General features: G+C 42.9%; 1 protein-coding gene across 1 annotated transcript; it reads right to left on the bottom strand.

Annotated features, from left to right (window-relative positions):
- Nucleotides 1–18,352: 18,352 nt before the first annotated feature.
- Nucleotides 18,353–86,758, bottom strand: STOX2 (storkhead box 2; the record flags this gene model as incomplete). Its single annotated transcript, XM_081999023.1, has 4 exons — nt 85,980–86,758; nt 32,514–32,666; nt 23,081–25,346; nt 18,353–18,548 (listed from the first exon to the last, which is right to left on the bottom strand). The coding sequence occupies exons 1-4, from the start codon at nt 86,143–86,145 to the stop codon at nt 18,353–18,355; spliced, it is 2,781 nt and encodes a 926-aa protein (XP_081855149.1). The 5' UTR covers nt 86,146–86,758.
- Between the last annotated feature and the right edge of the window lie 31,682 nt (nt 86,759–118,440).

The following is a 118,440-nucleotide window of genomic DNA, read 5'->3' as shown; positions in this document are numbered from 1 at the left end:
TGTAAAGATTTCTGTAATGGGTTTTTAAAGCTCAAGTGAACCATCAAATCAATCAGGGGAAAAAAAGGAAGAAAATCTGTCTTTGCTATTAGACTGTTGAGTATAAAAGGCAATTTAGGGCTTTCGAAGCATTTGCAGTAGCTGTAAAACAAGTACCTATTGTTCAGAGTTCCCTGTTGCTCTTTAATGGACCAGGCTCAATGACTTCACTGGAGCACATTTTTAAAGTGAAAAAATTATCAATATACAAGATAACCCTTCACAGTGAGGGTGGTGACACACTGGCACAGGTTGCCCAGAGAGGTGGTGGATGCCCCATCCCTGGAAACATCCCAGGTCAGGTTGAACGGGGCTCTGAGCAACCTGATCTAGCTCAAGATGTCCCTGGTCACTGCAGCAGGGTTGGACTCGATGACCTTTAAAGGTCCCTTCCGACCCAGAGATTCTATGATTCGATAACCAAATGACTAAATTACCAAGTTTTGTTTGAAAATCCTCAGGATAGATACAGTCAGTGCCTGCCAATCCCTCCACAGCCTGCCAGTTTAACTCTTACAGTGAGCAGAACCCAAGCTCCTTTTACAGAAGAAAAGATCCTAAAAGTATAAAGGTATATTCAGATTTTCAATTATACGGGCAGAAATTGGCAATAATGAATCGGGTCCATTGAGTTGTTCCAGGGATGGGCCACGCCACATGAAAACTACACTGATCCTTGTGAGTACTTTGTGTAACTCTTTTTTGTCAGCGTCCACACGCAAATACCGCAGAGTAAATCTTCTAATTGCAATACGATTTGTTTGACCTTAATGCAAGCATGGCAATACACCTCAAAAGAGACTTGACCTGTAAAAGGGAAATTTGACGGTAGGCCTACAAGAAGCTCATTAGCTTCAGGAGAACTACAGCTGATCATTTTTTGAGAAGTGCATCTTCCTTCCTCAGAAATGTTGTACCTCTGAATCAGTTCACATTCTCATTCAAAAATCAAGTGTCTTGACTCTCACCTATTTTTCCACATACTATGCAATGGAGGTGGGCGTATTTTAAAACCTATTTCTGAATGATGTTTTTATACAATGACTGATTGTGACTGAGTGAATAATTCTAAGAATGGTGTTAGAAAAAAATATGCATCTTTTTGTAAATACTGTAAGATTTTGGAAAAAAACACCAAAAAAACCCACCCCTGTAACACCTTGCCTTTCTTGTTTGATAGCTGCATCAAGGTGTGATAAACAGTGTTGGAAGCTTGTGCTGATTAATCATCCAAAAGATGAATGATAACATTGTTTAGAAGTGGCAAAATTGTCAGCATGTAAATTAGGGACATTAAATACATCACACGAGATACTGTAGCTTGTATACGCAGTCCTTTTTTCCAGAGGTATTTCAATATTTAACCTTTTGAACATCCATCCAGGGCCACATAATTCACTCTAGGAAATGGACATGGCAAACCATTTCACTCTCCTAAGAACAGAGGTGAGCCCTGGACGCTCTCCCCAGACCCGCTTCTCCAAGCCCACTGGGTTACCATCACATCGGCTGCTTGCGCAGAAGTCAGGCGCATGGTCACTGGTACCAGGGTTCAGCTGGCGCGGGCTTTCCGGAGCCCTCACAGCACACCCCGCTTCCCAGCACGGGACGGTGCAAATGGCAACGAGACCCCGAAAACCAATACCGAGGGCCTCAAGGACAAGGGGCCCTACTCCCGCTTTAAGCTCCACAAACCAACAGCAATGTTCATGGAAGAGACTGGTTTAATAGAAATAAGCCTCCAAATGTACTCAGTGGAATTTATCTTGTTTTCCTTACTTTAACCGACCACAGGGGCAGGGAGGGGGTGATGGAGAAGCAGTGCGGGTGTACCAATGAGTCCTTTAATTCACAGCAGGATTCCCTTTGAACTGGCAGCACCGCCAAGGTCTGCCCAGAGATGCTCCCCTCGTGTCCCATGAACATGTGTCCCGCAAACAGCAGGGTGCCGAGGGACTGCCTGCACGGGGACAGCGCGGGAATCAGTCTGAGTCAGCTCCCGGTGCCAAAAATGGCGGTTTCCCACCTAAATAAGCTGAGCCTCTTGTATCAATGAGCCCTGTAAACGGCGCGGCTGGGCAGGGCTTGGCAGACGAGCCCTCCAGCATCCCTTGGGATACAGCCCGCGTTGCCGGCACGGGCTGCAGCCGCACGAGATACACTTACCCATCGGCTCGGAGGCCGGCCAGAGCCCTCCACAAGTACCCGGGCTTCACAACTAAGGGGTGAATTAAGAGATTTTGTGGCGCTGGCCACCATCCTTGTCTTCTGACTACTCAGTAGAAGTCAAAACATCTGTCAGATGTTGAACTCCACACCTCAGGAAGAGATGCAGACAGAATGAGCACTGGGAAGCGAAAGGCATTGGAAAAACTTAGTGTAACATTCCCCCCTCCTCCTTTTCCCTGTAGGGCTGCAGCTCAGAGGGCAGGAGGCTGCAAATCCAACAGGAATTTTTTAAGAAAACATGGCCTAATGAAGGGAAAAGTTTGAAATTCTCCATTTTACCATAATGAGTCTTTAATAGCTGTTTTGAAAGACAACTTTCACCTACATGGAAAAATGTTTTTTGTGTAGGTACTGAAACACATTTATGTTAGAGGAAGGTTATTGTGGAGTGCTCAAAAAAAAGAGCATTTCAGAGTTACAGTTGTCTGGACTGTAACTGGACAACAACGAACTCTCAAGCTTCGTACAGATGTTTATAGCTGTACAGATTATTCTGATAAAATTTGAATTGTATGGAAGTCACTATGGACTTGCAAACTTGTATAATGTTAGAATCATAGAACAGTTTGGGTTGGAAGGGACCTTTAAAGGTCATCTAGTCCAACCCCCCTGCAATCAGCAGGGACATCTTCAACTGGAGCAGGTTGCTCAGAGCCCCATCCAACCTGAACGGGGATGTTTCCAGGGATGGGGCATCTACCACCTCTTCGGGCAACCTGTGCCAGTGTTTCACCACCCTCGTTGGAAAAAATTTCTTCCTTAGATCTAGTCTAAATCTGTCCTCTTTTAGTTTAAAACCATTACCCTTTGTCCTATCGCAACAGGCCCTGCTAAAAAGTCTGTCCCCATCTTTCTTATAGGCCTCCTTTAAGGACTGGAAGGCCGCAGTAAGGTCTCCCCGGAGCCTTCTCTTCCCCAGGCTGAACAACCTCAACTCTCGCAGCCTGTCCCCACAGGAGACGTGTTCCATCCCTCCGATCATTTTGGTGGCCTCCCCGGGACCCGCTGCCCCACGTCTGGCAACCCTGTACCAGTGGCACGGTTTCCGCCCCACCAGCCCGGTTTCACCCGAAAGCCCGGCTGAGCTGCGCGCAGGCCGGCCCCGCTCCCCGCCCCGCCGGGCGTCCCGCCCCTTCGATGGCCGCCCTGGAACGAAGCCGCACGGCCGCACCGCGAGGCCGCCGTTTCCCACGGCGCCCGCCGGCTTCCTGGCTGGGAGGGGTCACCCCGGGGCCGGCAGATACGCTTTGGGGCGGAAGGCATGGGTCGGGGGAGGCGGCAGCTCGGGTGGGGTGAGGCCCTGGGGCACTCCCCCCGCGCGCGGCGTTCACGGCCCGGTTTGCCCCTTTTCTCGGTGTCGCCGGGCAGCGAGGCGGGGGCTGCAAAGGGTGCAGCCCCCTAAATCGCGGCTGTGTTCGCCGGGGCGGCAGGGAGGAGCTCCCGGTTGGGAGGGGCTGTCGGCCGGGACCCCACGGGCGACCGCGGCACCGGCGTGCCCGGCCCGGCGGCGCCCCCTGCCGGCGCGGCCCGGCACAGGCAGCCGCAGGGTTTGGGGGCATCCTCCTCCCCGGTACAGGATGGGAGAAAAACGCGTCCTTCCTCCAAAAATCGGGGTGATTTAGGCAGGGGGGAGCTAGGGTGGAAGAAATCAGTACACTTTAGGCAGGAGGGTCGTAGCGGGCAAAGTAAGAATTGGGATTTTTCTTTCATTCAGTGTTTCTCATTGCAGTTTTTTCTCTTTCTCCCCTTTAATTCTCTTCCTGCTACCCTTCTCTCCAGACCCCATTCCTTCACCCGCACCCCACAAACCTGCTGCCTCCATGTAGCTTCCCGAGCAAGCCTCCTGCCCTCCCTCTGCCCTGATTTCAGTAGGAGGATGAGCAGCCTGAGAGAGACATGGGTGGGTGTTTGAGTGGCCTTTAATGATCCTAGACAGGAATCAGCTGGGTATACTTCCCGGACTTGGGCTGCTTTTGTTGTTATTAAAGCCTGACCCCACTAGTGGGAAACAAAATACGTATGTAAGAGAGGGGAGCAGAGAGCGGCAGGGATGAGCGACGCAGCTCCGTCCTCCCTCACTCATTCGCAGCTTCACCCGAGGTTAAACGCGGCGCCCGCTGGTCAGGCAGCCCCAGCAGTGCTGCTCAGGAGGGCCCTGAGCCTTCGTCGGCTCGGGGGGACTCTGATGAAAGCCACAAAAGACAGCAAGGAAAGAGCGAGGAGGGCTGAGCAGAGCGGGCTGAGGTGGGGGGAGAAGTGGTGCCCACCCCCTGCTGTCCCGTGCCGAGGGGTCCCAGACAGCCAGCCCCAAAACATCAGCATCCGGGACTGCGTGGGCATCTGCCGCATGACCAATTTTCTGTGATTGCGGGAGTGGGCACTGGCGGCTCTCGAGCAGCCTTCTGTTGTTCTCGAGAAATTAATAATATGTTAAAACATTACTCAGCACTTACATATACCACTTGGTGAATACTAATTAAGCCTCAAAACCAGCTGGAGACACTGGCGTTGCTTCCTTGCGGATAGAAGAAGGGAGGCCGAGGCGGCACGGGCGGTGGCAAAGGCTGCGGAGCGCAGGCAGGGCTTGCGGGGGATCGGCTGCCATCCCCGCCGAGCGCCCGGCTGACCTGCCGCCGCAGCGGGCTGCCTCCGTGCCAGGGCTCCCGGCCACCACATCACCTGTAAATGTGTATGACTGAGCCGCGTGTCCGTAACGGGCGGTTTTACCCTTTCTTCAGTGTCCCGGTGTGCTGCTTATCCGACAGTGCTAAAACAACCAGCGCAGCGGCAGCCGCTGTTTTCTGTTCCCCTGTAGCTTAGTTCTGCCCCGGCAGCACACGGCCGTGTGAAGTGACTCGCGAGGGGCCTGCTTCTGACTTCTGAGAGGAGCCTCCCACCCTCTACATGACCCCTGGGCAGAAGGAGGCTCTCGCAAATTAGAAGTTAATTTTTAAAAAGTGCTTATTTGCCTGCCCATCCATCCATCCATCCACCTGGAAATGTCCCTCTCCCTTGCTGCTCCTTCCACGTCTTCCCCATATTGGGGAATATTGCCTGCTTCTGGGGGCAAAGACTTTGTTTCTGTGTTTGCCAGAGTAGCAAACACAGTAGCACTGTGGTTTTCAGCTTGCAGCTCACTGATTGTCCCCGAGGATCCCGGAGGCGGGAGAGGGGTAATCCCGGCCAGCCACATCCCGCGCCCCGCGTGTCTCGGCGGCGAAGATGTAAGAGAGAGGGAGAGGACCCCTCGTCCAGCCATGGAGAGCTGCTCCAAGCATGGACTGAACAGGAAATCACTTGGGGCTTAAAAGTAAGGTTTTCGAGCAGCCTTCCCATCGCAGCATGAAGGAGGACAAAAAAATGCTTCATGTCTTTTCAGGCGGAGTTCAAGCACTTTATGAGCTGGTTCATACAACCTGCTTGCCTATACCGCTGCGGGGGCTGGATGGGATGACCTGGAAGGTCCTCTCCTGCCCTGATCTCAAATGTTTCCTTATAAGAACAGTTTTGACAAAGACAAATAACTTTTTTTAATTTATTTTCTCTAAACAGAATAAAATGGAGAGAGCCCTGAGCCTTCTCTTTGCATTTCACACAGCCTCTTCCCACAAGAACAAATGGGATGAACAAACCCAAGTCCCACTGAGAAGAAGATACTTAACCGCCATGATGTGGGGAGCTTTCCAGCAAGAGGAAGACTGTTTTATGCAGAAAGAGCTGAATGCAGCCTGCAAAGGCCCAGCAATTAATCACGCATTTGAAGAAATACAGCACAGTCATAGAGGCTGAATTTTAAATGCCCGCTGCTCCGGTTTGGACAGTGATAAATTAAGGCCCATACAATAGCAGGTGTGGGTCTTGAAGAAGCCCTCTGAGGGCAATTAAAAATGGGAAACCAGCTGGCAAGTGTGCAGATGTGACAGCTAGAGCAGCTTAAGAAATGAATACGAAGGAGGAGGATGGAGGAATTAACGGTGTAGGAGCTGAGGCGGATGAAACGGGACCTGCGCTCCTACGGGGGCTGCTCCGTGGTGGGTGAAGTGCCTCATGGTGTGGGATGGGCAAAGCTGGGACAGCCACGTGTCCCCGCTGCCCTGCAGAGCCGCCCTGCTCCAAGCGAAGCCCCCACTGAAGGATCCCACAAGCTGCAGGAGCTGCTGCCCCACACGTCCCCCAGCTTCCTGGGCTGCCGGGCCTGCTCCAATGCAACAGGCGTTCTCCAGGCGACTTACGAAGGATTTGTAATTTGCCTTGAGGGTTACCACGTAGGAAGTGTCAGCAGATTTATAAATCGTGCCACAAAACCAAACCACGAATCAGCACAAACCGGAGCTCATCATCCTGTTTGGAAAAGGGTGCCAGAGTTTCTCCGTGCTGTTCCTCCCCCATTTATCCCTACCCTGCCGCTCTCCACACGTCCAGCGGGTGCGAGGTATCGCCAGGACCGCTTTTTGTGGGAATTACCTTCTACCGAAGTGCAGGCTGGGGGACTGGCCCCATTTGCCTCATCAAAGTCTCTTCTTCTCAAGTAATTTGTTGATACAACTCGCTTTCCTGCTGTGAATTACATCAACTTTTTTCTCGGAAAAAGCTGTTGACAGAGATCGCTATAGATGACTTGTTTGGGTTTTCTCCCCCCTTGTCCATAGGAAAGGATCGCTCCCGCTAACATTAAGCTTCGGCGTACAATAACCCTTCTGGGAAGCGGAGCACAACAGCGTTTCATTCGAAGCTGCTGGCAGCACGGGAGAGTGGACAAGGTCTGTACCAGTTTCGACCTCTGAATAAAAGGAAACATCTCTAGTGACGAGCTGCTCAGCCCCTTGCTTGTCTCTGTGAAGCTGGGTATTTAAGCCACTTCTTTCTTGAAAAAAAAAAAAAATCTTATTTTCATTGGCCCCGTTTCCAGCATGGTGTCGATGAAGCACGGGAAATTTTTATGCAAGAGGAGATCTCTTTCTGCGTTCACCCCCCCACCACCAGCCTTGCCGTTTGTCACCCGCGTGGGCAGTGACAGCCCTGGCAGTGCCGTCCCAGCCGGCGCGCCGAATAATAAAGCAGCTTCACCGCGGGAAATAGCCTTTCGGATCACGGTGCCTCTGCGCTTGGGCACAGGTACCCGTTGCAGCGTGGGGACCTTGCTTGGCCGAACAGCTTTCATATATAAAAAACCGCCTCCTCAGACCGAGTGATTCCTCTTACGGTGAGCTTGGCATCCAGGGCCTCGGCCAGCGAGGAGGAGCCCAGCTGGCCGGTAACAAACCTGGCCCCAAAAAGCCCTCGTTGCCAAAAATCCTGCGAGGGTGGAAGAAGGAGGCAACCAGAGCGAGCCATGAAGACAGCCCGGGGCTGTGCCGAGCGAAGGAACCACAGCTGCAGGGCAGAGGCGGTGTCGGCCGGCGCTCTTCTTCCGTTGGAAGGGACAGAAACGGGCTAATTTGGAGCTGGCAGTAGGTAACCAAAGAGGACATGTAAGACGAATCTTATATAGTGATCCAAAACTGTTCTGCGTCCCCCCTCCAGTTCCCTGCGACAACCACAGTCTTCCCTAAGTGCAACTGGCTAAAAGCAGAGACGTCTCTGAGGGACGATTAAAAGGCAAAGGTTTCACACGCCGGCGTGGTAAACAGAGCCAGCGCCAAAACTTCCCTGCCTCTGAGAGGGGGCATGGGGAGAAGCAATTGCTGGTTGCTTTGGCCATCTCCCTCCTGCAATCTGTTGTGTCTGGAGACTGCTGCAAACATCTGGGATGCATCACCGACCTGCTCCTGCTGGAGAGGAGGGGGGTTTTTGGACACAAACGAAGCGCGGAGGCACTCTGCAGCCTTTACAAGGGAACAAACACCAAGTTTTTGCACGTACGATGGGAATGGAGGGAAAGAAGGGAGAAGGTTTTGGTCTGAGATGAACGTGGAAGCCTCGAGGGTGCGCAAAACCGTCACGAGCAGAAGCCTCCCGTGCGCGCGGGGAGGGGGAAGGCTGGGACAAGCAAGTGGGACTTGTGTTTTAGGGGGCTGCCTGAGCGGAGGGGAATGCCCCCAGGAGCGCCGAGCACCCTGCCGGTTTTGCAAGCTGTGCCTAGCTCCTGCCTCGAGGGTGAAGGATGGCCAAGTTGTTCTTCAGGCCAGGAGTTAACCAGGAGCAATGAGGGCCCTTGCCTTGGGCAGCCCGGAGGAGGAGCGCCCGTGGCAGTGCTGCCAGGCAGGCCCTGAGGGGATCCCTCTCCGTCCCTTCCCGCAGGGCTTTTTCCAGGATCCCACTCCGCTTGGGAATGGGAGACCTCACAGGGAAGCCAGCCCCAGCTGCCAGCGGCTGCGCTGCGTCCCTGCTCCTGCCTGGGCATCGCTCGGGGACAGCACACCCTCACGGCACAACCACAGGCACATGTCAGAATATTCCAGTGTCGGTTGCCCTTTATTTTAGGTCTGTATAAACCACAAAGGCGGGCACACGTAGTTCCCTGCCTCAGCTGGCTTTTGGGAGCCCAGGATCCTTCGACCTCCATGTAACGTGAAGATTTCTTTCTTCTGTCTTCAGTTGACATCTTTCTTCTCCGACTCTGGTCCCAACAGGGACTCTCCTGCTGCTGAAGTACACCCTCACATTCTTCTGCCTTCTTTGAGTTTTCTTCTTAAGCCCTGATACTCCTATTCCCTCGTTCTCCTTCTGGGGAGAAGCATCCACCCCCCTTCTCTTCCCCTCAAACTGCAGAGGCCCCAATCTGGAAGAAATCTGGTTTAATTGAGACCCACGCCAGGGCTGCACCACTATCTGCATAATCCATGGCACAAGGCAGCAGTCACGAGCCACAGAATTCACACGCTACATGTCAGTATAGTCCAGAGATTATTTTCTTCTTACCAAAAAATAAACGCCAACAGCCTTCCTTTTTAGCCTGACGTGTGGGACCAACTCAGTCGCTCTGCCCTGTCTTGAGGCTGAAGCTGGTGGTCTCAACTGGCAAGACCTGATGATTAGTTAGCCCTGCTACTAATCCGGTGTCAAAAAGGCAGCTTCCTCCTCAGCAACGTCCCAAGTGGCTCATTTTTAGAAAGGCAAACAGTTCTGAAATCTGCAATGGTCTAAATATTTTAGGACAATAGTCTTTTATTAGTTTCTGGTTCAAGGAAAGTCCACTTGTCTCCAGGTGAACGTTTTAAACGCAGCGAAAGAGCTTTTCAAAACCATTTGTCATTCTGTGAGGCAGTTTTCTGGGATTATTTTTTTTTAAACTTCTGCCTTCAAAAATAAGTGGGTTTCTCATTTGGTTTTTTCTGTAAAAGCTGTGATTTGGTGAAACTGTTATCTGCTAACAGGGAAGCATGAGAAATACTGTCTCTTCATATTGGGCTATAGGTAAAAATAAAACCGTAACAGGCGAAGGGTCTGCCTTTAAGGAGGAGCAATAAATGTATTGGCTGCCTGAGGTCTGAGGACTCTCGAGTTTCTTCCTTGTGAATGAGTAATAAATCTCCAGGGTCCGCTGGCGACTGCTTACAAGTAGAACACTACGTCTGGAAGACGAAATGACTTCCTTCAGGAGGAAGTGGGAAGGAGAAGATGGGACGCTAGTGCTGCCCGTGCTGCCAGGGAGGGCTCCCGGGGCGCTGCCAGCCTGCCGAGGAGGAGCTTTTTGGGTTTCCTCTCCCACCGTGTGGGCTGGCCGTGCCCTTCGCCGCCGTGGGACAAGGCAGGCAGCCTGGGCTCTGGCCGGGGACCCCTCTGCGGGCTTTGCACCCCTGTTCCCCGGGCTGGGCACGGGGTGGCCGCGAGCGCTTGCACCACGGTGGACAAAAAGTGGCCCCTGCCCCTCTCCTCCTCCTGGTGCCTCCCTGCCCGATGCTCCTGCCGCAGACTTCGGCCGACGGCAAGAGCTCTGCCTCAACCCAAAGTTCGCTGGGAAGTTCCAGACAAGGTGCCTCAGCACTTCTTTGGAAGAAAAGAAAAAAAAATACACTGCATGCTCTAGGTTAAAAAAAAAAAAAGGCAAAGAAAAAAAAAAAAAGCGGTTACTGCTTTACTGAGCAGCTCTGCCAGGGCCCTGCCTTAGATGAGGGTTACAGCTGGCTCGGTTACGAGCATCTGAAAATCATCCCCAGCCCGTGTCCAGCAGAAGCATGTTAACCTGCGGCAGCTGGATGCCAAGTACAACTTCTCCGGCAAGTTCACCTTGGGCCCGAGCCGGCGGCAAGCGCTGAACTGGGCAGAGAAGAGCCTCTCCCCCCACGGCCTCCCCGTGCCGGGGGCGAGCGGCAGCAAGCGGCCCGGGCCCCACGGCTCACCGGGGAGGGAGCCGAGCCCCGGGCTTTGGTTCGAGGCAACTGGGCAACCGGCTGCAAGGAGCAGCAGCGTGGAGGGAGGAGGGGGGCTCTCCGCGGAGGCAGGGGCAAAATTCACCCGCCGTAGCCAGAAAGGCGAATGCCCTTCTCCGCTGCGCCGGTGCCGCTCACTGCCCACGATCCTGAGGCACACCCGGCTCCGAGGGTGCCGCTTCCGAGTCCTCGGTGGCCGCTCCTGGCAGTCTCGGCGCGGGGGTACGTGCGTAGCGGCGCGCACGTGGCGGAGACCACAGCCACGCAGTAGTGATGGCAGGTTCCAGGGACGTGGGACACGGAATCCGCTTTGCGCTCAAAGCCCTTCAAGTGAGCAAGCTGCCCTGCAAAACTAACTGCCTAGGTCCGTCTTTCCCAAAAACCCGTCTGAGGAGCGGGAAGGAGAGGAGAGACTAAAAAGCGGGAGCATATTTGCACTCCTAAACTTTTTTAAAACCACAGACCTGCAGCGGCACGGCTCGCGGGGAAGTGCTGACGGGCGCGCCATTCCTGAAGCAGCTGATCACCTTTTCTTCTCGAGGTCTTTCTGATGAGCGGGGAGAGCGAACAAGAGAAAGTAATGGAAAAGTGGGGAAAAGACACTATAGGATTAGGATGACATTTTGCGAGGGAAGGGTGAGAAAAGGGGCAGAGGATATGTCAAGTCATGTGTGGGGAAAAAACCCCCAACCTGAAGGAGAGCAAATGTCAAAAAGGAGCAGAAGAGGAAGGGATTCTGAGCGATGGGAGAAAAGATAAAATGAAAGAAGGACATTGTGGAAAATAAATGGGGAGGAAAAAACCACACCCGAAAGAAACAGCTGAGAGGACGATGGAAAAAGGGAAAGCCTGGAGAGAAGGATAATTGCAAAAATGTTATCTTATGAATGTAAGATACCTGTAGATACAGAGGATGGAAAGTTTCTGTTTTGACTCAGTCCTCTCAGCAGAAAGGCAGGATCTGACAGTAAAAGAGTAGTTCTTCGGCCAAGCAGTGGCCATAGACATCTTAAGTGTGTTATAGGCCACATTTCACTTGCTTAAGATCTTCAGTGCTACCTGTCAGCAGAGTAAAAATGAAGGGAATTCAAGCCTAAGTTTCTAAGCAAGTTTTAAAAGTGCAAGGTGTGATGGGTTTGGACAAGAGCGATTTCCTTCCAGATAACGACAAGCCTCATCCATCGCATGAAATACGAGCCCACCATCAGGACAGAAACAAAGCTTGCTGTGAGGGGAACAGTGCTTGAAAACTTCCCCAGCAATATTGAAAAGGCCTGGAAAGTCCGATTCTGACCACCACCCAAAATGGGCTTTGCCCATGCAAGGCACTAGGTCAGTGCCAGCATAAAACCCTAACCAAACCCTGCCTAACTTGGGCTTTTTTCCCCCCATATAATGCAAAATCCACGATTTCAAGGAAATGGATTACGAATGGAAGAAGTGGATGAAAGGGAACCAGCAAAGACTACAAATAGGATGCTAGTAGTATGTGCCACTAGCAGGTGACAAGCCGAGGTGCTTATGGCAGCACCCATTTCCAACAGATACCACCTTGTTTTCTATCTTGTGTATCTTGCAAATCCCCGTAGCCACCTTGGCAAACAGCAGTTTTCAAGGCAAAACTCCGGCAAAGCTCCTGGAACCTAAACCTCCTCCAAACCTTCTTCCAGGTGGTGGCAGAGGGCAGGAAAATGGCACCTGCACGTTACGTCGTCCACGTGGGCCTTTCCGATCAGCGGCTGTCATAACGTGGGCGAAAACCTGAATCACTTTTTGAAGAACGTGAAAAAGAAAGGCTCCTCGCGAGAGCCCTCTCTCTTGGGCGTGTGCACCAGGTCCTCCTTTGGCTCGTGAGGATGGAGAGGAGAGGAAAAGAGGGGCCTGACGCCCGTTGCTCTCGGCATCAGGATGCCCTAATGGACCTCCCATTGCCTGGTGCTGGGGTGCCTCTCGGCTGGGCGCCCATGCGTTCCGTGGGGATCACGCTCCCCCTGCGCCCGTTGCCTCTACCTCCGATCCAGCCCGGGATGTTTTAAAATCAAAGAACCTTCTCCCTGGTGCTCTTACTAGAAGCGGCTCACAGACCTTCTACGAAGCGTACCTGAGCTCAGCAAGCTGTAACGACCCTTGGTTTTCTGGGATTTCTGGTTCGCCGTGCAAGGTTTCCTAAGCGAGGGAGGGAAACAGCACGTTAAATGGAAATGTAAGTATTTTCTCTAAAAACCACCAATGGGTGCAAAGAATCCACTTAGAACATATAACCAAATGTTATTTAATATCTTAAAAAGTAACACAATCCAAAATGGATATTTCACACAACACTACATAAACAACATGAACACAATATTACCATATGGAGGGACTTTCAAATATAGACTTACAAAAATCCCTGTCCTTTTTTTTTTTTTCCCTTTAAATTATTATACTAAGCATGACGAGTAATCATCATTTACAATATGGTACACGGACACAATAAAAACCATGTTACAAATGTGCTGTTATAAATCAGTAACGTTAGGGAAGACATTTCATGAACTGTAATTATTTCATATGAAATACTATACAATATAAACAGAACATCCATCTTGGATGACCTTTACAGCAACCAGAGACCAAGTAATTTTTTAATTTTTTTTTTTTTTTTCAGTGCAAACACATTTATACAAGGCAGTCTTGGCTGCAAAACTCCCTTCTAGCATACAGTAAGTCCCACTTGCATTTATTAACTCATTTAAACCTAATGCAACAGCCACATTCAGTCACTCACAGAAAATTACCTGCAGAATTATGATCCCTTTAAACTTAAGTCTCCTCCACATATAAAAGTAACATCTGTGCCAATTACTCCAAGGGCCCTTTCATACTTCTGGGTGGGTATCCTTTGGGTGGCTCTAACCGCTACGCGACACGAGGGCAGGCGTACCTCACGGAAAACCGCCCTTCCGAGGCCGGGAAACGCGCGGTGGCCGTCACAGCATCCCCGCGCGCGTCACCAGGGATTCAGCCGCACGCGCGTGGCCTTCTGCTCCTTCTCTGCGCGTAGTGTCTCGGGGGCGTGGAGGGAGGAACACGGAAACCCTCAGCTCAGAACTGAGCTTCAATGGAGTTAACGACCCATTCCCACCTCCGTCAGACCCGCGGGAGTCACGCCAGATTTACACCCGCGCAACCGAAACCAACGTTTAGAGCGCCGCTGGGAAAGAAGCGTGATTGTCCCGTTTTCTTCTAGCACCAGCTTGGCTTCTGGTGGGTCCACTGCATGCTTCTCATGCAGCAACGATGCACTTTACTTATGCTGGGGGGAACATTTTAGATATATACCTTTTTTTTTTTTAAAGAATTTCGTAAAAATAGAACATTTGTCTCTACTACTGTACAGTTTTCTTCAGAAGAGCAGAGAGAATTGTAAACTGTGGGTGTGACACCAGATTAGGAGTGCTATTTGCTTCCTTAGCACAACAATTTGAACAATCGTGTTGGGAAAAGGTCTGCAAAATGTATTTGAAAAACAAATTTTTAATTAAATTAACTGTTTCTACAACCACTGCTGGCAGTACTCATATGACTGAAAACTGATGGATTAGCGGTGCCAAAACCAAAGAGTCTCTGCAGGACCGGAAAATAGTTTCTCCCTTACTTAAACAAACCGAACGCATCGGAAGAACAACTTCAGATTACAAACATGAAACACTTTGGTTAACTATTACACTTATTCCAATGACTTTAAGAAAGAAACCAGTTAATAAATTAGCCTGCAGACTCTTAGCCTTTGCTCTTTCCAGTGTGCCTGGACATAAAATAGGGTCAATGAACTCTGCCTACCTCACAGGCTCGCGAGGCTTAGTTGGTACCAACTGCTTCAAGGTCCTCAGGTGAAAAGGCATGACTTAAGTGCAAAGCGTCATCTGTGTTTATGATGGCCTCTGAATACTGGTTTGCTTGTTCTCTCTGCTAAAACCGACTACTTGTCGGCAAGCACTTAGGCCACAGTTTTCATTAAAATATTTGTTTTCCAATACATTTTAGTTTTTCAGGTTGAGTGAACGTTGTTTTGCGTATTACAGACATTTTACAGTGGTGCAAAGAGTCAAATGGCTAATGATCTTTAACTGAAATACTTAAACCAGCAAAATTAGCTCAACTGATGATTGTATATTAATTTGCATCAGGATAATGGTACTAGGTTTGCTGAAAAAGGTGTTCATAAATCACTATTTGTATATAAATGTGATCTGCTTAGGATCAACTGCCACTTTCTTCCTTTGGTTTTTGGAAAAAATCTTTCTTCTCTCTTGAAAGGTGGCTTGTTGCAGCTGGCTACTTTTCAAAAGCCAGCTTCATTTTTCTTGGAAACTCGCCCACGTTCTTTGAACAACAGGCACATACCTCGAGCAGGGACCCCAATACTGCTCCCAGCGAAGTCAATTAAAGGCTGCTGGCAATTTCTACAGGAGCAAGTGCTTCAGATGCACACCATCTACAGAACAGAGTGCGCACTGTTAAAGGAAAAGCTCTTTTAACACCCTTGCCAGTTCAGAGAAACTATGACCTGATATGTTGACAAAGATGGAGGCAGAATAGGGCCCAAAGTATTTGAAGGCTGCCAAGCAAATACCCAGAGTGTCTTCTGTTAAACCCCAAACTGTCAATCATATTTCACAGACTGTAGATGTTCCTAATTTGCTAAATTACAAATACATTTTCAAGTTCTACCAGGCAGAAATTTTAGCAGTAACTGGGGAGAGAGGATGGAAGGTTTCAGCCTCCCTTTCACTCTCATCCCAATTATGCAGCCTTATCAAAGTCTTTAAGTGACTCATCTGAAAGCCAGATTTTTTAATAATGTAGAAGGAAATTGTGGCAATGGAAACATGATGACTTCATACGCAAGCATTGACACACAAGAGAACGCCATGACCTAATGCTTCAAAGTTCTTAACCTTGCTTTTTACAATACACTTTTCATGTTGCTGCATTTCATCAAATTCATGGAGGTAGTTATATGTGTAAAAAAAATTACCATAAAAGTAACATGTTGTATTATAATAATACATATTAAGTGTGCAAAATGCCGACAGATTTGTGTTGACCCTTTACAGTTGAACACAACACAGATTCAACCTAATCTAACTCTGTAAACCTTTAAATTGATACATTAGAAGAAGAATGATAGATAAGCAACCATGTAATACAAGGCTATGATTTCATCAAAGGATTAGGGTGACATAAAGCACTCAAGCTCCACTCTCGTGGTTTTGTTACCAGAACCTCAAGATGGAATTTCCTTATATTCCATTATTGATTTTAAAAGGAAAAGAAAAAAAAAAAAGGAGGAATTCAAGATTAGAACGTTTCTATTTGAAACTTCTGTTTACATTCCATATTCCAAAGAGTCACATTAGTATTGGTACAATGCCATGTCAACATTAATATGACACTTATGTTGTCTGCTGGTCTCTGGGAACTTTAGGAGATAACATACTATACAGTTTACAGGTATGTACTACTGTATTTTGTTGGAATAATGTTTTCTGTACAACCAGCTGCCTGCATAAATTCTGATTAGTTTACAACAAACATGTATTTCCCCCAAAGGTGAAATTTGGTTTTGCTGTTCACATTTTAATACTGCCGTTAGTACTTCAGATCATCACTGTAAATTGTTTCATCGTTTCGACATTTTTATTTACTGAATTGATACACACTAGTGATGTCAGAGCTTGTCTCGGAAACAAAATCACAGTCAGCCACTGCATAGTATGTGACAATTCCCCACAAAAACTCTGACTCTACAGTTCGCATGGAATAAGTACGGCTGGAGTTACATACTGAATAATAAGATGCGTCATGCAAAGCATTATATGGTAATTAGAGCACATCTTGGAAGGTATGATAAGGCAGAAGGCTAAAGGCCAAGTGACTTTGATAACCAACCAAAAGCACAATAATTTCCTTTATGTGCACTGAAAGGTCTTATTGCTCCTATGAAATGGAAATTATACACTGAAACCAAAGAAAACAGACCTGTGCATTCTTGACAGAACTGGAAACTCATTGTGTCCAGAGTCAGAAAGCCATTTTGTAAGTAAATGAACTATATCCAACTGTGTAACGTAAGGCGGAATCTTCAGTAAAGACTTCTGATGACGACAGAGAACATGAGTGAAGCTCAAATGACTTTGTGTACAGAGTAATACACGTCACCAGAACCTGATGAAAATACTGGTTTTTAGTATGTACAGTTGGGTTTCATACCTGTGTACTACAAGAGCTAGACAATGTAAACGTCCCTTTTCTATGCAACAATTTGCGCTGTTGACCATTTTAGTATCTTTGTTACTCTTCCACCAATTTGTCCGTTCTGAATAAAAGAAGAGTTAAATTTGAAGTCAGTTTGTTGCACTACCAGGTTGCATGAGTAACAGAGCAGAACGTGACCCTATACCTAAAAATTACTCTTGGAGTTTAACTATCCTTAGAAATTACTCTGCAGTAATTGGCAGATTGTACTAATTACTTTGGAGCAACAGTTTAGGAGAGAGCAATTAGGATATACCATACCTACAGAATTCAGATTTCTACTGCCAACCATGTGGACACATTTAATTGCTAGAAACTAGACATGTCCACAAAATGCTAAATTGCAAATAACATCCACTGAATAAAAAGGCCAGAAGTTTATAATTCTCTAAATTTTGTTCTCTGATAATCACTACAATGTATGCTATTTTTAATAGCCTAATTTAGGCACTCTATTTAATAAGCTACATAAAATAGATTTATGTCCTTCCACTAGAAAGAAATCAATTCTTCAGGCCATACTTGTCATTTATATCATAAAGAACATTTTTGTTCCAAGAAATTAGTTATTCTGATTCCTAAATTAATGGCAAGTTGCAATACCAGAAGTGACACAAGAATTAGACTATCTTTTTAAAATACTTGATTTATACTGAAGACATTTGTTGTATTTTGTGTCACTCCACACTGCGGCTCCATGACAGTTACAACTTTCCCTTCCTTCCCCATTCCCCCCTCTACGCCAAGGCCCACCTCCTCATTTGTGACTATGGAAGGTCAAGTATCAAGTCTCAGTGACTAAACATCTCACATACTTCTGAAACACAAAAGAATTGTCTCCCTTCCCACCCTCTATACTTAAAACAAAACAAACCCCAAACCTCTTTTTACTCGCTTAAACAGGTATTTGCAAAATTGTGTCACAAAAATGCACAGTGAAAATGACTGATTAGTATTAATAATTCACAGAATAGAGCTGAGGTCATCACTTGTCATGTTTGGCATTGTTTTTCCTCATGGTGATCCTGGCTGGTTACTTTCAGCAGTGGCTCAGTTTTTGAAGTAAAAAACGATCAACTCTGCAGCAGAGTTTAGCCTCTGACCCGGGGCATCACACATCTGTGGCATTTTTTAAAAATGAAGTTGGCAACTGCATGGACATTGAAAATGCAGATTACACTTACAGTGTCTAGACTTTCATATATGTGCTCAGTTACAATTAAGTGAAGCAAAAAGTGTACATATTATCCCTACTGCTATTCTGTTGCTACAGAGCCGCAAATGTGAAAAGCAATACCTTGAAATAAAGATTTCTTTGTTGCCCCTAGTCTACATAGCAGCACAGTTTAAGTAAACACTAAAACTGTGGTTGAGATGCTTTTTTTATTTTTCCCCAAAGATGTAAACATCAGTCCCAGTGTCGTAAACTTTGCTGTATAGGATGAGACAGAAGATCTGAGGCAGGATGACTATCAGACACTAGTGACAGAAGCTTGCAGGCAGTTAGCAGGTTTCTGCAGTTTCTCAGCTTCACTTGTCGGTGGGTCTGCAGTGGCTCGGAAGTTGAACGTTGGGCCTGTGCCACCATGTGCAGGGCTCAGAGCAGGGTTCTGACGTCTGTTGCTTTCAACAATACTTGAAGTGTTGGATGCCAGGCTCTCACGAGTACTAGAACGGAAAAGAAATATATATACACACTCATATATGACATGCCTATATATCTATCGGCCAGAGAGGAAAGGAGAATAGAGTATTTTATAACAGGCATCCTGTGTTTGTATGTAACGTCACATCAATGAACCATCTCCTTTTGATGGCACACATATGCTCCTCCAAAACGGGTTCCAGAGGTACTCAGCAGCCATCATACTGTAACACAGGTATAGCACTAAACAGAGCTGAAGCTGTCACACAAACTGTAAGCTGAACCAGTATCAAGCATCTGGATTTTTCACCCCAGGAAATAGCTTCTGTCTTGCATGTGGAACATATTAATTTTCTTTCCTGACTGGGGCATTTTTGCACAAAGTAACTTCATCACATCAGCTCTGTGACTAGGCAGAGCTAGGAGAGTAATCACGTAACACAGCTTTGTCTGTGGTCTCCTCTTCCACCTATGTCTTTGTACACAAGATATTAACTAAAAGTGCTACTTTACATTAAACCCACAATGCTTCTGAACACAACACTTCATTTTACTTTGCAGCTGAGACATTGCAACTTACTGAGAAAACTTAATTGCCTGGTCTGCGAACCTGCCCTAGACAACAACCAGTGCTGCAATTTCATTCATAAAATGGACAACATTCCTTTAACATATTGTTTATCCATGGGAGTGACAGGACACTTAGCGCTGTTAAAGACTAAGCCTTTTAACAATACATCTAATTATGAATGCAGAGGAGCCTGTATTTTAGTCTACAGCTTTTTAAAAAAAACACTCAGCCAAGACATGCTAAGGCTAGTTTTACCACTACTACTCTTTTTGTTCTCTTTCCACTCTTAATTTTTTATCTCCAAATAATCTGTTTCTGTGCAGAGAGAGGTTTCATTTTCAAACAGCCATGTGGTCTCTGGTTATGTATCCTTCACCTATATCCCTACTTCTTTGCAAAATGACATCACCAATTGCTATGGAGATGTTTAGAGAGTACATTTAGAGGATTGAATGGGTTTGTTAAATAAGCACTAGAAACAGAGATACTAACGACAGAGTAGTCAGTTTAAAGTCAACCTAAATTTACCTGCTACTGAAAGGGGCAGCTCTTGCCTGCCTTGTGTGGCCCTGACCCTGCCACATGTTCCTGCTGCTTCCCTGATGCTGAGCCTTGCAGCCAGCCAGATCAGGGACCGCTCAGTTAAATACTAGCCCTAAGAAAAAAAAAAAAAAAAATATTAGTGCTAGCATCAGAGTGAGAGTAGGAATGCAGAGCTTTGGATGTGGCAGGGGAGAAATGGGTCAGTGCATGGAATAGGGGAAGGAAGAAACACCTTGTTTAGTTGTAGGGCAGATTTAAATCATCTTAATCTGACTTAATCTGGAATGATGCTTTTAGGAAAACTCCCGTAGATCTTTTAAATTGATCAAAATGGCACTGATCAGCTTCTGCCAATTATCACCTTATCGTCAGTAGTTCCAAACAACTATGATGGGTGACGCACAGTAAGAGATCTCTGCGAGCTGCAAGGACGTATGGTGCACTTCTGTTGCTCATGTTTTGATTCCTCTCTCTCTGCTTTTTAACGACAATAGATGCAACCTTTGTTTTTCAGAGATCATTCAGCATTGTATCATTCTTTATGGGACCACCAATTCCAGATCTTCAAACATTTTCAATTCTGATGTTACAAACTGACCATTACAACATGTATACACAAAGGCTGCAGTGAGAATTTTGCATGCAGAGTAATGCCAAAATTAGCTCTTTCTTTAGGTGACCAAAGAGCAGCAGTATTATATAAAGCTCCAAAAAGAAATAAAATTGACAGCTAACATTTACTACACACAACTTGCATAAAAGCAATGAACAAAATGCTGTGAGGCTGTTTTCCCAATTGTGATGTGTTCACGAATTTCACACACAAAACACCTTTGAAGTCAAATGACCATTGCAAATCTCTTTACCTACACCCCATTTTTTTTCCAAATGCCCGTTTTTTCAATTTGTCACACTTCAAAAATATACTTGTTCTTTCACAGTGTGGAATTGGTAATTCTCATTTCTCAAGCAACATTGCACACTTCAGTTTAAATTAGAAGATACCACCACACCTCAGGAAATCAAGAGTTACAACATCAGTGGAGGCTAGAAGAGTATACCTGAGGAGTACCACTACATGCATGTCCTGGTCTTATATTCCTCCATAGGCATCTGCTAATGGACATTGTCAGATCTAGGTGAATCTTACCAGATGGATGCTGGATGGCTTTTTTGTATTTCCTGGAAAAGGGCTGTGGAATACAGTTTTTGTTATAAGGTAGGAAAGTAATAACAGCATGGTAATTATAGCCAGAGGGATGAATTCACCCTAGGCTCAATTTATTTTTATAGACGTATACTGAGGAGTGACCAAAACTCAGCAAAATCATCCAATTTAATCATCTTGACGCAAAGATTGTAAAAAAGCCTTTGAAATATCCAGACTACATGCTGGTCTTGCAAAACCCTACAGAATGTTGTTTTTTCTTTCCTTTTTTTTTTTTTTTTTTTAAAGCTTACTTTACATGGCCTTGCCAAAAAAGGACATTTGTTAATAAATAAACAGTAAAATTAAAAAAAAAAGGGATGTGTGGAACACAATCATTATTAAAAGCTGCTTATCTGTTTCCCTTTTGATCTAAACAAAGTGGTATAGCAGCACTAAATCCAGTATGCTCGCCATGTTCTCTTCTCTTGCTAGCTAAGTTTAACATTAACAGAAATTTTAGCTTTTGTGTAAATAATTAGGGAAGGAAATGTCTGCCTTTGCACTAACCAGAAATGCAAGCTTGATATTCAGCTAGCATACAGCTAGCAAAATAGCAGTCTAAGAACTCATTTTTATCCAGTCAACATCTTATCCTGGAGGTGAAATGCACTCTGCGGAATGAGATATGCTGGGCAAGAAGCAAACGGCACCATACACTCCCCGCCCCCCCCCGCCAAAGTGACTGCAAGTATAACACTTCAATTAAAAGAAGAGATTACATTTAAAAAAAAAAAACAAAACAATGAAAATAGCCTCATACAACTGTTGTATGTGAGAAAGATGCCAAGCAGCTACAGAACAATCAGTAACAGGAACAAATTCAAAACCTGTGTAAGTTTCTTTTTCAATCTGGACTCTGTGTAAGTGGTACAATTTACTCAAATTATTTTTCAAACTTTTTACTCATATGTGTGCTAAAAGCCTGCTCTAGCTTGATGATCATTGCATGATGCAGCAGGCCCAATAATTGCTGCCTTGTCATTAACGTCAGGTGGGAGTAGCCATCAAATCCAAAGGAATTTATTCCAGAGTGACATGTCTTTAAAGGAAAATGAAATTTAGTCCTGTGTAGAAGCAGGAAATCCTTCACATGCCTTTCTGAGAGCCTTTACTATAGATTTAAAAAAATATGTAATTCTGAGGAATAAGAACACCTTTTGGGGGTGGGGGGAGAACAACAAAAACCACCCCAAAACCCATTCTCTTTCACCTACTACAAATCCAGTCTTGGAGGTTTTATTTTTAAACACAGGCAAGAAATAATTTAAGCTTAAGTAAGACACAGTAAGACAACTACCATTGTAAATTATTTCTGTGTTCTTAGAGTCATTGTTCTGAACTCTGATGTGTTGCTATCCAGGGCAAACAAAACCAAGCAAGCTCCGCTCCAGCAGGGATCTAGGACTCTCAGAGGCCAGAAAGAGAAGGAAGAAGGCTCAAGTGAAGGATTCTTAACCTGGAAATGAGCTTGTGAAATCTTCAGGGCAGGGAACACACCAGCCACTCTCTCCTCCCTACTCCTAGCATACTGAGACTTCCATGATGTCTAACATCCCTGGAATGGCAATGACTAGCCAGCACCACCACACACAAACATCTGGACTCTTTTCCCAAGTATCTTAGGCAAGGCACCTCTCTCTGCTGATGCAGCGCTGGCTCACCTCTGAAGTTCAAATAGCCTGAGCATTTTCAGCTGTGTGTGGGGAGCAGCTGTTCCAGTCTCACCAGTTTGAAGTGGTGATAGATACACTTCCGAAATTTTTGAAGGAAAAAAAAAAAAAAAAAAGCCCAAACCCAAAACAATCATCATGTTTGGGTTTTTTTTTTTGTTGTTGTTTGAGGTATGCCACCTTGTCACTTCTAGTCTTCCAATTAGTCTTGTTGATAGTATCTTAGAGGGAAAGGGAAGGGGGGAAGTATGCAGGAGCTCATCCCTTCTATTCTAAATGAAAACACAAGTTTAATACAGGAAAAAAAAGGATACAGGGAGGTTTTCAGCAAACAGAAAATAAACTAATACAGAGTCAATGCCGCAAATGGTCATTGGTTGCTTATGATATGGTGGGAAACCCACACATCTGAAAGCAGATTCCAGAGCTGTAGAAAACACTGTCTGAAATGTGTGAAATTGTTTAATACAGCCCTATGTTCTGTCATCAATATCACACACACATATAATTAAAAATGGAACTTTCTAGTCTGTAAAGCTGCAATGAACGTGACAGTCCTACCGTGGAGAGTTGAACCCGCTGTCCACAGTAATGCTGCTGCTGTCCATGCTGTCCAGGCGGGCCGAGTGGGTGGCTCTCTGGTTGTTGCTATTTTCTGTTTCCTTCGGGGTGAGAAGTGTAAGATTCTTCTCAAACTTCCGCTGCAGATCTCTCTCCTTTTCTCTCTCTAGAAGCCACTGCATCGTGCCAACATCATCCCTGTTCTTTTCTTCCTCAGCATTTTTGTTGGTTCCTTCCTCTGAGTCATCGTCATCAGATACATTGTAGTAGTCAAAGGAGGCCTCCTGGTTCCCAGCTGTCTCTTGCTGTCTCTGTGAAACGGGCATGACTTGTGTGACTGAGGTTACTATCGCTTGTTCAAGTTTCTCACATCTGACTGGCAATGTGTCAGCAGGGGTCTTTTGATGGGGCTTTAGCAGGGGTGTGCTAGACTTATGATAACTATTCACAGAAAGAGTGTTGTGCAGAGGTTTAAAGAGTGTATCCTTGCTAAATATTTCTTTCCTTTTATCAAGGCTGCTTGATTCAGCGCTATGGTGTTGAACCAGCCGCCCATTTGCAATCACCTCTGGACTTTGGCCAGCAACCACTGAACCACTGCTTGGGCCCTTTGGGGACTCCTCTTTGTGCACGCCAGGCTCCCTAGCAATATGTTGAGACTGTCTTTCCGCGGGAGTAATTTTTTTGAGCCCGTCTGCCCCTGTCAGCGTGTCATGATCCTCTTTATTCTTTGCCAGTGGTGACGGAGCAGTAAGCACAGTCTCACTGGATGTGTTGCACTGAAAATAGTCATCGACTGCTGATTTTGTTGTGCAGGAGTTGAGCTCGCTATACGATTGCAAATTCTCTGTAGGCTTGCTTTGTTCCAGTAGGCTACAAGAACTGGGGGTTTCTACGCTGCCACTAGCTATTTCAGGGATGCAAGTCTCTTTGTAGCTTGCAGATGAAATCAGAGCCCTTTGATGACTGAGTGACTGAGATGGCCTTAAGGTACTGTCGTCAATGTAAGTTTGGCTAGTTGTTTGGTCATCTGGGCTACAGCCTTCACCTATATCTTCAGGTGTGCCTAAAGTAGCTGAGCCCAGAGGTCCCTTGGAGTTATCCATGGATCTAGACCTTTCTTTAGCCTTACTGGACCGCTCATTCCTTGATCTTCTATCCTGTGTATGACTGTGGCTCCGATGGACCTTGGAGTGGGAGCTTCCCCTGGAAGGTTCAGGGAAAGGCATTTCAGTTCTTCTTTTGGCCAGCTCACCAGACACATCCCACTCTGGTGTCATGGGAAAGTGAGATTCAATCATGTTAGGATTGCTGTGCATTATAAAATTATCTCCCTTGTGTTCTATTATAAAACAGCCTTCCCGTGGGGATCGAGTCAAGGGATCATAGAACTCATACTCCCTTTCAGCAGGTATATCCAAATGAGAGCCATCTGATGGGTCTCCTTTGGACACACGGGTCTTGCTGTGTGACCTCGATTTCCCGTGAGACTTTCTGTGATTCCTGCTCTTTTTACTTCGTCCACTGTGGTGAGCTGAAGATCCTGCTTTGCTTCGTTGAGCTTTTTCTTCTTCAAGTTTCTTCATTAGTGCAGTGTGCCTCATGACATTTTCCACAGTCAAGTCAGGGTTAATGCGCCTGATAATCTCCATTTCTACCTCTCTAGGTATAGTGGTAGGGGTGTCCTCGTCCCTTAGTGGCCACTCCTCTGGAGGAAACTGGGCAGAGAAATTTGCCAACTGTTTTGTCTTGTCCTTCTTAAAACTCAATCGGAATAATTTGAGTCCAAATTTCTTAGACTGCTTTTCTACATCCTTAGGCTTTGTGAGTGTCTCTGTTTTATAAGAAAAATTGACAGTACTTTTACTTTTCTCAGTAGGTGGGACCTGACATAAAGAAGGAGGACAGTATGAGTCTTTGCAGTCTTTTGCTGATTTCCTCTGTAGGGTAGATGCATGCATGCTGTGCATGTCTTCTCTGCAACAATGGCAGGAGTCGCAGTGGTTTTTGGGTAGTGTTCGGTCCCTGACGCATCCCGAGGTGGACGGAGTTATAGTTCCTTGTTGCGGAGAGGTACATTGAGACCTGTCAGGTATCCTCTCATCCAAATGGTACCATTTACTGTTAGTTCTTATGAGAGACGGTGTTATAAAGTAAGTCTGCGGGGTTACAATGAAATAACCATCTGGAGTTGGATATATCTTCCTCTCCCGTACAAGCATATTTAAGGTATGTCGAAGGATTTCTGGACTGGGTGTTGGAACTCCTAGAAATGACAGTAAACACATATGAGTGAGTGCATAAAACCATGCAGGACTCTCTGGCTCCCCCCTCCCCATTTTTTCCCATGAGCAAGCTGAAATATGCTGAACAAACAACTCCAGTAAAGCACTTTGTTAGGCACTCTCGTGCCTGTTTGTTTTTCCACCTATCTCCTACACTTCAGACATATCAATTATTAATTAAATAGAAAGGAGGACATTAATGGAGTGTTAAAAAAAAAAAAGAAAAAGAGAGAATTTCTAGTCACTTCCACTGTGCAGATGACCTTAAGCTACAAGACTGAATCACTAGAAATGAAAGGCTGTCAGGGGAAACATTTCAATTTTATTATTCTTCCAACTAAATATTTATATCCTGATTACCAGAAATATTTATTATTATGCCCAGTCACATATAAAACAGTGGTTATTTGTTACTTTGGATGCCTAAGTTTTTTTCCACAGAAGAATACTACACAGAAAAAAAGCATTCCCCCAAACTGCCCCTTTATCACAAACTTAATAGAACTGACTTGCTCTCCCAGTAAAACATGCTTCAACTACATCAGCTGCTCCAAAAAAGAAATGCCTTGAATGATACAGCTCATCTTACCCAACCAGACTTTTCCACTATACTGGAAGTTACAGTTTTAGCTTCTAAAAATTTGCTTCTCTGAGTTCCCTGACTTTCATGTGAGATGTGAGGGACACTCCCTAAGTGCATATATCACATACTGAGAGAGGGACAAGTATGACAACCCTGCATCAATGCCACATTAGCCACATGGTAGACTTGGCATCATGAGCCTGGACCTTCTCACTACCAATACGCCTGCTGGGTTCAGCGGTGCATGACCAAGTCTTCAATACTTTATTAGATAAAATACCAAGTTAGCATGCTGTGCATAGGAACAAGTTCTACCTAGAGCTAAGGAAATGAGATTTAGTTCACAAGCTAGTTTAAAAAAAAAAAAAAATCTTTTTAGTCTGCATAAGAGATAAAAATAATTCAAAATTTTCAGTGGAAAAGGCTATCTTCAATCAATACATTTTGTTGAACTAAAATGCATTTTAATTTTAACTTAGTGCTGAGTACTAACGTGGTTTACATTTTTAGAACTAGAGAAATTTTTTTCAAAAGTTTGGATAGTCTATTTTAAACTAAAAAAGTTAAATGTTATTTTTGCTGGGTCTTAGTTTTCTTTTCAACAAAACTAGTTGAGAAAAAAATAAAATCAGAGAGTAACTTAGGTAGGAAGAGACCTCATGAAGTCACCTGGTCAACACCCCTACTCATAGCCAGGCCAGCTTAGATCAGATTGGTCAAGGAATTGATCAGAGTCAAACTCGGATTGTCTTCAAGAGCAGAAATTCCATGGAATCATGCATGCAAAAACATTTCAACAAAGTATATGCTTTTTACAAAAATACTTCACGGAAAAATCTCCACCAGGTGTACCTGCCACAAACACAGTATCTTCAGTAGCACAGAGTGTCTGGTCACTCTTATCCCACACATCAATGGCTGGAGCCTGCAAGCTCACTGACCTCCTTGTGTTAGCAAACATGAGGATGACACAAGGGCTCTGGCACCATGACCAACACCCCATCAAAAAAGAAGCAACAAAAAATAGAGGAGTTAGAATTCCTTAACTCACCCACTTCCTTGCTACTGGGTTGCAGGCAACATAATAAGTATTCTTAAGTCTGGCTTTGAATGTTGTTTGAATTTAGAGACATGACCATACTGCTCACATCCAATAATATCTGTAACTAAAAATCTTACAATGGAAACAGTGAAGTGTTAGGAATAACATGGACATGTGCGTGAAAGCAGTGACAACAGAGAAGGTGCCAGGAAGAAGTACATGGGGGCATGCATAGTCCACAGAGCTGAAAGATTGGGGCCAATCCAGACACAGGAAGTAAAAGAGGTGAAGAAAGGATATGATTTGAGAGAATACATGAGACTGAAAATCGGAAAGAATATGCAAATGGAATGGAGAATCAGGTGCATGCATATTCTCCCCTTTTCATGTGGCTGTCCACAATTTATGTGATAATTCTAGAGAGAGTAAGACCCCCCAGAACTGTTGAGCAACAGGCCAGAAATAGCAGCATATCGGAAGAGCTGAACTCCAGAGAGCCGAGGGGAAAAAAAGGACTACCCCTCCCTAACCCAGAGTCCTGAATCAATCTGGACTCAAATAAACAATATGCTGAGCTTCCTCTGGCTTATGAGGCAGTGGCAATCGGAGAGCAGGCTGCCCTCCACATGAGCTTTCAGTAAAGCACAGGAACAGAAAGTGTGATTTCAATTCCCGTAACAACCAGTGGTCATCATCTAACCTCCTCTTTCCTGCGGTGGCGCTGCTATGTCTGCTTGGGTAACACCACCCCTTTTACATTATGCCTTGCATTACACAAGAAGTGGATGACCCCGAACTCAAGCGCATGTGCTTCTCCATCCTGTGCTGAAAATGCACTGCAGGGTCCAATCCCAGCCCAACTGAGATGCACTGACTGTGCAGCAGCCAATCTTTCTTCCTGTCTCTACATAAACAACCTGACCAATACACCGCACTTTCCAAGAGCTTCCACGTAAATACCCCAGCACATACCTACCTTTGTCTGCAAGACCTTGTTTCTTCATCCCTATTTTACCTAAAGACATTTTTAACATACTGTTTCAAAAACATTGGAACAAAAATAAAAGAGAGAAAACATTCTCCTGGGAGTTTACAGAAAAGTTAGGGGAAGAGACTGAAATGGATCTTCTAATGTTTTATACTAACTTAGGCAAAAATGCACTGCAAATACATATTATTATTATTTTTACCATGTATTTTCACCCAGTAAACCATAGTGACTACAATGTGTTGGGTAAATCAGTCTCTAAACACTGCATGCACAATAGTTACATTAACTGACTATGTCCTGTGAATAGAGAACGTGCAGATAAACACCAAGAAAAAAAAATTAGCATGCTGGGCAGTCTATGATGCTGTAAAGTTAATCGTGTCAGCCTTCTCTCTGGAGTTGGAGACTATCACTTTTATCACTCCCAGCGTACAGCACTTCCCTGCGGTTCCCTAAGCCAGCAGTGATGATGGCAGATGCAGATCTTTGGAGCTCAGCATTGCCAGCTAATGCTAGCTACGGGTTTTGTTCTGATCTCTTTCGGGTACTTACAAAAGCAGAAACAGACCCAAACTTGAATTAGGCCTTCCTGCATGGTGGACAGGAGCAATGACACTACTCTGGCTCCCATTGTTGCTATTTTAAATACAAACTTCCCGGCTTTTTCAAGACTTTTCTCTTTACAGCAACCTGCCTATATCATGTCTATATGTACCTACCTCACCGCATTCAGATGTCTCCTTATGGTCTCCCTTCCTCCATTAAACAGGAACAAGAGGAAAAAACCCAGTAGTTTTGAGACTCTAGCACATAAAATATTGCATGACAGCAGTGGTGTTATTTAAGATTATGTAGTGGTTTAATAATTCAAAAGTAGAAACTGTCTGGACATTGAATCATCAGACATGCACATTTTCTGCATCTCAAGAGAGTCTACTATGCCATCCACTGAGCTTCCAGACAGCAGATTATGTCTTGTTTGCTGCTCACAAAGAACACTGACCTAGAGTGAACTCAGTTAATGTAAGACACTTAATTTTAAGTGCTACATATACCTTTCACATATTTAAAGAGTGAACAGTTAGGAAGGTGAATGTCAGAGGAATTTGCCAGCTTCAGAAAACTGTTTGCTTCAAAAGCAACGTAGTCCAATACACACGTATCTTCCATACTAAAATTCTGCACCTTAAAATGATTTTAATATGTATGTGGACAAAATCAAAAAAAAAAAAATCCTTACTGAAGGCAGCATAAACTAAGGCTTAATGTTTTCTTCAGCCAGGTTCATACAGATAAGAGGGTCTGGCTGCCAAACACAGGAAGAGAGGTTATATTCTTAGCTCCTTATACTGGATTTCAAAGATTTACATTTAATGTACGGGATTTAAACCGTGGTCAATAAATTACAAAGCAGGGCTGTACAAACATCTCATTGTTTAATTCTAAGTTAGAATAATGGGAGCATGTGTAGCAGGACCCCTTTCGCTTTTTAAAAGCCCGACAAATAACAACAGCCACAAATAAGATGCGCATTACATTACAAACTTTTTCAATAAAATAGATTCATGAAAAATACATCTGAAGTAGTATTTAAATGGTGTTAAGTCTGCTAAAATGATTTTCTCCTGAGCTGATGCTAAGGCTTAACAAGGGATAAAAGAAATACTCTGATTGGCTCATGAAATACTAGTTAAGGATGTGGAGTGGTTGCTATGTGATGTTATAAATAATTAGCATACCTTATTTCAGATAGAGCCATGGCCCAGATTTATGCCTGCACAATGGCTCAGCAAACTAGAGGGCTAGACTGCAAGTGTAAGATCTTGCACTGAGGAAAGAGGTTTATTATTCTTAGGCAGTTTGAGAATAGCATCTGGGGTCTTAGGAAATTTATACACGCTATGAAATGCAGTGAAGCATCTGTTCATTAAAACACAAACAACACCGGCAAACCAGTGCTGCTACAGGGTGAGATACTAAGAGGTTATGTGACAATTACAGATACATCTACACCGGTAATGCTCTCCTCTCTCTCAGAGCACCTAATTAGGAAAAATAAACTATCAGAATATGGGAAGAGATCAGACATTTTAAAACAGCCACAGTGAACACAAGGGTTCAAAAAGCCATGGCTGATTTATGAGAGAGTTTGGGCAGACAAGTGAAAAATCTCACTCAGCACAAGACGAGCTTCTTTTTATTAGATAGGACAAAATTTTTGGATAATCTTCATATACTGAGAGAACGTGTATGTTTGCTAGGTTAAGCATGTCATGGTTGGGAAAGAAAGGCATTTCTCTAGGGAGGGGAAAAAAACCTGGACAACAAAGGGTGGATTTTTTTTTCCCCCCCCAAATAATTTTCTTTATGTTTTGGGAAGTGAGGTAGGAAAAACAAGTCTCCCCTATTTATAATCTCAGACTTGAGAAATGCACATATTCATGGCTAGTGGAAAAAATATTAAAGAGGCAGCAAGAGACTGTGTGCTAACTTGCCTTGCGCTTTTTCTGAGTGGAGACTACAAAATAATCCAGCCTGTTGAATTATTTTTGATGTATGGTTCTGTCTAGCAAGACTAGCACAACACACCAAGTCAACTGATAATCATGCTCCCAGGAAACCCAAGGGACACCACCAATAAATTATCATTTCCACAATGCAATAACGTTTATATAAAAATATTGATAGAATACTTGGAAAAATACTTGCAATCTATGGAACTCTTCTAGTACATAGCTAAATAGAAAACATGACTTGGAAAAAATAATCTAAATTAATTAAACTGGAATTATAATTGTGAACTTTGCATTCTTTGCATTCTATCCGTTCTAACTTCTACCACTATTTTCAAAATCAGCCCAGCATACTGAAAAAAAAAACCCTGATAAACAAATTGGGACAGAAATCCAGTATTTACTTGCAGTAATTTTTTCCAAAGTGCAATTATTAAATGTCAGAATTGTTTATTCCAAACAGCTCTCCATCCAGAATTATATTTTAAAATCTCTGAACTTAGTACCAGTTATAACAAAAGCCATGTAACCTTCAAGGCTTTAAGTAACTCTTTGTCTGAAATGTAAGCAAAAAAATTCAAGACATCAAAACATGGCTATGGTTAGGCTGCCTAGGTGAGGTAGATGCATCACTAGTTTTTGTACTGAAGCATTTTTAATTAGCTGCTTTTTACAGCTGTAAAAGAGGTACAATAGAGAAGTTTCTCAACTAGTTTAGAGAATTGTAAACTCAGGCACAAAATAGTTAAACGCCCAGGATGATACAAAGCACAAGTGAAGAAGTTGTGCTCTCTTGAGCAGTAAACCTCTGCCCAATGCTTTTACACAAGACTTTCTGGTCCCTATCAGATGCATTTTGCACGATTCACCAACTCCAGATATAGACTGCCAGCCAGGAAGCAGCATATTCAAGAGTACATTCTTAATATAGGTTTCCTCTTCTGATATTACAGTATCTTTAATCCAATACATTTTAAATTTTACCATTTAATAAATATTATCAAATGCTGACAAAAACATCTTCTGAACAGTACATCAGCATTTACAAATACAGCAAGTCTACCTATGGCTCTCAACCTTTTAGTCATGGAAAGAGTTGTCAAGTTAAAAAGAAAAAAAAAAAAAAAAAAAAAGATTTTTCAAGCAAGGTCAGTACGGAAGCAAAAGCCAGAACTGTGTCCAAGAAGGCTCTGAAAATCCCTGGAAACCAGGCTGACAACCTCCTTTCAGTTTAAATATAACCTCTCCTTGAAGCAGGCACATCATCATTAGACTCTTACTTGCATCAGGCCACACCAGTTTTGAGAACTCGTCCTAGTGTGCAGGAAGACATGCAGTATGTGGGAAATCTGCTCTTTAAGAGCAAATGCTCTACACAGAGACCTCTATGAGGTTATCTCTATGGAGATTGGACAATGACACTTAACTGGCTAAATGATGTCAACAGAGCTCTCACTCTTAAGAGTTAGCTTACAACTGGCTTGAAAGCCACAAGGTGGAATAAATCTGCTCTGGCTATGACAGATGCTTTGTCCTCCGTAACTACTAAAGAAGTCCTAAACTCTTTTGACAACGATGATAAAGAAGGTTATTTTGCAATAAAAATCACACAGAAGCTTATACTGATACTAGTCTGAAAAGAAACAAGCCAATACATTTTGCTATTTAGTATGTCAAGTAATTTTTAATATTTACATAAAATCAGGAATTAACCCTGCAAAATGCATCTCACAGGAACGGCCGTGTCAAAGAGAACTCAATTCTCTGTATGTTTAGGAATAAAGAAAAGGTTGTAAGAACAGAACCCTAAAGCCTCCTTTTACTTTTGAATAGATTCTCAGGATTAATCAATATTCTTATCCAGAAGAGTGAATTAGAACAGATGACCAGAGACTGAAACTCCCTCTTTTAAGGATGCCAAAAAGATAAACAACCTTTTGGGTAGGGATTGGGGATTCTTTAACTGCCCTTTTAGAGACATGCACCCATCTGACCAATGATTTATTAATGTCCAGTTACCTGGGAAGCAGGTTGTTAGGTGCTCCATTAGTGCTTCTTGTGTGACTTGTTTTCGGGCAGAGTTCATTGCTGAGATGGCCAGGCAAAGGATTTCCCCAAGAGGAATAAACTGTGACTGACTGATGGGAGACATGCTGATGGGTGATACATCACCTGTAAAAAGACAACAGATGTGCAATGAAGCGTTTTGTTTAAAAATCTGCTCATAGAACAAGGATGTAGAGATACATTCAGAAGATGCACACAGCTCTGTGGTCTTTGTACTGAGCTGGGGATAAAACTGGTACAATGGAGAATGATCCAACAGCTTATTTCAAAACTTAGACGTGACGAACTTTGGAAAATGAATGATAGACACTATGCAGACAGTTTCTCAAAGGGTGCAATAGACAGATTCAGAAAAATGCCAACAAATTAGCACTTATGGTTGCAAAACCGTAAGTTGAATATCCTACTAGGTAACAGCACAAACAAAATAGCTGCATGTATTTCTCTGGACATAAAAGGGGAGATTTCATTCCCCTTTCACAGGCTAGCAGTATGGATCACCCACCATTTCCACTTGATAGAATATTTTTTCGTAATAGTAACAAAGATCAGAAAAAAATATTGTGCTAAGTTAATGAATATTCATGTGATAAAGCACGGAGCACCTTAAGATTGACACCCTGAATAAAACTCTCCTGGATCTACATGTCAAATGTCTTTGTACGGACTATGTATTTTTTAGAAGAGAAGTTTTGATGGTTCCAGGACGGCCTGAAAATTAACTTTGTTATAACTTTTCCCATGCTGTCTTTAAAGATAATTCATTAACCCAGACTTAAAAAAAAAAAACACCATTAAAAGATCTTCAAAATGAAAATTTTAGGAGAAATTACAATTTGATAATACTAGCACAACTACATAAATATGCATATACAAGTGCATTTTAACATACTTTATATAAATAGAGAAATGCTTTTAAATTCTGCTCTGTACCTCTTCTTGAAGTGGTCACAATTCCCAATGAACTCAGAGGGAAGCAGCAGGCTAAAACATTTCCTTCGCCAGAGTAATAAAGAGTAACAGACAGAACAAGGGGTGTCAAAAAAATCCTTCTCTGGCCACAGGTCAGTCAATAGCCAGGGATTAAGTTTTACCTAAATGGCTTTGAAATCTCAGGAAAATCACCCTATTTCGGCTGCCATGGAGCAATACCTTGTGATCAAATCAGGAATCAAATTACTGGAAATTAATTCAAATTCAAACTTTCCTCCACAACTCAGAGGATCTAATATTTGCCCTATTAATTCTATTAGGTCTACTAAACAGGAATGGCAGTTTCTAAAAATTATTATCAAAATGCATTTAATTTTGCATTATACTCAGCACTTTGGAAAAAAAAAAAGGAATTGGTGGGAGTAGCAAGTTGCATAACTGCTTCAGTGAGACTTATGAGCAATATTTTTCAATACACCAGCTGTACAATCTGTTGTACAACAGTGATACACAAGACACAACAAAGATTTAAAATACACATTTGTGCTATGCTGTCTCCCGATTGCTTCTGCTTAATCAGGCCTGACCAGATCAATGCCGCAATCCCAACACAGCAACATTCCTCCAGCTTCAGCACACTGCACCCCAAGATCCTCCTCCTTATCTGACCACAGAATGATGACCTTAAACTACAAACTTTTCTGGACATTTTTCATTCATATACACCTGAAAAGTTCCTGCTATGGGTGTTACAGACAACAGTAATCAAGCAGATCGTAGGCAGCTTCCAAGGAAACACGAGATATGCTTTCATATGACCTAGGAGCCAACATCATTTGTCCCCTCATCATTTGAGAATGGATAAAGAACATCACAGTTATTGTATTACTATTTACTAATAATTATACCTGCTGTCAGCTTAAACTTGTTCATAGATGAGTTTTTGTAATCAGCCAGACACATAAGTTTACCAACTTTGATCAACAGTCACCGTGCACTTTGTGCAGGGATCAGTTTCTTTAATTATTAGTTTCATGTCTAAAGAGCATCAGAATTATGATAGGAATTATGCAGATTTAGCTAAGCATTTTAAGAAATTACTGTCTTTCACACAGAGATTATCTGTGTTATGGGTATCTGTGTAAGCACTACTAAGTTCAGTTCAGTGCAATGTCAAACAGATTGGCATATATCGCCCTCAGTTGAGGTTTAACCTTACCAGGTTCACTGGGCACTGAAATGGGCTCCCTGGGTAGCTTTTAAGGGCATCCAGATGAAGGGCAGTAACTTCCTGAATTGTTTTATCTGGATCATCAAAGACCTGGCAACTTCTAAAACCAAAGCACCGTGGCAGGAGTATCGCTGTGCCTACTCCCAGCCAGACACTCACGCTGCTACCTACACAGGCGCTAGGATGGGAGAGCGGGAGGAAGACCTTTCTTTCTCTTGCATCTGGAACGATCCACTCACAGCTAACCAGAATGATATTTAGGATGTAAGGAACGGGCCTTAATACCATAATCGGCTTCCTGAAGTGGGAAAGGGACTTGAGGGGAGTTATACATGAAGACTAGCAATTCTGTGTTGCTAGTGCTGCTCATTTATGTAGGTTTGCTCTGCAGCCTCCCAGCTTCCCCCAGAGGGCTGCTTGGACAAGAACTCAAACCAGTTACTCTGTTCACCCCGGGAGCAGCCCATCCCTCATCTGTGACTGCCAAGAGCCTGCAGAGATCCACCTCTGGGATCATTTCCAGTCAGGACTTGTTAACTTAAAACTGGCTAAGGACAAGTTAAGAAAGAATAAAGTTTACCAGGATTTTAGTAACCTTGCACTTTGCACAATCTTTCCTTTCAAAGCAGGCCTCCAGCATGGAACTGCTTTTCTAGATTAGTGTGCAGAAAACATTCAGTCTGCACATTTGACCTCTGCCAGCTGGGCTCTTGTCAACAGGAACAAGCCAAGAGTTTCCACTGAAATACTAACTATACTTCACGTAACTCATCACTATAAAACATTAAGTATCAGTTCCTTAATGTTAACACAATCTCTAGCAAAGCGTGCTATCGTTAGTATGCCAGGGTAACATACATCCCACTTGCAAATATTTGGGAGCTTAACAACCATTTAATTAATTATAAAGACTATTATAATGATCCACAAAATCGTAATTTAAATGCAATAGAAGTGTCCAACAAATATTGATTTATGTGAGAGCCTGTCCTTCTGTTTTGTGAAGGACTATTGCCAGTTAAGCCCTATTCTTTTCCACTGAGTGCTTTTCAACCGTCATCATTATGACACGGAAACTCTTGTTTCACTGCTGTTATGCCAGAATTACCTCCATAGCTTGTTGTCCATAACTGTCTGCTGGAGAGAATTATTGGCTCCTAGTTTAAAGAGGCTAGCACACATCTGAAAAACTTCCAGCAGACCTAGTGACAGAAAGCCAAAATCCCCTCACTCAAAGAGGCTCCAATTTGCCAAGTTTTACCTTAACTATGCTGTGGCTCTGGGCAATTACAAGCACTCGGTGGTTATAGTTAAGTGAACAAACTTCTCTGATGAACAACGACAGAAAATACCTTGCACCTATGATTTAATATATTAACATCAATTATGCACATAAATACTGTTGAACAGAAGGTTTACTACAACTTCTTTAGGAAATATCTGCTTAAAAGAATGAAATATGGTTTTCCTAATTTTTGTTTTTTGAAGACCACATCACTTACATAAAACATCTAGCATATGGCTCCTGTTAGCTCTGACTGATGCTTGTCTCAAGCAACTTTTGAAATCAAATTACTGTCCTTGACTTTCGTATGTTTATGTTCCCAATTAAATGAAAACTGGAGCTTAGAAAGCAGTTTTCACCAGCTGACTGCACGTTTTGTTTAAATACAAGATAGACAGATATTTAGTGCTGTTTCTGCAGTGTCTTTCCAAAACTTTCTCTAAAGAATGTTTTTAAAAAAGCATTTTCTAGACTTTTTCTTTTAAGTGGCACTTAATTTTCAAAAATGTCTAAGCACATAACAAACAGTGAATGGGATTTGTCCTCATTTATGCCTTGGGGATTTGTAGCATGACCCTGTGAGAAAACAAATAATTATTGTTACTTAGAACAAAAGATTATGTAGCACATAAAATAAACACTTCGCGCTCACATAGCAAATTTCTTTCAGAGGTTTTCAAAACATTCTGAAAAACTGAGTAACCATAACTATCCTTAATATACAGATGAGAAAGTGATGGTCTGTAACAGAGCTGGGAATGATAATTCACACAACCTGAACCCATACCAGCCAGAACGTTTCCTGTGCCAGTTTATCTAGTGTCCCTGTTCTCTGAAGTCTGGGTACCACCATCTTGGGAGAAAATGAGGTAGACTATATTCTGCACCATGTATCAGCAATTAAACTATCAACTACATACTGACGACAGAATTTTTATTAGTGATTCTGCTGCTGGAAAGAAGTGACCTGGAAGTCAAACTCCCTGTCTCATGAAGTTTGCATGAAGACTGTTTGAAAAATCACCTCTTGACTTATAAATGGAACCAATTCAGTACAGCCATTGTGAAGGAAAATTAAGGAAATTACAGTGCAAAACCACACTGCATCAGAATTTATACACACTATTTCCCTGAAATGCAAAAGAGACCCTCTGATTATACTCTGCATCCTAGAAAATATAGGAAGCCAAAGCCTTAAGTTTCTCTTCTCCATCCAGCCTCTCAACACTTTTTTAACCTTTTGTTTCCTACGGACGAAGACAAACTTTAAACATGATTTTTAGCCTGGTTTTCACAAGAAATGAGGCTTGCACAATCACAGTCTGTGTGTGTGCATGTGCCAGAGAGGTCAGGCCTCAATAGACAACAGAGATTCTACAATGAGTGTTCTCTATGCATGCTCCACCTGCACAGAGCTTCAGGCATAGCCAACTCCCACAAGACAGGAGAGAATCCAGTAAAAAAAACACTGTCAAGAGATATCAGACTTCACTACTTTTGCTGCTTACAGAACTACATTATTCATCAGGAAACATCAGACTAGAGGACAGTAACTTCATGGCACCTCATGATTATAAAGGTGGTTGCAACAGAAATCCCCTACAAAAAATTTCTTGCTAACAGCCTGTTCTGGTCAACACTCACCTATGATTTCATGCTGGGAAGAGCCACAGAAAGGCCCTTTCCAAACAAAAGGTAGCTAACAAAACCAAAACTACTGGTAATGGCCAAAAAGAGGGCTCTTCAGCCTAGAATATTATCACTTTTTTCAAGAATACCATAAGTGAAAAGCCTCGTATAGAAAAAGCACATTTTCAGATTTACTTAAAGAAGGGACAGATGCTGAAGAAGCTACATGCCTGGCCTGGGTTGTACATTAACCCTTTTTCCCCCAAACCCAAGGAGACTGGATCATTCTAATTCTAGAACACTTACATCAATGTAGCAAACAAAACCTTTCTTATGTGAATTCACAACAATGATACATGATTACCATTTTAAGCCAGACAATATTTCCATCTGATTAAACAACGGGAAGGAACAGGAAGAATATGCAGATTTCTGTGGTATTACCCAGCTTACTCTGAAATACCCTGGATCTGCATTAGCACACTAACACAAAAAAGAACACATTTTACTAGCAAAATCTGAAATAAAGAAAATTAGAGGGTGTGTTGCTTGCGCTGTTCTCAGCCATAGCTAAATCCTCCTTTTAAGCCACATTTCCCGGAGTATTTTATGAACAAAGCTGCAGGCTGTGTTTCCTAGACAGCTACACATATCAGAGGACTGATAGCAATAAGAAAAAAATACATTAAAGATACGATCATTTATTCCTGTTTAAGAGCAGCTTAAACAAAGGTTCGACAAATGCAGAAACACACGTTCACTAACCAGCAAGTTCCTTCTGTACCTCTGAAATGCACGCACACCAAAACATACCTTCCCTTGCTGACACAGATCATGAACACTTCAAGAACGTGACCTGGCAATGTGACCACACCAATTCTAACCAGCCTGAAGAAAACACAGCAACCTTAATAACGACCAAACATACAACAAACAGTTGCCTCTCAATAGCACTCTAGTCCCTTGCCAGTTATTAACTTCAACCACGTAAATTGATCTTTTTAATCGTTCGGACCCAGCTAAAATCACGATCTCCACATTCACCAAGCGGCACTAACTTTCAGAAACAGGTGCTAAGTCGCCCACAGTCAGCAGACTTGTCTTTCATGCATTCATCCTGTGTATTTCCTGCGATTTAAATTTCCTCTTCTTTGTTCATGTCCTGTGGCCAGCTGCCTCCTGATCCAAAGTGATATCCCAGCACGTTACAACTATGACCATAAAAAGTTTCTGCTGGAGCACGGAACTTTCCCAGAGGATTCAGTCGAGGAGATTTTAGTGATGTTGCTTATGATGGGAAGGAGGAGGGTGGGACTGTGTTTTTTTAATATATTGTGTGCTTTAGAATGTGTTTCCTCAAACAAATTTTTTCAAACACATCTTTTAATAAATGTTCATGTCTATATTCCTGGCACACAATATGTTAAAAAAGGGGGACTTACCTGAACCCTTATGGTCTGGTTCCATGCTCCAGTACAGTATCCAGAGTAGCTGTGATGTAACAACAATGTGCATATTGGGGTTTTATATCACTGTGGAAGCTGGCTGGCTGCAGCACAGGTCAGTGCCACAGGACCTGAAAGAAGGAAAACAAAGCATGCTTTTAGGCAGTAATATGCTGAACACCCACCTCTTAAAGCTGGAAATAGGGGCTTCCAGAAAATAAAAAATAATGCAGTACCTATGCACGTCCACTGAAAGGAATGCTATTTCACGCAATTTTCACATAAGCACAAGAAATAAACAGTTAAGTAATGACAGGGGAGGTGGAGGTAGAGAATCTAAAAGGGACTACAAATATAACTCCCACACAGTGTTTTGAAAACATCTCTCTCCTTTTGCCCTATTTTCCACGGAATGACTGGAATCACGTTCTGACACCACCCCCTGTTCCGAAGGCACTCACAGTCTTCGCAAAGCACCTCTCCACTGCAGTGCCTCAGGATTCTGCAGTGTCACTCCTCTTCTCCCTGGCTCTCTGCAAAGTGAAGTCATAGGAATGGATCAGCCAACCTGACTTCTCACTACCCTGCCCAGAATCCTTTGTGAACTGAAATGAGTCATAGCTCTGAAAAAAATCCACGGCGCAACATTCCAGGTTTCTCCCTACGTCTGCACTGGCTTCTTTGTCTTTGAAACGAAGTGCCTCTGCTTCTGGAATGGTGCCCAGCTGCATTGTACAGGATAATAAGCCAGCCTCCTCATTAAGTGGACAAGCACGCTATTTACATGCATTAGCAAAGGCAAGTTAAAGCTTTAACCCTCTAGTCAGGACAAAAAAATTACCCCTAACATATCTTCCTGATGTAATACACAACCCCTCAATACACAAAACCACAAATGCACAGACACACGCACGCACGCAGAACAGTATTTTCTTAAATTATTCACTATTTACCATGACACTTACCAGTTTTTCCTCTATTGATTAAAAAGAAAGATTTACTTTCCTGTATCAGTCCTGAAAAATGCTGCAGACCTAGACGTAACAAACAGCTCTGCTGTACACTGGATCAAAGTTGTGCTGCTGCAAACTGTTTATCAAAAAATTAGCAGCAGTGGACAAGTTCTAGCAAGCCAATTTTTCATCATCCCATTCACGATTTGGGCTCACAACAAAGTGAGCCCTGAAACCACACCAGACAGAAAATGTCAAACTGCTCCAAGTGCCGAGAGCCAGCGGAGCCGCTTCAGCTTCTGCTGCTACTGACAAAGAAGGTAATGCTCTGAACGAGGTCACTGTGTCACGATCTCACTCCTCGTGCTAGGTTTTCCTTTGCTTGGTGAGGATATGCTAAGCTAAAGCATCAGGAAAACATGGAAGAGGAGGTAGGAATACTGTGTGACGAGAGACAGATGCTGGTGTTTTGGAGAAACGTTTTTAGTTGTTTGGGGATTTTCTGTTAAAAGAAAGAAACATTTAAAATTGCCTTTACTGCAAAAGAACTATTTCTAGTTGTGACCTAGTCATTCAAATGAGAAGACTGATATGCAGAAACGGAGGGGCAAACAAAAGAGAGTACTGCCACGAGGCACTTCTTTAAAGGTTCCTGTATCCTAAGCATTCTAAAATAGTTTGAAGCATAGTAGGTACATAATCCATAAAATCCTGAAATGCAGCACTTTAGGACTCACCTGTGCTATGCTGGAACAGGCAGTTCTCGTTAGGTTCTACCCTAAATGAACATACCAGGTGTCTAGGACTGAATTAAACACAAAGGTCATCACCTCCCTATGCTGCAAGCCCTAGCCTTACAACTACCCTGGCAGTGAAAGAGTCAAATCCAGACTAAAACAGGTCTATGTAAGTGTTTCAAGAGGGCAAATGAAGAGCTGGGATACACAACTAACATACATCACTTTTGTTTACAGGTCTATGGCAATTATTATGCAGCAAAGCCCTATTACAAACAGTCTAATTTACAAGTGTAAGGTAAACTGAGGGCTTTGCTACATCTGTAGTTACACAGTAGCCAAGATCTCAACATTAAAAGTTGGGCTTTTGCTATACACACAGTCATCAATTTCTGTGTTCCCTGGAAGGCCTCATTCCAGGAAATCTTCATTCAACTTCACAGGAGTTTTGCCTTCCCTGGGGCTGCACGATCAGCCGCAAAGCCTCTAATGAATCCAACTTGGCATTTGCAATGTTTGGGTCCCCCAGGATCATCCTGCGCAAACTCTGATTGTTTGTCTGCTAAGCCCACACCCACTTTACAGCAATGAAACTCGTTCCAAGAAGAAAAATTTCTGTGGGCTTAAAAGTCAATCACAATAGGCACCTACTGAAAGGAAAAATGAGAGCTCCAACCTGCTTTTCCTTTGCATCAGACAACATTCATGCAAAGCTAAGTAGCTGGGCTTGTGCGTGCAGTACTATTTTCACACACACACACACACACAAGATCTTGCAGAGTAGTCACACTAATTACTATCAGCAAAGTTAAAATACTGGTGGGAAAAAAAGACAAAAGTAATGCCACTTTCTAACAAATTTCTCTAGCACTTGAACCTAAATTATATGCTCAGGACCAACCTGACTACTCTGAACAGACCAATACAACTGCAAGCTCTTTGAGTGAGACAGTTCCTCTTGCACGTGTGACACCCTACAGACACCTAGAATGCACTGAGCGTGAACGTGTACCTAGGGTGCACATACATCTCGTGTGCATGTGCACCTAGGCATGCCTTTACCCAAATTCATCAGCTCACAGCACCATTACGCAGCCCTTTAATCAGTATTAAGAAGAGTAAGAAGTGCCTGATACCTCAAGCATGGCAGAGAGCAAAAGTGAAAGGAGAGACCAGCAGCAGCGAAAACAGAAATGAGAACATTTAGAAGAGGTGAAGTTGATGGATAACCAGTGCTACCATCATCACTGATGTTACTGCAGCGTGACCTCACAGGAGGAAGGCCTAGCCAAAATATCATACGCACTTCTCAATAAAGGCAGCTACTCTCTTCCTCCCTCCCACATCTCCCACCCAGCACATGGCAGAAGTTCGTACTGAAACTGCCTTATTGACAGCGTACAGCACGAATACACCGTATACTTCTCTCTGTATTACTCCATGCACGCACGTGCATCCAAACAGACCTGTACAGAATACAGCATAGCCTGAGATCAATCCCCATCATACACTGAGAAAGCAGATGATGTAAAGATCCCGTTCTCTTCCTTTGCACACGTATTGTGTTGGAGTTGAACACAGACTCCTTTGTCAAACTCCACGGTAGCTCGCATACATCCTTCAGCCCTCCCCAGCTAGGGCCTGGGATTCCCTGCCTTTGCCACAGCCCTTTCACCATCACCAGAGGGAAACTCAAGAGGAGAACAGGAATGTGCTTAAATAGCGGGGCGGGCAGAGAACAAAAAAGGTTAAAAAAGAACACCGCCAAAAGATGCCAAAAAGGTTATCAAGAGCATGAGAAAATTCAGACTAGCCTATACGAGTTTGAGTGGATCCTGAATTTCGGAGACTAAATATCAGCCATCAGCACTCAGCTTTTGGCGTCTGTAGCTGCAGAGGCTATGGTCACCTACCATTATGATTACTTCTACAAGGACCAACTTCACAAAGCAGGAAGCGCCCCAAGACCATGCTGGGAACACAATCCATGAACCCTGTGGCCCCAGAAGAAACCAGACTAAGGAACATCCGAAAGATACAAACTTACACTTTAGGAACTTTACACTTTTATTTCTTTAGGAAATCTCTTCATACTAAAAGTTTTGACATGTTAGTGCTCCACTAATAACAACTTACTTGCAGTATGCTAATCAGTTCCACTTGGCTTACCTCAACAAATCTCCTGGTTCTTTAAGAAATCACTTAAGAAAACACAAGAGGGAACATGATCAGGGTATTAAATTCAGCAATATCCCAAGAAGTAATGCCCATCTGTTTTTGTGCTAATGTTGTCTGGGAGCTTAAATACTCTTTCTTTTTTCCCCTCCTGCTGCTTACACCCCAGTGTATTTGCAGAGAACATACCTCCTCCCCTCCTTCAGATCTCACTCCATTGGCTTTAAAAAAAAGCACTCTTAGTGTTCTTTCGAATGTCTGCCCCTCCTATACCTTTAATCTTTCTAGAGGACTCTTCTACATTTACTCTAACTTATATAACTCTTCTTTAAAAAACAACAACCAGAATTCTGCACCGTAATTCTAGTGCTCCAGCTAATCTCTCACCTGTGTCATGTACAAGAAAATTGAAATTTCCATACTTGCAGTAGAAATACCGTGCCCTATAAAAGAATGAAACTTGCGTTCTTTTTTTCCACAAGTCTACTACATTGGTGGTTCACTGTCACCCCACAACTGAACAGCTAGTTCCAGAAATCCTTTTTATGCTGCCTGCAACTAATGAGTTTGAAGCAAATATTCCTAGGTTTGACTCCCAAGACCATGACCTTCCCCATTATATTTTTAACAGCTCACTCAGTAGATATGATTAAGGATCTTTGAGCACACAATTCTTCTTATATTATCCATTTTTTAAGCATCTCCATTTTATTACTTGCTAAAAACAGTCACAAAAACTAAAATTAAAAAAACACAATACTTCAAATGTTATCGAATGTAGGACAGAACCATAACCCCATGCCACACTTGCTGATACAAAAACCCAGTAAACAGTATTTGAATGAACCCATCGGTCTTAACAGGAAAAACAAAGCAACCCATGACAGTCCCTCCCCCAAAAGCCCAGCAGGTAAAACAACTGCCTTTTTAGAACTGGACTACTGAAAGAGGCTTCTTTAAATTACAGCTCACTGGAAAGTATGTGATATTCTAAACCACACAGAACAATTCTCTAAAAGATTTTGTAGCTGGGACCTTGGGATGGGAGTGGAGGAGTTTTTTGTTTTATTTTGGGTTTTTTTTTTTGCATAGAAACCTGCTACTATTAAATTAATCTTAAAGCTATATTGTCATCGACCACCCCACCACACCCTCAAAAACAAAGCCTGCCTGTTTTCTGGCAGCAAACAATAAACGCAAGGAAAGATAGAAGCATTAAAAAAATCTGACACTAGAGGAGATTTGGCAAGAGTGAGCACATGAGAAACAAAAGCGAAAAAAACCCACAAACAATGATAAACCTTGATGTTTTCTTTTAGGGTGGAAATTTTATAAAGGGAGAGAAAAATACTCCTTTGCAAACACTCCTGAAAGCGCAAATCACGGATGTTGAAACATAACAATAGGCCTGTCTTAGCCACACATTCTTCACTATCCTCTTCAGTTTAGCCAGAACGCATTTTCAGTGTGGCTGGGGATGCTGCAGTGAACATACAGGAGTCATCTAGTCAGCAGCTAAAATTCTTGAAAGGTGAAGGGATGATTAGCAATACAACCCAATGACATAGTGGGCCCTCTCTCATCCATATTGACTGCTGTAAATGGAAGGATTTTCATCCCAAAGATGATACTACGGTGGTTACAACTTTTCAGATAAATAGTGCTGACTGGCAGATAACTTCAGGTTAAAATAAGAACCTGCAACACTGAACACAAGTCCCATGGTACTGCAGCAGCCTTTAACAGCCCAGTTTTTCCTGGCTAGGAGAGAACTGATGAAAAGGCCAGGCATGGAATCAACTAAAATAGTGCCAAAGTGGTTTTAAAAAGAAAAGGTTAAGACACTCCAAAGACTTATCAGTTGAGAGTTTACTGGGTCATTTTTACACTGTGGTGGAAAGCAGAATTTTCACTATGTCTGGAGTACATTTAAGAAGAGGTACTTTAATGCTTATGAAATCAAAATATCTTACCCCCTAATACATGAAATAACTATTCTAGGATATTCTGTCCCTATGCTTTACCCATGTGGGGTAGATGCAGTGGCCCATATTTCCCACAGTGGCTCAAAATACTTCCAAAATCTGCCCTTTGGTCTCACCTGTGTGGGGGTCAGGTGCAAGGATAGGAACACAGGAAATGCCATGGCACAACAGTTCAGCAGCTCACCAAATCTGCTGCCTCTCTCATGCTGGTCAAGCATCTTAGAGGAAGCATTAGAAAACCAACTGCACACACTGCCACTAGTGTGTACTGCGTCTTAAAGGGAAATGTTGTTCCAGACAGAAACAGTTCTTCTGAGACCCTTAAGGACTGGCAGATTTTAAAATTTTCTCCCAATTAGTATGACTATCAGCAAAGGCAACAATCAGAAACTATCTCCCCAAATAAGTGACAGTACCCAGAACCAGGGGTTCCTGCAATTAAACATTTAACTCACTAGATTAAATGTTTCCTCCTGTCCATTTCACATGTTTTTTGCTTCTCAATTTTACTGACCACTCATTTTTTTACAGGAAGCAGTAAACCAAAACCTACAACAGGTGTTTTACTACTTTTACAACAGTAACACCTCCCTACCTCCTGCTTTTTTATTTTTTAAAGTGAAATTTCAGCCATCTGAAAATCTCCGTGAGCCATAAAACTGAACATGGTATCCAAACCATGGATGAAATTATCAATTTCACAGACAGACCTCTCCTGCATGACTTCTTACTTCATATCTCTTAATTTACAGTCTTAAGTTTAGACTTCTAATTACCACCCCCAGCTCATCTAACATGTTCACCACTGACTCCAGCAATGTGCAGACCATGCTGCTAAAAAAATATGAAACCTAACATATTTGAGCACTATTTTGTCAGTGTTCACTGCCTTGCCTTACACTATGTTGCTGATGTCACTGTTTTGCAGAATTGCTCAGCTGTTTTATTCAGCTGTCGCCAGTGCCTTCTGAAGTCCTCTTAGCAGTCTTAATGAACCTGAACAACTGTGATCTGACAGATAGGGTTACCACTTCATTATCTGTTCCATCCTTCAGATTTCTAATATAGCTATTAAAACCCAAACATTTGGTATTGATCCCTGCTGCACAGAACACTGTTAAACATTTCCAGGGACCAAAACTGGCCGTTCCTCTTTTTTCTCCTCTGTATTCTGAAGTGAGCTCGACAAGGCTTTTCTCTTGGACTTTCACCAAGCATTTATAAAGCACTAGAGCGTGGAAGAGTCTTGTGCTCCTCAAGTGTCACTACGACCCAGTTTTCTGAAAGATGAGAGCATATAAAAATAGTTGTGTCTTTGCCCTCTTATTCAGCATAGAGACACCTAAACTAGGATATCAAGACTAAGTTTCTGAGATGATTTCTTTCACTGAACTAAACCAAAAGGCTAGCAAAAGGAGAGATTTGGGATAATTGCTTGAACAAAATTGGCAAGTAACCACTGGACACACAGAGAAAATCACATATAACAAAATTTTGAGATCAAAGCATAAGGGGATGTATGAATCCAAGCTCTGAATGACTTCTTTTATGCCATAGCAAGGTAATATTTTCTTAACATACATTAAAATCACCAAAAAACCCAAAGTAATTTCTTATCTTGTCATTATGTTGCCATTCCTTATTCTGGACCATAAGAAAAAAGTGCCTACAGTTACTGCCATGTTCTTTCAATGAGCTACCCCTACAGGCAGTACTTTAATTCACCCAGACCTTATGGGCGCAAGGGCGTATGACTCCTCTTTAGAAGGGTAAAAAGTGTCTCTGTCTGAGCTGGAGCCTGACAAGGCTCTCTGCTTCAAAAGCATTTCTGATCATCAGTAAACCTTGCATTGCACATGGTGAAGAGGATGGTGCATGTCCCTCTCCTCCCCTGGCCACTCCCTTTGAGAGGCTGGAACTGCTGTGCAGACCAGCCATTGGAAACGCCTACTGGGCATGTTAAGCAGCCCTAAAAGCATTTTTTGAAACCTCTGCTGTTCCTCCTGCCTGTTTGGTAGCTACAAGTTTTAGTCTTAAAGACCTGATGTAGAGGCTACTTAAAGAAGAACGTAGGCTATAAGGATTGAATTAGCAGCAGATTGGAGAGAAAAACAATATAAGTAAGAAAAAACACAGGAAAGGTTAAAAGGAAATGTGAGGAAAGAGATAATTTTTGTTTGATTCCTAAAGCAGGCAATGCAGCATATGTGATGTTAATGATGAAAGAAGACTTGTTAAAAGAATCCAAATGCTTAGCAGGGCTAAATGGAAACAGGAATAATAACCAAATGGTAAGAAATAAATTTAGTACCTCCAGCTGTAAGAAGGCTGGGAAAATATAAGGGTCTACAGGATTGCTGGAACAAGCAAAGTGGGAACGGCTGCGTGTATCAGTGAAGAAAGTAGTGAGAAGAAGGACAGCTGTTTAGTGAGGGCTGATCTGCATGTGCTCTGCATCCACTTGGAGCTTGCCTCTGTTTTGTTTTCTAGGCTGACCTTCACCCCACACCACACAAAGAATTCAATGAATGCCTCTGTTCAAAGTCACAGTTAAAAGCCTGAAAGAACAAACATACCTTGTGCTGTGGCCCAAAGCCCAGGCCCAAGTGCCAGCAACCCAGCAGAGGGAGCATCCCTAGCAGCTCAGGCGTAAGCCAGAGTGCCTGGCTCTGGCTGAGGGAACCTGCATCCTACAGTAGCTTTGAATGAGCCCTCCCAGCGCTCGGAGCAGGCAGAATAACTAAAAAGAAACATTTAGCTTGCTCTCCAAAGGGTTGCTCCTAAGCTTTTATGGTGAAAGATCAAAGCTAGGGGAAGGATGGGAGTCTACAGGACAGTAAAGAAAGTTGAAACTATATTAGTAGTGCGCATGCTAATAAGGCATACACGCAACATAACTCCACTGAGAGAGCATGCTAACAATTTGGGCAATCTGTACCAAAACATGTGAAAGCAGTTAAGCATGTCAGCACCAGCACCATCTTTAGAAGTCTTCTGCTGCTTTATGAGCAGCTCCTCAAGACACACATGCACATGTAGTTTCATAGAAAGAAGGTGTAATCCACAAGAACTTGAAAATGCAGAGCTTCCCAAAGTGCATCCTGCATGCCATGTGTGGTCTGCAAAGCTTCTGCATGAGGCTTGTGATTTTTTTCTTTAAATTGTGGTATTTTGTTTTAATTCTGGTACTACATTTAACTGAGGTATTGCACCACAGATTTGTTAAGCAGCATCTAGTTCAGTACGCTCTCTGAACACAATTTGGGGAACATCTGTATAAGGGGAATAAGACAGAAACTGACCTCAGGGCTTTGGCCTAAAGACTAATTTACTGACAGAATCATTTTGGCATAATTATACCTATGGAAATCCCCATTTATTCTGGAATAAGAGTGGGTTTTTTAACCTGATTTAGCTTATACAACTTCCAAAAGTTTTATCAATGGGGGCAGTTGATAATCCTGCTAAATTCCTTTGCATGACCTTTCATATCACGCATAAAAAAGTGAAAATGAAAAATGGAATAATCAATAGTAAAAATAAAATCCTAATTTTATTAGAGGCAAGAACGTGTCTTCCTGTTGTTCAATGATATGCTCCTTAACGTGTTCAAAAAGTAAATGTTAAAACAAAGGAATTTGTACTAGTATTTTTTCCTGGGTTCTGATAGCTTCACTCTTGAAGAGTAAATAACCATCGACAGTTACAGTTGCAAGTACTAGTTCTCTAAAAATGTCCTGTTATGGTCAAAGGCACAGATATTAAAGGAGCCAAATTTGGTTCCTATTGCCATATGTTCTTTCTAATAGTCACAGCCTGAGTTTCAAAACTGATGTAGATTTGCACTTCCGTTTATCTCCATTGAGTGCTGATGTACTCTCAGTACTTCTGAAAACCAGGACAGTTACTTAGGAGCTTAATTTTAGGCACTCATGTCTGGAACCTGGCATAAAAGCTCAGATTTAAACATTAAAAGAATCCATGCACATAAGCTCTTTGTGAATATCTGAAAGTCTCAGTCACAATGCCTGAAGTTAGGCACCTCCTTCATACTTGCATTTATAAATAAGCACCTAAAAATCTACTGTAGGGCATAAATGTGATTTAAATGCCTTTTGCCTTGCTCCTGACAAACTTTTTTCAGTGGAAGTTTTGAGCTAATTAGTATTTCCAAGAAAAGTTTTGGGTTTGCAAAATGATATTCTTAAGATAAAGAAAAGAGGGATATGGAGCAAGGAGTTCTTGGTTTTAGAGAAAATAATTCCGGTATTCAGAATATCATTTCCTTATGATATCTTTGGAGACTGAGGATGCAAAAGCCTTGTGTAACTTCCCCGTGACATTTTCCTCCCGATAACATAACTTCTTTCAAGGGCAGGAGGAACCTTGCCAAACATAATCACCACAAATTTTCCCCTCATACACAGCCTCTGACTGCATCATTCATCACCTATGCAGACAGACATTATGCAAGCCTGTTTGCCAGATACTGCCCCTTAGGAAATGCTTGCAGAACACCAGAAGTACATAAACTCTCTCCTAGGCCTCCAGAAAGCGGGCCATCTCCTTCAACTATGGCTTCCACCAATAATGAAGTCAGAGTGCTGGCTTTGTGATATCACAGCATTCTCCGTAGCAACAGCCTATGAGGTCACAAATAAAGGATTATCACTTTGCTGCAGGATTAATGGAACTAAGAAGCTGGTCTGTCAGGAAAATGGGTTTTACTTCAAATAATGGGAATTACGAGGATGCTTAAAATAAATGCGTTGTAAATTGTCTTTGTCTGACATGCACCCTTTTTTCAATAATACTGTAAAATAAGATACTGCTTTCTTTGACAGCTCCCACGTAACTAAGTGAACTGCAGGCTGCCTCTTGAGCTGCTACACAGGAGAGGAATCCTGAAACAACTTCCATATTTTTTGAGTCCTCAATCATTTGACTTTGCAAGTGCAGACAGCAGTCCTCAAATTGTCTGCCGGTTAATTTATTCACAGGTGTTCAAAGCTGGCAATAAGATCCAGAAAGTGACCAAAAAGAAATAGAAAAGGAAGTCTGGAAACATCTTGCCTTAGCCCACCTTACTGTTTAGGCAAGGATTTGTGAAGAAGATTCCTAACCATGAGTCTATGTTCCTAAGAAAGATCAAAAAAAACCCCATTGTAAATTACAGTGCTTTAAATAGTTGCTTACAATGCAAGAAAAAGTGCTTATTTAGAAGAACCTTCCCTGCAAAATATACTTGCAGTCACAAGAATCTTTACTGCAAACATCACTGTTAGAATAAAACACTTGTATGAATAATTTCATTACCCTCTTAGTGGTTCATTTTTTTCAACAGTATCTGGTTTACTCCCCAGTGAATACCCTGTTTAAAAGTTTTGTAAAATACAGAACTCCAGAACCTGTTTGAAACTATTCCAAAGCCTTTATCTCCCCACTTCCCCAACACGGAGGAAATTAAGAATAGGACAAATACAATCACCTGATGAATGTTGCCTGGCCCCTCAAGGAACCACTGAAGCTTCCATGCAACTATGCAGAGCACAAATTAAAAATTTAACTTGGTTTCAGCTTTTAAAGGGAGTTATAGTCCATTGGGGGGAGACAGGGAATGAAAGGAAGGATGATACCAGGTGAGAACAGACTTACAATATTATTCACAGAAGTCCCATGACCCATGCATGCTTTCCAATAAAAACACTTCTCCCATATTTTTCAAGTAATTGCCCACTTTTCCAGATGCCTGGCAACTCAGGCTGCCTGATGTCTGGAAACTAGCTACTGCATGCATATAGACTCATCTCACATGTGCAGCAGGTCCAACACATCAGATGTACTATGCATGTATAATTTATCCATCAGGGATTGTCCCAGATTTCAAGATTAAGATCTAAAAATCCTAAAACAGCCTGGTTTGTAATTTGCAACCTGAGCTGTGATGCAACCATAAAGCGGTTGTACAGTGTAGGAGGATCTTGCAACTTCAGGAAAATTTTGAGTAAGGGCCTACTTACAGCTTACTGGAGCTGGAAGGGGAGACTTCCAGCATTGTGAGCGTAGGCACTAAGACCAGTTTGCGTTCTAGGACAGGAAAAAAACATTCCACAACTTTGCAGCAGCTGATCAAGAGTTCACCTGGAGTCTCACCCACTGGTCTGTAAAATTTAGATCTCTATTGTGCAGTTGGACAACTGTTGAAAACGTTAAGAAGAAATAACATAGACAGATAAGAGGTTTCACAGTCTTTTAAGTATGCTTTGAAATTGCGTAACCTATTTTAAAACATATTTGTTTCTTTGCCCTCCAGCACCAGCAATAAAGAATCTCAAAGGATGTGCTTAGATAGACCAGATCTACTCGCTTTGCCACTAACCTCTACAGCTTTCTAGGCCTGTAAATAACGGCCGAACTCCGCCGTGCTGTAAGACACTACTGCGTTCAAACGAACCGTGAGCTTACGCCAGAGCCAGCTCTGGCCCGGACCGTCTCGTTAAGCCTGCAGGGAAGAGAAACCCACGGCCTTTACCGAACGGCGATTTTCCCGCGGCCTGCTACAGCACGGCGCACCGCCAGCCGCCGACACCCCCCCGCCAATCCCGAGTACAAAGGCAAGGCACCATCCACGCCTCCCGGGGACGCGGAGGGGGGCAGAGCCGCCCCGCGGCACAGCCAGCCAGCCGGCCGGCCGGCCGGCCCGCCCGCCTCACCACCCGACACTCGTGAGGGGCGCGCAGCACAGCGCAGCCACCCACAGCCCCGCGCTGCCGCTGCTGACGGAGCTTTTACGGTGCAGCAAAGCGGGTAATCGGCACAAACGGGGAAGAAACGCTCCCCCCGTCCGACCCGGCGACGCGGTACCTCACCGGCGGCCTCCCCGCCCCGCCGCCGTCCCGGCATGTCCCGCGCGGGGGCACGGCAGCCCGTCGCCATGGCAACGCGTGGCGGCACCGTGCGGGGCCCGACCCCAACAACTCCCTTCTCAACTCTTCAAAGGAAAGCTGGCAACGGTTCAGGGCCCCCAAAGCCAGGAACCAAAGCAGCAGTCCCCTAGTTCGAAGACGCGACGTTACCCCCACCTTTTTACTACACACTGACATTTTCAGCCAAAACCGGGGGCAGCGTTTTCCTTCAGCAAAGGTCACCCACGCCCCCGCCATCTTGGATGCAGGAGCAGTTCCCACAGGACACGCGCCTCTGTGCACTGCTGCCACCTCAGGAACCGCCCGGGTCCCAGCCGGGTGCAGGTCAGAAACAAAAGTTAAAAAAAGGTTTTTGTTGATTGGTTTCTTTGGGCTTGGGGTTGTGGGGTTTCTTTGTGTTTTCCTTTGAGGTTGGGGATTTTACATGGCGGTAAAGCATGATTTCCATCCAATTCCTGTATCGACACTCTTGTCCTCATGAGAAACCTTCCCACCTGAAGCGAGGACGCGGCGGTGGCTTGGTACTCCACAAAGAGGTAAAGGCATGAAAACCCCTTTGCCTCCCCGAGGGCGGCAGCACGATGGGACATGTGCTGCTGACGCCACAAATAAATCTGAACAGTCACCGCGACCAAATCCACCCCATTCTTCAAAAGGCTAAATCCTTCAGGTATGGTGTGCGACTTTTTAACTCAGCACGGCTTCATAATTGATCTGAGGTTTTTCTTGTTTTGTTTTTAAAGTTTAAGGACGTAAAACAAAGGACCATAGCAAAACACTCCCCTCTGGCTACTAAGGTAGAATCTACACTTGTACAGCACCTTAGGCCAATTTTCCACTTCTTTAAAAAAGAATTTATTGTCTAAAAAGACAAGCATAAAGAAAATATTTTTGCCCAAGAACGGTAAAAAGATCTGCTACCTCCATCTTGAATAGATGCAGGAGTTTCTATGACCCAAACATGCTTTGTAAAAACAGTGACCAGCACACATGCTGCAAACCAAATCAGAAAGATTGGTTTGCAGAGCAAATCAGAAAGCTAAACCAAACCGCATTCTCCATCTCTCTTGGTTCTGCTTATAAAATGATGTCTGACTATATAGTCTTAAACAAAAAAGCATCAAAATCAAGCCAGAGAATTAGTTTATAAAGGCAAATCATGGGGTAACAAAGGTGCCTTGCTATGGATCCTGAGGACAAATTTGAACTTTGCTCTGAACTTGGGCTGAAGGCTTTCTTCACAAGCATAAATGGGCTGGTGTGTCTCATGGCCCATGGGCATCAGCGACACGTACAGCCTACCCACACCAGGCTGATGGATGTTTAGGAGAAAGCTAAAGCAGTATTTGTGTCACAGTAACTCGGTGTTTGGGACAGAGCTGATGCAAGCCCCGGTAAGACACGGGAGGTCTGCAGCATGCTGTGGTCAAGAATCAGCACCATGACCTCATCCTCCTCTAGCACTCAGGCATGAGAGAAGCTGAGAACGGACCAGCAGCCAATTAACCACTGATTCAGCCTGAATTTTAATGTTCTTCCCTTTATGAGCTCAGTCATCATTTGAATTGCTTAAGGAAGCTGCACAAATGCTTTTATTCCAGACTTTGACATGCAACCCATTACTGGAGCTGCTAATTTGAAAGAACTGGAAACTCTCTTCTTGAGCAATGCAAAAAAAGATCAAGACGGTAATGTGGCAGAGTAATACCAATTTTGTAAGGCAACTGCCACCACTCTAAGCAAGACTGAGAACTGCTGCACGGCAGCACAAGTGCTAGGATCTCCCCCACCCTGCAATTACACACTGGAAATGCACACACAATCCACCAGACCACTGGCACAGCCCTTTCATACTAAACAAAAAGCTGAGTGGGGGAAAAAAAAGCATACACCCCCCCCCCCAAATAAATACAATTTCCCCATGCCAGACAGTATGAAAAAGCAACAGCAGGCAATTCCTATGATCATGCAACCTCTGGCATACAAGAAATGCCAAGCCAAGGCTCAGCATTAGAAGCTACAAGCCAAGACAGTGCACATGTTTTTAAAAAGGCGTAACATCATATTGTGTCCAAAGCATTTTCTTGCCTATACATCAGCTTCCCATAGTATGGCTTTGGTTTCTCTGTTTGCCATTAACCTTTGAGACCTTTAAATGCTGGCAATCATCTTTCCTTCACCAATGCCACTGAAACCCATCACTTCCTCTACAAGTCAGGTATGAGGAAATGGTTCTTCAGTGGGTGACATCAGCAGCGTCTAGCATTTTACAGGATCTGGAAGAAGACCAGCCCTGCCCCAAGGAGTTCACAGCCTAGTTCAGACAGAGCCAACATGCTTCAGATACAATCTATGAGGCCATGGAAGCATGAGATCACTTCCTCCTTGTGATCTTCAGCTTTGCATACTTATCAATTACTTCTATTTAAAAGGTTCCTTTGAAGAAAAGAAGAAAAAAAAAAAAAGGCTCATGATTTTATCAGTTTTGGTATTTGGCTTTGGGACCAGTCATGTATCTTCAGTCATTAAACATTCATGATTCTCTTTTTCCTCAAGTACAGGAGGAGGAACTTGGCAAACCACCAGGGAGGACATGATTACTGACAATAGCTTACAGCTAAACTAGCAACTGCTCAACCAAATTGCACAATCCATAGAAGACGTGCCATGACTCTTAGCTTAAGCATGATAAGCCTACAATCAAAAGCCATCATTTCTATTGGCATCTCTTGTTTGCATTTAAAGAAAATAAGGAAAAATCTGGTGCTCACACATTTCTGCAGTATCTGAAAACAAAGGATTCCTTAGCTTTCTCCACATAGTTTATGTTAACTGGAAGCCTGGAATGATTTAACTACTACCTCCACATACAGGATTTGCTCAGATACGAAAATTCTGGATTTTTTCTGGAATCTTACAGATGTTTTCACTCTTTTCTCCTTCATTGCTAAAAAGGAAAGAGAATGGCAAAGATTAAGCTCGGCTAGGCACTCAATTTGTTCCAACTTCCCACCTCTCTCAGATGCAGGTTCAAAAACCTCAGCCTGAACTGAACTAACAGATGCAAACAAATCAAGCAAATTAGTTACAGCAAGAAGCAAATTTGAGGCCCTTCATTGACTCAACAGCACACATGGATTCTTCCAGCCACTAGGAAAAGCTCCAGGACAGGTCCAGCACACCTAATTCCTGCATGTTAATCATCAGGATTTCCTAAATGGCACCAGGAAAACTGCTTTTATTCAAAAGCAAGGGGTAGTCAAGATGAGGTAAAGCTACCTGACACATTTGTGGTACATTCAGCACTATGACTGTGACTGATGGAAACGTGCCTGCTTTACGTTACCCATGCAGGGTAACTCCTTGACCATTCAAATAGTTTTTACAGTCTCTGTTGAACACTGTGGTGCAGCAGTTACACTGCTTATGTTAATAGGGCTGACTACGTTAGAGTTAGCTCTGGCCTACCTATACAAAATGAAGTCTTGCTTACAGCCCCTAGTACTCAGCATATCCTAGACATATGTTGGGCCTTTTAGAGTTTTTTTTTTTTTAATTTTGAAATCTAAGCATTTGGAAAACCATACTAAATGGTTTATGCAAAATGGTCTTTCCCATGCCAAAAATTTTCCATTTATAACGGAGAGATAGGGTTAAAACAGGCAATTAAAGCAACCCATACATACCCATATTGCCTTGAAACACTCGTGTCAGATGCACACATTAGAAATTATACACTCTTGTCTGCTTAAAACCTTTCTAGGAAATCAGGTGCTTTTAAATACGCAAAACATCTAAGCTGATAGTGGAACCAGAACCAAACTCCCTTCAACAGCTCTAGAGAAACCAAAGTTGAGCTGCATGCTCAAATCAGCTCACAGCACTCAGCCCCTGTTCGGCCACACAGCCAACAAGTACATTTGATTAAGCCTCAAAAAGACCAAACCATCCCAGCCTGACCTACAGAGGAAAACAAATCCATTGCTAACAACAGTTTTCAGCTAGATCCTCTGGACTAATGCTGAAAATGCTGTTGACTGGACATCAAATGCCATCGCTGCTACTTCAGATGGCATGAGGAATCCACCACCATGCCGGTGATATTTTGTGGTATTTCACCTTTGTTCACAGGAAACTGGAACTCCTTATGCAGACAAGTTGTCGTTCGCCAAAGCATTCACAGATGCCTAACTGCACAATAGTTCCAAGCTAAAGGCTAACCATTCCTCTCCTCATCCATCCTAGGACAGACAGCATTCATGGTGGATACTCCCCCCATAAGTCAGTTTAGGTATCTAAGCCAGCGAAAGGCTAGTCCTGCCAAAAAAATCTGAACATTTTATGCCAAACCCTGAATGGGTGCCCTGTTAGGACAGTGAAGGCCCTGTCTCAGAGCAAAGCAGGAGGCAGTAGCCCACAAGCAATGCAGGTACGGAAAAGCAGGACCTCCTGCTCTGGGGGCCAGTAGTTATATGTAAGAACGGTTCAGTTATAATGAAACTGCATTGTAATATGGCCGCTCACCACAAAAATGACTGACACAGTCACCACCCTGACAGCAAGTCCACATGACAGCTGGAATTTTCAAGGGGCTTTAAAAAGGCTTACTAAATTCCATCTGTTTCAATGGCATCTGGGTCCAGGTCTATCAGCAATGGCTTTATTGACAAAGAGCAAGTTCTGCAAAAGCAAGCATAGTTTGTCATATACGTTAGACCATCAGGACTTGAACAAAGTAAGAATACATAGCTGGAATAAACAAGGATATAAGTAGCAAGCACAAATTCCAAGAATGTGTTTAAAAATAGTGCTGTTCTGACAGAGACAGCATGTACCCATTTTCACCAGTTAGTACCAAGGATCTGTTAAAAAACATCACCAGCAATAACTGAGTTTCACACAGAATATGGTCTATCAGACATCATATACCAACCATTCCAGTGCAAAACAACATGCAGGAGAAGACAGGCAGAATCCTGCATTTCTCCACCCTCTGCTGGAGCATCTCCCCAAAACACAGATGACACAGAGTCAGAAAGAATGGCTTCACATGAATGATGTCCTACTCTGTAGGATACAATTGCACTAATATTAAAATGTTTCAGAAAACCATACTAATATTGTGAAATACTAATTTTGGAGAGAGGGAGAAATACTTTGACAAATATCGGAACTTCCTGTTACCGCATTCCTACATGAAGTGTTTCTTTCTCTCCCTTCAAATTCGTTTGTTCGGAAAGGCTGCATTAGGTAGAGCAATATTTAAACAGTCAGATTTGAAACAAAACAGTCCGATCTTGCTAGAATTAAGTACTTCATCTGATCTAAAAATACCGAGTTTGGGATTTTCTTCCATATGAGATTTGACTACTTTGGAGCTCTGTTTCAAATCAGAAAACAATTTCCTTAGAATCCGAAAACCTCCACAAAATAGAGCTTCTGTCTACTAGTTAACCATATGTAAGCCTCAAGTTTTACAACATGAGTTTCGACATACGTCTTTACAAGAATATCCAGTATCACGCATTTTCTCATGTGAAACTTGAGAATCTTAACACATTTGTTTCAAATTAAAACTTTCATTCAGTCTGAGCAGAATCTGAACTTGAAGCATTTTTGCCTTGTTCTGCATCTCAATCCCTGTTTTGTTAATTTATTTTGCAAAGGCAATACTTGATTGATTTGCATATGTTTATAAGTATGTACGTACAACTTGGAGTAGGAAAGCAGCAACACCATTACATCAGCCTCAACACCTGCACCATGTTGACTGAAGCAGAAAAGACCATCTATTGTTTCTTTTTCTTATTAACATTTAACTTCCCAGCCTTACAAACTCTTTACTTCTCTGCCAGTAACAGAAATCATGCTGAGTCTATTTGACTTGTGATTTCCACTGTGACTGGAGAGACAGGTCTTAAAGAAAAAAAAAAATAAAAAAACCAATGAAAATATCTTAACAAATATTCTTACAATTTTTATAATGACATTTGCCCCAAGTGCCCATTTGTGTGGAAAATGTTTAAATTGTTCCATTTTAAAAAGTCTACAGTCCTAAGGGAGCTTTTAGAGTTATATACAAAACATTTTCATGCAGATTGAGGGCATTAAGCACTTCATGCATGCAAGGCAAAAAAAAAAAAGCTTGAAGAAATGTTTCAAAAATAAAGCATGAATATTTTAAGTCTGAGACAGAGATCTTGTCCATCACACTCAGAGAGAAAACAAACTGAAAGGAAACCAAAGGGAAACAGCTGATAAACTACAGAACAGATAATTTCCAAAGACTTAGTCAGCATCTAATGTAAATGACTGTCACAATAATTCTTCTAATCTAAAATGTAAACATTTAAAAAACACCTCATTTTGCACCACAGAAGTTTACGACTCTTTATGCTAAACTATGTGTTTAGGCCGAACAGATAGTAAGGATCCAAGACAGCCAGCACTGGGGAAAACACTCACCATGGGTCACCCAGAAAAGAGAATTGTTTGAGTAAACACAAAATTCAGACAGGAACTGAGACCAGGATTGCTAGCCATGACAGCAGTGGGGTAATGGCCCAGCCTTCCAACAGGAACAGTAGGGACAAAACCTGGTTTTAAAATGGATCTAGAGCCATTTGTGAAAAGGTTTAACAATCATCTGCAGCAGTAGCAATACATGGGACTCAAAGACCCCAAATGCATCTGTCTTTAGATTCTGGCCACTACCAAGAATGCAGCTGTGGGAATGGTGTTAGCTGGAGCGGCATCTGAATACCTGGAAGACAGGCTACAAAGGAGCAAGCACTAAGACAAACCCCGGCGGGGCAGCAGGACTGCTTTGGAAATGTTTATTTTTAATTTCAAAACTTGATTCTGAAGAGATAAAGAGAAGCCCCAAGCAAAGGAACCAGAACAGTGATGTTGTCTACAGCATGATTTCATCCTCCCTACCTCATGAGTTGCTTATCAGCTCAGAAGGGACACTGTCAAGCTGAGCAGCCCAGCCTTGCTGCTGGGAGAGCATGATCCCGCTGGAAGAATGTGGAGCTAGCAGGGTTTTTCAGGTCAGGCTGGGACCTGGTACAAGACTGCAGATTAAGCAACCTGAGTTAGTGAGGCAGGAGTCTCAGGAGCAGACAAATTTGCTCCTGGGAATAAGATTTGGAGTGCCTAACCAAGCATTTCTGTAGGAAGGGACTGCCAGCCCTCAGTTTGTTCCTACTTTGATGTTCAAGGGATCAGAGAGGGTAACCTTTCTGTAAGTGAACAAATCATTCTAAGACAACATTCTGTGTCACCAATTTCTAATGCATACAAAAATACTCCGGAAAAACAAGTTTTTGGTTGCTGCATGGCAAAAACTCCCAAGACTGTTTTAAAGATCTGCTGTGGTTTTGCCTGAAAGCTCATCGACATTCAAGGCCCATGAAAAGCTGGCATTTTCTCACTGCTAATGATCAAATAGCAACAGTAAACAAGTATCATGAAAAGAGGATCTAACTGGTGGACAGGTTCTTGAAACCTGAACACAACATTCAGACATTTGCCTGTCATCTCTGTGATCTTATGCCTGAGCTCTGTGGTTGATAACATAGATTATCTGTGAGTCTTTCTACTGTCTCTTATTGGAACACAGATCCCTAATAGCATCATTTAATATTAATTATCTACTACCAAGATGTAAATGAGAAAGTCCTATGACATTCTTATTGCCTCTCACAAAGATAAGCACCTAACACCAGCTGTTTTAAATGGAAATTTAATGATGGATAGTGTCTCACAAAACAAGGTAGATATACCACTGGGAATGTCCTCATGCCTCTGCTGTATTGGATGCATCATTCTTCTAAGTCAGGGCTATTCATTAACCAGCTATTAGCTGAAAAAAATAAAATGTCCATTAAAAAGCAGCACCAACTTTTTGAAAGTGCAGTAAACTAAGACACAGCTAAACTTTAACAGGCAAAAGAGGATTTTAGCTAGAAATTTCATCCTGAACTTCGACTTTGTCTAACTGGATTTCATACCTTCTAGAGAGCTGCCAAAAAAATCATCTTGGGAGTTAAGTTTGTGCCACCTTCTGTTACAAACCCCAAGGATGCACACAAAACTGTTTGGGTGAAAGTGATTTAGAATGTGTTTCTAACTATGCTTGAATAGGAGCTGCTTGTGGAGTTATTCACACAAACTATTTCCGTTTGTTAAAGCCATTATCCTGATCCTCTGACTACTCTCTCTGCACCTCCTTAAAAAGAAAAAAAGCCCCCCCCCCAAAATGACAGAGAACAATTTATATGTTTTGATGTGACAAATGCCAGACTCCAAAACACATAAATGTGCTTGAACAATGCACTTAAAACTCTCATCCCAGTACCCTACCTCTTCAAATAAACCTCCTGAGCTCATTCAAAATGCAAGCACTTTAAACGTACCAACACAGAACTTTCTAGCTCTCATAAGAAGATAATGAATCACAAAGTTAACTTTTTGCTTTCAAGACAACTCTCAATCGTTGCTTCAGTGATTTTGCTTTCAGTCTCACCCTGTCCCGATCCTGGCGTGTTCTGCTCCAGACCACACACAGAGATCAGAAAGGCTTTGCTTAAGATTCAGAAAGAAGATAAAAAGTACGGGTGATTAGAAGTGTACTCTATCCTGCCTGAAAGGATGGAGGGGGTGGCTGATGGTGATGGGGGGGGGGAAGAGCAAAACAGCACACATGATATAATGAGAAAGGGGAAATATTCTTCCAGAATGAGATGGAAGATGAAGAAAGGGAGAAAAGATGAAGAAAAGATCTGAAGAGTTAACGGGGGGGGGGAAACAAACTGTCAGTGTTTAAATTCCTGAGAGAAAAATATCTACAGCATTAGGGAAATTGATGTAATTTTTAAAAATTTAACCTAGAAGACCAAAAAAAAAGAGAAAGATTTAGAAGGAGAAAGTGAGAGAGATACCTATACTGAGAGGGTTCCCAGTAGATGCTGACACCACCCATTATGAAGCTCTGGCATTTGAAGGGGAAAGTGTTTGGAAAATGCTTTTCCTCCAAAGAAAAACTGGATGAGTCTATGACTGGGGGAGACCTATAAGCAAGCAACATCAGCACGATGGTCCTGTTGGCTATCCAGACCAGAGAGACAAAACTAACAAGCTCTTTACTTGACCACGGGAAATGAAGGGATGGCCCTTTGGGGATGACGCACGAAATCCGCGGCAGAAGCCTTAGGCTGGCCCACACCACTGAACAGGCTGAGCATCCTCAACACATTTTCCAAGCATCTATTTGACTACAGGCCTGGGCTGCTGGCCTGGGGGATGGCAGGACTGGAAGCAGGGTGGAACATACAGACTCCAAATGCTGCTCAGCACTTCCAACTGCAGGACAACCTGGTGCAGAGAAGGATTTCTACCCAGGTTACTGCAGAAGTCAGAATACCTTCCAGGCAGCAGCTTCCTTACTTCATCCCCATGACCTGCTATCCAAAACCAATTCCCAGGAACTCTTTTTTGAGTTGTTGTTTTGTTTGTTTTAGGATTTTTTTTTTCTTTCCTGGTTCACTCTCCATTCTCAGGATGTAATTAAGGTTCAAAGCGAAGAAAGAAGGGGAACCAGTTCTGTGACAGCTATTAGCTCAACATCTTGTTAATATCCACTCATAACCTCTCACAGTCCAAGCATGTATCACCTGAGAGCTCTTCATTAAGAAGCAGCTCAAGAGAGTTTATAAGACCCTAGATAGATTAATTTTCCAGTGGTTGCCTCCATGAGTTACCAATCTACCCCATTTCTTGTTATACATTCAGTTACACAGGCAACAAATAATGTCTCCCATGAATATATAACTAGGTATTATACTTTACCTCCACGAGCCCGATCCTCCTCATGCCAGGGCCTATATCCCCCACATGAGAAATATAAGCTTAGTTAGAAATGAAAAGCCCTGCTTTCCCATGCACTTTATTTTATATATTTAAAGCACAATACAGCTGAGTACAAGCAGCTAGAAGGACCTCAAAAGTTTTATTAAGGGTTTTGTTTCCTTTCAGTTCTTCTGCTTAACAATTTGCGTTAGTTTCACAGTCTATGGGTGTCACTGCTCAGAAAAGAAAAGATCAGCAAGTTACAGTCACAGCTTTTAACGAGTTCTCAAAGTTCCTTAAAACCCCATAAAACAAGTATCACTTACATCCCCATCACCTAGCAGAGTGATCTGTATTGACTATGTGCCACAACAGAATATGCACACCATTTCCCTTACAGCACTGCTCAGTAAAGCTGTCATGCAAGAAAATGGTACCCCACACTTCCATTTTTGCCCTTTTCCCAGCCTCAGTGACGACAGGTAGCAGGTCCGTAACCGAGCTTCACCTTGAGTGTCCCCCAGGCAAACATTACTGAGTCTAGCCTTGCAGGCATTGGGGAGGACTTCACCAGCCACCATGGTGAGACAGTTCTGGCTGTTCTGGTAGCCACAGCAATTTGGAGGCAGGCAGGCAGGCAGGCAATTCCCAGTTTTGCCTTTTGCTTTCCCAATGTCTTGGGAAAACAGAGATGAGCATCAAACCACTAGAGAGAGGTGACCTAAATGCTAAAAGAATACCCTACATCCTTACTGCTGACAGGACTATTCATTTCAGAATGGAGGGACTCTGTTGATGTTCCAAATTTTCTCCATTTATATACATACTGTATTGGGTTTGCGTGGGAAGGTTTTGGTAGCAGGGGGAGCGGGAGGGGGTTGCAAGGGTGGCTTCTGTAAGAATCTACTAGAAGCTTCCCCTATGTCTAATAGAGTCAATTCCAGCTGGCTCCAAGACAGACCCGCCGCTGGCCAAGGCCAAGCCCATCAGTGACACTGGCAGCGCCTCTGGGATAACAGAGTTAAGAAGAGGAAAAACACCTGCGCAACTGCAGTGGCGAGAGGAGTGAGAATATGTGAGAGAACAGCTCTGCAGACACCCAGGTCAGAGCAGAAAGAGAGGCAGGAGGGGCTCCAGGGGCTGGAGCAGAGATTCCCCTGCAGCCCCTGGGGAAGACCAGAGCAGGGGGATGCCCAAAGGAGGCTATGACCCCATGGGAAGCCCACACTGGAGCAGGCTGTTCCTGAAGGATGGCACCTCGTGGAGGGAACCCAGGCTGGAGCAGTTCATGCAGAACTGCACCCTGTGGAAGGACTCGCGTTGGAGAAGTTCATGGAGCAGGGGAAGGGTGTGAGCAGTCCTCTCCCTCAGGAGGAAGATGCATCAGAGATGTGTGATGAACTGACCACAACCCCCATTCCCCATCCCCCTCTGCTGTTCGGGGCGGGGGGGGGGGGGGGGGGGAGAGGGTAGAGAAAACTGGGAGTGAAGTTGAGTCCGGGAAGAAGAGGAGGTGGGGGAAAGGTACATTAAGATTTCTTATTTTCTCATTACCCTACTCTGATTTGATCAGTAATAAATTAAAATAATTTCCCCAAGTTGAGTCCGTTTTTGCCTGTGACAGTAACTGGTGAGTGATCTCTCCCTGCCCTTATCCAGACCCACAAGCTTCTTGTTATATTTTCTCTCCCCTGCCCAGCTGAGGAGGGGAGTGACAGAGCGGCTTTGGTGGGCACCTGGCCTCCAGCCAGGGTCAACCCACCACACATACTCTCCAACACATAGGTTCTCATCATCAGACAATGGTTGAATTACAGGAGGTTAGGAATCACTCCTATCTCTTTTTTTTTTTCCCCCTTGTTGATATTTTTAAAGCAAAAATCACTTCAGTTTATGCATCATTTATGGAGGTTGAGCTGTTTTGCACATAACTACAAGGACAGGGAAGGTAATGGCTCTGCTGCAAAAAAGGAATAAAAGCTCCCAAAGGATGATTTATTCCACACTCCCCAAATTCCAAAGTGAGGTGTCTATTGCAAACTATAGTTAATAATCTGGATTCTTCTTTGCTGCATTATTATGTCACTGACAGAATTTACCGGCAGTATAAAATGTCAGAGAATATTTTACTCTGCATGTATTTTGCATCTCCATCTCTTTTTGCATCTTACTTCTCGGAGTACACTGTTTAGATCCTAAGGCTTCAAGGCATTTACAATACTTTATTTTCCATGCCCAGCACAATGGGTACCCCTTAAGCACAGCTCCAATACAAATAAACAATTCCAATAAGACTAAATCAGCATCTTCTCTTCAGCTGCACAACCAGGCACGTGAACTTTAGTGAAGTCTCTGTGCTTGCAGAGCCAAGACCTGAATTTCTGGTCATGGGCAAGCCATTGCCGATAGAAAGGGAAAGCTGTGTTGGGTTGGATTGGGAGAGAGAGGAAGGGTCAAGTCCAAGACTTTCCCAGCAGAGGTCAGGCTAAACCAAGATTTCACCATAATTACGGGTTCTAATAAATTGTCTCCTTAGGTCCTTCACACTGTTTCCCCTCAGAATCAATCAACGAGTATTTTTATGATGTGACAGATACTGACAAGTTACTGTGAGAAGTTACTTAAGAAAGCAAAGGCTCCAGTTTGTTGGCCAAAATAATCTTGAAAAAGACTGAGACAAAAGTATCTGACACAGTACTTGAAGACCTCAATGTTAACATTGGGCAAAAACGTATTAATTCAGTGAAATAAGAATGAAAATCCATTGCAGCAATATCAAGAAAACATTGTATTTGATCTCCAAGAGTATTTAAACTGAATTTTGCTCAGAGAGATGATGCATAGTAAATGCTTGTAAAAATACATATTTATATGAGTATTCATAATGACAATCTTCACAGGGAAATCACAAAAGGTCTCAGAGTTTGGGACTCATCTGTCTGCAGAACTGAAAGAAAAGCATTACCTATGTGATTTAATCCATAGCACAAAAAGCAAAAGACAGAAAACACTTAAAGCAAGGCTCATGGACACAGAATAAAGTAAGCGTGCATAATGTGCTCATATGCATGACAAAGAATCTATATAGGTCCCCACAGCCTTCACTTAAAAAAGTAAAAACACTACAAAAGTCCAACAAAGCAGATGCAGACAGCGTTCAGTACCACAGTATGCCACGCTGAAATAAACTAAATGGTAGAGGAAAAAAAAAAAGCACAGAGAAGTTTTTTTTTAAAAAGCGCAGAATCAAGTATGTCTGTGTATTAGTGATATACATACATGCAAACAAGCATGACTTGTTTAATAAACTTTTCTTCTACAGACAACATTAGCGGGGGAGGTTTGAAGCAGATGAGAAAGACTTTAGCACAGACAAGATGTTCAGTACTCTTTCTCATGATAGCTAATACTAGAATATTGTGGGCAAAGCTAATTACGCCCTGAACATTGTTCAAATCAAGAGGTTTGACACATCATCCAACACTAATATGGCAAGCAGCAATACTGTATTTCACAGGGTAAGACATCAGAGCCGTTATACAGCCACTACCCTAGATATATAAGGAAGTGAAGCACCATAAGTTTGACCTAGGCAGAGCTGGCAGGCAGGAGGTTGTTTGATTTACGATTAAAATGTATAATTTACAATCCACAGCACTATTCTTGTTGCAGCACAGCCATCTAGCACACTAGGTTATCTGGTCTCCTCTCGTTGCTGCCCACCGGAGAACGCCAAGCCTGGCGAAGGCAACTTTGAATCCCCTTTGGGCTTCCCCACCTTGCTGTGCTCTGTGGTCTCCACAGGGTTTGATTACAACCGTCTCCCTGAAGCTCCACAGCATGCAAAAGTCTTATCCAGGAATATACCTTCTTTCCCCGCCCCACCCCCAGTAGCCACCCTGCTTAGGGTTTGTGCACTGTTCTCTAAAGGCATTCCGAGGATTGCTTTCCAGTCTCTGCATTGAGGACAGTTTTCCTCCAGGCAGATCAAGGGCTTAAAGAGCTGCCGCTCTATTCCTTCTGCTCCACATTAAGGGGACACGTGCAGTCTAAATGTTCTCAATGACTATATTTAAAGCACAACTAGAACTGGCTTGCCACCTACCTGTATTGATATTTACACTTTGATGGAGGGTTGCTTTCAAGTCTTGGATGTGCAGAAAGTTGAAAAGAAAACTACCCACTTCAAGGGAAATGTATAACGCAATACAAAGTTCCAAAATCACTGCTGCGTTATTATTGCACACAAATAGTTTTATCCATATAACATATGCACAAACATTTCAGCTCTGAGTAAGAGAAAAACATGGTCATGTAAAAGATACTACAGGTATGCCAGAAATGTTTCTTTTCTAAGTGGAACCCACACTGTACATAGCTTATTTAGCATGCAACTCCTGCAAGGACAGGAATGACTAGATGTGAAATCCCAGAGAAGTAACTTACAAGCTGTTATGTTTATTCGTCCAGCAACAGTTTCAACTGAGGATGAAACTAAATACAAAATGCACAGTGGAATGACTACTAAATACTACTGTTACCCTTTAAATACCTCTTCTGCAAAGCAAGAATCAATTACGTAATTGCAAAAACTCTCATGACGTGAAAGCCATCTATGAGAACTTGGGATGAAGTCAAAAGGGAGACACAGTTCACGACATGAAAACAAGACAGACACCACCACTGCTCCTCCAGACACAGCCCATTCATCTGGGCACCCAGCAGACAATTTTGCTTCTGTCTGCTATGCCAGCCCCCCTTGTTCCATCTCCCGGCTAGTGATTAATCACTCTTCAGTGCAGCAATTCATCCAAGGCAAACCTTGGAAACAGAAAGACACTGTGGGAATCTTATGCTTTGCTTTTTAAGCGCTCTCCTCTACCGGTGAAACTGAAAGTAGTAAAGCCATGTGGTATCACAAGATCGTACTTCTGACTGCTGAAAGATATCCAAAGAACTTGTAGTAGAGAGAGGAGAAAGAAACCAAACACACAAAACCAGCAAACCATTATGCATTTTCATATTAACTACTTAGTTGCCACTGAATACTTATCACACTGTACATATAGCTCAGTGAAAGTTTATTTGATGGAAGTGAAACACTTTCCAAAACCAATCCTACAACAAACAGGATGTACAAGCAACACTCTGTTCTGCAACAATGTGTGCCAATATCCCAGCTCAGGCCCGGCTGCGCTTTGCCAACCACGCAGCTGCCTCCTTACATTCTATTCTGCTTTTCCAGTCCGAAATTCATTGCACTGCTGCTATCACCGCTTTGTCTTCTTCCTCCAAGCTCTTTTTGACAGCTCTTGTTAAAAACTAGCCAAAATGTAAGCTTGGTTTAGATGGACAAATTACCTCACTTGTATGAAGGCAATCACCAAGACTGTCTCAGTAAATTAAATTTACAATAATAATAAAACAATGAGAACCATTCTCATGGGCTCACCTGAAACCTGGTGCTAGATAGGAGATACAGCCCTGGCTAACTCTAGCACAGGTCCACCTCAGGAGGCAAAATGTGCAGGATTTGAGAGCAGATTTTTTTTCCTTCTGCTTTGTTTATTCTTGCTAATGTCACTATATACTTTCTCGGCTTATTCCACCAAGTGGACACAAAACTGCAAAAAAATGAGAATAATGATGCAGAATTATTATGTAATCAATAAAACCAGTATTTTTGCAATTAAAGCAAGAAATGGGCCCATATAAATTAAGTACACTTCTAGAAAAGATTATTAATGACAAAAATTAATGACCTTGAATTAGGGGTGCATTTACTTTAGCATGGACTTCACATTTTTTTTGCTTAAAGCATGATTTGCACATACTATTCCTCAAGTAAATTAACAGAATTTACTTTCATTTAAAAAGCATTGTTTGTGCACAGATATTCAATTCCACTTGAGAGGAATGGCTTGTATTCACGAGGAAGAGGTTGGAATATAATCTCCTGAGATGCCTTCCAATCTGAATTTTCCTATAAACTTCACCCTCCAGGTGTTCAATTGGATGTCAATTTGTACAGGGCTGGAAGCCAAGATCTGCACAATCCTATTGAAAATACCTATCAGTTCTCAGGCTAAACTTCTGATGCATGTCATGCAACAGTCAACAGCAATCAGTATCAGGTCTCAAATTTGCAGACTCTGACATACTTGTATCCTATGACTTGTACAGTCACCTTGGATGTGCTAGCAACAGTGCAATTAAGCAAATGTGCAGAATCTGGGCCTTAATGCTATCAACTTACAGATATTTTGAACAGAGTATTTATAATGAAAACTCAACAGTCAATTCTAAGGAGAATTCTTGTTATCCTTCCTAATGCATCTGGAGATTTTGCTGACGACGCTATGGGTTTGTGCATGTTTGGGATTTTCTCCTTTGTTTTGCTGGCAGGACAAGGGAAGTCCCAGGTCTGAGACTGGTGGGGAGGCAGCGTTCCCAAGGACTGTACAATAGAGCAGTGATTCCTAAAGTAGGCTATGTGAAGGACGAGTAGAACGGCACAAGAGGGAGGGGTGGCTGTGGAAAATATGGGTGATGTCATCCTTAGGATGAGCAGATCTTTGAAAATATATGGCAGCGATTTATTCTCCTAGTGGGAGCTATGCTTCCAAAAGTTAGGGAAAATGCAGACCTATCCCACTGTTTCCTTGTTTGACTGAATCCTTTTAACCAACCAGTTCTGGCAATGTGGACAACCTGGTTATAAATGGCCACGTGCTTAGCCTTTGTCTTAAGTCTATGCCCAGATGACCCATTTTGCACATTTCAACCAAGAATAAAGTGACCTCATTTTCAAAAGTGCTGAGCACCAGCTGTTCTTATTGTGTTCACAAGCCGCACTATAGGTTCCTGTTTTCGAATTCTTGACCTCAAAAGAATTTTGAGGCAGCAGAGTGATTATATGTTCTTCCGCTTTCCATATGCCTATTTATTTCAGTTCAAATATAAAAGTCTGAATAAACTACTCTGAAATCCTGAATGCTCTTAATTAGAACAAGTACTCTTGCCACTGATACATAAGTGCAACGTAAGTGAGCCATGTGATATTTAAAAAAATTTTTTTTTTTTTTACACAGAAGAATGACTAGATTGAAAATCAGAGTATTTCAACCTTAACTCTTAGTTTCTTTTTTCTTTTCCTTCTTTTTAATGAATAGCTTAAGAATGGGGGGAAGGTAGCATCCCAGATCATTTTACACCTGAATTTATATTCCTGGCATGAAGTTTCTTTGCTACCTGCTATATAAAGTTAGGTCAATGAATACAAGATCATTTTACTACAGTTGTCAGCTAGTGACTTTTACACAACAAACATGCATTTGCCTCTAAATAGTTTTAAACTGTTACTTCAACATACCACTGTCATCTTGGAAGCCAAAACATCACGTCGCTCATGCAAAAAATTACCTTCTCTCTCCCAAACCCTAAGGCTTCAGCGAAAACAACAAAACAACTTACCCACAAATAACAAAATGAGCCATGCCAATGATCAGTGCACAACATTTGGTTTTGATCTTTAAATTAAGCTGGTTTTTAATAAAAATGTAGCAAGGGAAACTCAAAATGTATCTAATTTGCTATGACTTCTTGTTGTATCTTTACTAATAAGACGCTCTGATTTGCTTTAAGCTTGGCCTGAATGCACCATACAGATCCCAGTAAAACGTCCTGATTAGGAGTGAGGGAACTACCACTACTTTTGGGTGCAAGTAAATGTATCCAATATAGAGACAACACATACATACATGCCACTTAGTAATAAAAAAGATATAAATATTCTCTCTCCAATGACAGTATTTTCATAGTCACAATAAGTAACTTGAAGAGCAACTGCTTGTATCCCAGAATCCAATAGGTCTTGATACCTTGCTTACGTTGATTAGTCAGAGCTCTGTTTTAATTCCCCTGTAAAAGCAAACCTGGCCTTGCTTGTTGAAACATTCAAAGCCTCATACTTCAAGTTCTGCCTACATGATATAGCAGAAAGCAAAGTTGTGGGAAGGGACCTTTCCTGAAAGCAGGGTCACCATTTGGGGGCAGAAAGCCCAGAAAAGGTGAGGGTGAAACAAAGGCAGGAGGATCTCTGGGTAAAAGCAAGGAGCAAAAATGTCTCGCTGCTGCACAGAGGAGATCTCATCTGAGAGAACCAGAGGTAAAGCAGATGTGCTGGTAGCTCAGTCAGTGGCTTAATCTGGTTTTCTGAAATTCTCCTCATACTTGCTGACATTTTAAGAGGTCAAACTTCCTACAAACATCACAGGAAACTATCTGAAAGTTGCTGGAAAAGTGCACAGGAAGAGGCAAAAACTTTATTTTGGAAATAACTCAGAATAGAGCCATTCACTGTCAGGACACCAATGGTCCTGAGATGTTTGATGGTGTTTTAGAGGACATCTTAAGATATCAATAAAGGAAATAAATAAAAACAGTCTCTTTCTCTTGGCGACACAAGATTTACGCTCATATAATATAAATATTTCTATACAAAAGACTTCCAAAAATGGCAAAGTTGAGATGCAAATGCTAAAGAGAAGGTTTAAATGCAACTACAAACACCAGCTCTTTGCAATTAAGCTCATAAGACTTTGGCCTTTTCCTTCTGACTACATTATTTTTGTGTCTTCAAAATAAAAGTAGTCAGGCCAAAAAAAAGTACCCAAAATACTCACATAATACAATACTCACACATAAACCCCAGCTGCTTAGCACATTTCATTACCACACTGACTTCAAAAATATGGAGCAATTTAAACCTGCAAGCCATTTTGCTTTAGCTAGAGGTAAGTACCTGAGATAAGAGAGGTAAAATTGTTCAATATAATACCGTTGCATGTTTTATATAAACATTTGCTAACACTGCACTTTATATATTTTGTTTCAGAGTTGTGAAATGCTGCTGGACATTCCAACTTTATTTGTGGCCTGTTCCTTTCATATTTACACATTCAGGGTTCCTCTTGACACTGAATTAAAGAAACTATCTTACCCCAAAGTACCAATGGGGAAGTTATGCTTTGCAACAGACAGCATAGCCTGCAGGTTTCCAGCAGTCCCTCAGCTTATTCCTTTTCACTGCTGAAGAGGCAGGGGCGAAATGTTAAAGGAATTTGTTTGTGAAGAGCTCTGAAACTGGGATTAACAAGACAAGCCTTTTGCTTTTAATAAAATACTTCAGGTTTACCTAATGGCAGTTTTTTCTGTAATCTAACTATTAAGTAAAATAAATACTCTGAAGTTAGGGCCCCCATATATTTCTTGGAGACCTCCTTAAAGACTTTTTTTTTGTTTGGTTTCATCATGGAACATGCGGTGGGACATCATGTTCTCTCTTAGCCTCACACTATCAGTTCTTCCACATCTTAACTCTTGGACAGTATCAAGCAAATTTGACAGAGGGAGAGCAGTCTCAAAGGTCTTATGTCCCCACATGTTTTGGTGACCATCACAAGGTCTACCGACGAAAGACTGAAACCAAAGCTCAGCTGTACAAGACATCAGAGTACCCACAAGGAAGAGAAGCTCTGTGAAAGAAAGCGACAGGAAAACACAGCTTAAAAACTTCCTGGCTTTCTCCACTTTAACAGCTACTTGTGAATAACTACTGGGGGGAGCCCTGCAGCCTCCACTTGGAGAACTCCCTTTGAACACCTGAGTTTACCTTCTGCTTCACTGCTGCTTCATTTAAACATTAGCCTCTGGTTCAACTCCCTGCCCTCCAAACTACCAGTAAAATCAAGGGGAGGGACTGTCATACTGCAGCGACGGCAAGGTGCAGTTCGGGATGACAGGAGGGAAAGGTAAACTCTATAGTGTCACACCATAGCATGTTTCAACAAGTCATGACATCTTACCACAAAATCTGGCACCTTACCCTGATTTTAGAATTACCTGCAAGTAATGCTCAGCAATAACTGCTTTAGGCTCCAGTTCTTCCCTGTCCCTCACCTACATGCTTTTGACCTAAGTGCCCCAGGGTCTTCCCCTTCACCGCCACCTGAGCACGAAGAGCTCTAGGTCCACTTTAGCCCCTTGTGTAGGCAGGGGTTCACCAGCCTACATGCACATGCAAGACCAAACTGAGTCTACTGCTGTCACAGCAGTAACGCTGTTCATTTCAGTGACACTACTGCAAAGATACGGTGTTAATCAATGTGAGTGTGAATACGGCCCTTTAAATCAGACAATTAGGAATAAGCCAACACTACTAGCTAACAGAGGACTGAAGAGTGCTGATTTTCATCCTGCAAATGATCCTTGGTCTTCACTGACTGTCATCAAGTAAAGTCCAATTTTGTTGCCTGTTGTTCTGTCTACAAAAATCATGCTACTTTTGTCAGCAATGGCCTTGCTTTTGCTCTCAAGCTACAACAAACTAGTAACATCTCAGTTAAAAATCAATAGAATTGCACTGGTATACAAAAAAGAATCTGACCCCAAGGTCTATCAGGTCATTTTCGATAATCCTACAATTAGAGAAGCCAAATTAAACATTTAACATTTGACTTTTCCCGTTGCTTCTGGGTTAGCCAATACAGATTAAAAGCACATACTTTTTTCAAGAGTTCACAAAATAAAGGTTTTGGATGCTGTAACGTACATTTGATATGTTCTTATTGTGCATTAGAATTTAAAATGCTAATTTTTTTAATACGTAATAGTAACTTCAGACTCCAAAACCATCTACTTTGGACTTACTCTGATTAAGCACCCACTAGATGGTTAGATTAGATCACAGACTGGAGTGGACAACAATCAATCTCCTGTGAGACTCTCAGTGCTAGAATGGTGGTTAACAACACTTCTGCAGGTAAAACAAGAAGTGACATATTCATAGACTGCTGAGAGTGAATTCTTCATTTTTTTAAACTGAAGTCTATAGCTAAAATGTCATCATTTTCCTATAATTTTTACTGTTTTGCATCCTATGTTTTCTACCATTTGCATTGTTTTTCCAATGTTTATATTTTAGTCTTGCTAGGAAACACATCTGCAACATCAATTACAATTACAAACAGCATGCAGGTCGAGAGTAAATGCCTGTGGTTGTACATAAAGTATAAACAAAACACACTTGTGTTGCTATACAATACAGTCTCCCCAAATAGAATATATGCAATGGATGTTCTCTGATGGTATTTTAACAAGTAGAACACAAAAACTTCAGCAGAAGGGTGGAGATTAAAGACAGCAGTCTTAAAAAGAACGTAAGGTAAAATTATATAACCTATATAAATATATTATTGCCACTCAGCACGTGCAGTAAAGTTATTTTGCATGTACACAGCAAAAAGATGATTCCCATGAGTGTCGCTGAATGTGCATACAGCGTCCGTCCCGTGGGGGGGTTGGACCATGTGCGGCACATGCACCGAACATCACTGGAAGAACCACCATATGCACTTGTCTCCATCCACATTTACCCAACACACCTGAAATCTGCTTCAGAAAATATCTTTCTGTGATGCTGGGCTATGAATTAATGGGACCTGGGGACCTAAGTTTGATGGATGCTTTGGCAGCTCTCCAGAGAGATGATGGTGATCAGACAGGTATTCAGCTCTACACTCCACCACCGTTTTCAAAGGCAACCTATTTGCTGAGCACATGGATGGGAGCAGTTCAGGCCCAGATGTAAATCCATGTATGTGGATTTTAAAACTTGCACAGCGCAATTTACCAGCCTTCAGAGATGCTGAATGTGGAAACCATTGCTTTCACCAAGACATCCAACATGTCAGAAGATCAGGAAGCCATGCTGGAAAATTATGGCCTTTAGCTATTCGCTGAACAATTACCTCTCACCAAGGATTAATCTTGCGAGGCAGCCAAGGCCTTCAAAATAAGGAAAGGGAATACCTTGGAGACACGAAACGTTAGGATCCACTTCTGCAGTATTTTCTCAGGACAACTCTGTCTTCAAACAGCACTTCTGCCTGATTAATAAGCAGAAGACATGTAAACGAGTAACATCTTGGCACCAGATCCTGCTTGCAATGTGAATCAAGAGTTGACATTTTTGGAATGTCAAGAGTTGATATAACAAGAAACTCCTGCTTAATGCAAGCCTTTCATCTAGGCACGTGTCACCTTTGAGATGAGACAGTTCATGATGCCCAGGATTCAGATGGGAAAGAAAGGGAGGAACTAAAGAAATAAAAGTAACTCAAAGAAGCAATAAGTGGATTCACAGAAATAATTAACAAATGCCGCCTTCATGACTTCCCAGCCTATCTTACATAAACAGAGAACATGTGAGGGTGTGAATACTATTCATATCCCAGTTACAGGAATCTGGAATTTGTGTGTGTTGTATGCGGAGAGAGGGGATCGATGTTGCCTCCTGACCTAAAAGATGAGCCACCGCTGTTCCACCACCAAAAATACCAAGAGCCTCAAAACCTTCTTCACCATATCCGTATATTCATCATTAGTGAGAAATATTGCAAAACAGGACAGCATGAGACCTAATGCAAGTTTAGTACAGATAATGCAACCCAGGGCTGCCACAGGACAGCTCCTCGTACAGAAGGTGAGCAGTTGTCACACCCCTAATAATCCCACAGGTACCACAGAGTATACCTGCAAGACAAACCCATTGAGGATTACTAAACAAACTATATTGCCTGAAACAGCTGGAGGCAAGAAAGCATGCCAGGGAAGTCCCACACACACTTTCTCTCTTCCTCCTCTTCCCTCGACACCTGTTTGTGGTCACAGCTTGACACAGCAGAGGGGGCAGGATGGACCTGGGTCTTAACCGGCACGGACACCCCTGGGTTCTCACTTGCGGTAAAAAAAGGAAAATTTTCCATACTCCTTCCAGCTCTTGCTGGAAAACAGTCATCTAAAACTGTCATTGCATGGCAATGTATACCAGAGTGATTTTGAGACTATGTTTTTTTCCTTGCTGGTCTCCCATAATAAAATAGCCCTCCTAATGTGATCGCTGTGCATAACACATGTACATCCATTTAGGAGTATGCAAAACCCAGGCCAAATACTCTGATCTGAAAAGTTGGGTTTGAAGCTAATTTGCTACTAGAGATAAATGACAGATCCCAAGGGCAGCTGTGCCGCCAATTTTGCCACACCTAGTATTGACAGAGCTTGGTTTGACACCAAACCATGAGTAGAATCCAACAGTCAAGAACATTTTGTATGCTTTAGCATTGCTTGAAATACATTGTCCTATTCAACTGCCCCATTAACTAGTGAATGAATTACAACACAAGCAGGTAAAGCTTTTTTCCTCAACTTTTTTAACTTGCCTTTTTATTATTTAACTCTAAATGCAAGCTACAGTGAAACACTTAATTTTATTTTATCACATTTCTTGAAGATGTGAAAAAGGGATAACCATGAGAAGCTGAGTGCACTGTATTACTGCGTGCCTCCTGCTCTAATCAGCACTGGGATGAGAACTGAATGAGGTTGTCATCTGGTAGGCAGAAAAAAGTTGTATCAATTATTAGCCTTTGAAATGAGCTCAGAGACAGGCAAGTGAAGGAGCAATGGTCATGATTTAAATGCAGTGAGTTAAATGACTTAAACTGAAGTCTAAGGGTGAGCTGAGGAAGTGTACTTCTCATGGCCAGGATGCAAGAACACAAGCCTACTCTGGCAGAACAACTCTGCCCACAACTCCTCTTTTTGTTTGCTGTCATCACACCCGCCTTTGTTTCTGGTAAGCCTGCCCCAGTTTCTCTAGCTGTCCAATCTATGGCCCTTATTCAAAAGCAGACTTCAATTAAAAGGGAGCATTACTCAGCAGTTACAGCTATGCTCTCCTCAGCCTTTCCAATTCCCTGATGTAGGCAAAGAGTATGTGCAAGAGAGATGGGTACGTGCATTGTTCAGGGAAGCAGCACTGCTGGGAGTTAAGGTTTCCTACCTGAACAGTTAAACAAAAAATGTATGCACTTTTCCCACTAAAGGACAGAATCAGACCCTTGGGGACTTAGCGTGTATTCTCACATCTAACCATTATCACACACGCACAGAGCACATGTTTGCAACATATAAAATTTAATAAACTTACATAAACTGTGCTTTATTGTGCTACACAGGGCAATATGGCAGACCACGTATCTGATGAAAAATTACTGCACATGGCTCTAAAACAAACAATACCTTACACAGCTACTTCAACCTCTTGTGAAAAGAGGCAGTTACAAACATGGTTTTTAAAATGAGGTTTCCAAAAGATTCCTTAATTTTACACTCATTGTTACTGGAGAGTATTTCTGCCATTAAAATAATTATACAGACTGAATCTACGATTGACTCAAATGAAAACGCCTCATGATTTTAGAAAAAAAAATCTGCAAAATGTTTCCTTTAGAGATGGCCATATCTCTGCAAAGAAATTCTAAGACGTTGTTCAGAAACTGAGACTTCATTAGAGCTGGCTGGAAAAAAAATGCAGAAAACCATTTTTTGCTTCTGTGTTCTGTGAAAATATTCCAACCAGATCCATTCTTATGCAGACATCCCATGCAAATATTATTTCAAAATTTCACTCCCCAAATTCAATGCCTATGGAAGGACACTTGTCCCATACAGAAGCCCACATGATTTTCACTGAAACCTGGTCTCACAGCACTCCATACAATGATCCTATTGACCAAGTGTATACATGTATACCACTCCCCACAATTTCCCTAAGATTTTTCGTAATTTCCATCACAAACCAATATAACATGTACAACTGTAAACGTGTATCCAAAGAGCAAGAAAGTAACTACAACCATGCACAATGAAAGCAGAGACTAAAGACCTAGGAACACATTCCAAACCCCTAAATATTCCCCAAAGATGCATTTCCTTTGGTCATAATTTTGGACTGGACTAGTGCAAAGGGAGGGAGTCAGCGCCTGGACTAACAGCAGCGAGTCGTGCAGCTCCCACGATGTGATCCCATCCTCGTGTCAGGAAACCTGCCCTGAACTTAACACCAGAGGCTGAGGGACCACTTGGGCCTTGGGTGAATTTTCCATGGCCAGTGGTATCTGCCCTCCGTGTCCCAAAAGAGATGTCCTGCAGACATGCCCAATTTACACGCGGGGGTTGCAGCTGTTTCTAACTTAATGTTAAAGCCAATAAAAAACCTTTTCCTCTGAAGTTTTTGTTCCCTCTACTCACCCAGCCAGCCATGCAGCATTTACACCTAAAAGCACACAAATCTTAAGAAAACCTTGTAAAAAATATTTCCGTTTCACCCTGTTTAAAAAAATATTTAGTTTAAGGCTTATGTGTAGTAAAACAAGGTCACTGTATGATCCAAGAATGTAAATTCTCAGGAGAGCAGAATTTAGAACATCCTATGAAAATGAAGAATGGTACTCTGCTCTAAAATGCTGTGAAAATTTAAGAGGCAAAGTTAAGTACCACAACAAAATTTAGTACATCATCTTTACTGGCCTATAAAATAAACAGTCCAATTTATGGCATTTCAAACATTATGACATACGGTCAGAAGTTCATCTTCTGAAACTAGGTCACAGGTCATCAACAGGAAATTCATAGGAAATTATGGAGGAAATTAAAAGAACACAAATGGGTAAGAAAACTAGTTTATATAATCTAGGTTCTCCCAGCACAGCTTCCTGTGTTATGATGAACTCAGCTTTCATACTGAACTTTGCCTTTTCCAGGCCACATTAAGTACGCATTTCTGAATTGTCTATTATACTCTTCAGGCCTCAAAATGTTGAGGTCAAATTCACTACAAAGGCCCATTCATTTTTTTCTTTAAACAATACAGCTGGGAAAGAAAATAGTAGCTGGAAAAGGTGTTTTGAGATCACTGAACGCAGACTTCTACTTGCTATCAGCGCCTCAAGAACGGGTGTGTGACGTGCTCCGTGGACACGCATACCACACTGAGGACAGTAGCCAAACTCAAGAAGAGATTCTCATTATTGCTTCAGTTCCAGCATCCCAACCAAACTGCAGCTGCATTCTCCATCATGTTTGGGAAGATGATGATTAGTGTCCAGGAGTCTGTTCTACTCTATTGTTGGACATACTTTTCAGAATAAAACCCCTGGGTCAATAGGGCATAAGGAAGAGAGACCATTCATCTAGGCTACCTGGACAACTTTTCTAAAGAAAAACTGCTCAACAGAAGCAGTTGCTGCTTAATCGTTTCAGCTGAAAGCTAAAGCATGCAATATGCTGCCTAGCCACCACTACCTCTAATGATCACAGAGAAACAAAAGTTAGGAGTAACTTTACAAGACAGATACAAAATGAAAGACGTGCAAAACACCTCTGCTGTCCCTCTGCTTGCAGCTTTCAATAGATAAAAAGACCTAGTATAAATACAATCAACTTCTCATTCATTCTTTTTCACAATACCCATAATCCATGTGCAATACATAGGCCATTCCTACCCTCAAGAATCATAGGTCCACAGAAAAGTCCACAAATTAAAAGCAGTTCCTCAGATCAATTGTTCGTTCTTTCCTCTTTTGTCTTCTGCTTTCACACCCAATCAGATCCAATAAAACCTTTGCGATCTGTTTTTTCAACACCACAACCTGAGATTTCTAATAAATTGTGCATTTGTAGCTATCTCCTGCAGATAGCATTTCCCACTGAAGTAACAAGAACCACTCCTATACTTAAAAAATTATAGGAATCACACCATCTACAATTTGATGAAAAACAGAACTATCTTTAGGTTGTGGGGAACTGGTTGACAAGGTACAAGTGATAACAGTACTGAATAACAATCATTCCACATCATTTACTGCTGGTATTATAAACAGGCTTTCTTTTTCAGCTTGCAGGAAGGCGAGATGGAAAATTCTTACGAACATCATGGCGTCCAAAGGTTGATCTGAACGCAGGATTTCACTTGCAGAATGAGAAGTGCTCTGTTCACATTGAATACACCTATTTTTGGATGTTCATTCTTACCCACCATTAGCAATTCAGGGCCTGGGCTGAGATAGAACCTTTTCTGTGATTGGCAATATTACAGTACAAAATAAAGGACATGGTTCTCCTACTGAACAGATTACAATCCAAGTCTAGGAAACTGCAGAAAGAGTTAGTGCGCTCAGGAAAACAAAGATGACCACTGCCACAACTGGGAACACCTCCATTACCTCTCCTCACTTTCAAACCTGGTGACTTTAATGTCTCTTTGGAGGACGGAAAAGGGAAATCTGCTATCCTTTTTATAATGAATTCAGGCCTGTTGAAAATAAAGTTTTCTAGTTTTGGTTACCTTTTGCAGACTGTGTAAAAGCTGCCAGTAGTTTAGAGAGCACGCTGGGCTCTAGACTGCTCTACCCACTCCATCAGGCTACACGCCCAAATATGCTTCCTGTAAAGCCAGGTCTTCCTTTTTTCTTTTCCCCTCTCCTCCACAGTCTATTTGAGCAAGATAATTCCAGCACTTAGACGTCATCCAAGAGTGCAATACAAAACAGCATCAGTAAAGCAGCCAACTTGATAAATGTACTGAAAAAAACCAAGCCAGTAGCTATTAAAAACATTCACACCCCCCCTCATAGCTACAGGCAGTCACTTGGGAGAGTTTTGTAGCTTCAATATTCAAGCACTTTCCCTAGGACTACTCTGGTTGCCATTGGCCTTGGTACCAAAGATTATTGCAAGGACAAGGACCAGAAGCACACAGTTTCCTGAGACTTTTAGAGAAGCTTCTAATCCTCATTTCTGCTTTCTAATCTACCTAGCAAAAAAGACTTATAACTGAAAGTGTTCTGCTTAAGTTCAGACATTCGGGTCTCAGTTTCTGTTGTTACTACTCCTTTTCCTTTTTCTGGTGACAATTAAACCCAATAGTAAGGCAGAATTGCATGAAGTATTCTTTAGGTACTTCTTACAAAGGGCAACCCTTATTTCTAGGCTCAGCTTTACATCTACTCTACCAAAGCCACCTAATATCCAGTTTTGACAATTTAGTGGTAGCTTTATCAATTAAAATAATATAATGTATCATGCTTTTCAAGGGAAAAAAAACCCAAATGCCACAATTAATATTGTATTATGCAGCAATTCTTACACAAGTTCTAAAGTAGCTGACAATTTTTGATCACGGCTTTAATACTGTCTGGTCTCTTCTAACCAGGTAAAAGCATGCTGAGGAAGAGCCAAGAATAACTGTATTTGAACATTTTTTTCAACACTGCTTTATTTGAATCACAGCCCAGAGTTTAGGTGATAGGATGTTGATTCAGTTTTAATGCTGCTCACAGAGGTATTCTACAACCTGCTACTGCTTATGAAGCGGAGTTACTCTAAAGAAGCTGCCCAGAACACTGAAAAGAAGCCCCCAATTCCAACTTTTTAGTCTTCATACCTAATTGTACTTATACCTATTTAAACTGGGCATAGAACATTACAAAGATGGTAGTTTACTCTGCGATGAACTCTCCTGCATACAAATGAAGTCCTATTGCTGCTCACAACTGAGCAGGTCACTGGGCTAAACCAAGGTGATCTGCAAAATCCTCACATTTCATCCTCCTCCAACAAGTAATGCATTTTGCAAAGATGTGGCTGCTATTAAATTCCAAAACGGCACGATATTCAGCACGCTTCAGGTTTATCAAATGTTGCCAACAAAGAAAGAGCGTAACTTCTACACCTGTGAAAGACTGGGAGCTATTTGTGATGAATCAGTACTGTGTTTGTTCTGAACCCTTTGCTTGCTGTATCTTCAGTAGGCTATCATGATGTCTAGTGTGCATATAACAAACAACTTAAATCACAGGACTACTGGAAGACACACCTAGAAATGTACTCAGATTCAGACCGACACCTCTGCGTAAATGCCAGTGAGAGGACACCCTTTTGTGACCTGATCATGAAGCACCTCCGTGCACCCCAGGCTGGCCAAAGGTCCAAGCAAACCAGCATGAGAGAACACAGGGACTTGGAATGCAAGCAGCAACAGAGGCTGGGAAGGAAAAGCAACCTGAAACTAAGCCCTGCAGGGATGAGTGCTTTGAAATGAGATAGAAACCAAACAGGTCTAGGTAAGATAGGCACACACAGAGACTTCTGTTTTCTTTCTTATATTCATTCCTCTTTGATTTTACTTTGAAAAAAAAGCTGCTCTGCATCCCCTTGCTTATAGGTCGCAGCAGCCAAGAAGAACAACAGGCACTCAAATGCAGTTTGGTCAGCTGAATGCACCACAGGACACGGGATCCTGTCCATCGTTTGGTCTAAAAGTGAAGAGTCACGGATATGCAGAAAACGTCTTGGTATCTGGTGAGAAAGGACCAGGCATGCCGACAGTGGTGTACAGACAGGTATGGGCACAGCACCATATGCCAGTGCTGGAGTTAATACTTCACAAGCAACCACAGGAGTGAAAACCAGGGGTCTACAGAGGGAGAAGAAAGACTGTCTTTTACATTCTTTTAGGTGAGAAACCAGAGGGGAAACAAAATGAGCTAAAAATGATGCAAAAATGACTGGTTCATGAACTTGGACCAAGTTTGTGGTCTGAAGACAGAGCACACTTAGATCCTCTCCCCTGATCAGGATGCAGTGAAAGTTCCTATTTCTCTGTCAAGGTAAGTAGATGCCCCAGAGGCCAAAAGGGAATGTTAGGCACAGCGAGCCCAGGAGCAACTTCCCAAGCAATAAAGCAAGCACAGCCCCCGAAGTAACTGAACGGAGTGACCCGCCTGGGGTTCACCAGGTCAGCACAGGCTGAAGCAAAGGAGACTGAGCAGAAGCCAAGAGGCAAAGCTAGCCCTGCTAGCCATTGACACCTACACGCTCTCAGTTCTTCCTGTCCCATTAATGGGTCTGGTCTAAGACAACCTAAAACTCCTCAGAATTCAGGGAGGCAAAGGGATCAGATTACTGTTAAGCAGATGAATTGGAAGGTGTTTCTTAATACCACACTGAAAGAAAAAAAGGTGATGCAATACTGATTATTCCATTAAATATTTATTACAATACAGCTCCTTTCAAGCTAGAACATATTCCTTTAGATAACTGAATTAAGGGACAGGAAAACTGAATGAGCCTGAAGGCTTTGCGTGTATCTGTCATTTCTCAATTACATTAAACTGAGATCTTCAGATCATGCATGGTTATCTCCAAATACTAATTTTTATTAGAATTGGAGGTTCAAACTTAAGGAAAAAAAAAAAACACCCCACTCAGGACTCTCAGATTTGCTCAAATGACTCCCAAGATCCTTACTGTTCGAGGAGGCTGAAGAGGCAGTCCTAGACCTTCCATCAGAGACCCCTCAAACAGAGAATGAGGATACCTTTTCCTCCTCCAAATTTTAATTTGCACACAGATACCATCAGTTGGATAGCAGTGTTACATACTTCTCTCCTTTCCCTCCTGCTTCAACTTGGTAATCAAACTCCAGTAACAGCAGGGCAACACCAGGACTGAATTTCACCCTTCAACTTTGGAGCACTGAAACCTCTGCAAGGAAATTTTATAGCAAAGAGCAATAGAGTAATTGCAAACCTTTCAGAAGATAATCTTCAAATAAGCATGCTCTGAAATTAGTTTTTACTATTGTAGAAAGCTCCTCAGACATTCCTTCGTGCTGCCTATGCTAGACCATTACCCTACACCACCCCCACCTCAAACTGACACATTACCTCCAACACCAAGATCTTCAATTAAAATAGCTCAAGAAAGGCTGCAGAAAAAATTATTTCTTTCCAGAGCGCTAGCCAGTTCTGGTAACATTTAATGGCTGGGTCAACCACAGGGTGCAGTTCCTCTCTCTGCTAAAAAAAAAAATCCAGGATTTTCCTTTGTTATTTAGGAGGGAAAAAAGGGGAAAAAAAGCAAGACACTTCTAACATTTCAAAAGCTATACATATTATTTCATGTGACTTTTTGGAGCCCTCCTAAGTTTCAGTAAGCTTTATCCTGCTTGGCAGTTTCATGCGATTTCTTTATTTCCCCTTCAATTAAGCAGCAATCCATCAAAAACTTCAAGTATATTTCACCCTTTTCAGTAACGTGTATGAATTTTATTGGATTCAAACTTTTCAACATCTCTTTTCACGCAAGGTCAAAGCTCTACATTGTTGTAGTTTTCTTTTTCAGTGTTTTTTCTCCCAGACAGTCCTCCACTGGGAAATTAATATTCCGCATCAACAATGAACTCCTTGCATGGCCTTTGAACCTAGTGGTTGCTAGGAGGCCTAAAGAAACCCTGGAGTACAGCCAATTTAATAGCATGTATCAAGAGATTATTCAGCAGTAAAAATGTGTGATTTTCTAAATTCCCTGCTTTTTTCCCCTCCTTACTTCCATCTCTCTTCATCTGTCAAACAATCTTCAAATTTCGGCTGAATTGCATTTGCATCAATTTTCTACAGTTATGGGTAGTTTGTTCCCCAAGTATTGAAAATGTGACTTCCAGCCACCAATGTTGCTTCTAATTAAGCAAATACCAAACTGGTTCTTACTCAGTTTTACTGAAAAGGCCGCTTAAAATTGGGTAGGCTTCAGCACTCTAGCATGAGGTTTGCACTTCCATTATAAACAGGGTTCTGCTTAGGGACTCTTACTTTCCCACCACGGTATTGACTGCAACACCATTCCTCAGTATTTCTGTGTGCTGAAAGAAATATATGTTTATATGATTCTCCATGCCACATTCAGCCATGCTTGAATATTAATGTTTCAAGCTTTTTAGCACGTTGCTGAAGGCCGCTTGACTGTTTGCTTTTTCATATTTCCCTAAGCAGAGTAATTGAGGCAAAACCCCAAGGTTTCTTTCCCACCCTCCACCCCCACCCCAAACAATGCGGCATTTAATTAAAAGAGAACCACAACAATGTTAATGGTGATGAGGTTAAATGGCTGGATAAACAGAATGCAGCCCTCTGAAAAGCCCATGTGTTTCAGGACACTTTCTCCCCTACAACATTCCGGTTGACAATGAATGTATTTGTATTCCTGATCCCCACAACTTTTACGCCAGAAGACTTCCTATAGACTTCCTGAGAGGAAGAGAGTTTGCTTCAAACAGTGAGAAGTGTTTAATACAGTAGCCATTCCTCCCAAAACTAATATTTGGAAAGGCAGTGAACAAGGATCCTTTAAAAATAAATGAATGTGGAAACTATCTATCAAGAGCGAACAATTGCATTTCCAGCTAAAAGCTTACTAAGTTATTGTTTAAAAAACAAAACCAACCAAAGATTTGCTGATTTTAATTTTCAATGTACTCTCCCTCCAACAACTTCAGCAAATTATTCAAACTAAACATGACATTTGTCCTTCTTCAATTACTGCAGTTGAAATCAACGTGCTGTATATACATAAACACAATATTCTGGGAGTCTGAAGATTACTTTAAAACATTTACAACAGATTACAAATCTATGCCCCGCACCATGCAGTGACACCGGTATCTGCCAAAAAAATGCAGGGTGACACACCTGATTCTGCAGATCGCTGGTGTTTGAGCGCCTGGCTGGACTGTACCAATCTTGCCAACATAAAGCTCTTACAGAGCCAGACTGCTTCCCTGAAGAATTAAAAACAAGCAAAAAACCACACTGCTTGGCACAAAACGTTCGTGTGAGCTCCTTCTCATTTAAATATGGGCTTCCACACTGAAAGAAAGGCCTTAAAGTAATGACTTGAACAGAACTGACATGGCATATCTTACAGTGGGAACATCAGGATGTTCATGCTGAACAACAAAAATCTTCGCAGTACAGACAGATTTGGCTTTCCAACTGCTTTCAGGTCCTGCAGCAGCAACAAAACAAAACAACTCTCCACCACCACCACCACTCTCCTCTTCTTCAGCTGTTCAAGCATAAATTATCCTTGTCATTTCCTCTCAATATGTGGCTTCCCAGGAAAGGGAAAAATCGTATTTGCTATTGCCAAAATAGCACAATATTCTTACACAGGCAGATTTTTCAATAAAATGCATATGATTTCCCTTGTGCTCGGGTGTTAGAGAAAGAACAGTCACGAGATTTTTAAAACATGAGAAACCAATCCTGACTGAAGAGATGTTTATTAGGGCCAGAGATAGGAAAGTGAGCATATAACTGACAACCACAATCTTTGGCTCAACCTTTGCAGCAGAAATGGGGGGAGACAGGGCACAGGGCTGGAAACGTTTTTGGTAATGCATAATAAATACCTTCATTTTCTCCCTCTCCCTCTTCTTCTCCTTTAAAGGAAGCTGCCTACTCAACCTACATTGAGCCTCAGAGGGTAAATGTGACTTCATGAAAAACTAGAATTTGCCATCACAGTAATGAAACCTTATGTCTAATCACCACAATAAGCACGCAGCAGAACAACAAAGGAGGTTTCCAGGATTTTCTGCCCCCAGCCCCCTCCCCACCAGCATTTTGCCAAGTCTTCTTTTGGGTGTTCATGAAATGTCTGAATTCCAAGGCCATTAAGATGCATTTCAGAATGTAGCAGCTCTTCCGTTACCAGCACCAAGGCTTTCCAAAATTGCACTAGCACTCCGTTGGAGGCCAAGCCTCTCCCCGATGCTCGCCTTTCCCTGCGCTGTTTTTTGTTTTGTTTGTGCTCTCTCTTTCCCATGCACAAACATGTTGGTGCAGTGTCCATTATTTCCCTACAGACTCCCTTGAAAGCGATCAGCAGACAAATATACATGCACGTGTGTGCTCCCCCACATACACAGGTCTGGTCTCCTTCTACACCTCAAATAACAAATGCAAACGTGTTTACAGTCATTTTCACCAAAGCGTGCTTTGCCATTGCAGAAACATGCAGCTGAAACCCGGAGAGCCTGTAACAAGCCGAGAGCATTTGCAATCACAGGTGATCTTTTTCCTTTCCAAAATGGAAAAAGATGAAAGCCCGATGAGTTAACCAGAGTTAACTGCATTAAAAGGGGAACATGTGGGGCAGCAGTAAATATCCAGCACATGCTTTTACGCACAAAAGGAGCAAAGGGCTCCATGCTTTGCGCACCCAGTCATTTTTATCTGCCCTTCCACGACAGAGAGACATGACCGTTCCTCTCGTGCACTTATTTCACTCGACTAATAGATTTTAAACACCATATTGCGGAGGGCCCTGCTGCAAATCTTGCAGAGGTACAAAATGGTGGATGTATGCTTTTTTTTTTTTTTTGCATTATTCATAACAACTTGTGCTCCCAGTCGCAGGCTCCCCTCTGTGCCCACCGAGACAGCCTTCCCAGAGCCACAGGCACATCCCGCGCCAGCCTCACAATAAAGCCCTCTCGCACCCACAAATTATCTTACCAACCTGATGTCATGTAGCCCCGTGACGCCTGGGAAATAAAAGCCGGTGGGAAGTGTTTGTGCAGCCGGTAGTCCTTCTCGCTGCGGGACCTCATGCGGTCGGAGGCCCGGTCGGAGAAGTCGGAGCTAGGCCAGGCCCGCCGCAAGGTCGTACTCCGCGTTTTCTTCATCCTGAGGATGCCCGAGCCTAATCCTCCCGCCGCTGCATGGGTCAGGCCTCGGGGCGAGCGCTGCCCGGCATCAGCCGAGCGCCGGCACCGCCGGGGCGCAGCCTGCCCGCATCGCCCCGCTCCCTCTCCTAGGGCGCCGGTCCCTTCCTTTTTTTTTTCTTTTCCCCTTCGAATGATCCAATTTTACACACGTCCCACAATGCATTACACTTCATTTGCAATCGGTCCGGCTTACGGCTCCCAGATTCGCGTGGAGGAAAGGCACGTTATGGGGCTTCTCGGGCAAAAAAAAGGGGGGCTGGGGTGGAGAAAAGATGCGCAGCGTGGGAGCCCAGGGGTCCCGAACAATGGCCCGATGCAGTCCGGCCGTGCTTAGCCAACTGTGAGCCGCCACTCAAAAGGCCCAAACAAACGAAGAAAACCCCGCGGCCGCCAGCTGGGACCCCGACCGCGGCGCGCCCGGCGCTGGGGAGGCGGCGGCAGCTCCCGGCGCGGCGGGAGGAGCTGCGGTAGGAGGAGTAGGAAGAGGAGGAGGAGGAGGAGGAGGGAGGAGGAGGAGGAAGAAGAAGAAGAGCCCACAGGCGCCTCTCCCGGCCGCGACACCGGCGGAAGCCGCCGCTATCCCCCTCAGACCCGCGGCGCCCGGGCGGCCGGCAGCCGTCCGCGGCCCCCAGCAACGTCGCTCCTCGCCATGGCCGACCCCGGCCCCCGCCTGCCTGTCCCCGGGGCTCGACCACCGCCGGCTCCGCGCTAGGGGCGGCCGGCGCGAGGGGCGAGGCCGCCGGCCGCCCCGCCCGCCCTCGCGGCCCGCCCGCTGCCCGCTCTCCGCCCCGCCGCCCCGCGAGCAGCTGCTGCCGGAGCGCCGGGCGCCGCGCCGCCGCCCGGGCTCATGCTAGTCCCGGCACGGCCTGCGGGTCCCGCCGGGCTCCGCGCTTCCCCGTGCAGCGCCGGCCGGGTCGGGCCGGCTCGCAAGCACCCGCGTGCAAAGCCCCGTGCGCTGCGGGGGCGGCGCGGCCCGCTCCCGCTCCGTTGTCCGTCCTCCCCGGCGGGGGCGGGCGCCGATCGCCGTGCGCAGCGCCGGGCTCCCCGCGAGGCCGGGCTCCGGGCGCCGCCCGCGGCAGCCAATGGGGAGGGGGCAGCGGCGCACACCGCCCCGAGTGGCGCGAAGGCGGGAAAGGGCCGGGCGGCCATGGCGGCAAGACCCGGCAGGCCTCACCTCGCCGGCCCCTTTGGGCACTGCTCCCATCCTAGGCCAACCTCGGGGCGAACAGATACAGTGGAGGAAAGGGGGCTGGGAGGGATTTGTATCCCCGGGGCACACCTGAGTGGGTTCACCCATGCACCCTCCCTCAGCGGCGGTGCCTTTTCCCCTTGGCACCTTCCCAGCTCTCCCCAAGAGGGCCTGGTCAGTCACATCACCACGTTACGAAAACACTGCACCGGGCAGGGCTATCCAGCACACCCGGCCTGCCTGCCTCACCGGCGGGAAGGAGGTCACCCACCCGCTCACCCCAGTGGCATGTGCGTCTGCACCCACAGCTGCCATCTTGAACTGGGCCAGGCCACCAGGAAAGCAGGGTTTCATGAACTCCGGTTAACCAAAGCCGCACAAACGGACTCGGTTCCTCCTCCACCAGACAGCTTTGAGCACGCCTGACGTCAGGTGGTGCCAGCGTTACCAGTGGAGACAACTGCAATGCAGGGATTTGAAAACGTTGCCAAGAAATTACTTATATTTACATTTTTATAATTATTTAACCTTTCTTACAGCGGGTTGTGTCACATTTCTAAGAGGATGAAAGTCAGAGGACTGTGATTTTGTCAGTAATTGAAAATTTTCAATAGTGGCGAACCAGTGAGAGGATGACCGTTGGTGAATGAAATGAACATCAAAGCCAGCGGACCTTGAGACATGATCTCTTTCCTGCCTCGCTGCGCAGCTTTGGGTTAATCACTTCAGTACCCACCTCAGCTTGCCCGGCTCTGCTACCAGGGGCAGAAGACACACCAAAGAATCACTTGGGGTTTCACATGGAGCCATCCCTTTCACAAACGTAGAAATTACATGAATGAAACCCAGCAAAAATGTTGAAAATTAAATACTACGGGGTCCTTTCTTATTCAGCCTCACCTCCTTCCAACTGTGCGAAGAGCCATCAAGGAATGACATGTTTCCATTGATACTTTGTATATTGGTAGCGACAGGAAAAAGTAAGATGAGAAAAAAAAATGGCCTAGAGCTCCACTAATAAAAACATAAGATATTTTCCACCATGCAACTTACTCATCTAGCAATTTACTCATCAACCTACACAAAGCTTAGAATAGAGCATGTTTCACCCTCCGACCAGAAAAACTGTAAGAAGACCTTCTAGAATCTTACAACTTTTCTCATCGAAGGCTGTGGTTGGGATAGATTGATTAGCACTACCTAGCTAAGTCAAACCTAGAAAACCAAAAGCTGTAAAAGCAAATTAAATTTTAGCCAGGAGCATAAGCTCTTATTCCACTGTCTGAAAGCTGAACCAACGACGGCTGTGCATTTCCAGCTGCTAAGAAGTGGCTGAATATAGCTGGCCAGCTAACTTCAGCCTAGAGCTGAACTAAGCTCAACTTTTCTCCTAGTCTAGACACAGCCCTAGACATCAATCTGTTCCATTAAAAAAGAAATGAGACAAGAGACAAATAGGAATAAGCAATGAGGAGGAAAAACGAGGTCAGGAAGTAGAAAGACAGAACAAAGCGGGATGGGGGGAACAAACAAGACCACAGTGATCCTTATGCTGGCTTTCTGCGTAATTATTCCCAAATAAAAACATTTGAGTCTAGTTTCAGAGCTATTCTAACAAGTATCAAATAAAAAAACAGGGGATAGCTCTGCAACTGTTGGATAAAGCACAAATATCTCAATTCTTTTCGAGCAATTTGCTGTGCACTAATGAACCAGTGATAGCACACGGAAGTCTTTCAAGTAGTTTAGATGATTTAATTTGTACACTTGCAGGATTTGTCATGAGAGTAATACAGTACATACAATTAACACACGGTATCTTCTACTTATCACTTGTAGGAATCAGACTGGTTCATAGTTTTGGGCACAGGTTACAGGATGCATTTTCATTGTGTGATAATTATAAGCGAATAATAATTTGCTCCCACAACTATGAAAAGTTATTTTCATATTAAAATGGAGGGAAAAGGGAATGAGAGGAATAAGCAATCCATCATGCAAGGTCAACTTTCCCTTCCCAAATGTGGGGAGATTTGTTTAAAAGCAATTTTGGAGGCCTCCTCCCAGTACTGAGACGTTATTCCTGTGGTCACCTAAAACTCCTTGTATTCAGTCTTTGCACAGCTATCTTGTTCAGTTTCAGCTTAAAGTTTTGTGACATGGTATCTGAAAGAGTGCTTCTCTTTGAAGAGAGGAATTCAGAGCAAGTTTCCTCCTGCTCTTGCATTGTTTGAAGTCAAGTGTTGTTACTGGGTTGAATCAAATATATAATTAAAGACCAAGTTCAAGTTTTGGCTGTTTTCTTTGGAAAAAGAGCTAGAACTGTGAGTATAATTGATTTTTTGCTTCAGTGGCCAAAATGAAATAAAATAATTTTCTTCATATGGACTGAAAGTTAAAATTTTAGGGTTTTTTAAAAAAGCCCACAACATTTTATTCTTAGACATTTCAAATTACTTTTTTTTTTTAATAAAAGTAAATAAATGTCTGGATTCATATGGCAATGTTAGAGCAGGGTAGGGAAAGAAGAGTTCCCAGCTACAAATGGCTGCCCTGCTTGGTGAACAATAGTACAGTATCCTTCTAAGGACAGTTTGAAATAAATAAAAATACCCCGTTTAATCTGACAGTTCCCACGGGGGCAGGGAGGACCAATTTTCTTTGGCTGAAACTGGTGCTTTCCCTCAGGGGTCTGTATTGGGACCAATACGCTTTAATATCTTCATCAGTGATATAGACAGTGGGATTGAGTGCACCCTCAGCAAGTTGGCAGATGACACCAAGCTGAGTGGTGTGGTTGACATGCCTGAGGGACGGGATGCCATCCAGAGGGACCTGGACACGCTCGAGGAATGTGCCCCTGTGAACCTCATGAGGTTCAACAAGGCCAAGTGCAGGGTCCTGCACCTGGGTTGGGGCAACCCTTGGTATCAGTAGAGGCTGGGGGATGAAGGGATGGAGAGCAGCCCTGCTGAGAAGGATCTGGGGGACGAAAAGCTGTACGTGATCCAGTAATGTGTGTTTGCAGCCCAGAAGGCCAACCATATCCTGGGCTGCATCCAAAGCAGTGTGGCCAGCAGGTTGAGGGAGGTGATTCTGCCCCTCTACTCTGCTCCGGGGAGACACCACCTGGAGTTCTGCGTCCAGCTCTGGAGCCCTCAGCACAGGAAAGACATGGACCTGTTGGAGAGGGTCCAGAGGAGGCCACAAAAATGATCCAAGTGATGGAACACCTCTCCTCTGAGGACAGACTGAGAGAGTTGGGGTTGTTCAGCCTGGACACAAGAAGGCTCCGGGGAGACCTTACTGCAGCCCTCTGGTACTTCGAAGGGGCTTATAAGAAAGAGGGGAACAAACGTTTTAGCAGGGCCTGTTGCGATAGAACAAGGGGTAATGGTTTTAAACTAAATGAGGGCAGCTTTAGACTAGATCTAAGGAAGAAATTTTTCACAATGAGGGTGGTGAAACACTGGCACAGGTTGCCCAGAGAGGTGGTAGATGCCCCACCCCTGGCAACACTCAAGGTCAGGTTGGACCAGGCTCTGAGCAACCTGATCTAGTTGAAGATGCCCCTGCTTATTGCAGGGGGGTTGGACTAGATGGCCTTTAAAGGTCCCTTCCAACCCAAACTGTTCCATGATTCTATGAAACCACTGGGAAATTCTGCTTTAATTTCCAAATATGTTTGCCTACCTGTTACACATTGGTAAAGTTTTGCCTAATCGTAGAAAGAAGTATGGAAATAGTCTGATGGAGCTTGCTAGGAATAAGGAAAAATAACTTCTTCCAAGCAGGAACTGAACTGATGGGAATCTGATCATTTGCTATCAATGATGAAGAGAAAAAGGAGATGGTTTCAAATCTTTTTGCTTGCCTTTTTTTTTTTTTTTGGTATTCACCCCCAGCTTTTTTTTTCAATAAGGGAAAGCATTGATTCAGAAGCTTTTTGTTGAAAATCAGATAAAGCATTTATTTTTATCATTTGGTATTTAAAGTCTAACAGGTACCATCTCTTTCCTGAATTACTAGAGGGAGAGGTGAGGCTTGGATGAATAGACCACTGAGATCTTGGGAAAAAAGTCTGAACTAAACCAAAAATAGGCATCCTGCCTCCCTCTTAACCTAACAATTCCTTATCAGGAATTGGCAACATAATAGTATCCATTTCAAAGGCACTGATTTAACATTATGAATTTCAAAAAAGAGGCTTAGGTACATATAAGACATTGCAAAGGATTCTTATGTGTTCAAGCTTTCAATCACAACCCCACCTCAGTCCGAATTCATAAAGAACCTGAAGGCTTTTGGAGAAGCAATTGAAAATCTTAGCTTCTGAAAACCTTCTGTGTTATCTTTTAAAAAGTGAGAAAACACATATTACTAAGGATATCTATTGCATTTGATCTTTATAAACACTTACTTATTACTTGCTAAGCAGATTTGTTCCCATTTTATAGATGGAAAACGGCAAAAAGAAAAGGACATAACTGGCTCAGAAGAGTGTAGGAAATCAGTGGCAAATACACTGTTAAAACTCAAGGGTCCCAGCTTCCATTTCTTAGGCTTATTTTTACTCAATGGAAAAAATAATTGTTATGTAGCAGAGTACAATACGGTGATCTGTATGTGTGTATGTGTATTTTTTTTCCCTCTGCATGTGTGTGTGCATGCGTGCTTGTGCACATGTGCGTATTTGGCAATTGCTCTCATGTAATGTGGTATTTCAAGTTTCAGTTGGGGCTATTTCTTTTTTCCTCCCCATGACATCCCCATGACAAACAAGTTTCCATAGGGGACAGCAGCAGGCTTAGTAGCAGGGTGGGCTGGTGTTACCACCTCAGCCTGACTGGCTTGGGGACCGACTGCATGAGGTTTTCAAATAAAACAAGCACGCAAGCCAAACACAAAATAAAAATGGCAAAATAATAGGACACAGTAGGAGGAAAGCAGTCCTCCTCTTTGCTAAGACAAGCTACACCTCTAAAATCATTGTCTCTCAAACTATGTATTCAAACCCTGGGTTCTCCCTTACCCTGTCACTACCTTACCTGTTGCACATAGCCAACTGTCTGCCTCATGGGGGGAAATTAAAATGGCTTCGCTTTATTACTGTCGGCTGAGCTGGTGTCTGACAAGCACCCAACACCACCAGAAGAACCAACGCTGTTAAGATGCCAAATGCTCGGCCCAAAGCACCTTGTGGCTTCACTCTCTGCAGGTCTATGATAAGGATCCTTTCCCAGTCCCCAGCTTCAGAAACAAGCACTACGAATAGCGTTGCTATTACTGGGACACAGGGGAGACTGTGCCCTAACAACGGCCATAGTCACCAGCAGCCTGGTAAAACAGGGAGCACAGGGTCATTTTGTGGCCTACGAAAACAAAACCATCAAATTCTGTAACTTTTTAAAAAGCGGCAATAGCATGCTGCAAGATGCTGTGAAAGACATGCAGGGCCTAAGAAAGTGGGACAGCGAGAGCAGAAAGGAATAAATAGAAAATAAAAAGAGGGGGAAAAGCCTGTAGTACAAGCAATTGAAAAGCAGTAAGAGCAGAGGGGAAGGAAAGTTGAGGTCAAGAAGAGGTAGATAAAATGTAATTAAGAACTGGGGAAAAACAATGAAGTCAGGTATAGCAACACAGGCCTTGGCGATAAATGGTTTTATTAGGTCTACAGCTCTGCACGATAGCCCTCCTGAGAAAATACTCTACCTGTATTTCTAATATTAATAAATCTATGAAGGGGGAAAACTGTCCACTGCATAAACTCACCATTTTCATGCGTGGATTCTTGTGTCTCTGTATTAACAAATGTGCAGAACTCAGGCTCCAAATAAGATGTTTTTGTGCAATCCCTTATGGGTTAAGGAGGTCTGGCAACAGGCTGCAACTGTCCTTGGCTGTAGGAAGTACTAGTTTTCCCTTCCGGGTCTTTCTAATCAGATATACTAGCAAGAACAAACCAGAAAACTCATGGTGCAACACATCCTCTTTCACAGCAGCCCTTAGACTTCTCACACTATTGATTTGTCACCTCTCACTAGTACTTGTCATTTCTCAAATATGCAAGAGAAGCCAAGTATTTGTAATCTACGCTTTTGGTCCAGGTCACAAAATACGGCAGCCTCTCTTGATGGATTTATTGGTGACGAAGAAGTTGGGCTTGCTTGGACAACATTCTCTCCTTGGAAAGAGCATTTGGGAAACTCCACCAAAAAGGGAAAGAAAAAAAAATCCCAAGGTCAAAGGTGCAAGTGAAAAAACTTCCAAATATAATAAAATGAAAATGCTTCAGAGCTTATCACAAGCAAGTCTTCAGTGTAAGTCCAAAACACTATTAGGTTGTGTTATACCATGGTAGTAATCCTGGCTTAATTACAGCACCTCTTAAACCAGTTTCGGATCATATTTCTCTCACTGTTATGCTTTGGGAATGTGTGATGACAGGAATGCAGTACTGCTGCTGCACACATGCTGTAGCTCACCGATTCATTTTTCTGTGTGTTGGCTTATGCGCTGTGGTATTTATTTTAACTTGCATGACTTTTAAGAAAAACCTGCCTCCGTTATAAGAAGAAAGGCTCCCCTGTCTTTTTTCATGCCAGACCTTCTGATTGCATTTGTGCTTCCTCTGCACTGAAGACAATTGATGCAGAAGGGTTTTAAATCTGGGTACCCAAGACTACCTAAAAACATACCAGTGTGCCAAAAGGAACATAGGCTGTAGGATACAGCCTTTGCTTTGATGCATGCTTTTCCTCTCCTGTTATCGCTAACTCAAAGCTGGTTAGTTAAAACATATGGAAGCTGGTCTTGTAATTCTTCAGTGTACAAAACTAACTGGAGAGGGAGACAAGCCACGAATCCTGCACAGATTTTCACAATCAAGCATTTATTAAACCTCTCACATATAACAGAATTCAAAAACTTGGTGAAGTGGAGTTACAGCAACTCAATTCATTCACTGGCTGCTCTTCCAGAGGATATAGTAGTAAAAGATGTGCCAAAAATGTTGGCCTCAACTTTCTTGTTTTCCACTGGTGTCACATATCATTAGTACCCTGGTATTTAAGTAACATACTGATATATGGGGGCCAGCTGTACTGTAAGTTAGAAAGACAGCCTATCCTTCTGGTTTGGGGGTTGAAAAAATAGAGAGCAAGAAGTAAGTACCCAATATAAAGCCTACCAGCAGTAAAAGCCATACAGATTATGTTTTTAAAGACTAATTCACCCATCTCTGCACCTCTTCCCACTCCTCCACAGAGCCTGTGCTTCTGCTTTATGCTCATGTAACACCTCATGAGATTGCAAAGACAGCACCTAGCACGAGCAGGCCTTGGGCTCTGGGCTCTGGTGAAGCTCCTGGGTACTACAGCAACACAAACAATGAGCAGATTCTGCACGTCAGGTAGTTGCCTTTAGAGGAAGAATCCATTGAGAAAAGAAAAGAAAGCCCTTGGCTATAGCAAGTGCACAGTTTTGCATGTTGCGTGGCTATTATTTATCAGTATATTAGTTTTAAACTCTAAATCCTTGTCTAGAAGAATTACTCGCCATACACAAAACTGAACAAAGCACAGCAGGCATGTTTGCAAATGGGACAATGAACATATTTGACGGACAGTCCTAAAAACCGAAGCAGCATACCAAGGGAACTAAATCCCAGCAGCTGCTGTAACTCCACAGAGCATTTGCTGAACAACCCAGTACTAAGCTCCGTCTCAAAACTCTTGCTTATACAGCTGCGCAATACAGTGCATATATTTTATAGATGTATATATATAGCATGTATAACAGGCAGAGATCTTAAAAACCTTAGAAAAGTTGGGAGGCCTGAAAATAGGCTACTCCACCCTTTTTAAACAACCTCTTGTCATGAATTTACTTCCATATGTGCATGAAGCCCTGCTTGTGTTAAACAGCCTTTTAAAACAGTGGTTTAGCACTGAAAATGTATGGTTCCCACCCATCAGTTTGAAGAGAATGCAAGCAAGAGACAAACCCAAGAGTGAAAAAGCACTGGTTCATCACCTCACAGAAAAGTAATTCAATTACTTTTTGGACCTTTTATTACAGTCTTAGATTCAGAAGCTGTCTCATTGGCATATACTAGTATTTGGGCAGGAACGAACTCTGGAGAGGAGCCATAAACACAGACAGAAATTAGGTGACCTCAACACATGCCTGACCCAAAGGCTTCTGGAAAAATCAATGCAACACTATTAGCCTGCAAGTTCTCTGGACCAAACCACAGTATTGCAGAGTTGGTTTGTTACCATGACAGTGATACTCTTTAGTCATTGGTTTTCAGTGGGACCCTGGAGCGCCTCTGTTCTCTTCTGATGCCACAGTAGTACCCATCAGAAGGAAGACTCCACTCCTGGGACAGCTACCCTACCTATTCCTGGTTAGCACAGCTTGTTGCCACCCTCCACTTGGCTTCTGAAGCTCTGACATTACCCACCTGTGTGCACCCAGAGACAATTTCCCATTGCCCTGTACAGCTGAAGGTTTATGCAGGCACCACTTGCACTTCCCTCTCTGTAGAAGCTGTTCTGAGCATTTCTCCTGAATGCAGAGATTTTTGTTTTCTAGTAGAGGAACAAGAAAAAACGTTTTATAGCACTGGGTCTCAAACTTCTCCCATCACCTTGTAAGAACAATTCTTCATCTGGGGACTAGTTCAACAAATAATTTTTCTCTTATTAAGTGATGCCCTACGTAACAGTGCAATCTGTTAAAGCAAATGTATCAACCACAGAGAGCTCTATTACTTTTTTCTATATATCCTTCTACATTACTGGGTGGCTGTTGGTTGCTTTGTTATTAATTTGTTTTTAAATATGAAGAGGGACTTAAATCCAGCAGAGCACTGTTACCTTCCAGATTTTCTGAAGGTCAGTACAAGATCTTTAACTCCTCTGTGGAGCTAAGCAGAAGGGAGCGGCACCCAAAGCCTCACCTTAGTGAAATGCTTCTAACATAGCACTTGAGTGTCACACTGGTTATAAGGGCAGTCTCTGGTGTGATTTTTTCAACCTACAACTTTCCTACCACAGTCAAGGCTGAGAACAAATGAAACACATAGATGTTATGAAGAAAAACATCCCTTATTACAAAGGAATATCATTGCAATAGCCAAATTGAAATAGTGAAATTAAGAAAAATAAACTAAAATCAAATTAGAAAAATAAAGAAAAAAAATCCCTCTAGTTCTGAAAAGTATACTCCTCACTCCCACCACAGAAGCGTACTTACATCCTTTAAAGCATGTGAATGGCACTGGCACAGGATAAAGTTTCTTTCAAAATGCTTTTCATATTATAATGAATTTTTGTGAGGCATAGAGAACCACTTATACTTAATATTTCTGGAAATCTAAAAAAGATCTTTTTCAAAAGAAGCAAACATCTTAAGTGAGACAATTTACATGAAAGTGAAATTTCCTAGCATTAGAATTCTATTTGAAAGAGTCATGTACAAAATGAAGAGCTAGAAAGTCTTCAGCCTTCATTAAAACTGATCACTATTGAGTTCAACTCTACCTTCACAAGCTAACTGTGGTAAACCTTATTAGTTATGATGCTCATCTCAGAAACTCTTGCAAGGAGTCACCATGTTTCCATACATAAAAATTTAAAGTGCTCTTTACTCCCAGCTATTCTAGGAATCAACAAATACTCAGGACAAATATTTCTTAGGTTCTAACAGAAAGTAAAAAAACCTCCACGTGCAAGCGCTCAGTGACTCGCCTTTGATCTTTTTCTTGATGGGGGAGATGTTTGATAACTTTTACATCTCCCAGACAGCGTAAGGTACATCAGGCAATCTGCCTTCATAACTGGCACATTTCAGACTTGTCAGACCATGATGCCAGTGTCAAATCGCTTTTTTCCTCCTTCCTCTCCAAAGGTGGATCTTACTATTATCCCAGCTGATGGAGCCAAGACAAAATAAGCACAGACATCCAGGATGGAAACAATGATAGACTATCCGAGAAGGCATTTAATTGCCCTCAGTCGCCCAAAGAGTAAAAAGTTGTAAAAACAACTACTACTTTTTACTGCTCACATCCCTGTATCATTGCTGTGGTACTTAAAAAAAACACAAACCCTATGGATTTCTACCCACCACATAGTAATTACTGAAATAACAAAGAATTGGAAAAAAGTATTTTCAAAGCCTGATGCTATTACTGAGCTGCCAATGAAAAAACTCCTACTAACACCCCTTAAGTCTATCCTCCTGCACTCCTAATCTGAACACAAAAGGTTGGGTTTAAACACCTCCCCCCCGCCCCTTGAGATTAAAACCGCCTGCAGTTTTCAGCTTCAGGCCAGCGATGACAATACTTTAAATCCTTGGCTACTGGCCTCATGAAGACACAGCCTACAGACAGTCCCCCAAAGTTCTTTGAAATGTTAAATACAAAGCAGAAGGAGGTCATAAAGGAAATATTCCTTATAAAAGGAATGGATATCATATGCAGGCTTTTCAAATACATTTCTCAGTTGCTTTGCTTTCAGCCACCATATTCTCAATTCTGCATTGTCTGAATCTTTTGAAATAAAATTCAGGAATGAAATAAAACACACAAATTAGTGCTGCAAACAGCTGCCAATATATGCGTGTGTTACCTTTTAGGTCTCATATGTATATTGTATCCTACTTCTTATCTGGAAAGACTAATTATTTACCTAATAAATGGCCCTACAGCATTTATCAAAAAAAGAGCCACTTAAAAGTAACATATAGGTTTGATTGCATAATCCGCTGTAGCATCTGCCCAGATATTTCAATAGAAGCCAGTGTGTTCCCTGCTGCACTGGAAATCTAGCTATCTTTCTGCCAAGAGCCTTCCAGTTCATACAAAAGGACCAAGGATTGAGAGACCTTTTTTATCCCCTCTTATCCCATAAACTAACAAGCCTTTTCTCCACTGCAGTTTTTCTCCACAAATACAGGTAGGAGGATGGGGTTTTCAAGGTAGGTAAAAAAAAAAAATAAAAAAATCAGTTTAGCATACCAGCTTGGCCTAGGAGTACACTCAGCTGAAACTATGAGTGTTGCTTGCAGGGTAGGGGAGCAGGCAAACACAATGGTGCCCTGCCACTGACACAGGCCCCAACTGTAAGCGATGAGCTTTGTGGTTCAAAACTGTTGGTAGGCGATCATGTTTTTCTGTCCACTTGCATTCCCCTGGAGGTAAACAGGGTGGTAGGAGTTTCATTTCTGTCCCCTGCCCCACCCTGAACACTCAGTGCCTCCCCTTCCTCATTTGGGTATCTTAAACTCAACAAAAAATGAGCTTTACATTCATTTTGAAGAACTTGTGTTTGGTTTGCTCATCTTGTAAGGTCTCGTGAGCCCAGTTCATACTAGCTTCTGGCTAGATGCTCCACCAGACAGCCACAGAAACATCCCTGTTCAGATTTACAGTTTGTGTAGTTGAGGAGGACCATAACTGGTTGCCACAGTGATGTCCGCAGTCTGAGGAGCCTTTGGACTTCAGTCTCATGAAACGTATCAAGATTTAAAAACCACTTTAATTAGATGAAGTGGTTAATGGAAGCAAGTGCTCCAGCCAGCCGCGATTGCGTGGTTAAATTACTGGTGATCCTGAAGAACCAGGCTACTGCAGTTTGAAGTTATTCAAGCTGTTTAATTGTTGGGTTATTTGCAAATTAGTGTAGCCCAGCCCACAGAAACTGCCACTACTGTGACTACATGCATGTTTGACAACCTGCTGTCCTCTGCTTTGGGTACCTTCACAAGAGGGAAAGCCTGTTCACAGAAATGTTCCAGATACAGAAAAGGACTGAAAGGTTATAGCAAGCTCAGGAACATCACACGCTCTTGGCAAGGTAAGATGGAGGAGGATGAAAGGCAAAGGAGGGTAAGAATTACTGTTTCTCAATGATTAAACAAGCACAGAAACTATGATTATAGATCACAGGCATCTTTTATAGCATGCCAAACTAGCACACAGAAGAGCATGCCTCGATAATTCAGTCACACAGGCAGTATTGGCTCTCCACAGTTTGAAAGACGACATGGTCTTCCAAAACAGAGGCCCTCCCCTGAGCCCCTGCTTTAGGCCAGTACAAAGCCTTTGAAGTATGCTAGGGAACAGGCACTGCTGGGCATAGCCCTGGCAGACAAAAATGCTCCTCATATTCAATCCTCACTCTTCACAGCAGGAATCAACACAAGATGCATAGTGATCTCTGCCTGTCTGTCGCACTCCTTACTCCTATAAAAAAACTCCTATAAAAAAACTCCTATAAAACAAGCGAGAACAAACTCCAGGTTGTTGTAACCTGCACCAAGGCTTCAGCAAAGTGTGCAGCCTAAAAAGTGTTCTTAGAAGAACCCTGGTAGGTAGGTAGTTTATTGTTAGAGGAGTCAGGTCCACAGAATTTCCTAGGAGCCAGAAGCAATGATTCACACACACAGTTCAGGCTTGCCTTGACTCACACTGCTTGCAATATCGACTACAGTCAGTCTCCCTCATTTGTCTAAGGGAAAAAAAAAAATCAGTATGAAACAAAACTACTAGTACTCTCTGTCTTCAACTGAAGTAACCAGCCACCCATTAGTTGCAAAAGAATGTTGATGATTCAATATTAATATATTTTTTTAAATCACATATTTCTGATGAGTAAGATTTCTTGTCAATTTTAATGAGACATATACCACTAATATTATAAAAATATGATATTTTTTTCTTCATAACTCTATGCTATCAACAACTGATTTAAATACTTAGTTCTACTTCTTGTTTCGGTGTAACCAGTTAAAGAAATTTCCAACACATTTTACTTTTTGCCTATTTAAAGAAAAAAAACCCACAAACCAAACAAGAATACTGCTCTCTGAGCACATGACTACAATAACACAGATTCCTCTTTTAGCAAATTGAGATGTTGAGCAGGCCACTTCAAAAGTGCGAAGATCTTGATTCAGAGGGTGTCTGAACAGATTCCTATTTATCTGTACCACTTGAGAAAACTGCATTCTCCCTGATTGCTATGCCTTGAAAATCAGTGCAAAGCTTGGTGATTTCAGAACAGACCGAGAGAAGACACGGCTAGAAACACAAATTTCACCATATCCCTTTTCTAATAACAATATTCCACCACCCCTGGAACAATTATGTAAGAAAGTCAAACCTTCTAGCTCATAAAATAATGTTTAAGAAAAGAGACCTGAGCTTACCAACTGTGACAAAATTCAGTGGTCAAAACTAAGAACAAATTCAGAGAACATCTGGATTATCTTTGTCCTCTCAAAGAAAAAAAGGTGACACCACACACCTTTAATGGAAAGAAATGCACAAGTCCTTTCCAAAACAGAATGTGTAGCTTTAGAGTCAGTTATAGAGACATATGCAGCAACGTGAATACAAATTACTACAGGTACTACAAGCAGGAACATCTCACAGGTGATGGAGGCAAGTTATCGGGTACTGCATGCCCATCAAGAAACCTAGTTATGTTTCAACTTATTCCTGCACCAGCTGGGGTTCCACCTTCACCTAAAAGGGTAATTACTGGTTTTAGATTAAAAATAAAGAACTCCAGTAACAAAACAGTTATACCGACAAATTGGATAAATCATGTTCATAATTCACGTATGAGTTCATGGTTTGCCTGACCTTTTTGGAAGTCAACTTTTCCTTGGATATCATGATTTTCATGGTCAGAGACAAAACATAATCACTCATTACTCCCAAGGATGACTACGACAACTGAGTTATCTGAAGATGGCAAGCTGAAGCTCTCTGTGGTACATTTTTGTATCCAAAAAGCAGGCAAGGAAAACAATGTCACAAAGAGAAGCAGATGGCCAATGAGTTATCACTGTCGGTCTGATGACTTATGTGGGCTGAACTTGTTTATTTACTCACATATTTGCAAAAAAAAAAAACTTTCCTTATGTCAGTAGCAGCTACATTATATATTATGTATATATTATGTACACAGTACATACTTCTACCTACACACAACATCAAGGGATCAAGCATATACCCTCAAATTACCTTACGAAAGTCACAGTTGACCCTGGCTAGGGCCAGGGAGTTAAATGACTTGTATTTCTAACACCACAGCTCAAGAAGGGGTTAAAAGGGGATCATGGAGTTACAGCTGCCCTGCTCACCAGCTTGGAGACAGGACAGAAGTAGCTCAGGTCCTCCAGGGCAGGGAAGCAAGCCTGTAATTACTGGCTATACCCTTTACGCTATCTAGGAACTGCCATCTCTGCCTGTTTGTTGATGCAACCCGCGAGCTAACCCCGCATGATGCATGACGAAACCCCCATCATATGGTGGGGAAGCAAAAAGCACTGCTTGTGTGTCAGCAAGCCCAGTCATATGAACCATCCTTGAAAACACAGATTCTTCTTAGATATCTCACCCCTTCTTTAGGATTGTTCTCATTATCTTTTCTTTAATTGTTCTCATTATCTTCTGGGCATAGAAAAAGAATGCAGCCTTTGTAAGTACATAAAATCCAATTATGTATAAATAGAGTGTTGGAAAAAGAATTAAAATACTTTAGCTGACAAATTAGCTGCTGAAAATCAGGAAAGAAAGGTCACTGTGTGACCATCTAAGCCCCCAAAATCACCAGAAAGTATTTTCTGTCTGCAGTCACAGTAATGCTATTGCCCTCAGCTACAGTTAAAAACCAGCCATACAATTGTAAAGGCTATTGGTAGCCACCTCTTAGCCCATGTTTTCTGGACAAAAAGCGTTTATGTTATTTTACCCCTAGCAAAAGTTTCACCATCTACTTGTACTGCAACTAAAGTGAGTAAAGGATTAAAAGTAGTCAGTGTAATTTTACGTACTGGCAAGAGTACGAAAAGTAGGGCAAGGCATTTTTTGTTAGATTCTTTGAATTACCAGGATGCAAATGTGACGCAGGACGTGCTTATCAGTGCCCTCACAGACTGCTACCTGAAAAGATCCATGCAGGATGGCTGCGTGGATCAGCCGATTACGGATCAGACCCTCTTCACATTCATAGGTGTATTACCATGGGGATGGACAGGAGAGACTCTCTGCATAAACTACTGAGCTCCAAATAACTCCTCTTGCAACAAGTACCCCTGCAGTCCCAAGGACTTCAGCAGGATCGTGGGTACGGCAGATCTCACAGCAGCAATCCAGAGACTGAAGCCCAAAAGAAGGAAGGAGGTACAGTGCAGGAAAGCGGGGCTCCGAGCAGGAATGCTCGCATCTGACCCATCATCATCTGGTGCAAGACAGCCCGGCGCTGTATCTGGTGCAGTATCTGAGCGTTTGTGCCAGGGTAGAGAAGTCTACCCCCATCTCTCCACCCACTCCATGGCGTAGGAAGTGTTACACAGACAGACTCATGAACACCATCTGCTTAACTGCAGCGTTTGACTCCCTCCCCCCGGCACATAATAGTCTGAGATGGTCTGAGTGCACTAATACAATCCTACCTTTTCCATTTCTGTAAGTAGTGAAGAAAAAACAAAGTCAAAACTTACTTTTCGTCTTCCACAACATTGCTCTTTGTTTTCTAACTGAATTTGCTTGCGTTGTTTCTTTTAAAAAAAAGTAAAGAAATTATGTGGGAGCATGAAGTTTAACTAGAAGAAACTCTGATTTCCATAAAAATTAACAGGCATAAAAATGCACAATACTGACATCTGTACAGGAACATAAAGTCTACAGAGGAAACAACCTTTTTTTTTGTGGCACCTTTATTCATTCTACTATGAAGAACACTAAACTTCACACATTAATGCAAATACAATGAAAACTTCAATCCAGACCAGGAAAAAAACCCTTCTTTCTAAATATGTGAAATCACTAGCCATTTTTCTCTTATTCATACTCATATTTTTAAAAGAAAAAAGCAAAAAAATTTCCAAGTACTTGGTTGACAAGTCAGTGGGGTTTATTAATCCCACATGACAGTGTGGTCTATTAATTATAGAATATATTACTTACAGCATTTCTATAGCTTGGAATACAAGTAATTGAAATAGCCTCCCAGGGGTCTGGGAGATATGACAGCTAGTTAGACAGATGCACACAGTCTAGTACTCTCTCTTTTTAAAAGCTGTCCAGTGATTTCATTTGTCTCATCTTTCATAGTGAAAAGGATGATGTTTTTAAATTTATTTTTCACAGAAGTCCAAAGTCCCACAACTGCAAATGTGGCCACTTGGCTCTCACTGGGCTTCAGCATCCCAGGAAAAAACAAGGAGTAAATCAGTCCCCAGCAGGCTCCAACGGAGTTCTAAAAGGGGAACACTCCAGGGCACTGCTTGCTCTCCAGAGCATCCCAGGGAGCTCACCCAGCACCACACAGGGAGCAGAGTCAGGAACAGGACTCCCATCTCTTCGTGCCAACCCTGCATCCTAACAAGAGATCAAAAAGATGTTCCTCATGTACTTATTATCTGTGGGCTGTATGTCAGCTTTCCCTAAACTGACAAGCGTAGATAGAAGGACCAGGTATCTTTTGAGACACACAGATGCAAATGATCCCAATCTTTCATTTATCTTTAATGCTAAATTATCTGTACAATGTCCCCTGAAAACAATAGTTGAAAGGATTTTATTTTTTGCTCAACCTTATGATAAAACAGTTTTGTTTGACATGGGGAAGAATGGCACAGGAAAAAGGAACATACTGTTAATGTAGCAGTGATTTAAGGTAGGAAGAAGAACCGAGACTGCCCACAGGGCTTATTAGCACACCAAAACCTTTCACCTGCAAGAGGAAGCCCCAGCAGCCCCAGGCTCATGCTGGGATCAGCTTACATCTGAAAACTTGTTCTGCCCCACCTCAGCCCAGTTCCCAGCGGGCATGCCTGCGTGCCTCTAGACCATCCCACCAGTCCCACCACCAGCACTTTCTGCTCAGAGCTAGAAAGAAGGGGAAAGCAGAAGGGTTTGAAACACTGGTGCTTGTATGAAACCATATACATCAAAAAGTAAGAGGGCAAACTCCAAGCAAGGGGTTTTTTTCTGATTCTCAGAAGACACAGTAGTTGTCAAACTAAGAAAAATATGAAATTGTTAATTAAACACAAAAGGATGACACAGTTCGAGTATTTGCATGTGGACAGGACTGGCTCATTTGGGATGATTAAAGCAATGTAGATCAAACCTCAGAGCATGCACTTCTGAGTGCTCTCCCAAGCCTAGGCAGGCCAGCCGGCCACAGCAAAACCCAGCCAAGCAAAAGCTGTTCCTCCAGAGGCTGGCAAAAATATGGCACGCATCCCCCGCCAGGAGCCAGGGCCCGTATGCTCCAGGCATCCACAGTGTCTTGGTACTCCCTGGCACTTCCACGCCCTGCTCTGCTCCCAGCTCTCCTGGGCAGATGTGGGGAAGACGAGCCCTGCTCGGGCAGGGGACGTCCCACCAGCAGGCTGGTGTGCCTCATCTTCTGCGCAAAGCCCTGCGTGAGCCGCAGCCGCGATGAGATGGGCTCCCCCTGCTCAGTCAAACCTGTCGGTGCAGGGTTAGGAAGATGACACTGCCGCGAAACGAAAGATTCCCTTCAAAGATGTCGGGCCCTGCCTTTGATGCCGGCGATACTCTGCTGGACGGAGATGCAGTGAACGCGGGATGTGCAGCCGTAATTCCCTGCCAGGACTGGCTGCCTTTCTGCTAGAAGACAAAACTGTACTTACTATGGTGGCTACAGGATTCCTGCAATGAACACACATTATTTTAGTCCAGAATTCTACGTTTTGGTCATTTGAATAGCAGATAGGATTTGTAACCTGCTCAAATACCTTAACATCTCATCTTGAGAGTCAAAGAAAGCAACTATTCAACTTACTATTCTAACATCCTGCAAACTGGGGATCTGTTTATGGGAGGTCAGGGGGAGGAAATACTACTATCGCAATACCATTTTAGTAAGCTATTCAACAACAAAAAAACTGAGGAGGTAGCATTTGAAAACATTTAGAGAAACACATTCTTAAGTGAGGCTTTAAAGCCATCTGACTAAATATAGCAGAAATCTTCCATGGGCATGGGTTTATAACCGTGATTTATATTCTGATAGCCAAGCAATGAGTGCAGTTTGTCAGGCACCTGAAACTGCTTTACATTTACGATTCACTTGCACAAGAACTGCTTTCAACAGCTTCATTTTTAAAAATTTGAATTATAAGACCATTAAAGCAGAAGACAGGGCCCAGCAACCCCCAATACATATCTAAGCCAATATCCAGCCTCCTAAAGAGGCCAGCAGTGCACAGCCAGGGAAGAATAAGGCAGCATTCACACCTCCCCCTAATAATCTCTGTGTCTCCCCCCATTTTCAGCTCAAGGGATTTGCTGTGCCTGCTGTGATTCCTCTATCAACTAGTCTCTGTAAGAACTCTCTGCCAAAGGCTTGCCCGGTCTCCCCATCAGCCTATGTAAACTTCTTGCACCCACAGCATCGTCCAACCAGAAGTCCTGCAGGTTACTCCCTCTGGCATGAAGAATCACCTCCTCTTTCTTTTGAACCCAGCTCCTTTCACTTTTATTCCCCCCAATTTTGGCCATGACACGCAATACCTAGATGAAGCAACAACTTTAAAGTGTATCACATCGTACATGATGACTAGAAGCTGATGCATCCTGTCATTGCACCTTATGATTATGTCATCTTTATATACTAGCACAAATTTATACAACATTACTGACCTTGCCTGATTTGATGGGCTAGTGGCTACTGGGCACTTCAAACAGTTTTATTTTTTGAGGATAGCATCACTCTCAATATAGAAAGAGTTCAGCAGTGGCATTATTGAATACTGGAATTTATAACCAAGGTTGCATGCACAAACATGCATGACAAAGGCTGACCACAATATGCTCTTTCTTCAGAGAAGAAACAGTTCACCTCCTCATCTCTTACCATGAAGAATGTTTTCATCCCTGATGTGTTGCATTTAAATATAATGAACTCTTTAATTTATATTTGAACCAGGCAAGTTGAATGTACTCAAGAGATGGTAATGATATAAACTACTTTTTAGTGTAGGGTTATGAAACTTGTAATGAGCCATCCCACACAGTTTTTATATCAGACAGCTTCCAGAAAAGTTATTTTAGATTATTTTTCTGTTCAAAAGTGTTTATGGCATTGTGCAAAATATCTTGCCTGTAGAAAACATCAAAATCCTTCAGTCTCCAATCTTGCAGTGGTTGCTCTAGGTTGGCAAATTCTTCAAACTCTAACCCTGTTTTTCTAGGAGTTCACCTACATCATCATTGCAGGATGAGGGATCTGTCTAGGTCTTCCCCAGTTTCATCACGATTGTGCCTGGAAACTTAGGAGAAGTCATAGCGACAGGGATGACTGCAGATGAACTAAGAAAATAAGTGTAACATTTGGGTTTTTTCAAAACATGTAAAACTGCTGACAGACTGCCCTTGGATGGGCCATCTCTCTAGATTTTATGAAGACACAATGGAAAGAATGGAAAGACAAAGGCACACAAAAAAGTACTAGATGGTAACGGAGACACAGAAGAAGTATTCTTAAGGCACGTCTCTGGGTAATGAAGAAAAAAAAAATGCAGAAATTCGCTGTACTTTAAAAGCTAAGCACCATGTAGTGCCCTCTGCTGCATACAGAGGTAATAGGCGAAGCACCACGGAACAATGACATCATTTGATATTAAACAACACGATATGTTGTATGTATGACAAATATTTATTTCCTTAATTACTCTTGTTTTCTAAAAATACTAATAAATTATGCAAACATCTTTAGTACCAGCTTAGAGCAGATGTTTTTTACACTTTCTTTTCCCATCTAATATCCTGCGTTCTGTCTGCGAGCAAGCTGTCAACTCTCCTCCCACATCTACACAGTGGGAAATTCATGCATGAAAGTGAGCTGAAACACTGGGTGAGGGGAGAATACAGCACCCTCAGCGTGAGATTTAATCACAAGACACTCGTGATGGCTAAACAGCTCAGTGGGACGTGGTCTACTCACTGCCCTCGACACTCCTCCTAAATTCAAGTGAGCTGGAAGTGCCCATCTCTCCCTACTCTCAGCTAAAAGAAACAAAACAAACAAACATAAGGGAAGGTCAAACCTCTGATGTAATTTTCAACCTCCAAATAAATGTGCATTAACAGTCTATAAAAGGTCCTTCACACACGACATGAAAGAGGTAAATGCAGACTGGAGGAACTGCAAGCCTGAAGAGGATTTATTGATTGTCAGACAGAACTGAGGAAGTCTCCTAATGAGGAATACAAATATTTAATCTGATTCTGAAATCTTATCTGCCACCTTTAAGAAGATTAACAGAAATTCTCTTGCACTAGACTATGAATTCTGATCCTTTTCATGAACTAGGAATACTTTTCAGAAGCAAGGCTTCTGCATTGTAACTAATTTATTAGCATTCTACTCAAAAGCTAATTCAATAAAGTTGACCAAGATTAAAACCTGTTCAAGGAAGTTAGGTCATAAAAAAAGATGTTATTTGCATACATACATGTTGCATGAAACAGGCATGCATGCACAGACATGAAAATGTAAGGTCTTTTATTTTACATGAAACATGAAATGTTCAAGGTCTCCATGTTGTTCTTAAACAAAAAAACCTGGCACAAAGATGTTATGGTAAAAAAGTTCTTCCTAAAAAAATAGGTTTTCCCTAACTGGTGATTTCTGCTCTCACCTGCAATGAAAGGAGATATTCTGGAGAAGAGGGAAGAATTCAGACAACTAATAGCATCGCTGTGCTTGGTTCTGCCCTATGAATCCATGCAATTGGCCAAGTTTTAGGCTTCTCCTTTACATAAAGTGGCAAGGAACGGGAAGTACAGCCAGCCGGCTTGCTGCAGCCAGCTTCCCTCCCCCAGAGTTGTCCTTTCCATTTCTTTTATTTCTGCCCATAAGCTAAGCTGGCAGTGTGCCTAAGTTTCCATATGTTTTTTCCTAGAAATTCATGGATGCCAGTAAGGTCTATCTGAAGTAAGAAGACTGGGGTAGGCACTATGGCAGAGGAGGCGGAAAGCTTCTGCCATCTCTCGCTCCTTGTACAAGTCCCCCCATGGTGATGCAAAGTGAGACGAGCTGCTTGGGGCTCTGCTCCATAGTCACGAGCTGCCCCAGCCGAACTCATGGCATCTCTGCTGGGCTACAGGAATAACGTGATGGTGATGCCAAATATCCATTTAAAGCAGTTCTGAGAAGCATCACGCATCAGGCAACCCTCAAGCATTTGGCAGGTCTGCTTCAGATCTGTGTTGGCTGGTTGAATTCAGCCAGTGCCTGTTCAAAACGAGCTAACCTGCATTTCAACACTAAGCAGGGCTTCAGCTGGGAGCAGTCAGCATGATGAAACCAACCCAGCAGCACATATACCGACACTCCTACTTTTTTCTCAATAGTCAATTCATAATGAAGCTACCAGGCATCAGCTGAACATTACCTCTGCACTACTAGCCCCAGGGCTTTTACCTGAGATGTAAAATAAGTCAAATAACCTTGAGTTTGTCATGACCAAAGAGTATGCACACAGTTACAGCACCTCACCTATCTCAGTCTGAGCCTTTAATCTAGACAAGACCTTGATCCAAGGGCAACCCAAATCAGTCCTCAAGCACAGCGCTGCATGGGCTTCTGCTTGCTACCCAAGAAGGTGATGTAAAGCACCACCTGTATGTGAGAATGCCTGCATCTTTCCTGTAGTCAACAAAAAATTGTAATTGTATTTTCACGATGAAAAAGTCCAAAGGACATTGCTCTTTTAAAGCTCTGTGTTAATTCTTTATCTTATCTAGAGCAGAAATACCTCTCTCTCACACAGAGCAGTACAGGATCACAAAGGCATGGGCCTGTTGCCTCCCAAGCCCACAGGAACCCCACATCCCAGAACCATCCTCTTCAGCAAGGCACAAGAAATACTTCACAACCATTATTTTAGCACATCATAACCGCAGTCATGAAACGAGTATCACCTACGGCAAAAAGAAAGTGTTTAACAAGGTTCCTTATATAATTTCAGGTAAAGCATGTTAGTTTCCAGCTCTCCCCATATCGTCTTACAAAGATATCCACTTGGCTAGAAGATGTATGAACACCTGAGGCAATGCAATAATGTCACAAGTGCATTGGCCATAAGACACCTTTCCCAGTATAACAGCCCAGATTCAAGTGGCCCTCACTGTATTTTCCCTCATACACCTGTGTCGCTAATATGAAGCGGAAATGCTGGAGAAAAAACACCGTATGTGGTCATATATTCTCTCCTGTTCTCAGCTGTAAAACAACAACAGCAACACATCCTTCCCTCGAATGGCCTTCTATGATCACAGAAACAGAAAAATGTCATGTATGTTTGGGTACGGAGATAGCAAGGCCCATACACATCCCCTGAAAGAGTCTTTGTCCATCATAACCCAGATGCAGGAGAACATCAAAACTTAAGGTTGTACCAGAAATTAGAAATCTGCAGTTTCTTAAGCTTAGGGCTTTTAATTTTACATTTTAGCACATGAATTCCTAAGGTGTCTTAAGGCAAATACAAAGGCTGCTAATTACATGCATATGCGTGCCTTACACTATATGCATACAACCTTAAATACTTGCTTTCTTACATCGTGGAAAGCCATTATTCCAGAACATACTGCCCTGATGGGCCTCATTACTGAGGGCTAATCTCATGTTGCCTCTACCTCTGCTGCCACCAAGAGTACTTTGTGCCAAGTTTACAGACTTTAAAAGTTATTCTTTCTTTTTTTTTTTTTCTCACCTTAAGCCAAAACACTAATTTTCTGTGCAATATACTCAGTAATATATATGCAGAATACCTGTTGGCACCAGCAACGATTACATGACACTCATCAAGAACTTAAACTATTCCCAAAAAATTCTCCAGATTAGATAGGTTACTTTGGATATTGCCTGTTGAACTTGATCCTGAACTTCAGCACACACATTCTCCTCTTGAGCAACACCAGATGATAGGAAAAGGCTGTGGTTACCTTGGGAGGAAGCAGGAAGAAGAGAGAGCTGCCTCCCCAGCACTAAATGCAGGGCCTGGAGGGTGCTCCTGGGCAACTCCCAGCTGGAAGATGAGATACTCTTTTATCACCTGGTGCCCTTCAGCAAGGTGCTCTGGGGGTTTTGCTGGGTGCTGGGAAGCTCTCCTTTATCTCGCAATTTCCTAGGCAATCCCAGAGCCATTCTGGCTGCTGCTGCTTTGAAGGCTGTGTGGTCAGACAGAGTAGCTATTTTCTGGCACACCTAAAGTTTTCTCAAGGGATGTAGACTATGGTAAGAAAATTTTCACTTTCTAGCTCGTTCTTGGTAAGAGCGGAACTTCCCAAGTCAAAGAAAAGCTGCTCCCCTAAGCCAAAGGCAAGTTATGTGCTGCTGCAAATGAAACCAGTTCTAGAGTTCCTCTACTCCCACCCCTGCTTCCCCTAAAAAAAGGGGAGGGAAAAAAAAGTTCATAACGCAGTGCATTTGGTGGCCTAAATATGGGTGTTACCAGATTCCCCACTGACGCAAAGAGGTCAGAATTTGAGAAGGTGAGAAAATGCCTTAAGCTTCCATAAGAAAAATCGACCTGGAACAATTAACCTGAGAATGGCACCAGGATGATGTCCCAGAAAGTTCATTTCCAAGACAAGTTTTTACTGGGAAAAGTTTAGCAGTTCAGGACTGCCGAGAGTAGGTTCTCACATTTACACCTGACACAATGAATTCACTTGGACATGCAATACTCTCAGAACCCATCTGAAAAAACAACTGCTTTTTGCTCCCATGTTCTTACATCATTTCCTAACCTTCTTATACAGATGCTAGGAGTAAAACGTCATCATATCCAGTATTATTGGCATCTGCCTCCAGTACAGAGAAAGGAAAACTTTGTTATATGCTTACAAAACCATTGAGCTCCTTTGAGAAACATCCTTGTCTTCCAGGATGCAGCCTGCTTCTAACACTGATACCTAATTACCACACAGCACTCTTGATCATCTTTACAAGTTTTTGACACACTTAAAAATGCTTTCCTCAGCTATAATCAGTGTTTTTAACACTTTTTTTCTTATATGTGAGAAGTAGAACACCATACTGTGTTCTGTCCTTCAATAAAACTGCCTACACAGCTCCTTTTGACCTATGAGTGCTTGTTCTCCCTCACAATTTTCTCTACAAACCCACATGCACAAGACAAACTTAGATTACTTGACTTATTTTTTATTAGCCGTCTGCTGGACCTGTATTAGTGGATAAACATGAACACATGAAAAAAAATACAAACCAAAGAAAGAGAGGCAAATAAATGGACTTTCACTAACCTTTTGCCAGGGTGTGGGGAGCTGAAATGCCCTGCGAAGGTCAAGCTAAAGGGGACCAAACCGGGCAGCAAATTTGCTCCCGTCGGCTGGTGAGCAAGTGAGCAAGCAGGGAGAGCTGGTGGCTGGGAGGGGAGGAGGAGCGTAGCAGGGAAGATAAGTGGTTAGCTACTAAATTAGAGCATAAGCAGCTAGGAATTGCAAATAACTGTACGCCATCTGGGAAGTGGAGAGGAAGAGATATTTTCTGCCAAACCCCCCTGAACTGTCAAACATCTGCATTTTTCACTCTGCAAGGGTCTCTGTCCCTCCTCCTCTGCCAGCTTTCCCTGCATGCCAGCAGAAGGCTTCTCCACAGCACCTGCAGACCACGGTTTTTCACTGGGAACACCAGCTCAGTTAGTAGGAAAGTGCAGGGAGCTGGCATGGGTGCACACACCTGAAAAGGAGTGCTTGAGAGCCGAAATTGCTCCTGGGCACTACTCATTCCTGCAAACCTTCCTCTGCAGGGCGTGCTCTCTGCACCAGCTTCAAGCCTTTTTATGGTCAAGTTAGTCACAATGTTGCCAAAATGCTGAGATTGCCAAAGCTGCTTTGATGGCCCTAAGAAGGTCTCCAAAAGCCTGAAGCAAGGCAGATGTGATTAGTGTCCATAATAAAATTCCCAAATACTCCTCTGGTGAGGAAAAGTCAACAAACAAAAAACAAACCACAACCTCTGATCTACACCTTTGCTACCCAGTCTTCTCTTAGCACATACCTCTGACGACTGTAACACCCTAAAACTTACAATTATGAAGCTGAATGCATTTTCATCGAGGATGGATGGGTGGCTGTGGGTGAACTAACTTTTCAAAGCACAATGACTAGAGACCTTTCACAACCAGGATCTCAGATGTCATTTGAAAAGCCAAGAGAATTCAGATCCAAACCCAGCAGATTCAAACCTGATCAAGAATGTGCTGAAGCCAAAACAGCAGAGACCTTAATTGTCCAGTCAACCCTCATATAGAAGAGATCATGGGGGTTGTCAGCGGAGACAAGAAGCTCCTCATAGTTCTCAAAACCTTTGTAGATTAATGTAATCAAAATCTTGTGAGAATAATCAGCTATTATTTATAGCATTTTTGACCAAAACCTTGCAGGATGTGCTCACGAGATTTCAATGTCACATTAATCACAGTCTAAAACCCAGCCTACATGAAAATATTACCTCCTCATACCATCTCTGAGTAAAATTAATAGCCATTACAGCACCCCATCCTATTTTGACTGCTCCTTTTGTTCACGTTTCCACTCATAGAAGTAATACTTAATCCTCTTTTTCAGCAGACGGTTTCGCTTTGTTTTCTGTAATCATCATTAACCTCAAAATGTATTACAAGGGAACAGGTCATAGCATCACCATGCCTCACTGCCTTCTCCAGCAGCGTCCTCTGCCCCACAGTGTACATGAATCCTTGCTTCGTAGTTACCATTAAGCTTTCATGTTAGTGACTAGCCTATAGCTCTAAGAGTCATTGGTGCCTTGCCCAGGTTTAGCAAATAATTACACCTTTAGTGTTCCTGCTTTAGTTGATCCTAAGACTTGAGTTCTTTTCTCCTAGCAGAAAAGCAAATACATATTAAAGTAAAATGCATCTTCTCCATTACAGTTTCTAGTTGTGTAATTGTCTACTTGTTGGTGGTAGAAGAATTTCCATTTTCCACGTATTTCTGTTTCCTGGGCCCTTTGTATCTGACATTTCTCTTTAGACACCTATAGTTCTATAGCACGGGAACATCAAATTTATTTCTACAATTTCTACACCCCTCTCAGACCACTTTTTGATGGCTGAAATGTTACATCCATTCTGGCACACCTTCAGTCTGCAGCGCATCTATTCTGTGGATATTAAGGGGAACTTTGCTTTCAAGTCCAGTCAAACCAACACATTTAAACGAGTAGATGGAAGAAAAGAGAAAAAAGGAAAAGAGAAAAAAGGAGGAATAGTTCTATAACATAATTGCATACTTATAAATAGCATGTTTTCCATGTGTGTCAGATATCAAATAGCTTAATGACAACTGATAACTGGCTGATTTCTGCAATCTGCCATCAGCTGCTATTTTCAAGAGAACACGAGCTATTCCTAATACTGCAGTACAACTCCACTTAGTTGTGTAGGAAGCTTACATTTTTCAACCAGATGGCAGGTATATACTATTTTAACCAAAATCCTGTTTTAAGAACAGCGGTCGATATAATGACAGTGCTTGACAAGCCAAGAGGCATACAAAAGTTGATAACTACATAATACCATTTAGTATTGCCCTTTAAAAAAATAACATACTTATGAAGGGCAACAGATGGGACAGGCAACCAGGCTGCATGACCTCATTTACTGGGAAAAAAGTGTTTTGTTTGCTTTTTTTAATTAAACTTCAGCCTTTATTTCCAAAATATACTTTTTAAAACGTGCATGTGATTTTTCTCATGCATGTATCAAGCCAAAAAGCCTCTGCTCCCTGAGTCAAGCAGAGACAGAGCTGTTTGGCTGCATTACAATGTGATTAATCCACACAACTGCATTAACACCCAACAGGGGGAAAAAGCCACCTCTAGAATACAGGGTTTGATAGGATACAAATCACCTGTTGGTAAAGATCTCTGTCATTAGAGCAAGTCTACCAATTAGCAAATAAATTATTTACACCGGCATTTCTGTTGCAGCAGAAGACATTATCCTGTTCTGTTTTGCTCCCCGCCTCCTAAATAGCAACAGCAAACAGTAGCTGTGAAATCCATTTTACATCTCAGAAGCAAAATAGCTTGGCATTTTTCAGAATTGCCGTAGCCTGGACACATTTTCTCTTCCTACTCTGCACCAGTAACAAACATTAGCTCCTTTTCAGATCTGAGCCACTGCAGCCTCATATTGCTGCCTCTATGACAGGACATGGTTTGCCCCTCTGTACTTACATTACATCTGGGGTCCTCTCTTCAAATACAAATGGAGAATCAAGAGAAGACGATGACTCTGGGTGACTGAGCGGCACAGCTGGAACACCCCAGGCGATCACTGCAGCTTCTCTCTTCCCTGTCAGAGACTTCCCTTGTATTCAAAGCCAATTCAAGGGGAGAAGATCCGATGTCCTACCAGTCAAACACACTGAGCCTTTTGGATCCTCTAACGCCCTACCAAAGCATTTAGGAGTAGCTGTCTGTATGTTCACTTTTGCCTTTTTTTGGATGTATGCCTATGTGAGAAGGAAGCAAACTCTTTATATTTCACACTGCATTTTTTTCAGGGTGTTGCTAAAAGAAAAAAAAATCCCAAGCTAATTCAGCTCCAAATGGCCAACCACACAACCATTTATTTTCCTCTGGTTACACTGACTGGGTTATTTTCCCACACGCTCCTGATGTGGTGAATGACTTGTCTGAGCAAGCACGATAATGCTTTAGGCAGCAGATTAGAAAATGCAAATGCGCAGGGAGTCCAATAGGCACCTCCTGGGCTACATCCTGCCTGGTGAGGCTTGACTTTCCATCCCCAGCTGAGGCTTTGGGAGGTGCCCACCTCTCTGAAGGCTTACGCTTGGGGATGTCAGGCACTGAGTGAGGTGCTACATCCCCATGCCCCAACCCCATGTCCGAAGGCAAATGGTGAGAATGACTTCTGCCAACGGCAGACACCAAGGCTCAGCCCTGCTATTAACCGCAGTGACAGCTACCACGTCACCAATCCAGGGCAGACTATTTCAGCCAGGACAGATGTATAGCTTGCCAGGAAGAAGGCAGGACAGCCCAGGAGCACCACAGTCCCTGCTCGGTCACTTAGGTGCAACTATGGCAAAAGGTCAGGGAAAATCAGAGACGAAGGGGTTGGACTGGTTCTCACCCCCCTGATCGGCAGGATGGCTTTGCCTGCCCCACACCTTCCCCTAAAAGATGACAAAGCAGGTCCTCATCCCTTGCACCCACCTCCTCATGGCAGGGAGCACCTGTAGGAGAAGTGTCCCAGGCTTGTGGGGTCATTGCTTACACTGCCTCCTAAACAAAAGGAGTCTCAAGGACATCTTCAACAGAGCGAGAGAATGATGGCACGTATTTTACCTCTGACCACCTCTGACTGCTCTAAGTGCCAGGTGGTAATGAACAGCAAATTAGCAAGAGCATCCTGGAACAGGTTTCCCAGTGGGGCTGTGCTGTCCACATCCCTGGTGGCTTTCAAAGACCTGACTGGATCAAGCCCTGCACAACCTGGTCTGATCTCACAGCTGGCCCTGCCCTGAGCATGGACCAGAGACCTCCTGAGGTCCTTTCCTACATGACTTCTCCTGGGATCCTCTTCTGTTTGACCTTCTCACTCAAACCAACATGTTGCTGACCATTTACTATCCAGACCAGCAAGTCCTCACAAGCCCAGCACCCTCGCAAGGATTTTGGGGCCAGTTCACTACAAAGGCACAGCGAGGTACTGTCCTTCAGCCAGGAAGATCTCCGGACCAAGGTTCTCCTAATGGCCCCCACTGAAGAGCTCCCAACGCATACAAGGTTGGGAGTCAAGAAATGCAGAGATAAACAATGTCTCAGCTATAAAGAAGGATTTTCCAGATTTCTCTGTAAGCTTTTACTTTTATACTTTCTCTGTAAGGTTTTACCGCTCGGGTTTATTTTTTTTGCATTGAAGGAAAACCTGTATGGATCTATCAAGAATAAAGACATTACTTTTTTAGTATTTAGAATAACTGAAAATTTGTGTTACATTAAAATTATAACTGGAATTGGGAGTGAATTTTACAAGTGGTAATAATGAAACAATGCTGAGAAGGAGCACCCTGACACCTCTTTTCACAGGCTTTTCACTTGAAATTGCAATTACAGCAATCTAGGTATGAAGCCAATTCTGGCATTACAGAAAAAAGTTGTTGTAATAAAAGAAAATGCTGTTTTCAGTTTGTGGGGAGATCCTGAATCACAGGTATGCCTGAACCATGGAGTACACCCCAGCAACTGGCAGGATGGGTCAGTCAGCTGCACCGCACAGTCCTCCCCGGGCTACTGGCTCATGCGGTACTCAAGAGCATGGCTGAGATGCTCGGGGCCACATCCCACTGCTCAGTAGCACAGAGTGGTGCGATATCTTCTCCTGGGCGGGAGCATAGTGAGGGGCGATGGCAAGGTAGGAACAAAAGCTAGTCCTACTGCAAAGACATCCCAAGAGTTGCAGTATCTCATAACGCCAAGTCAGTCTGGCTTCCTTCCATCTGACTCATGCCCACGTACCAACGCAGCTGGTGCATGGCTGTGCAGGGAGGGAAGCCACGTTTCTCCCCTAAGGGAAAACTTGATTCATGCTAAAAGCTATACCAGTCTGACTCTCAGGAGAAGTATCTGTCCGCTCTCACTGACACCAAGGTTGTTTAGCTTCCTCCCAGCATCCAACTTAATCGCCTTGGCAGTTCAGGCTCATCATGCCTGAGCAGCAGTGGTCCCACCAGGGGCGGAGGGATTTATGGGCAGAGTAATGTACCTCAGACATTCAAAGTCCCCAGATCCCATTTAAAGTTTCACACCAGGAGAGGAAAGGGAAAAAGAGAAGACGAAAAAATAAAATAAAATAGATGTGTCCACAGAAACCTGCAACACAGACAGACAGTAGCCCTGTTATCATTCCTGCAGCTCATTTAAAGACAGTACTTTTCCACACTGCAGTTACATCTCCAGTTCCTTCGCAGACCTACCTGGAGGGACCGAATAATTTGCATCTATCTTTTCCCAACATTCCACATATTATTTGCATTTATCGTGAAAGGGTGGAGAATAATAGTGCTTAGTGCAAGAAATAAATACATTTAAAAAACAAATCAGCCAGTGCTGCCAGTCAGACAGAATCAAAAGTTGACAAAATACAGCCTTTCATTATTTTCTCATTCCAACCAATGCACAAAATACATGAAATATAAAAGAGTGCCTCACATAGATTTTTTCCAACTGAATGGAGCTTTGACAGTCAAGAACACTCCATTTTTCACATAATAAAATGTGATTTTCCATCAATTGTACCAGTAATGAAAATGTAGCATACAGCACAATCCCTTGAAAGCCAAAAAGTCAAAGCCAAGGGTGAGGCTGAAAGTTGCAAAACTGGGAGCCTCAAAGGAAGAGAAGCGGAGGATAGAGGAGAACTGGTCCTCTGCCATTCATTTACTTTTCTACCAAGGCCTCCCCCAAAGGGCTCCCCTCCTCCTGTTCTTGGTGTTCAACAGGAGAGGCAGCCAGAGCAAAACCATCCATCTGGTTCCCATCACAGGAAAGACTGCCTCAGCTAGCTCCTGCCAAAGCCTGTCATTAACAATCAGCATAAGAGAGAGCATGAGAAAACACAGCACAGCTAAGAAAACAAACCTAATACTTTTAATACACTAATCATAACAACAGTACTCAATTTTGTTCTTTATAAAAATATCACAGGAGTCAGATGGGTCATCCTGGTAGCCTCATTTTATCAGATAAATTAATGTAACAGGCAACGCAAATGTTATTTTCTTCTGCCACACTATATCCATCAGCACCCATTAGAAGCATCTACAGGACTGAAATATGGCAAGGAAGGATAATTTGATTAAGCGGGTGCAAAACCTTGCTACCCATCAATATACTTTGTCTCCTTTTAGCTATAGCATAATAGACATGGCATCTAGATCCTGATGCAGCCACTACGTCCAAGATCCAATATTTTATGAA

Source organism: Phaethon aethereus (genome assembly GCF_964289735.1).
Source record: "Phaethon aethereus genome assembly, chromosome: 4".
In the NCBI taxonomy this organism is placed as follows: Eukaryota; Metazoa; Chordata; class Aves; order Phaethontiformes; family Phaethontidae; genus Phaethon; species Phaethon aethereus.
The sequence above is the reverse complement of the archived record's forward strand: the minus strand, read 5'-3'. Positions and strand labels throughout refer to the sequence as shown.